The sequence below is a fragment of the Sphaerodactylus townsendi genome, linkage group LG07 (genome assembly GCF_021028975.2).
Source record: "Sphaerodactylus townsendi isolate TG3544 linkage group LG07, MPM_Stown_v2.3, whole genome shotgun sequence".
In the NCBI taxonomy this organism is placed as follows: domain Eukaryota; kingdom Metazoa; phylum Chordata; class Lepidosauria; order Squamata; family Sphaerodactylidae; genus Sphaerodactylus; species Sphaerodactylus townsendi.
The window spans coordinates 3,115,847-3,226,536 of record NC_059431.1 but is presented as its reverse complement, the minus strand read 5'-3'; the positions used below and the strand labels follow the sequence as shown (position 1 = coordinate 3,226,536).

Here is a 110,690-nt window from a genome sequence, read left to right as displayed (position 1 = left end):
AAGAACCATTTGCGTTGGCTAACAAGTGTAAAGGGTGCAATCTGCAAGTGTGCTTTGCATGTGTTGAGTGGAATCCACCCATTTTAGCATAGGTATACAACACTGAAGTTGCATAATCAGTGAGGGAGGGCATCTGCATAGCAGCTGCCTGGCAGGAGAAAGACCTCAAGGCAGGTACACTTGGAAGGAGGGTGAAGTTTGAAGTGCAGCAGACCAGCAAGGGAGCTAAGATTTTTAGTGGAAATGTGGCATAGCAGGCTCCCTCCCGGACAGTCTTGAAGCAGTGTCAATAAAGGTCTATTGCGACTGTGATTGAAGCAGTGGCTGGACAAACTGTCAGGGATGCTCTAGGCCAGTGGTTCTCAACCTGGGGATCGGGACCCCTTTGGGGGTCGGACGACCCTTTCACAGTGTTACCGTGCTGCCTGGGTAACTTTTACTCTCCCAGATCAACCAGCTCTCAGCAGCGCAGAGGAACAGAAACAGGACCCAACACAGCGAGTATAGTGAAAATAAAAATGAGTTTATTGAGATGCTGACCTACGTGTCAGCACCTCCACACCACACCACAGCAACTGCACTGCCTAGCAGCTGTACAGCAACCTTTATATACAGTCTCCCACCCGGGAAATCTGGGAGGGTACAGGACAACCTACAATCATTCATTCACAAATACCTGGGAACCAATCATTCATCTACAAATACATAAGAACCAATTAGAGTCCAGAGGGCGGTCCATTCTCGAATGTCACAGCAGAAGCAGGGTGAGGCAATGGCGTAGGCACGGGCGGGAAAAACACAAAAGAGTCCTTTGGGTGCTTGGGGCCAGGAAACGAAACCTAACGACGACGGCACCCTTATCTGCCTGCTGGTGGGATTAGGCAGATTGGGGCGCTTCTTCCGGGGTTCCCGTTTGTCAAACGTCCATTCATAGTTTTTGCAAATGAAAAGGGACATGCCCAGGTGGGCCAAGGATTCCTGCCTTCATGTAGATACGAATACAAAATACAACTACAATTCCTACTTTCTATCTAATACAACTTTTTCCTATCTAACTTATAAAGAAATAAAAACATACTATCACCTTTATTAAAAACACGATCAGAAATGGAATAAATCATTTCTGACTCCGCTATCAACAGGGGTCGCCTAAGACTCTGCATCAGTGTTCTCCATCTGTAAAATGGATTAATGTTAGGGTTGGGGGTCACCACAACATGAGGAACTGCATTAAAGGGTCGCAGCATTAGGAAGGTTGAGAACCACTGCTCTAGGCTGATCTTGCATTCAGGAGAGGATTTGACTAGATGGCCTGTCTGGCCCCTCCCAACTCTATGATTCTCTGTGTTTGGAGAAGAAAGCCTGGAGTCCCTCTGCATACCATTCAGAACGGGAATATCTCACAAATGCCTGGAATCCTTCAGGCTACCACTTGCAAGATCCTCTCTTCCTCCTCCCCAAGAAACCTGTGCTCTCTCTCTCTCTCTCTCTCTGCTCTGCTCTGCTTTGCTGAGAAAAATGTTGTCGATCTTTTAAAAGCGGGACCAATAGAGGCAGAGCCTGCTATAACCACAGAAACCAGAAGAAAATGAATGAAAATTGCAGGGTTTCCCCCATTATATAGATAATTTGTACTGTTTTCATATTAATTATGTTGATTACAAAACACCCTGTTTTCATAGCTATTGTGATTAAGAAAGAAATGCACAAGTCCAGCAGGCCCACTGCCAGACGTCTCCAGCCTCTTGACCGCAGCCACAGGCCAGAGAAGCTCTTCTTGGCCCAAAGGCAATCTTGGTTGGGATGTTGCGTTCTTCTGTCTCAGGCACGCCAGTCCTCTTTGGCACCGCACCCGTGTGGGCACGCTCCATGCTTCATGGGTGGGTCGCAAAGCCTGGCCATCAAACCACCGAGCGCCCCAAAAGACTGGGCAGGACTACCTCTGCAGCCCCACATTGAGTCCAAGTCTCTAATAGTCAGGAAGGCCCCTCTGGGCAGAAGCACTCTGTTGGCACATGCGTACCCCCCTCCTGCTGTTGCCAACTTCCCCTTGAAGGCGTCAAGCCTGGATAGTGTCCTTCAGGCTCTCTTGGAAGAGCCAGCAATCCAGTCCAATCTGAGTGCTCCCTGGGCCCTGTGCAAGAGCCCCTGATCTGGCCCTGGGCTCAATGGTGGGATCCAAAAATTTTAGTAACAGGTTCCCCTGGTGGTGGGATTCAAACTGGCGTAGCGCCAATGAGGCTGGGTGGGGCACGACGGGGGCGTGGCCGGGCATTCCATAAGCGGGGCATTCCTGGGCGGGGCTGTGGCAAGGACGCAGCCGCTGCGCCGGTCCTTGGTGGGAAACGAATGCACGCAGGCGCAGGCTGCCACACACGCCGGTGCACCTCCTGCTAGACTGCTTCAAGTTCTGCGCGCTGCTGCTGAGAGAAGGGGCGTAACTAAGGCAAAAACCACGTGGCAAAATCACCCATTAGTAACCCCCTCTTGGCACACACAAATCATTAGTAACCTACTCTCAAGAACCTGTGAGAACCTGCTGGATCCCACCTCTGCCTGGGCTGTTTTCTCCAGGTGATGCTCCACGAATTCTGCATGTAAAATGAATGTGTCTGAAAAAATGCTGGGGTTCTGGCCTCAAAAGTGCAGGCAGGCTGATCTTGATGCTCCTCCAAAAAGCATCCCTGTAGTTGCCATGAACTGCGCTGAAGTATCCCCCCCTGCCCCCAGTAAGAACTGACCGCTCTAGCTGGACTTTGGGCCAGCAGGCAGCCTCCGGTTGATCCAACTGTGCAACCAGCACCATATGGATGCTCTGTACTGCAGCCAAGGGAGAGAGAACAGCTGGGTCAAGATTACAGCCAGCCGGAGGGAGGGAGGGAGGGGTCTCTCTCTGCCGTTCAGTTATGTGGCCTCCCCAGCCAAGAGCAGGGAGCCACGAAACAACCCTTTGCCCCGCACAGTCCCGGAAAGCGACAGGCAGAGTTCGACCGGCAGCATTCAGGACGGGGCTGGGTAACTTTGCTGTGTGTTTTTTTCCTGAGACCCCTTTTATGTGGCCCCTGTAGAAGCACCTCCTTGTAGTAAGTTCTGAGGTGACACGTGTTAGGCTGCCTTCTTGCCTTCCTTAGCATTTCATACTTTATTTTCACTGTCTTTGAAGCCCTTGGAACTCTTAGTCTGACCCAAAGAACAGGTTGGCACGGCTATATTTGGTAGAAGGGCTGTCAGTTCATGGGAGTTAAAAAGGGGATCCTTTTCTCTAAATAAAACAGTTGCTTTCTCATCAATAGAATGCTTATTTAGAAGTGTAGCAGTGCGACAGTTTCAAAAACATAAGTCGAACAGTTTTGAATAGGTGCATAAGCGTAGTGGTTTCAGACATGTTCTTCTCTCTCTAACATTCCTTAAATAGGCCTCCTGACAAGACCTAGTTTCTCACTTGCTGCTGCTTAGGTCAATCAGTTCCAATAAGAGGGCATGTTTCTCACGCCGCACTTCGCCCACCTAGCCCTCTTTACCCTGACATCGAAGAGATAGAAAAAGTGCAGAGAAGGGCAACGAGGATGATTGAGGGACTGGAGCACCTTCCCTATGAGGAGAGGCTGCAGCGTTTGGGACTCTTTACTTTGGAGAGGAGACGGCTGAGGGGGGATATGATTGAAGTCTATAAAATTATGCATGGGGTAGAAAATGTGGACAGAGAGAAATTTTTCTCTCTTTCTCACAGTACTAGAACCAGGGGGCATCCATTGAAAATGCTGGGGGGAAGAATTAGGACTAATCAAAGGAAACACTTCTTCACGCAACGTGTGGTTGGTGTTTGGAATATGCTGCCACAGGAGGTGGTGATGGCCACTAACCTGGATAGCTTTAAAAAGGGCTTGGACAGATTGGTGGAGGAGAAGTCAGTCTATGGCTACCAATCTTGATCCTCTTTGATCTGAGATTGCAGATGCCTTAACAGACCAGGTGCTCGGAAGCAGCAGCAGCAGAAGGCCATTGCTTTCACCTCCTGCAGGTGAGTTCCCAAAGGCACCTGGTGGGCCACTGCAAGCAGCAGAGAGCTGGACTAGATGGACTCTGGTCTGATCCAGCAGGCTAGTTCTTATGTTCTTATGACCCACACGCACACTGCAAACTCTCACATACACAATCAATCAGTCAACTCTGCCCCCTTAGATCCAGCTACCATCATCAACCCCCCCCCCCATCCAGTCGCTCCCCCTTTCTTACTCCACAGGCCTACATTTGAGATCGCAGCAACATACGTATGAAACCCTACATTAAAACACAGAACCAGAACACACACACACACACACACACACACACAGTGGAGCACTACAAGCCTTTTCATTGCTTTCCTTGTGACAATTTTATCGGGGGGGGGGGAGGGAGGGAGTCCAGCATTCCTCAATCTGAAAAGTGAAACCAGGGAAACCTTTAATCTGATCTAGAACCCATTTGGTCAAAACAGCAAAAAAATGAAAGCAGAAATCATTTGGATCACAAACAATCTGCATCCACGGAAGGCCCTTCCACACGTGGCAGGATTTCACTCTAGGTCAGTGATGGCGAACCTTTTCGAGACCGAGTGCCCAAATTGCAACCTAAAACCCACTTATTTATCGCAAAGTGCCAACACGGCAATTTAACCTGAATACTGAGGTTTTCGTTTAGAAAAAACGGTTGGCTCCGAGGCGTGTGTTACTCTCGGGAGTAAGCTTGGTGGTAGTCAATGGCTTTGCTTTGAAGCAACCGTGCAACTCTTTGAATGGGTGAATCACAACCCTAGGAGGGTTTACTCAGAAGCAAGCCCCATTGCCAGCAACCAAGCTTACTCCCAGATAAAAGACAGCGCTTTAGTTCTTCGCATGAAAATCAGTGGGGTTTAACAGCGCTTAACAGGGTTACCTACACTGCTTTTCCAAAACAAGATCTTAGGTTTAATGCTAATAATCGAACCCAGCAGCCAAGGCCAGCATAGATGTGGGGGGGGGGGCGTGCCCACAGAGAGGGCTCTGAGTGCCACCTCTGGCACCTGTGCCATAGGTTCGCCACCACTACCCTAGGTGATCCAGGCCAAAGCTGGGCAAGGAGTCCATTGGCCACCTACAGAGGAGAGAGGGCCCCAGACCAAGGCTGCTCGGGTAAGGCCAAACTGGGAACTATTCTCGCAGTATGTCCAGTGTTGGCTGGATAAGTTGAGGAAACTACGGGGGGTGGGGGGGTGGAGGAGGCCTGGGATCTGCTGCCACCCTGAACAATTTCCTCAAGCACCCAGACTGGAAAGCCTCTCTCCTCCTCCTCCTCCTTCCAAGGTGACACAGGAAGCTGGGAACTGGTCCCAGGTCACCAGGAACTGGGGTCCACTGGGTTGCTCAGCTGCCAGGACAGCTCTGGGGGCCCGGGCTGCTTCTGACACCTGCTACAGCCCCTGCCTCCTGCCCGCCGCACAGCGTCCTCCCTGGCAGCTCATATCACCCACCCAAAATGGAGCTGCATGTCCAGAACAGCCTACAGAGCTGCCTCGGCAGGTGCCACCGAGCGCCCGGCTCTCTAAGGCAAGGGGCGGCTTGACTAGCGCAGCTGACCAGGGACTCGCCCTGTGACCTGGACGAGGGAGCACCCATCAGGCAGAAGGTTTTGTGGAAAGGCTCTTCATGGGGGCAAGATGAGATATAGAGCAGCTCCCCCACCCTGAGAGGCCGCAGCAGAGTGAAAGGGCAGGAGGCAGAAAGGCACTGCTGAGAAACAGCACCGGAAGAGTGTCTTGGCCGGAGGCTCTCATTGACCCTCACATGGCCCCAGTGGTGGGATCCAAAAATGTTAGTAACAGGTTCCCATGGTGGTGGGATTCAAACTGTGGCGTAGCGCCAATGGGGATGGGCGGGGCACGATGGGGGCCTGGCCGGGCATTTTGTGGTTGTGGCATTCCTGGGTGGGGCTGTGGCAAGGACGCAGCCGCTGCGCCGGTCCTTGGGCGAGAAACGAATGCACGCAGGTGCAGGCTGCCACGGACGCTGGTGCACCTCCTGCTAGACTGCTTCCAGTTCTGTGTGCTACTGCTGAGAGGAGGGGCGTAACTAAGGCAAAAATCACGTGGCAAAATCACCCATTAGTCACCCCCTCTCGGCACACACAAATAATGAGTAATCTGCTCTCGGGAACCTGTGAGAACCTGCTGGATCCCACCCCACTGGTTCAGCCTCTTCCCAGCACCCACATCCTTTCTCCATAGCCCCCCCCTTCACCTCCTCATTCACCCCCCCCCCCAGCGTAGCTCTTTCAACAGCTGCCCAGATAGGGCCCTAGGACCCTGGAGACTCAAATTCACCCCCATGGGTAGAAACAGGGGTATCTGAGGAAGGGAGGCAGGGTATGGCTCTCATGTCTGATGCCATGAACCATTTGGGGGCGGGGGAGATATAGGAGGCAGAGGCTGGGCTGGCCCCCCCCCCCCCCGCCTATCCTTACATCTGTAGTACAAGGTGGTACCTTGGGAGAACATGACTCAATAGCAGAGCCTCAGCTGGGCACGCAGGAATCCACCGCTCCACCCCCCCGCCCCCCTCAGCTGGCCACCCAGCCTCCCTCGGAAAACCTCCAAAGAAAGAGATGGCATGCGTCCCACTGCCCAACAGCCCTGACTGTCTGGATTTTTTCCCCTGATGTTTTGGTGGAATCTCTTTTCCTGTCATTTGAACCCATTCCCCCTAGTCCTGGTCTCTGGAGCAGCAGAAGATGTTACCGCGCTGCCTGGTAACTTTTAATAGCTCTAGGCCAGGGGTCCCCAAACTACGGCCCAGGGGCCAAATGTGGCCCCCTGAAGGCATTTATCCGGCCCGCCAGGCATGGCGGCGATGGCTCCATTCATGTGCAGTGGGGGCTCGAGGGAGAGGAGGAACTGGCCCCAACGGCCGTTGATTGCAGTTACATGATGGCACCCCCAAATCTCCATGAATTTTCTGACCCAGAGTTGGAAACCTTACATGTGGCAACTCCTGCTCCGCCCTTCCCTCTCGGCTACTCCATGTGTTGCTCTCAGGCTTTCTGTTCCGCCTCACTCCCATTGGCATCAGCCAGGCTGGCGAATCGCTCGCTGGCTGCTAGGGAGGAAAGAACCCAGGAAGATACCTGATCCTGGGTTAGATGGAATGCTTCATTGGGAAAGTTCTGCTTTTTTTTTTTTACAGGGGAAGGTATTCCACAGCCTCCCCAACAATATTTGGAGCCCACCCTGTACTTGACATACTTTGGTCACTGTTCTAAAAATAGACCATGACAGAAAGGCTGAAAGGTGAAATCAAACATTTCACAATCATTTGTGCATAGGAATTTGTTCATAGTTTTTTTTTAGTCTGGCCCTCCAACAGTCTGAGGGACAGTGAACTGGCCCCCTGTTTAAAAAGTTTGGGGACCCCTGCTCTAGACCAACCAGCTCTCGGCAGCACAGAGGAACAGAAACAGGACCCAACACAGCGAGAATATTAAGAAATAAAAATGAGTTTATTGAGATGCTGACCTATGTGTCAGCACCTCCACACACGGTAACTGCAACTGCCTAGCAGCTTTACAACATCTTAAATATTCTTTCTCCTGCCGGGAGGCCGGGAGAATACAGGACAGCCTACAACCATTCATTCACAGAATATATGACAACTTAAGAACATAAGAACAAGCCAGCTGGATCAGACCAGAGTCCATCTAGTCCAGCTCTCTGCTACTCGCAGTGGCCCACCAGGTGCCTTTGGGAGCTCACCTGCAGGAGGTGAAAGCAATGGCCTTCTGCTGCTGCTGCTGCTCCCGAGCACCTGGTCTGCTAAGGCATTTGCAATCTCAGATCAAAGAGGATCAAGATTGGTAGCCATAAATTGACTTCTCCTCCATAAATCTGTCCAAGCCCCTTTTAAAGCTATCCAGGTTAGTGGCCATCACCACCTCCTGTGGCAGCATATTCCAAACACCAATCGCACGTTGCCTGAAGAAGTGTTTCCTTTGATTAGTCCTAATTCTTCCCCCCAGCATTTTCAATGAATGCCCCCTGGTTCTAGTATTGTGAGAAAGAGAGAAAAATTTCTCTCTGTCAACATTTTCTACCCCATGCATAATTTTATAGACTTCAATCATATCTCCCCTCAGCCATCTCCCTCTCCAAACTAAAGAGTCCCAAAGCGGCTGCAGCCTCTCTCCTTCATAGGGAAGGTGCCCAGTCCCTCAATCATCCTCGTTGCCCTTTCTCTGCACTTCTTTTTTTCTTATCTCCTCTCTCAATATCCTTTTTTTGAGATGCAGCTGCATCAGAACTGGAAAGCACAGTACTCCAAGTGCGGTCAGCACTCACTGCTTTATATAAGGGCATGACAATCTTCTGCAGTTTTATTCTCAATTCCTTTCCTAATGATCCCCAGCATAGAGTTTGCCTTTTTCACAGCTGCTATGCATTGAGTTGACATTCCCATGGAACTATCAACTAAGACGCCCAAATCCCTTTCCTGGTCTGTGACTGATAGCACTGACCCCTGTAGCGTGTATGTGAAGTTTGGATTTTTTGCCCCTATGTGCATCACTTTACATTTTGCTACATTGAACTGCATTTGCCATTTCTTAGTCCACTCACCTAATTTATCAAGGTCCGCTTGGAGCTCTTCTCACAATCCTTTCTTGCGGTTCTCACTACCCTACATAATTTGGTATCATCTGCAAACTTGGCCACCACGCTACCCACCCCTACTTCCAGGTCATTTATGAATAGGTTAAAGAGCACTGGTTCCAAAACGGATCCTTGGGGGACACCACTCCCTACATCTCTCCATTGTGAGAACTTCCCATTTACACCCACTCTTTGCTTCCTGTTTCTCAACCAGTTTTTAATCCATAGGAGGACTTCCCCTCTTATTCCTTCATTGCTGAGTGTTCTCAATAGTCTCTGGTGAGGAACTTTGTCAAAAGACTTTTGGAAATCCAAGTAGACAATGTCCACTGGTTCCCCCTTATCCACATGCCTGTTTACACCCTCAAAGAACTCTAGTAAGTTTGTAAGACAGGATTTGACTCTGCAAAAGCCATGCTGACTCTTTCTCAGCAGGTCTTGCTTTTCTACATGTTTTATAATTTTATCTGTAATGATAGATTCTACTAATTTACCAGGAACAGATGTCAAACTGACTGGCCTGTAATTTCCCGGGTCCCCCCTAGATCCTTTCTTAAAAATTGGTGTGACATTGGCCATCTTCCAGTCTTCAGGGATGGAGCCTGATTTCAGGGATAAGTTGCATATTAAACCATACAACCAATCATACATCTACAGGTACATGAGAACCAATTAGGGTCCAGTGGGCAGCCCCTTCTTGAATTTCGCGGCAAAGGCAGGGCGAGGCGATGACGTGGCGGGAAGAACACAAAAGAGTCCTTTGGATGCTTGGGGTCAGGAAACGAAACTTAACTATGATGGCACTGAGGCGCTTCTTCCGGGGCCCCTTTTGTCAACGTCCATTCAGGGTTTTGCAAATGAAAGGGACCCTGCCCAGGTGGAGCAGGGGTGGATTCCTGCCTTGAGCCAAGGAGGTTCCATGCAGACACAAATACAACAGTTCTACTTTCTATCTAATACAGTTTGTTCCTACCTATCTAATACAGAAATGAAACATTGTTCCATCTTCATTTAAAACAAGACCAGAAATGGAATAAAATCACTTCTGACTCCGCTATCAAAGACAAGCTTTCTCCCTCTTCAAAATGACATCCTTTCAAGTACTTAAACGTGGCTATCATGTCAGAAAGCGCTGAGCTGCAGCCCTTCGTTGCGTGAACACACACCCCATCGCAGACTGCCAGAGAGAAAGACAACCACCTTGTGGACAATCCTGGAAAATGTTCTATCTGGAAAGAGGGCTGCACAGTTGAACATTTAACTTCTAGACGAGCCTCTGAGATCCGAGTCCCGCCTTCCTCACATCCCATGGTTTACTTTCTTAACATATAACATCATATAACATCAACATTTAACATCACACTTCAAGGTCCTGTTCAGGTTGCATTTTCAAGTCCTTATATTTACAGTCTGCTGATACTGCCAAGTCCAATTCTTCTTTGCAAGCGGGTTGGCTCCTGAAGACTCCAAGGGCCTGATGAACAGGATTCAACATGATGAAGGTTTCCAGGAGAACTCTCACCCATCACAACCACAAAAAGAAACCCTGAAACAATAAACTCCAACATTTACAACATAACAAAAACAAACAACTACCTTCCCACTAGTTCCCAACAACATTGCAGTGACCTTAACAAGGTGTTAAGGGCTTATACCAATCAAGGTCCGAGTCTGGTAGCCTCGTCTCCTCCAACTACATGAGCTCTGCAGCCTTCTGCTGCTTTGAGTCTCCGCCCCTTTCTGGGTCAACCCATTCTGAGCATGGGGGTTACACTCGCACTTTTCCGTTGGCGGAGGATCATGGCATTTCAAGACAGCTCCCTCCACCTGAACGTTTCTGGCATCTCCGTCGGTCCCTCTAGCGGCTTCATGAGATCTGCTTCACCTGAACGTGCATTACGGACATGAGCCGCAACCACGTCTATTTACAGGGGGAAGGCTGGAAAGAGGGGTCCAAATCTGAACAAGATTAGACAAATGCCTGAGCAGCGTGGACTGGCCAAGAAAGGCGGCCTAGAGGTTTTGGGGTGGCTTTGGTTCTTCCTTCATTATATCCCACCTTTCTTGGGGGATCCAAAACTGTTCACGTCACTCTCCTCTCTTCCATGGTATCTTCAGAACAACCTGGTGAGGTGGGCCAGGCTGAGTGGGTGTCTCTTTGGCCCAAGGTCATCCAACCAGCGTCTCTGGCAGAGTGGGCAGTTGAACCTGAGTCTTCCGGATTTGTGGCACACTAACCATTACACCACACTGCTCAAATGATGGTCTGACTTCTCTAGGAGACTCCAACCCCCCCCCCCCCCGATCCCTTCCCAAAAGTCCCCAGGAGAAAACTATTGCAATTTTGATTAAAAACCAGCAAGCAATAACAGCTACCCACAGGCAGTTAAGAGAGCGCACTCTAATGTATGAACAGTGGTGGGATCCAAAAATTTTAGTAACAGGTTCCCATGGTGGTGGGATTCAAACAGTGGCGTAGCGCCAATGGGGCTGGGCGGGGCACGACAAGGGCGGGGGCGGGCATTCCGGGGGCGGGACATTAATAATTTCTCTGTTACTGTAAAAAACTCTTACTGTAAAAAAAGTTCCCAATTTCCAGCTGGTATCTTTCTGTCCATAATTTAAACTCCTTATAGCAAGTCCTATCGTCTACTGCCAACAGAAACAACGACTTCTCCTCTAATTGACTGCCTGTCAAATACTTAATACTTTCAAATACTTAATTTTGTTTCTAGAAATCAAAAGAAGGAGACTTTCCTTAAACAAGGAACTTCACCCTATTTCTAAAACATGTTTTTAAAACAGCCCAACATGGAGAATGATCCCGTTTTCTACTTTCGCTAACCAGCCACATAGGAAACAACAGGACTTCATGATTTTTGGACCTAATGGAATTTCTAACGGAAAAGCAGACCCAGTTAGTAACCCCCTCTCGGCACACACAAATAATTAGTAACCCACTCTCAGGAACTGGTGAGAACCTGCTGGATCCCACCTCTGTGTATGAACCAATGAAACGCTTTTGCCCTAAAGAGTTAGTCAGCTGGGCACCGTTCCCATCTCTCCAAAGAGGGGGTTCCCTCTGCAGACGCCTCTGGAAAAGAGACCTTGGCCCCTGCCCGTCCAGCCTGGGGAAGCGCGGCCTCTTCAACGCTGTTCTCCCAGGAGATAAGGCAGCCGGGTGGGGCTTCCAAAACCCTGGCCCTGATGGGGAATCAAACCCGGTTCTCCACCTGCTCTTAAGCACGCTGAACTTACCTCCAGGTCTGATTTTCTGTACACCATTTCACACGCAGGTCACTCTTGTTTGAAAAGACGGGTCTTGTTTCCTTCCTTCCAAAAGCCGACTGTAGAGGAAGAGTTATCTACTCTCCTTAAACGTGGGTCAGGATTTTGAACGCACACACGACTCAGAGAAAAAAGTTGCTTTTAAAAAATATATTCCTGAAGTTTATTGAACTCAGCATCATTCAACAAACTATAGTCAGCCGGCATACTATGCATACAATCAGCTGGATAAAAGCAAACAGAGACAAAACTACTGAACCAACTAAAATCAAAATATAAAACTGTGGAGACAGATCAGAATGTATAAAATTTGTATTTAATCAAGTGCCTGAACCAAGGATTGATGAATCAAAATGGCTCTGTGTAAGTGACCAGCAAGCCTGCATATTACCAGCTTGCTAGTGAAAATGCAGGCAACTACAGATAACATCTTTAGAATCTTGTAACTACAGGTTACTATACGACAGAAGCCATATAAATTTTATTACCTTGTTTTTGTGGGTTAGGACCAGCAATAGGGGATAGCAAAATCCATGTGATTAATTAAATAAGGAATGAACACAGAAATGATAAATAAGTGATTCACATGTATTAGTATTTGATCATAATTCTATTGTCTTAGAATCGAAGGAATAATTGTTTTAGAATCCGTGTGGGTAAAATCATTGTATTAGAATTGAAGGAAGTTTTATGATCCAAAAATATGTTAGCCTGCATGCCCTAGAGGCATAGCTCTCTCTCTGGGAGTAAACCAAGAATAACAAGTTATTCTTGAAGACAACAAGCTACTTTATTGATGCCCTTTGTATATGCACAGAGAGACAGCACGCACTAACAGCATGTAGCATTTGACGTAGAATAAGGGGCTGTCTTACTGTGACCAAAGACAGATCTGACCAATGGGGTTTGAACACACATGGTATCATGTGAAAGAGGTATGGACTATGATGATTGTGTGACGTTTGTATTTTTTGCATCTATAAAACTTGGTCCCTTTGTATCAAGGGTGTGCCTCTTATCCTTAAGGGGACACCCTGGCCAGATACTTATGCTGTCCAGTAAACTTATCTTCTGTTTCAAAACTGTTTCTTGGGTGTTTGCTAATTCTAAGTTTTTCTTAAACTAATTCAGCTGTGTAGGACCAGAGACGCTTTTCTGGCCCCACAAAACTTATCCATGATTGCTTAGTAGTCATAACAAAAAGCAAGCAGGTCTTATAGTCCAAAAGACAGACTCTAGCCCAGGGGTAGGGAACCTGCGGCTCTCCAGATGTTCAGGAACTACAATTCCCATCAGCCCCTACCAGCATGGCCAATTGGCCATGCTGACAGAGGCTGTTGGGAATTGTAGTTCCTGAACATTGAGAGTCAAGAGGGGTTCTCCTACCCCTGAAGGGTTCTAGCCTAACAGCATGAGGAGTAGCATTGTAGTATAGTATCAGCATGCCATATACAGGCGGGAAGAAGCAAGAAAAAAGGGTACCTCTATTACAATATTGAAAAGCAAATATAGAGGAATTACATATCAGGTGATCTCAGTGAACCAATCACAAATTGATGCCAATTAATTAAGGCAGCTGGTGTGAGTTCTCATTCTTATCAGGTGTTGTGGCTGAAGGTTTATTGAAGTTTCAACCGTTAGCAAAACTTTATGCAGCCGGGCCAAGACCTTCCATTAACCGCTGCTCGGTACCAGGATGGGAGAGCTGGTGGGAAGCCAAAGATAGGCAATTCTTTTCAAGAACTGTTTCATGGAAAACTTACAACAGCAGGGCTGTGGCTGCGATTTACAAAGTTCACAACAAAATGGCTGCAGTGAAGCTAATACAAGATGGCTGCGGTTAGGCTAATACAGATACTCTCTCTACACCGACTAAGCAAGCTCCCCCACTTCAAAATGGCAACCCTCAGCAGCAGCTGAAGGGTCAGCCCCCCCTTTCCCTGCAGGCCCCCCAAGACAAACTGAGGCTGGAGGAATCGGCAATGAGCAGAAGGAATCCTTCAGCAGACCATTCAGGGGCAGCAGCCAAGGCCTGGGTGGGCACAAGAGAGCCAAGCCCAGAGGGCAGATGGGGGCCTTCCCTTCAGTTCAGAGGCTGCAGAAGGCGGCGACGCAGGGACCGCCCCCCCCCCCCCCCCGCTGGAGTCTGTCTGAAGAGGTCACTGCATTTTCCGGTATGTTTTCACTGCTAGGGGAAGCCAGCCTCTCACACAGCCCCTGAACCACTACAGCGGGGGGGGGGGGTGTCCTCCCTCCCGTAGAAGAGTGTGTTTTAATTTTGCATGGTTTTTATTTTAAACTTTTTATATCAGTGGTGGCGAACCTATGGCACGGGTGCCAGAGATGGCGCTCAGAGCCTTTTCTGTGGGCACGCGTGCACAGAGTTCGTCATGTGTGTTGGGGTGGAAAATCACCCCCCCACACACACACACACACACATATCTAGGCTGGCCTGGGCACGATCCTTTACCTGGGAGTAAGCTTGGTTGCTGGCAATGGAGCTTGCTTCTGAGTAAACCCTCCTAGTAAACCCTCCTAGGGTTGATTCACCCATTCAAAGCACTGCACGGTTGCTTTGCCAAGCTTACTCCAGAGTAATGCGTGCCTCAGAGGCAACTGTTTTTTCTAAGCTAAAACCTCAGTATTCAGGTTAAATTGCCGTGTTGGCACTTTGCAATAAATAAGTGGGTTTGGGGTAAGGTGACTAGATGGTCACCTTGTAAACCTCCAGGGCCGGGGGGGTAGGCTGGCTGCGCTTGCTTTTTACACTGCCACACGCGATACGCGATAGCCTTGTACGCCGCAGGGAGTAGCAGCAAACTGCCTTCTGGGGCGCTGCCATTTCCCTCCCTGTGACAGGGCGGGAAACGGCAGCGCTCCAGAAGGCCGTGCTCCTGCGGCCACACACGCGGGAGGCTGCCGCACTGCCTTGCGCCCCAGAAGGCAGTGCGGCAGCCTCCCAAAAATCGGGACAATGCAAGGAACCCGCAGAATGCAGGACAAATTATGCGAAGGCGGGATTGTCCCGCCAAAAGCGGGACGGCTGGTCAGCCTAGTTTTGGGTTGCAATCTGGGCACTCGGTCTCGAAAAGGTTCGCCACCACTGTTTTATATGAATCGTTATGGATTTTGTTTAACCTGTCGTGAGCCCTGACGGGATAAGGCGGGATATAAATTCGAAATATAAAACAAATAAAATATAAAAATATAAGATGAAACCCCAGGCAGAGAGAAGAGGCGGCCACGCGGCGTGCAGAACGTGCCTGCTGCAACCACCTTCCTGCGCAGAGGCACATTCATGGGCTAGGAGGTTCTAGTCAACAGTCCAAAAGGGGCCTCTCGGTTCCTCCGCTAGTCTCATGCCTCACGTCGAAGCGGTGGCTTGCCAAAAAGCAGAGCCTGGCCGTGGCAGAGCTGTGCCCACACACAGACGCACAGCCCCACTGCAGTTCCTTTGATGGGGCCATGATTCAGAGGAACCGGCAGAACTCCCCCGACCCTCTTGGCAGCCACCACGGGATGGGGCAGTGCCAGGAGGAAGAAACAAACCCCACACGCCTCCAAATATGCAGCAAGAATCCAGCTCGCACTTTTAAAAGGCTGCTGCAGAGTCACGCCTCGGAAGGTGGCTCCAGCTGCCTCCATGATCTGCCAGCTCTGGAACCAGGGCATCTGCCAGGGAGGCGACAGAGAAGCCGGATACCTTGGCCACCGTCTGACCGGTTCCGCCTCTGCAGCCAATTGGTGTCGTGCTGCTGCAAAGAGCATCACTCCAGCCTCCCCAGAATCCTCTGCGCTGCCTCCTCCCCACCCCCAGACAGCCTTGAGCCCCGCCCTGCCCTATCCCCCCCCCCACCCCCACCCCCAATACAAACCAGCCACTGGGAGGAAATGGGCCACTGACTGTTCTGAGTCTCCTCTGGGGAAACCTAGAGACCCACAGAAGACTTTGACCTTTCTTGCCTACTCAACATCTGAACACGGGCAGGATTCCACCTTCTCTACAATTCACCCTGGCAACATCCTCAAGGTGTGGGTGTTGACCTTTAAGGCCTTACGCGGCCTGGGACCCTTGTACCTTTGGGACCGCATTACCCCATATGTCCCGAGTCGACCTCTGCGCTCAGCAGAGGCCAATTTACTGGAGATCCCTGGCCCCTGGCTCTCCCCCCCCCCCCTGCGCTGTATAGGGTCCCTAACATCATCGGGACCCATTATTCTCTTCTGGGAGGGTTGCATATGGGTTTTGTGGGATACTGTTTTAGAATGTAAATTTTAAAACTTTTTATATGTTTTTATATTGTTCACCGCCCTGAGCCCTTCGGGGATAGGGCGGTATATTAAATCAAATGAATGAATGAATGAATGAATGAATGAATGAATGAATGAATGAATGAATGAATGAATGAATGAATGAATGAATGAATGAATGAATGAATGAATGAATCCTCTAGGCAGCAAGTGAAGGGAGCCATCCGAGGCCGTGGTTCTGGGGCACCAGAGAAAGCAGCCGTTTGACAGAATGTGTTTTTCTAGCACTTGATGGATGAAGAGAGGCTCAGTGGAGGAGCATCTGCTCAGCATGCCAAAGGTGTGGGGTTCGATCCCCAACATCGCCAAAAGCAGGTGGTAGGTGCTGTAAAAGGCCCTGCCCCCCCAGCTCCCGAGTTAAAGTTTTGGACTAGGATCTGAGAGAGCCACATCCTCATTCTGGTATAGGAGGTTGCCGGATGAGTGACTGTGGGCCGCTCACGCGCTCTGCCTCGCAGGGCTATTGTTGTGAGGGTAACATGATGAATGGAAAAATGAGGTATGAAAGTCCTGAGCACCAGAAGTGAGTCTTTAAGTCAGTGATGGCAAACCTTTTTGAGACCAAGTGCCCAAATTGCAACCCAAAACCCACTTATTTATCACAAAGTGCCAACATGGCAATTTAACCTGAATACTGACGTTTTAGTTTAGCATTACTCAGGAGTAAGCTTGGTGAAGCAACCGTGCAATGCTTTGAATGGGTGAATCACGACCTTAGGAGGGTTTACTCAGAAGCAAGCCCCATAGCCAGCAACCGAGCTTACTCCCAGGTAAACGATCACACCCAGACCAGCCTAGATGTGTGTGTGTGGGGTGGGTGGGTGATTTTCCGCCCCTCCACATGTCAGATTCTGTGCACACGTGCCCACAGAAAGGGCTCTGAGTGCCACCTCTGGCACCCGTGCCATAGGTTCGCCACCGCTGCTTTAAGTGTTCCCCAGGTGGGAAAGAAAAACAATTCCCCCTGTTGGCCACTAGAGGGCACGCTGGCCCACACCTGTGAAGCCACCAGAACGAGGCTCGGTTTTTCCAGCCAGCTCACCACCAACCAACCCTGCCAGCTGTTTCAGGCACCTCAGCATCTGTCGGCTTCGACATCTGGGCCTTGATTGGCTCAGGAACAGATGTTTTCCACTGACACAAGATTAGAAGCATGTGTTGATCTGGATGCTGGGTGTTCGCACGGGTGAATCAGAAGAAATGTCTTGCTCACCCCTTGGGTTATTCACGGACCATTTTGATCCAGTTTCTGTGATAGACGTGGACAAGATCCTGGGATCAGGGAAGGCCATTACTCACACTCATCTTGGCTGATAAAATAAGGTCAGGACCACATCAACAAACCCTTTGCTTCTGGGATAATAAATCAGTCACTAACTCAGGGCACCTCCACTTGGGCACTCAGATAAGTGTTTTTTTCTCTGCAATTTTAAAATCCATCCCTACAGAGAAATGAGGTGGCCGGTTGTTGCCCAGCCTCTCACCCATCCTTCCTGGGCAAAGTGATTGAAGCAACTCCGAGACCTTTGGGGTAATTCATCTACTCTGAATCCCTTTCAGTCTGGTTTCAAGCCTGCTGTCTTGGTGCAGGCTAAGCTTAGTGGCACTGAAGGCTCCTTGGGGAAGGAGTGACCCCGTGGGGCCAGTGCACGGCCCACAGTAGACAGCGGGGGGGGGGGGCAAGGAACAGCCACACCCAGTTGTGCAGCCAGCAGCTGGTTCAGAGTCACGGCTCCACCCCGTCAGTGAGGGGAAAACTCTGCAGAGCACCCAGCTCCAGCCTTGGCTTCCCTGAGGACAACTCTCCCAAGGCAGGATCTTCTGTGGCAGTCAGAAACGTGGTCTGGTTGTCAGCCCCTGAGCTGCCATCCCCCACCCCCACCCCCCAAGACGCCACAGGTAGCTGAAATTGCCCAGTACTGGGGGAGGGGGCTGTCTGGAACCAGCTTCTTGCCTGGCCCAGCCCAGTGGGTGGGGAAAGAGAGGGATGAGAAGCTTCCTCGGAGTGGGTGGGGTCCCACCTCTGCATGGGTCCCTTTTGGCTGCCAGGCTGGATGGACACACCCAAAGGAGCCAGCTGTGCCAGACACCTGAGCTGGAGGGTGCGGAAGATACCAAGATCGTCTTCTGGGGGGAGCTTAGCATTTAAATTAGCTAATGCCAAAGGGCGGGATGCGCGTTCTTCAGTCACACAAGAGTTTATTGAGTGGTGTGTGTTTTTAAATAGATATACATCATGGCATTTAGGCTCACGCTAAGTCTATTGTGCTTCCTCTTCAAAGTCAACCTCCACTTTTGCTAAGAAAACGGCTATTACAATTGACTCACATTCACCTCACTTCTGCCTTCCCCCAAACCCTCGAGGTCTGTCTGAGCCCTGCTGAAGCTGCAATACCCTCCTCTGCTACAAATCAGCCAAGAAAGCCAATGCCATTCTGGGCTATATCGAAGGGATGTGATTATACATCTCTATTCTTCCTTGGTCAGACCTCACCTGGAATGCTGTGTCCAGTTCTGGGCACTACAGTTCGGGAGGGATACTGACAAGCTGGAACGGGTCCAGAGGAGGGCAACCAAAATGGTAAAAGGTCTGGAATCTATGCCCTACAAAGAAGGACTTAGGGAGCTGGGGATGTTTAGTTTGGTGAAGAGAAGGTGAAGAGGTGACATGTTTAGATATTTGAAGGGATGCCATGTCGAAGAGGGAGCAAGCTTGTTTTCTGCAGCTCCAGAGACTGGGACCAGGAGTCATGGGTTCAAGGTGTACGAAAAGAGATTCCACCTAAACATCAGGAAGAACTTCCTGACCATCAGGGTAGTTGGGACAGTGGCATGCACTGCCTCAGAGTGTGGTGGAGTCTCCTCCTTTGGAGGTTTTTAAACAGGCTGGATAAACATATGTCAGGAGTGCTTTGATTGTGTGATCCTGCATGGCAGGGGGTTGGACTGGATGGCCCTTGGGGGTCTCTTCCAACTCTATGATTCTGTGATTCCACTTTTGCAAAGAGCATGGTTATTACATTTGACTCCCGTACACCTCACTTCTGCCTTCCCCCAAACCTTCAAGGCCTGTCTGAGCCCTGCTGAAGCTGCTACAACCCCCCCCCGCTACAAACCCCTCCCTTTCCAGACACTGACGTTTTGCACTCTTTGGAATAACCATGAACGTTCATCAGAACAGCCTGTTCACGATACGCCAACATGTCTCATTCCCTTTTCTCCTTGCAACCCGGGACTGAGTGTGCGCAGATATAAATATCCAGGTACAGCTCCGTGTGCCCTGGCACAGATGCCCGTGTTTCCTACCCAGCTGAAGACGGGGGGGTGGGGGGGTGTCCTACTTTGCAAGCTGCTCCCTGAGAGCTTCAGTCAGTGGTGGGATCCAAAAATTTTAGTAACAGGTTCCCATGGTGGTGGGATTCAAACTGTGGCGTAGTGCCAATGGGGCTGGGCGGGGCATTCCGGGGGTGGGGTATTCCTGGGCGGGGCTGTGGCAAGGACGCAGCCACTGCGCCGGTCCTTGGGCGGGAAACGAATGCACGCAGGCGCAGGCTGCCACGCACGCCGGTGCACCTCCTGCTAGACTGCTTCAAGTTCTGCGCGAGTAACCTACTCTCGGGAACCTGTGAGAACCTGCTGGATCCCACCTCTGGCTTCAGTCCCTCGTCTTGTTCTGCGGAGTCAAGGAAGGCCCAACAGGGATGTGGAGGGTAGGTTGCCAGCCTCCAGGTGGGACCTGGAGACTTCCCAGAATTGCAACTGGTCTCCAGACGACAGTGATTGTTTCTGGAGGAAACGGCCATTTGGAAGGGCAGATTATTTGATATTGTACCAGCTTTCTCCCCTCCCCAAAGCCCTCCCTTTCCCAGCTTCTCCCCCAAATGTCCAGGATTTCCCCACCCGCAGTTGGCAACCCTGGGAGGGGGGAATGTTTCAAGACAGAGGCACGGGGGTCGGTCTGACGTGGTTCATTGCTTCAGATCTTTAATTCAAGGGAGCTCATTAAGAAGACGAGGTTGGGTGATACTCCTGTGTAGGGAGTCTCAAAGAGCCCTACAAACTCCTCTTCTGTTCCCCTCCCCACAACAGACTGGCCCGAGGTCGCCCAGCAGGCTTCATGTGGAGGAACAGGGAAACAAATCCACCAGGTTAGAATCTGCTGCTCATGTGGAAGAGTGGGGAATCCACTGGCTCTCTATAGATCTTCTCCCTACTGTTCTGTCTGGGTCATCCATTTTCTTTCCAGACACAGCTTGACTGAGAGCCGTCAGGAGGTCTTTGGTGTTGCTCCAAAAGCCAACCAGGGGGGCTCCAAAGTGTCCCCTTCCCATGCGGGGGGCACCAGGCTCTGCCGCCTCCCCGGCCCGCTTCCGTCTACCGAATCAAATATGGACAGAGGAAGCCCCCAAGAACCACCTGTTATTTCTTGGAGTTTCTTGTTATTTCCAGTTCTAACTGGAAAATGGTAGAAATGAGAAGGAAACATATATCTGAATGGGGGTGCCCCCCCCCCCAACTCTCTTGTTTCTAAGCCTATACTGAGAATAGAAATGAGTAAGAGTTCCTAGAAAAGACGGAGGGAAAAGGACTCCAAAGAACAGGCTCGGGCATCTGAGAAGGGCCCAGGCCCACGGGAGACCCCCAACAGAGGCCTGGCTTTCGAGGCACTCCTGCACCTTGGTCAGTTGTCCAGAAGGGAGTCTTCTGACCACATGGATCCTGCACCGTTAAAGTTGTCTACTGGGAGCCAAGAGCCCTGATGAAATTCTCCCTTGGAAACTGGTATGTTGAAGTGTACAGTTTCGTCACGACATGCGTGAGATTTGTGGTTCTGTTATGAAGAGAGATGCATTTTGTTTTTCCTCTCCTTTTCCTTATAAAAAAGGCTAACTTCCCTTGTCTGTTCAGTTCTTCCCTTGTTGGTCTGAATAACATTTGTTAGCTATTTCAGCCTCTTGTCTCCTGGCATTTCTACCGCCCCCTTCCCTTCTCTCGCCCGGGTGTACGGTAGCCTGCTGAAGTTACTCCACGGAGTAACAAACTCAGAGGCTCCATCTGGTAGGAAAGGCCACAGCTCAGTTATCAGGAGCAGAGAGGAAGGTGCCCGTTGCACCCCTTCGCCACTCATCCGGTTGCCTCCCAGCCATCAGGGGCTTATCCCTTGCCAGGCCCACAGACCCATGCATCCTCTCCTCCTGTGGAGCAAAGATGCCACCGTACGCGCATGAGCGATGTGGATAGCTGCCTGCACCCCCTTGCCGAACAGCCGGCCTGCGGAGGTCGAGAGGGCTCCTCATTCTACTGCCTGCAAAACTGAAATGCTCATGACATTTTTAGAGAGGGGTTTGATCTGTAGGACAACAAAGCAGCTCAGGAGGAGGCGTTCATCAGGGAAAAGGACCGTAGTGTTGGTTGCACTGACCACCTTCTCTGTGTATTAAAACATTTATGCCCCACCTTTCTTCATGGGACCAGTGCTCTTTAACCTATTCATAAATGACCTGGAAGTAGGGGTGGGTAGCGTGGTGGCCAAGTTTGCGGATGATACCAAATTATGTAGGGTGGTGAGAACCACAAAGGATTGCGAAGAGCTCCAAGCGGACCTTGATAAATTAGGTGAGTGGGCTCAGAAATGGCAAATGCAGTTCAATGTAGCAAAATGCAAAGTGATGCACATAGGGGCAAAAAATCCAAACTTCACATACACGCTACAGGGGTCAGTGCTATCAGTCACAGGCCAGGAAAGGGATTTGGGCGTCTTAGTGGATAGTTCCATGGGAACGTCAACTCAATGCACGGCAGCTGTGAAAAAGGCAAACTCTATGCTGGGGATAATTAGGAAAGGAGCTGATAATAAAACTGCAAGGATTGTCATGCCCTTATATAAAGCCATGGTGCAACCGCACTTGGAGTCCTGTGTTCAGTTCTGGTTGCCACATCTCAAAAAGGATATCGAAGAGATAGAAAAAGTGCAGAGAAGGGCAATGAGGATGATTGAGGGATTGGAGCACCTTCCTTATGAGGAGAGGCTGCAGCGTTTGGGGGCCTTTAGTTTGGAGAGGAGACGTCTGAGGGGGGATAGGACTGAAGTCTATAAAATTGTGCATGGGGTAGAAAATGTTGACAGAGAGAATTTTTTTCTCTCTTTCTCACAATACTAGAACCAGGGGGCATTCATTGAAAATGCTGGGGGGAAGAATTAGGACTAATAAAAGGAAACACTTCTCCACGCAACGTGTGATTGGTGTTTGGAATATGCTGCCACAGGAGGTGGTGACGGCCACTAACCTGGATAGCTTTAAAAGGGGCTGGGACAGATTTATGGAGAAGTCGATCTATGGCTCCCAATCTTGATCCTCTTTGATCTGAGATTGCAAATGCCTTTGCAGACCAGGTGCTTGGGGGGAGCAGCAGCCGCAGAAGGCCATTGCTTTCACCTCCTCCACGTGAGCTCCCAAAGGCACCTGGTGGGCCACTGCGAGTAGCAGAGAGCTGGACTAGATGGACTCTGGTCTGATCCAGCAGGCTAGTTCTTATGTTCATGGTTCACGCTCTTGCTTTGTGTCTTCTAGCTTTGTAAACCATTTTCTGCATTGCGGTGGGCCAGGCCTTAAACAGGCTAAATGGAGATGGTAGAGAGCATTTCTTGGGCAGTGTATTAATGTGCTTGTGAGCCAGTGAGGTGCAGTGGTTATGAGTGGCGGCCTTTACGCAGGAGAACTGTTTGCAAGGCCCCCGTCAGAAGGGCCTCCCTGGTGTGACCAGAAAAGCCCCCAACCCTCTGGACTTTCTGTAACTTTGCAGAGAATCAGAAAGGGGAGGGCCAGCACCCTGCCGTAGCTTCTTCCTTTCCAAAGTGGCACGCAGATGCCGCCTCTGGCTTCTTGCTGCTTCACAGACGGCACACGGCTCCATTTTTTAAAATACTTTTTAATTTTTAAATATTAATTACAGGACATTACAAAAATCAGAGGAAAGAAATACAAAAAAACCAGCTATAAAACCATGAGGGGCCTCACTGGACTGGGGAAAAGCCCAACGCGGTTGCCGCCCCCTGCCTTGGCTCTGCCCCGCCTGCCCGGGCGCCTCCAGCCCCAGAGACCTTTTATAGTTTTAAAAAAACCCACAGACGTACCCCCACCCGCTCGCCCACCCGCACGCACGCACGCACGCACGCACGCACACACACGCTCTCTGGAGGGAGCCAAAAAGGCATCAACTTAACCATTCAAACTGGTTGATAAGTTAAATACTGTGTTAACAGTTATAATCTTCTCCAAAAATTGCACATTAAAAGACTCTGATGTGTTAAGATTCTGTACAGCTATACAGGGAGGGGCTGGGCTTTGCGCGCTCAAGACACCCCGCCCTCCCGCGCAAACCAAACACTTTCTAGCGTGGCAGCAGCCCCAACAGGCAGCTCGCACGAGAGCCACGGGGCCCCTGCCACGAGTCACCCAGGACGAAGGGAACAAGACCCACCCCCCACCCCCTTCAAGGCAGAAAAATACTTCGGCTGAAGAATGCCAGGGACCCTGCGAGGGGGGGGGGGGGTTGGCACCACGCGTCAGGGAGCGGAAGAGAACGGCTTTTTAAACGGCAGCCTCAAAGCCTCACTGAAGTCAGGCACCACTAATAGCTCATTCCCCAGAGACATCCCTGCAGGTGAAGCCAGGCTGAGCTGGCAAAGGAGTGTTGGCTTAACAATTCCCACCCCAGGAAAACTTTTTAAAAGCGCCTCTCACAACCCCCCCCCCCTCGGAAGCCCCCAAGCAGATTTCAAACCCGCCCTCCCTAGCCTGGCTCCTCTGCTGCCATTGAAGACCCCCACGTAGAGGGCTGGTGCACAGATCGATCCAACCGCTCGAGTGAGCAGAGCGGCGTCTCCCGGCCTCTGGCCCAAGACGTCAGCTGGGGGGCCTGGCCTGGCGTGGGCGGGAGACACGATGCCCCCAGCGAGTTAAACACGAACTACCCCGAATAGCCTGAAACAGACAGGAAAAGACCAACCCTTAACGAAGTTTCTATTAGAGTAAGAACAGGGATTCGAGCAGGCCCTGCGAGAGTAGAGCCAAAGGCTGCTGGCTGTGCTGGCCGGAAGGACGTCCGGCTCTTCGGTCCGTGTACTTCAAGCAGGAGGAGCCAGAGAGGGGCTTCGCCACGCAGGCGCACTCACAGCACAGCTGCAGAAAGATCCCCCTGTGACCCCGGCAGAGGCAGAAGAGGCGCTGCAGTCCTGTTTGCGGTGGGAGAGGGTCAGCCATTCCCCCAGAAGCCCAGAGGTCAAAGTGGCAAAGAGCACCCCCGGGGCTTGAGCCAGAAATCCACTGCCAGGAAAAGGGGGGGGGGAAGGGAGAGCACACAGAAGCCAGGCCGGAGCGCCGGCAGCAACGGGAGGGCGTGTTCCGCAGTGAGCCGCGCACGCCTGGGCCCCCCGGGCGCAGCGCAAGCCGAGGGCGTGAAGCGTTGCTGTTGTTGTTGCTGCTGCTGAGATCCGGCAGGCAAAGACGAGGCCAGCGCAGGGGCTGGGCGGGGCGGGGGTCTAGGAGCAGGGGAGGTGTTGCTTGAGGATCTGCCGGGTCTGGGGGGCTATCCGGTCCGGGAAGCGGACTTTGAACTCTACAATCAAGTCTCCGCGCTGAGTGGGCACCTTGGGGAAGGGCAGCCCCTCCCCTCGCAGTCTCTTCACTGTGCCGGGCTTGATGATGTCGCTGCAGGGCAGGGGGATGACGCGCCCGTCGACGGTGGGAATGTTGACGGTGCAGCCGCACAAGGCCTGCAAAACACACACACCGCAGAACAACAGCACGTTAGTTACCCGTTTCAAACTTAATGCGCGGGCCCCCTTCGGGGGGGGGGGGGGGCTTCCAACAGGTCCGTAAACACTTGCAGCTCACAAAACACCATTAAAATTTGCAGCATAGCTGGCACCCCGTCGCGCCTTAATCAGTTCTAAAAATAGGTGGGGGGAGGGACGAAGGGAGCCTCGCTCTGCTGGAACGGAACGCTGCTGCCGCCCTCAAGCAGAGCCTGGCCAAACAGGGCCGCCTCGCAGGGGCCTGGGCTCATTGGAAGGGGCCAGAGCCAAACAACGAAGCTTTTTCAACTGGGCAACCGGATATCTGTCAGGCCAGAACGGCAGGCCTCGGAAGGCCCTCTGGTTTGGCACAGAGCAGTAGGGAGGCCAGGCAACGCCCACCCCTTTCCCCTTGCCAGGGAATTAGAGGAGGGGGCTTCAGAGAGGAGGCCCCGCCCAGATCCCGAGCAAAGAGCCGGACGGAGAGCGGCTGCGGGGCCTGATCCCCACGGGGTCTTCAGGGGTGTCCGCAGCTCCCCTGGCTGATGTGCCTGGGGGCCCCCACAGCCAACGACAACCTAAAAGAGGCTCCGGCCTTCCCAGGGACACACGAGGCCGCCTTCCGCCTTCCACCTTCCAGGAAGGGACGCCTTTCAAATACTCTCTCCTGCTTCCTTGCGCCAGCCGGGCCTTGAACGGAAGCGAGACACCATCGAGGCAGACTGTTCCAACCCACTGACAGGCGGCCCCAGGGCCAGGAGCGGCCCCTCGAGGGGTCTTATCAGGCCCGTGAGCCAGCTAAGGCAAACCCCCCCCCCCCCGGCTCTGCTCCCAACATGCTTGCCAGGCCAGAGCAGGAGTGGGGTGCTCAGGAGCAGCAGCAGCTGCAGACGGCCATTGCTTTCACCTCCTGCATGTGAGCTCCCAAAGGCACCTGGTGGGCCACTGCGAGTAGCAGAGTGCTGGACTAGATGGACTCTGGTCTGATCCAGCAGGCTAGTTCTTATGTTCTTATGGGGTGGGGAGGGTGGGGGGCCGTTGCCTCAGCTGATTCGCTGGCCTGATAAGCCCTTGCCAGGAAGCCACCTTGCCCTGCTGCGGGCTCACCCGTGCAGGCACCGTCCAGGGCCGTTCTGGGGCCAACTGAGGCAGCCCACCCCCAGGCCGGAGAAGTCATACTGATATCATATCCAGCCCTCGTAAGAAATGAGTTTTCTATGCCTGACCTTAAGAACATAAGAACAAGCCAGCTGGATCAGACCAGAGTCCATCTAGTCCAGCTCTCTGCTACTCGCAGTGGCCCACCAGGTGCCTTTGGGAGCTCACATGAAGGAGGTGAAAGCAATGACCTTAACCCTGATTCCAGGGGGACTATCCCAGAAACAGCCAGCCCCCCCCCCCCCAGTCTCCCCCTCCCCTTTGCTTGATCACTCAGGAGAGTGAAATGCCGCCTAAGGCTCCCGGCCAGGTCAGTCGAGCCCAATCCAGGGCCCCGGAATGTCCCAGAAGGCCCTTTGAGGCGCAATGCAGGCCTGCACGACCCTGCCTGGACAAGGAGACAGGAAGCCTGGCTTCCACAACACGGACAGCAGTGCTCCGAGCCGCTCTGGGCATGCCCACTGCCAAGGGAGTGACAGGCCAGCCATCCAATGGCAGCTGGGTCTCAAGGATCTCTCCCGGCATTCAGCTGGCTGATTGGATGCCCAGGAATGACCTGCTGGTGCAGACCTCCTGCAGAACACGGGTGGGATCGCTGCTTGGGAAAGACCCCCAGGCGGCCTCTGGGCTGGCTGCACCGTGGGGCTGTGCCCCCAAGCGGAAGCAGGAGCTGCAGCAGCAGGCAGGCGGCTTTCCCTGCAGAAACGCGGATGCACCTCTCAGCCCCCCACCGCCCACCCCCCCTTCGCTCCAGTTCACGTCAACGGCAGAAGAGCCCGGGAGGAGGAATCCACGGAAGCGCTGCCGGTTCGTTGCACGCTCTGCACAGAAGGTGGCAGAGCAAAGCAGCACAGAGCAAGGCAGCCCCGAGCAGCGTCCTCAGGTGAACCTGCCACCTCCGGAAGCAGCCCAAGAAAACCAGACTGGCAAGCCAGCGAAAAGGGAGGGGGGTGTCAGCGAGGCAGGCGGCACCAGCAGAAGGAGCAGGAGGAAGCGTGAATCCTACAACAGATCAGAGAATCCCTGCCTCGCTTCCACCTGGAAGTTTGTGGACTTCTGGGGTCAAAAGGGAGGGAGGGAGGAGTCCTTTGCCACACGAGAGAGAGAGAGAGAGAGAAGGGCAGGGGCACGCAAAACCACCACAGCCGGAACGGCCACATGGGGAAGACGTGTGCCCCACAAGGAGCCAGCACTCAGCTGAGGAGACAAGGCCAGGCAGGCGGGCGGGCTGGGGGGGTGGGGGTGGGGGGGAGACAGGCAGAGAACAAGCGTGCCAGAAGATGCCCCCAGGCCTCCCAGCAGCCCCCTCCCCGGCCTGAGGATCCCAGTCCCAATACCCAAGATAATCCAGAACTGCAGGCGCTGAAGAATAAATCGGTTCTGGCTCAGCTGGCTCACGTCTTCAGCCATCTCCCTGTCTTGCCCTCGGCCCATACACTATTTCAGCGCAGCACTCGGAACACTTGATTATTCCCGGCGTTTATCTCCCACCAGGAAAATCCCAGGGGGTCTCCCTTCTCAGGCCAGTCCCGAGGACCTCCCGGCCCTCCTCTCCTTCCTCAGGGGTATTAAAGAGGATGCCAGTCTCGGACAGAAGACTGAGAGGGCCTCACTCATCCTCTTGGCCAAATGAAGGACTTGGCTTAAGCCAAAAGGGACTGCAACCCAGTCCCCCAGGTGTTAACTATGGTCTGTGATCCTGCTCTGCTCCACTCGCCACCCCATCTGTGGCACGAACCACAGGCCGCCTTTATGGGTGTCAACGAAGATGCCCCTGGGCATGCCCACTGCCAAGGGAGTGACAGGCCATCCATCCAATGGCAGCTGGGTCCAGGTGGCCACAATGCTCAATGTATGCGCATGGGGGCCAGGCGGCAGCACTATCCAGGGGACGGCAGCACCAGAGCAGACCCTGCATCCCTGTGCTAGGAAGCACCCTCAGGGGCAGGGGGAGGAACCAGGGGGCAACTGTGTGACCAGCCAGAATGCTGGACCGGACAGACCACCGGCTCTGACCCAGCAGGGCTCTTCTGAGGTTTCTATTCAAAGACTCCAGGGGATCAGTCAGCCGGGAGGCCCACACATGTCCGTGGCCTTCCTGAAAGGCATTCCACCCCCACGTCTCACAGGAATCATAGAGTTGGAAGAGAGACCCCCAAGGCAGACCAGGTGCTCGGAAGCAGCAGCAGCAGCAGAAGGCCATTGCTTTCACCTCCTGCACGTGAGCTCCCAAAGGCACCTGGTGGGCCACTGCGAGTAGCAGAGAGCTGGACTAGATGGACTCTGGTCTGATCCAGCTGGCTAGTTCTTATGTTCTTATGTTCAAGGGCCAGCAAGACCAACCCCCTGCCACGCAGGACGCACCGTCAAAGCAAGGAGACCTCTCTCACCTGAACCAGCAAAACAGGGCCAAAAAACATCACCACTGCGGAAACAGAAATAACGGGACTCGCTTTTGCCACTGGAGTTCCCAGTGCTGGAGCCGCTCCAGCCGTTACGAGGGCTGTGTGGTGCGGCTTCAGTGGGAACAAGGTCTACCCTGGCCACAGCTGCCACAACACACCCACCAATGGGGGGAGGGGTTTCAGTTCCTTGATGCAAAACGTGTGTCAGCGTTCCCACGTCAGATCAACGGGACTGTTCTGTCCCAGCGCAAACACTAGGAAGGGCAGTCTGAAGAAGGAAGTGCGCGAGGAACGTGCCGTCGGGGGCCGCAGGGCCATCGCAGGTGCCTCTTGGGCTGAAATGACGCCCAGGAGGAACCCGGCACCTGAAAGGGACCACCAGAGTGGCTCCCAAGCCCAAGACTGCCAAGCCGGTGGAAGTTTTCTGCCCCTTGTGTTGGTGGGAAAGGCTGACTGGTTGTGGAGTTCTGCTTATGTCAAATAAATACTTGGTGTGCAAAAAAGAGGGTTCCTGCTTTTTACCTCTGGGAAAGGGAGAAGCCCCCTCCTCTCCCCCCCCCCCCCGAACAGAGCGTGACCCTGCAGGACCCCTCCCACGGGCAGCCAACATGTTTAAAAAAATAGGTTAGCAACCAACCATTGCCCTTCTGATGCTGTGGGGGTCAGCTGCAGGGGAACACGCCCAGCCCTTCCGGGGACCATCTCTCCCTGCTCCCTTCTCCTCCTTCACAGAGGGGGGAGGGGCTCCTGGCTCCCCGCTGTCAGATGTCCAGGGACTGAGGGAGGCATCCTGCCCTGCTTCCCCGGGCTCACACATCTCAACCACATCGAATCACACAGCTGAGTAACAACAATGCCCTCCTGAGCTCCTTGCTGGTGGATGGCACAGGGTTCTGCCACTGCGCCCCAGTCGACCCGGGCACAGCAGAGACAGGGGCGAGGAGCCCAGTGACGCCGGGCGAGTGACTGGGAGAGCCAGCAGCGCCTCAGAGATGCTCGCTCACCCGGCCCTTCTCCATCTGGGACTGCAGAACCTTGGCAGCCTGGCACACCCGGACCCCCCCTCCTTGCCCCCAGCCCCCCTCCCCCGCATCCCGAGCCAGGAACTGACCTCTTTCAGGCTGATCATGGCCACGTAGATGATGTTCGTCCCGTCCCGCCTGAAGTGGGCGTGGGGCTTGTCCTTCAAGAGGAAGACGATGTCGGCAGGGATGTTGTCCGGCGTGGCGTCTCCCTCCTTGGGGAAGGTGATCTTGGTGCCCTCTTTCCAGCCCCGCTTGATGACGATGTTCAGGATCTTGTCTTCGGTCCGCACAGTCCTCCCGTCCGGGTTCAGCCGCCGGCGGGTGATCTTCATCCGCTTCGTGGCCCCGTGGTAGATCTCCTCCAGGGAGACCTTCAGTTCGTGGACCACGGGCGGGTCCTGCACTTTCCGGCGCATGTGGATGGGCTCCGGGTGCCGCCGGTGCACGCCGCTCAGGCCGTTGAAGCCAAACCGCCCGAAGGCGCTGAACGGGTCGTCGCTGTCCTCGTCGACATCCATGTCGTCGTGGTCAAAGCCGTTGAAGATCCGGGAGCGGCCGCTGGTGAAGAAGATGTCGAACGGGTTGGAGCCCCCAAAGAAGGAGGCGAAGGTGGCGTGGGGGTCTCCGTGGAAGGTGTAGTGGAAAGTGTTTCCCGAGTTGCCGGAGGAGCCGCCCCCCGTCTTGAGCCCTGGAACGCAAGAGAACCATTCGTCAGGGGACGGAGGAAGAGGAATTGGCATCGACATCCTGCCTTCCTGGCTTACAAACACCTCTCCTTTCCTCTCCCCACAACAGACACCTGGCGAGGAAGGCGGGGCTGAGAGAGTTCAGAGAGAACCGTGACTGGCACAAATAGGAAAAGCAGCCTGAGCTCTTTTCTTTAGCCACAGACTGTCATGCGGACGCAAGAGGCTCTTCCATGGGGAGGGACAGGGCGTGGGGTGGGGCTTCTGACCCCTCCTGACTGCAAAGCGCGTGCCTCACCCAAGCCCTGCAGGGATCTCAGGACATCAGAACATCAGAACTGGCCTGCTGGATCAGGCCAGAGTCCATCTAGTCCAGCTCTCTGCTACTCACAGTGGCCCACCAGGTGCCTTTGGGAGCTCACCTGCAGGAGGTGAAAGCAAGGGCCTTCTGCTGCTGCTGCTCCCGAGCACCTGGTCTGCTAAGAACATAAGAACAAGCCAGCTGGATCAGGCCAGAGTCCATCTAGTCCAGCTCTCTGCTACTCACAGTGGCCCACCAGGTGCCTTTGGGAGCTCACCTGCAGGAGGTGAAAGCAATGGCCTTCTGCTGCTGCTGCTGCTCCCGAGCACCTGGTCTGCTAAGAACATCAGAACTGGCCTGCTGGATCAGGCCAGAGTCCATCTAGTCCAGCTCTCTGCTACTCGCAGTGGCCCACCAGGTGCCTTTGGGAGCTCACCTGCAGGAGGTGAAAGCAATGGCCTTCTGCTGCTGCTGCTGCTCCCGATCACCTGGTCTGCTAAGGCATTTGCAATCTCAGATCAAAGAGGATCAAGATTGGTAGCCACAGATCGACTTCCCCTCCATCAATCTGTCCAATGCCCCTGCCTTGGGAAGCTAATATCCAGGGTGAGTGGCCATCTCACCACCTCCTGAGGCAACTTTATATTCCAAACACCAATCACACGTTGCGTGAAGAAGTGTTTCCTTTTATTAGTCCTAATTCTTCCCCCCAGCATTTTCAATGGATGCCCCCTGGTTCTAGTGTTGTGAGAAAGAGAGAAAAATTTCTCTCTGTCCACATTTTCTACCCCAGGCATAATTTTATAGACTTCAATCCTATCCCCCCTCAGCCGTCTCCTCTCCAAACTAAAGAGTCCCAAACGCTGCAGCCTCTCCTCATAGGGAAGGTGCTCCAGTCCCTCAATCATCCTTGTTGCCCTTCTCTGCACTTTTTCTATCTTCAGACTTCACTCTGACATAATTGTTTCTGATGTTTAGGAGCAACCACTTGTTGAGAGTGCTGAAGGCAACTTGAACTGTACCCAGCTGCCCCGTGGCCCCTACAGGGTGTGCTCTGGGCCCTGCTCTGGAAGAGCCAGGCCTGGAAACCAACGAGGATCCTGGCATTTTGTGGTGCATCTCCCAGGGAAACCCCAGACAGATTTACAGCTCCAAGCAAAGGTTTCCCATGAAAGGCCGCCGTTGGAAATCCTTCCGGGAGGAGGGCCTGAGGAGGCAAGGGGTTCTCTGCAGCCAGGTCTCCCCTTCTGGAGCCTGAAACACCCCCCCACCCCCCACCCCACCAGTACAGCTGGGGGAGTCTTCCCAAGGCCCAAACCCCAGCCCCAGCCAACGTGTTCTAGGATATCAGCAATGGCTCCTGAGCAAAACGCTGCAGTGGCAACGGACAGAAAAGGGAGAGGAGAAACAGAAGAAGCCCGAGAGACCCGGCTCCCTTTGGGGGAGGGGGGGGCTGCTTGAGAAGCGACAAAGGTGACCCCTGAGCAACAGCCGGACTCCTCTGTGCAGCCAGCCCGCCTGCAACTGTGAAGCTTGGAATAGCAAAACGTCCAAGACTGGCAGCGTCTTTGAGGGCTCGCGCTGAACGTGAAAAGAGGGCCACGTGAAGCAGAGGAGGCTCTTTGCCCTCCCGGGAGTCTTCAAGGGGCAAGGTGGGCTGCCGCCACCTCTGCCTGGCCCACTTGGGGACGTTTCTGCTCATCCCCCAGATGACAGGGACACTCGACGATGAACTGGCCAGGGAGACAAACACACACACCCTGCAGCTCCTTTCTTTAACTGAGCCTCACGACCCCCTTCTGGGCTGCCCCCAGATGCACCCGAGGAAACTGCAAAGCAGAGTTCCTGGAACAGGTTTCCCACAAACCCCTCTTGTTTCCTGGACAGAAGAGGAGACGGCTGCGATTATGTCTTGCTTGTCACCACTGTGACATAATTAGATGCTCCAGTCAGAGGGAGAAAGTGCGCGCGCAAGCAGAGCCGCTGCCAGGTCAGAGCCTTTATTTTGGGGACAAGCCACCCAGCCACCTGCCACCTGCGTATCTTGCAGCTTCCCTAAGGAGTCAGGCTCCTTTTCCTTCCCCACCTGCTGCACTAGCAGATGCCTTCGCCGTATTTTTGCCACACTTAAAAAAAACAGTCCTGGGCCATCAAGGTGCAGAACGTAGCAGGACACCTGTGAACAGGTCCGCTCAGCCTCCCGCCCTCCCAGCTCCAAATCTCCCCCGTCTGTCATCGCTGATTCCAACATTTCTTTGAAAAGATTGCAGAGGCAAGATGGGCTCACAAAACAATGCCCCCCAGTTTGCTCAGTGAGCCTCGTTTTTCCCAACCAAAGAATCCGCGTGTTTCCGGACCAGAATGTGGCTGCTCAGGCAGGCCAGCCAAGCTGCCAGAGACGGCTTATTCCCGATCCGCACAGCGAGTCCCAGACCGATCTGGCTGCCTGGCGCAGCAACTGCTGCTCCCTCCCCAGCAAAAGGGGCCAGCAGAGCCTGCCAACGTCCCGGCCTCGCTTATGAAACAAGGAGCTATGACTAAAATTGGGAAAGGCTGAGAGACACACACATGTACTGAAAAGGAAGCAGGGAGCCAGCAGAAGGCAGGAGCCGGCCCTCAATCGTGCCACGGGGGACACGTTCTCACCCACAGCCTACTGCGTGGGCCCCTTACCTTGGTGGAGCAGCCCAGCCCTAACCCAGCCTTCCCAACAAGGACAAAGAAGAAGAAGAAGAAGAAGAAGAGTTTGGATTTATATCCCCCCTTTCTCTCCTGCAGGAGACTCAAAGGGGCTTACAATCTCCTTGCCCTTCCCCCCTCACAACAAACACCCTGTGAGGTGGGTGGGGCTGAGAGAGCTCCGAGAAACTGTGACTAGCCCAAGGTCACCCAGCTGGCGCGTGTGGGAGTGCACAGGCTAATCTGAATTCCCCAGAGAAGCCTCCACAGCTCAGGCAGCAGAGCTGGGAATCAAACCCGGTTCCTCCAGATTAGATACACGAGCTCTTAACCTCCTACGCCACTGCTGCTCCTACGCCACTGCTGCAAAGAGGACCAACTTCTCTGGGAGCGAAACCTCCAGACTGGGGAAGATCCAGCTCTCCCCACACAAGCCCCCCCCCCCCCCCGCCATTCTCCCAACTACTCTCACAGCTTAAGAGAGAAATGCCCCAGGCAAGCCTGCCAGGCCAAGGGGGGCACTCGGGAGCCCCACTTCTAATGGGACTGCCATGAACAAGAAGGGTTCACAAGGCGCAGCCGGATGGGGACCCCTGCCATTCAGACCCCACCAGTGCACTTCCTGGGCGGGACCCAGAGTGGGGAGTAGCCAGGCCCCTCCGTTAACCCCTTACCTTCCTCCCCATATTGGTCATAGACGGCCCGTTTCTTGGGATCGCTGAGGACGTCGTAGGCCTCGGCAATCTCCTTGAACTTGTCCTCTGCGCTGGGATCCTTATTCTTGTCAGGGTGGTACTTCAGGGCCATTTTCCTGTAGGCCTTCTTGATCTCATCTTCGTTGGCTGCCGACTGGATCCCCAGGGCCTTGTAGTAATCTTTCCCCATCGTGCAGACGGTCCCTGCCACCGACTCTTTATTCCTGCAAGGAGAGGGAATTGGGGGTGGGTGTCAAAAAGGGCTCCCTCCAAAGATACAGGTGAGAGTTCCGGAACTGGGGCGGCCCCCCCGCCTTCTCCCTCCCAACCCCTTCGAGCAACTCTTCCGCGGCTCTGGAAACACCGGCCCTTCCTTCCCAGCCCAGGAAAGGGGGCTGCAGGAGATCCACTCACCCGTCCCCGTCCTGTCCCGTGTGAGACTCACCAGGGCAGAGTGCCCTGCCAAGGGGGGGCTATGCTGTTACGCAGGGGGCAGGAATAGGAGCAACACGTGACCCTGTAATCGGAGATGGAGGGAGGGAGGCTGCTCCCCCTCCACAAATAGGTGTGCAGGGGGGGGCAGGAGGACAAGCAGCCAGCATCGAGCACCACGGCAGCCAGGCGGGGGCTTCCCCGTGGCCCTGCTCTGGCCACGAGGACTTTGAAGCAAGACTTTCTAACGCAGCGGCGGCAGCAGCACGGCAGAACGAAGGGCTGGTAACCAAGGAGCGCCTTCGTCTCCGCCGGTGCAGACTGCCTTAAAAGAACTTCTCCCAACAACGCTGCTGCTGCGTGGGGAGTTCACTCAAGGACACGTTCCCACCATGTACCAGCGGAAAGACGGCAGAGGACAGAGCTGTTAGACGGAGACATCTTGCAACGGTGGGAGGCTATTTTTAAAGCGTTCGCAAGCCGGGGATCTGCAAGTGCCCAGAGGCTGGCTGGAGTGGCAGGAAGAGGGCCCGGGCTCTCCCCCCACCCTTCCCCACAGGGGTGCGGAGAAAGACAACAGGGTGCAGCCCCCCATTACCCAAGGCTATGAGGAAAAGCCAAAGACCTGAGGCCAAATCCCCGCTCTGCAGGGACATCAGAAGAGCCCTGAGAAGAGACCCAGCCTCCTGCCAGGCAGCTCCCTGGCACAGCTGCCCCTTTTCTGCCCCTCTCCTCCGTTCACACCCTGTCCCCTTTTAGGGCCGCCTGTGCCTGTAGCCACGGGCAGCAAATCCCACATTTCAGTTACTAACCGGGTAGAAAATTATTCCTTCCGTCTGTCCTGGCCCATCCAATTCACTGGGTACCTCCGAGAGCCAGTATTACAGGAGGAGGAGGAGGAGGAGGAGGAGGAGGGGAACGCTCCCACTGTCAGTTTCCTCTACCCCACAAATAATTCCATGCCCCTCCACCACACACCCCCTCCGGGCGTCTCTTCTCTGAACTAAAAAGTCCCGGACTCTTCAGCCTCCCCAAATAGGGAAGATGCTTCTCCCCTTGAGTCATCTTGGTTGCCCTCTCCTGAATTTTTCCCAACTGTGCAATGTCCTTTTTGAGCTACGGTGACCACAACTGTGAGCCGTGTTCCAAACAGAGTCATGTTGAGATATTTGAAGGGATGTCATGTCAGTGAGGGAGCAAGCTTGTTTTCTGCGGCTCCAGAGACCGGGACCAGGAGTAACGGGTTCAAGGTGCAGGAAAAGAGATTCCACCTAATTTCTTTAGGAGCAGCAAGTGGCGTTGGAGGTTAAGAGCTCGTGTATCTAATCTGGAGGAACTGGGTTTGATTCCCAGCTCTGCCAACTGAGCTGTGGAGGCTTATCTGGGGAATTCAGATTAGCCTGGGCACTCCCACACACGCCAGCTGGGTGACCTTGGGCTAGTCACAGCTCTTCGGAACTCTCTCAGCCCCACCTGTTGTGAGGGGGGAAGGGCAAGGAGATTGTCAGCCCCTTTGAGCCTCCTGCAGGAGAGAAAGGGGGGATATAAATCCAAACACTTCTTCTTCTAAACTTCAGGAAAAACTTCCTGACCACCAGGGCTGTTGAACAGTGGAATGCACTGCCTCGGAGTGTGGTGGAGTCTCCTTCTTGGGAGGTTTTCAAAGAGAGGCTGGATGGCCAGCTGTTTGTCAGGAGTGCTTTGTGTGTTCCTGGATGGCCCCTGGGGTCTCTTCCAACTCTATGATTCTAAAATTCTAGGCCTAGGGTCACACCATACCGAGGCATTATACTATTGGCTGCTTTGTTCTCAATCCCTTCCCTAACTATCAGGGAAATCTGCACTTTTTCACCACTGCCACACTCTGGGTCGACGTTTTTGTGGAGCTGACCACTATGACCCCACGGTCTCTTGCCCTCTCAGTCTCTGCCACCAACACACCTTTAAAGTGAAGGTATCTTGTTCTGCTAATGCTTATCTGTTGCTTCCTGGGACCCCCGAAGGGCTCATAGTCAAAAGGAGCTCAGGGGCTCCCCATCTTTCCCAGCCCCTGGACCAGATCGTCCAACCTCATTCCCAGTTCTCAGAGGCAGAACTGAAGGGCAACGAGGATGATTGAGGGACTGGAGCACCTTCCTTATGAGGAGAGGCTGCAGCGTTTGGGACTCTTTAGTTTGGAGAGGAGACATCTGAGGGGGGATAGGATTGAAGTCTATAAAATTATGCATGGGGTAGAAAATGTGGACGGAGAGAAATTTTTCTCTCTTTCTCACAATACTAGAACCAGGGGGCATCCATTGAAAATGCTGGGGGGAAGAATTAGGACTCATAAAAGGAAACACTTCTTCACGCAACGCGTGATTGGTGTTTGGAATATGCTGCCACAGGAGGTGGTGATGACCTGGGTAGCTTTGAAAAGGGCTTGGACAGATTTATGGAGAAGTCGATGTATGGCTACTGATCTTGATCCTCCTTGATCTGAGGTTGCAAATGCCTTAGCAGACCAGGTGCTCAGGAGCAGCAGCAGCAGGCCCTTGCTTTCACCTCCTGCACGTGAGCTCCCAAAGGCACCTGGTGGGCTACTGCGAGTAGCAGAGAGCTGGACTAGATGGACTCTGGTCTGATCCAGCTGGCTTGTTCTTATGTTCTTAGAACCTGCGAGAGAGCCCAACCAGGACTGCCAACGGGACTTCTGCAGGCGGAGTGCCAGGCACACAAGCCAGGTGACCTCCTTGCCCCCCTCAATCCTGCCCTTCAGACACTTGGGGCTCAAGAGCAGCCAAATTCGCGTCCAGCAGATCTTCTGAGACTAGCACGGCTTTCGGGGGATTGGCTCCAGACAGTGAAAGCTCCCTTTGCCAGACATCTGATGGAGGCAGCTCAGACTCCCCAAAGCTCCTGCCGCCCAAATCCCGCTGGTCTCTACGGAGCCGCCAGACGCGGATCCTGCTATTCCACCCAAGACCGACGTGGCTGCCCCCAGAGACCACCAGTGCTCCGGAGGATCTGGCGTGTGCGATCTCAGAGGCCTATTTGCTGAACTCTATTGACAAACACAAAACGTCTCCTGGCCTCCCATGCTCCGTGCCCGGGGGGGGGTGTCTGCCTGGCCCAGTCACTGCCCGACTAACAAGCATCGCGGAGGACCCCAGGCTGTTTCTACAGGAGCCTGCAGTGGGTGGAGAAGAAACACACACACACACACACACGTGTGGCATTGAAGCCCAGGAAGTTGCCTGGGAAGCCAAAGGCTCTTGTACTGATCAAACAGCAGCAAACACAGACACACAGACACAGACACACAAGATCTTCTGTAGTCACACTGGCAGTCCTCAGCATCTTTTCATGGGGGGGGGGAACATTTGCCCACCTGCCACATCACGTCCCCTGAAGACCCAGCAAAGGCCAACCAGATGTCTGGCGAAGGGATTCAAAGCCACCCCTGCTTGTGGCCAGAGAACGTCGCCATCTTGCCAAAGGTCACGGGGCAGAACAGAGAAGCCCCTGCCCAGCAGCCGCCGCCTCCCACCCCAACGCCCGGACCGCCCTGCCCGTCTGCCGCTCTCAGCCCACCCGGCCTCTCGTGGCAAACCCCTCTCGGCTCCTAAAGCATCCCCCTGCTTCCCATCTGTTTTGCAGAGGCCGGAGGCATTTCAGAGCCCCCCCCACTGCCTCCCTCCCCCCGTGGCTCCCTTCCAAACGGCACATTCCTTTCCACCCCACTATCTGAGACTTGACACGGAGCTCCACATGGAGCCAAATATTTACTTCCTTCTAGGCAACCGCTCGCCCTCTAAGAGGGTCGTCGTAACCAGGTGCAAGCAAGCCCCGCCCCCAAGCCACGATGAGGTCGCGCAGGCGGCATTCGGAGGAGCGGGCGTTCGCGTGCCAAGCACTCCACTCACCCCGACGCCTCCTCCCTCGTACCCGCCCTGCGGAGCATGACACGGTGCTCCTCTTTTATATTCGCCTGCCTCTCCAAGGCACAGGGCAGCAACCGTGCTCAAGAGAAGGGGTGAAGTCAGCCCCCCCCCCCCCAATAAGGCCACTGCGCCCTTCAAGCCAGCCCTGGCTAAGGCCCCTGCGCTGGAGCGCATCGTGGCAGAGGCGGCCAAGCAGGGGGCCATTGGAGGACCCGCGGCCCACCCTCCTGCATGGCCCTGCATCGCCTGTGTGTGTGTGCATGGGGGGAGGGGGGATTCATTCCTTTGCCTCCGGCTTTTCCGGCCCAGCCACAGTTGGTGTGTTTGAAGCAACGGGCTTCGCTGGAGAAGCCGGAGCGAGAAAGAGCTAAAAATAAACCCGCCTGTTCCCACAACCATCTCTGGCTCCTCCTGGCAGCAAAACCTCCGAAATGCGCAGAGGCTCTTCTGCCCTGGCCCCGGTGGGGTGGGGGGTGGGGGCAGGATGGGCACATCAGGACAGCTAAGATGGGTCAGCTCCGGCTGGGGTGGGAGTCCAGCAAAGAAGTCCACCGCTGTATGCAGAGGCGGTCTCGGGGAGGGGTCTGCAACCTGCGGCTCTCCAGAGGTTCATGGGCTACAAGTCTCATGCTGGCGGGGGCTGATGGGATTTGTAGTCCATGAGCATCTGGAGAGCCGCAGGTTGCAGACCCCTGGTCTAGGGCAAAGCACCCCTGTTCACACCCTGCCCCGGCTGGTAATGCCACGGGGCAGCCAGAGGTCAGTGGCCGCTTGAGGGCACTTTATTCGCCAAGATTTCTTCTTCTTCCCGTGGGTGCTCACGTGTGGCACCGTGAGACTGAGGACGCAGAGCAGACCTCGCAGCCCCGGAGGTCTGGCCCGTGGGGAGGACGTGGTCTCCAGGGTCTGGGCTGCGATCCCTGCCTGGCCATTGGTAGATGCTGGAAGCCACCTCTGCCTGATCCCACCGGCCAGCCCTTCACTACTTCATTCACACATTCACTTCCTGGGCGCTGTCATCTTCAAGACGCTCGGAGAAGAGCCTGCGCACACGCCAGGATGCCCGGCATGCCCAGCTCCAGACACTCCCTGAGCGAGCCCCGCTAGGCTCACATCGTGCCACCTGCCTCTCTGCCAGGCATGCCAGAGACCTCCTCCTCCTCCCCCCCAGGCTGACACACCAGATCCAGAAATACAGCAGCCCCCTTCTTTGCACGGCGCCTCGGAAAGGGGGAGGCGGGCGGACGTGGGAGTGGGCACAGGGTGACACAGAAGCACCGTTCCTCATCTTCAGTAGTGAGATCAGGCTCCCGCAGGTGGGGGCGGCAGGAGGAAGCGGCGGCAGCAAACCCCACTCAGCGGCACAGGGGGAGGGGGGGGGCTATTGTTAGAAGTGCAGGGGCCACCAGGCACTGGCAGGGGGCGGGCGGGGCGGGTGGTAAATGCCAGGCAGCCACCAAGGGGCGAGGGAGGGCCACGGGGAAGGGGCCAGGAGCTGCAGCCTGAACTTTTAGCATCGCCACAGGTGAAGGCTGGTATGGAAGGGGTCAGCATGGCAGGGCCGCTGGTTGAATGGCATGCCCGTTCTCTGGAGCTGGCCAAGGAGGGGTGCAGCAGAGAGGAACGGAAGCTGCCCCCCAACTGCCCCAGCCTCAGCTCGGGGGCTGGCAGTGCCTCCTTCCCCCCCACCTGAAGGGCTGGCAGCATCACACTCTTCCCGACAGATCCCCGGGGGTCAGCCGTGCCGACACGGAGAATGTGGGAAAGAAAGCCCAAGGAAATCTCCCACAGAACAGCCAGACTGCGCTTTGCACGTCCTCAGAGGGCCACCTCAGGGCATGGAGGTCCGTTCACCTCGCCCAAGCACCCGCCTCACCCGCCCAGGGCCAGCAGCCCCCTCCCTGCCGCCTCAATTCTGCAGAGTATCCCACCAGGGACACACACCCCCAGCCCTCCAACTGCATTACGCACCCTCTGGAAGAGCGGGATTGGGAAAGAACACGGCAGGGGTGTCTTTTGGGGCATGCCTGGAAACCCTGCGAGGCGGGGACACCCCTGACCGACCTGTCCTCTTTTTATCCCCCTTCCCCATTGATGTGGCAGGCAGGCAGGCTGGCCACTGGGACGGCAGCTCTGGTCGGTCTCATTCTAGGCACACCAACCCATTCCCCGGCGGATGAACACTTGTGGGGGTTCAGGGAGGGGGTGCAAAAGAGTCCCCCCCCCCCAAGCGCGAGAAGGAGTGAGCAAGCGCAGCCCCTCTCCTCTGCTGCCCGCAGGGAAGAGAACAGAACAGTCCGGGAAGCAGCAGCAGCAGCAGCAGCACCGGGAGATTTCCCCTCTGCGGGGGCTGCTGCAGCGAACGGGGCCACCACCCGCCCGCCCCGCCCACGCACGCTGGTAAAACACGAGGCGGCCCCCAGATGACTCCTCTCCTCCCCCTACCCGGCGGGGTGAGTCTGGGGGTCGGCGGGCGGGCGGCTCAATATCTCGCCCCCCCCCCACTGCCGCCTTCGCAAGGTAGCCCCCCCCCCCCGGCAACGCAGATCAATGGGAGGCTCAAGGAACACCCCCCCCCGGGCGCGCGCGCACCACAGCCCCCCGGGGCTCCGCAGGCAGCCAGCCGTCAGGTCCGGGCTCCTGGCAGCCGAGTCCGCCTCCCAGCAGCGCCCAGCGCCGGATGGATGCCCTGACGGATGCCAAGATGGACGCCCGCCCGCCACTCACCGCCACTTGACGGACAGGTTCATGCCCCAGGCGCTCACCCGCGCCGGCTCCACCCGGATCCTGAACATGGCCCCTGCCTGCCCCACAGCCCCCGAGCCCCCCAAGCAGCAGCCGGGCGACGCAAGGCAAGGCAAGGCAAGGCAAGGGCAGCCGCGCTGGCTGGCTGGCTGGCAGAGGAGGGCGAGGAGGAGGCGGCGGCGGCGCAGGGACACCGGAGGGCAGCCCGGATGGATCCCGCTTCTCATTGGCGCAGGACGGGAGCGCGCGTGCAAGACCCGGCCCTCCCGTCCGAAGCCCACTTGGGGGGGGGGTGGCCTCCCCACCACCCCCACGAAGGCTTCCAAGGAGAAAGCGGAAAAGCCCGTTCTTGGGCGGGGGGCGCTGAGGCAGGGGTGCCCTGCGCGACCTCCCCCCCCCCCATCAAAAGGTGAGAAGCCAGGCGAGAAGCCCCCCGGCAGCCCTTGGGAAGATCCCTCGGCCGGCAAGAGACGCCGCCTCGCTCGGCGCGCGGAGCGGCGTCCCGAACAAACTTTAGCCGGACTCCCCGCGCTCCCGCTCCGGGGTACTCCTTAGCTCCGTGCCCAGCCCGCCCGCCCGCCCAGGAGGCAGCTCCTCCCGGCTCCCGGGGCGTCCAGGGCCGCGATGCCCCCCAGCTGCAGAAGCCCCCCTCCTACCTCTCCGCGCGGCTCCAGAAGAGCAGGATGGCGGGCATCGCAGGCGGGGCGGGGCGGCTCCGGGCCGGCAAGCGGGGACCACGTCGGGGCGGGCGGGCAGGACGGGCGGAGCGGAGCCTCGGCGGGGAGCGGCTGCCCGGCTGGAGTCGGCGGCGAGAAATGCCCGGCAGCCGCCGCAGCCAGCCCCGGCCGGGCCCGCCCGCCCCCGCACAGGAAGCCCCGCCGGCGCGGCCCCCGCCCCCCGGCCCCCGGCGCCAGCAGCACGCGCCTCCCGCGAGGGATGGGCAGGGCTCCGCTTGGCCCCGCCCCGAGGGAGACCGTGGGGGAGGGGCCTCCCTCTTCCTTCCCCGCCCGCTGCCCGGGGGGGCGGCCTCGGAGACCCCCTCCTCCTCCTCCTCCTCCTCCCCCCCTCCCGCGCACAGGCCCCGCGGCCCCCGAGAGCCCCCCCCGCCCGCCCGCGGACACTCACCGCCTGGCCCCTCGGTCCCTCCGGCGGCGGCGGCCGGCCTCGCTATCGCCCCCTCTCTCGGTCCCGCCCCCGCCTAGCAACGGCCCCGCCCTCGCCACTCTCACGCGCCTATTGGTCCGCGTCGCGGTCCATCCTGCCCGGGCGCCCTTCCCTTTGGCCGGACCAGGGTAGGCGGGCTCGGACGCGCCCGGCCCCTGCCCTGCCCAGCCGCCCTCCCGCTTCTTTCTCCTCATTGGCCTTGCCATCAGCCAGTCACTCCTATTCTCCACTGTTATTGGTCTCTAGGCGACGGAGGCCAGGCGAGCGGGCACGCCCGCGCTGTGCTGCCCGGCCTCCGCTCTACGCCGATTGGCTGCTGCGCTGCGCGCCTACCAAAAGAAAACCCTCTGGAGGCTTCTGGAAGCCCCGTGACGTCACAATGAAGGGCAGGCTGAGAGGGCCCGAGGAGATTGCTCCGCCCATTTGAGGGGCGGGGCCAGGCCCACGTGGGCGTTGTTGAAAAGGGGATCATCGAGGGCAGCCTCCGGGCAGGTTTCCTCGCGAGGAGTCCCGTCCTCTTCAACGGCGGAGTCTCTCGCATGGCCGCCACCGGGCCCGGCTCGCAACAGGGAGAGGCTGGTGGGGATCATGTGGCTCACACGGAAAAACCACAGTAATTCCTTTGCAAGGCACAGTAGAAGAAACCCGGGGGAGAGACCACAGATCGCGCTGCAGGGCAAGGGTAGCTTTATGGGGAGCTCCCTGCAAGCTGAAAGCCAGCATGTCAGCAAGCTGGGACAGCTTTCTGCATGCAATGCTTGTATTCTGCCGGCATGGAGATTGAACAGCATGTGGGACCTGGGCCATGTGCTCCCCCTGGGGGGCTCCTTCGAAGATGGTGCGAGGATTCCCTGGTTGCAAGGCACTGCAGCAAGGAGGGTGATGGGCATGAAGCACTGGAATGGGCAGACTGTCCTCGCAAGGCTCTGCTTCCGGTTTGTTTATTTATTTATTTATTAGATTTCTATACCGCCCCATCCCCGAAGGGCTCCAGGCAGCGTACAACATAAAATTCATACAATGCTGAATAAAGGAGCAAATCATACAAAAACACAATAAACGAAGAACATAAGAACAAGCCAGCTGGATCAGACCAGAGTCCATCTAGTCCAGCACTCTGCTACTCGCAGTGGCCCACCAGGAGCCTTTGGGAGCTCACAATAACATAAGCTCCATCCAGTTAATAATCAGTAAAACTTACTAAAACTCTTCCTGCCCAAGCAGAGCGCCCCGTCCTGTTTTGGCTTGGTAGGGACGCCGGTTGACCTGGACAATCCAGGATTTTCACTTACTACCTGGGGCAAGTGGCGAGGGGGGGGGGGACTAAAAAAATACCAGGCATTCAATGTCTGCATTTCTATGGTTCTTTTCTCCTGCACATTTAGTGAAAAGAACACTGGATTTTTCAGGTCAGCACTGGGCTCCTGGTGTAAAGGTTTCAATGGTTTCAATGGTGTTGATGGTAAGGTAACCTTGAGTGCATTCCACAGCCCGGGCGATGGGCCAGCTTCATCGGCGGAGACTTTATCTTTGCGCGGGAGATGAGGACTCCGTTCCCATGGGAAGCAGGAAGGGGGGATGGGGGGAATAGAGTTATAACCTGTGCTTCTGGCGGGAAGTGTCATTCCTGCCACTGCGTGTACTTGAGCTTTCTAAGATGTCTGAATAAACGGTCTTTTTCACCAAAGAGCCTTTTATTTCTGCTTCTATGGAATTCCTTACACCTGGCTTGTCCTGGGGCTGCGTGCTCCTCCAAGCCCAAACAGCACAAAGCGGACGGTTTGGGCATCGAGGGGGCGGGGCCAAGTGCCAAGCAGTGACTGTTGCTTTGTGCTTTGCCTTGGTATATCCAGTATTTTTAATGCCATCTGGAAAACGTACCCATTTCAGGAGGTCATTGGCAGGGCTCCTCAAGCAGTGGCGTACATAGGCAAACTGGAGCCCTGGGCAAAACCTGAGTTTGATGCCCCCCCCCCCAATGGGCAGCCACTGTTGGGCTCACCTCCCGTTGCTTTCGCCTTCTGTTGGTGCGACTATGAGTCTTGGAGCTCCCCCATCCTCCAGCTCTGGACCTCTGGTGGCTTGTGGGCCACCGTCCAGAGAGGGCAGGGCTTAGAAATCAGGCGCCCCCACGTGACTAAACATTTCTGCGCCTGAGGCAACTGCCCACTTTGCCCAATGGGTGGTACGCCACTGTCCTCAAGGCCCAGCCTACCATGTGATCTTGAAGACATGACTGTTGATCTGTGGCTGTTGCCCTGAGGCTGTGGGGTGACCCAGGAGAAGGGGGTACAGCTAGGGGTCTGCAACCTGCGGCTCTCCAGATGTTCATGGACTACAATTCCCATCAGCCCCTGCCACCATGGCCAATCCGTGCAGACCACTGGCCCGACTCAGCCTTGCTTGTTGTGCCTGGTTTGTTCTACTGCTCTCTGCTGTGCTTGGGTACACTCCCTTTTAGGCACGCAGCAACACTTCTCACCTGCGAGGCCGTTTGCACCTGGCCCTTATCTTCTGCCTCCGCCAGGCTCTGCACAGCTTGAGAGCACTTGTAGTGATTTCACCCTGCTAGGATCCCAACGGGGGTGGGGGGTTGGGGGGGTGGGGTGGGTGCTTGGGGAAGGGCTATTAATCAGGAGCTATAGAGTAGCACTCAGCTCCAGCAAGAACTTGCTCGTCTCCAGTTGGCAGTGCCCTTTCAATAAACCAATTTTTGAACCCAAAAGTCTGGTCATTGGAGGAGGCTGGTAAATCCTGCCAAAAGGTTAAGGCGCAAGAGCGGAATGTTAGGTCTCGAACCTGAAGCCAATAAACGGACTCTGTGTTGTGGATCAGCAGCATTTATTGCTAAGCTCAGAGCACCAACGTTTGGCCAAGCCAGTGCTGGCGAGTCTGGTCTTTGCCCTCCCCTTTAGCCCCACTGTCAGCCCCCCCCCTTGTTTTCCCAAGAAATTTGAAATAATGAGTTTGCAGAGCCAAGGCACCCCAAGATCAGCAACAGGTAGTGATAGAGAGCCACCTGGCATCCTGCCCCCACGGAACAACAGAAACAACACTGTACTTATGAGACCAGGGTGTCAGGGGGAAGCCTAGTTATCTACAGAGCATGTGAAGCCACAACGTGAAGATCAAGGAAAGAATGCCCCTCAGATGGCAGTGGTAACATCAAGCAGGCTGGTTACATATATCTTTTAGCAGCATTCATGTGCAGCGTTAAGCAGTTGCACTGAGTTAGGAATGCATCTCAATCACCTAGATAGCATCCCCCTGACACAGCAGCAGCAGGTGTGGCTGCAGAAAACGCCCACCTGGGCCCCATCATCCTAGTCTGTGAGGACAATCCTCCACCCTTAGTTTGCATGGAGCCCGGGATAAGGAGGATTGATGATAACTTCCCTCTGTTGCTTGGGAGGGGGAGGGGTGAAAAGAGCTCCAAACAAATCAACAACATTTTCCATCAGCCCCCCCCCCCCCAGCCAACAATGTGGGCCAACCCCATACAAGAGCTGCCCCAGTGGGGCAGGCTGGAGACTCAGTGGGGCAGCCGGAAGCATCGAGGGTTGGAGGAGTCGCACTCTGCTCTGTGCGCACCGCCGGGCCGCGGGCGTAATAATTAGCAGTTCTGTCACTGTAATTGCTGCAATGCCGCTGCCCCCCCCCCCCCATGGCCATTCATTCCTCCGTTTATTCCAAACGCCGAGTGTTCCTTCCTCGAGTACTTTGTGCCACCACAGTCCTGACAAGCGAACTGCCTCTGGGTGCCCCGCCAAAGACATGAGCACCCCGGGAAATTACTCTCTGTTCCGTCCCCCCAGTGAATGGCTATTATGCTTATAAATGCAGCGCTAGTGTGTCATTTGTGTCCACAGCCCCTTTCAGATCAACACAAGCGAAAGGAGGCCGGCCTCTGCCATCAGCCAGGGTACAACCTCGGAGGGGAGGGTGAGAGAAACAGAGAGAGGCCAAGAAGGAGAACAAAGAACGGAGCTGTAAGTTTGCAGCAGCTGCAGCTGTTCTGATTTTGCACTCTTTGCGTCCGCCGTAACGCGTCTGGCAGGATGGCAATTTTAAAGTATCTTAGCCGTAAATAAAGGAATGTGACGTTTTCCAGCTTCATTTGGGAACAAGGACGAAGGAGTTCTGCTGCGTGGAAAGGTGGGAGAGGGTGTGAGAGAGAAGTGGGACAGCCTGCCCGGGCGTGGGGGACCACTCAATGCGCAGAAAGAGAGGCAGGAAGATTGTGGATTGAAAGAGGCCTGTGTGGCGTCGTGGTTCCAGTGCTAGAGTAGGAAACTCGGGTTCAGTTCCCCATTCATGTCACAGAAACTCATTGTGGGACCTTAGGCCAATCACACACTCTCTGCCTGGCCTACCTTGCAAGTTTGTTGTGAGAATAAAATGGAGGAGAGGAGAATGTCACAAACCACTTCTGTTGTGTCCAGACTTCTTTTTTCTATCTAAATGACCCATCCCGAACATTACGGCTCCCTTGTAGGACAGGTGCTCCACCTCGTAGATCATTTGCCTCCCATTTTCTGCACTTTCCAACCTTTTGAGAGGAGTCACCAGAATGAAGAGTGAAGCATTGTTTGTGTGGGGGAGGGGGTCCAAAGGTCACCTCACCTGAGAAACCCCCTCTGGACACCTCCAGACCTGGACTTGCTTCTCTGCCCGCCTTCCTAGTGGCTCACCTGCTGCTCCTGCCGGCCTGATGAAGCTACTGGGCGCTTGGCCACGGATCTTCCCTCGAAAGCTCAGCCGAGCAGAATCCGGCGCATTCAGAGCAGCCCCTCCCCTCCCAGCTAGAGAGAGGGGTGTGAAAAAAACTTAACATGTAATTTAATGAGGGAGATACGTGAAGGTTTACCCACCCACCCAGCCAGCCAGCCTGCCACTTGATTGAAATGTGTTGCTGGAAAGAAGCAGCCTTTCCCTGGGGGTCTTGGGGCCCCCTCGCCCTTGGCCTCGTTTGAACTCTCTCTGCAAGCATCTTTCTGCCTTTGCCCTGGGAACCTCCCAACTCAAACAATTGGCGGCTGCTGCTGCCGCCTCACAATGTCCCTGTTTAAATCAAATCCTCGTCTTTGTGTCTTGGGATTTGCAGGTGTCTGCCACAACCAGTCATGAAAGTGTTATCTATCTGTTTGTGTGTAAACAAGATGTTGAGATCATATTCGAATGAGCTGACTTATTTATTAGGCGTGGCCGGGACAGTAGCCACTTGTGTGTTTATGGGCACGTGCAGCGGTGGGATCAAAAAATTTTAGTAACAGGTTCCCATGGTGGTGGGATTCAAACAGTAGCGTAGGGCCAATGGGGCTGGGTGGGGCACAACGGGGGTGTGGCCGGGCATTCCGGGGGCGGGGCATTCCTGGGTGGGGCTGTGGCAGGAAACGAATGCGTGCAGGTGCAGGCTGCCACGCACACCAGTGCACCTCCTGCTAGACTGCTTCAAGTTCTGTGCGCTACTGCTGAGAGGAGGGGCGTCACTAAGGCAAAAATCACGTGGCAAAATCACCCATTAGTAACCCCCTCTCGGCACATACAAATAATTAGTAACCTACTCTCGGGAACCTGTGAGAACCTGCTGGATCCCACCTCTGGGCACGTGCCCCGGAGCTTATAAAGTCAGCTCAGCATCTTTGTTCAGTGCCCATTTCAGTCATGTGCCAGCCAGACCCTCTAGCACTACCAGGCAGTACATAACAGGATAGTATAGTGTTTATTGTTTCCCTCTGGCTTTTTAACTAGTAAACTTTTATTGAGCAACTCACTAGTATCTGGGTCTTTATGGGTATCTGCTGAACTCTGCTCTTAGCACCAAGCAACTAACATTGTGGCTCAGGTGAACCAAAGGCGGTAGGGGGGAGAGGGACTGCTGGGTTCCCAGAGACTCAGCAAGGGGCCCAGCCTGTGCTCCACCTCTGCCTCTTCCTTAGCTGAGATGGAGCGGAGGGATCTTAGCTGCATCCTGCTGGTGACGTGGCAGGAAGTGGATCTCCCGGCTCCCCATGTGGGGCGAAGGAGGGGGCCAAGACATAGTTTGCTTTGAAGGGATGCAAACTTGAACAAATTAATGTGAAGGACAGTTCCAGGGACTCTAAGGGGACGGGACGAGGCTCAGTGGCAGAGCATCTACTGGGCAGGCAAAAGGCCCCAGGTCCGATCTTCAGCCTCTCCAGTTAAAAGACCCAGCAGTAGAGCCAGAGTCCTGATCAATGACTTCTCTCCCGAGTTCTTTTTACAGCTTCTGCTAACCAACTAATCCCTCCAAACCGAATAATGTCATTTCTGACATGGACGGGCTTTTGGGTGCCAACCTCCCGACAAGAGGCAGCAATAAACTGTCACCGAATCAGGCATTTAGTAGCTGAAACCATGAAGGGGATTAGATGGTTAATAGCAGAAGCTGCAAAAGCACTCAGGAGAGAAGTCATTGATCAGGACTCTGGCGAGTCAGTGATGTGGAAGACCTTTTCTCCGCCTGAGACCTTGGAAAGCAGCTGGAAGTGCCAGTAAACCATGGTCTAACTCACTATAAGGCATCTGCATGTATTAACATGTTCATAATAAAATGGGGCAAGGGGGGTTCCCCCAAAGTAATAATGGCCCCCCAAATAAGAAACTGTGGGTTCTCATCACGAGCTCACCAGGTCTGTGCTGGCATGATTGGGAGCAAGCAAATAGAAACATGGAAGGCCTGAAACAAAAATGTTCGGAGCTCCCTGGTGACCTTGTCTCTGGAAGCCCTTCCTTTCCCAAGGAAGCCACCGTGAAGCACGATCCGACCAGCTCATAAGAACATAAGAACAAGCCAGTTGGATCAGACCAGAGTCCATCTAGTCCAGCTCTCTGCTACTCGCAGTGGCCCACCAGGTGCCTTTGGGAGCTCACAGGCAGGAGGTGAAAGCAAGGGCCTTCTGCTGCTGCTGCTGCTGCTCCCGAGCACCTGGTCTGCTAAGGCCTTTGCAATCTCAGATCAAGGAGGATCAAGATTGGGAGCCATAAATCGACTTCTCCTCCATAAATCTGTCCAAGCCCCTTTTAAAGCTATCCAGGTTAGTGGCCATCACCAGCTCCTGCCACACGCCCCAGATGCTTCCCAAGTTATGAATGCAACCAGGGAAAATCTCTCAAGATCACACTTGGCACTGCAAGATTTGTCAAGGAATCTACTTGCGTCGTCTGAAAACCTATTTTGGAACAATCAACGCTGACATCATCCCGTTTCTCTCTCATTCTGTGGGATCAGCCCAAGAATGGCAGCTTTGGCGTCTCCCGGGGAGGAGCCAGGATGACTTTGGGAAGAACATTGACCCGATCTGTGGCCCCCCAGGGGGGTTGACAGCCAAGGCCAAGACTCACCAAGCCTAACACCCAACGGCCTAACTCCAGGGACTCTGCTGCCGGAAGCAGTGCTGGCGAAGAGAAGGAAAGAGCTCTAGAAAGAGTCAGACAGACAAGCGGGAGGCAGGGATATCAGCAGCCATCAGGCAGCCGGGCAGGGGGTCCCTTCACCAGCCAGACCAAGAGCCCCCGACCTTTCTGAGCATGTGGGCGCCTTTGGCATTCTGGCACGGCCGGGTGGGGGCAGCCACAAAATGCCCACCACAGGAGGCACAGCCCAAGGCAAAACTGCCTTCAATCCAGGGGCGTACCGCACAGCTGGACATATGGGGTCAAATGTCCCCCAGCTGTGGCCATTTAGTCACATGGGGGGTGGAAAATCAAACCCCCCCCCACACACAGAAGACAGACTTTGTTGTTTGGAGCAGCAGTGGCGTAGGAGGTTAAGAGCTCGTGTATCTAATCTGGAGGAACCGGGTTTGATTCCCCGCTCTGCCGCCTGAGCTGTGGAGGCTTATCTGGGGGATTCAGACTAGCCTGTACACTCCCACACACGCCAGCTGGGTGACCTTGGGCTAGTCACAGCTTCTCGGAGCTCTCTCAGCACCACCCACCTCACAGGGTGTTTGTTGTGAGGGGGGAAGGGCAAGGAGATTGTCAGCCCCTTTGAGTCTCCTTACAGGAGAGAAAGGGGGGGGATATAAATCCAAACTCTTCAAACTCTTCATGGTGGGGGAGGGCAGTTGCCCATACCGGGGGGGGGGGGGGGGGGGAAAACTCAGATTTTGCACCAGGCTACATTTTCCCCAGATCCGCCTGGGGAAGAGAAATGTTTACACCTGGTACCTAAAGGGTGGTAAGGAAGGCACCAGGTGAGCCTCAAGGGGAAGGGCACTACATGGGTGAGGCGCCATCACTGAAAAAGCCATGTCTGGTTGCTGCTCATCTCAGTTATGCACAGAACAGGACTTGAAAGCCACCCCCCCCCCCCAACATTCACAGTTCTGCCTGAGCTGATGCCACTGCCCCTCTCCCTCCCACGAAGCCCATAAACAGGGCTCCAGTTCAGTGGTGGCGAACCTTTGGCACTCCAGATGTTATGGACTACAATTCCCATCAGCCCCTGCCAGCATGGCCAATTGGCCATAACATCTGGAGTGCCAAAGGTTCGCCACCATGAGCCTCGGTGCACCACTGATCCTGGGAGACTCATTTCAACAAGAATGGATTGGGGGTGATGAAGGGTCCTAACCTGCCCCAGATGGAGAAGGGGTGGAATCTGAGGCCAGCTCTTCCAGCTCCGTGGCCTGCCCTGGTCTTGGGCACGGGGCAGAGAGGCTCCCGCCTCCCGAGGCAGCGGAGGGTTGCCATGGACAAAGGGCAGGTGCCACCCGTGTGTTTCCAGGCAGCTTCCACTCCTGCCAAGCGGAGGCGGCATTAATGAGCCTTATCCTCATCTTACCCTGCATCCCTCCGGCTGCCAGCTGGGCTGCCGGCCCCCCCTTCCTGCCTGTGTGCCCTTCTTCAAAAGCTGCTGCTGCTGCTGCTCACAGACCTGGCAGCCAGGCAAGATCCCGGCCGGGGGGGGGGGGGGACTGGCAGGCTGCCTCCCGATGGTCCCCCCTCTCTTGCTGTGGGGCTACCCCGGCCACATCTCTCGACCCTCACAAAGAGGGCTCAGAGCGGCTTCCAGAACAGGCCCCCCTCCCACACCGTTCGGGGCTCGACATTGTTCACAGGCTTTCTTGGAAAGAGCCCAGCTTCCTCTCCTTGGGCAGCTTCTGGGACTCTGGTTTCTTTTGTGTGTGTGGCAAAGAAGAGGACGCTGCTGCAAGAGGCATCATGTGCCCTGACGTGGCCAGCTGGCTGTGCGATGAGTAATGCCCGAGCAAGTGCCGTTTTCTCCCTAGAAGGCCTGGTGGTGCGAGCAGCTTCCCTCCGGAGGCCACCTTCCACACACGGGGCTCGCCAGCCAGCCAGGCGTAAAGGTGGGACGTCTTGGGGGGAACAGACCTGCCGTGCCAGCGAGGGCCACCTTCAAGGACAGCCTGGTGGTGCAGGCCCGGGAGCAGCTGAGCGTGTGAGTCTTGGAAGCCTTTAGCAAAGGCGCACGGCTGCTTCCGTTCTTGCGTATCATGAACCAGAGTGTGCGTAAAGAGACAGTCTTTCACAAGGATGCCCTTCTGCTCCCTCCCTCCCTCCATCTTTCTGTCTATCTACAATGGCTCCTAAAAGTTAGCCCCAGCAGGGCCTGCGTTCGGAAGCCATTTGGATCATTCCAGAAAACCCCTCCTTACATAAGCTGATGTCCAACCAAGGATACTACTGGCTGTTGTGGGTTTTCTGGGCTGTGTGCCCACGGTCTCTTGTACCTATTGTAAAATAAATAAACATGCAATTACGGGGCTGGCAGAGTTTGGGTTGGTTATTTTCAGCATTTCTATCCCACCTTTCCTGGGGCTCCAGGTGTCTCGCTTCCCTCAACAAAATAATGCCGCAAATTAGAACGCACAGCCAGGTAACCCCTCTCTGGTCATCCGTCTGCCATGCCTCCCACTTCAACAGGTAACACTGCCTTAGTGGTTCTATTTGCACATCAGACTGCAGGAGCAAGCGGGGGGGGGGGGGGCACAGAGATGGAGGGGGCTCCTCTGCCCAAGCAGCTCCCCTCCCTCCCTGTGCTGGCAGGAGGGCCCACCGGAGTCCCCCCTCCCGCGCCCCAGCTTCTCCTTGCTGATGGCTTCTTCATCAGGGCCAATCCAAGGTATGTTGTCACCCCAAGCAAGCCACACCCATCCCTTCCAGGGGCTCACTCGGGTCAGGAGCTGGGCTTGCCATCCTCCAGGTGGGGTCTGGAAATCTCCTCGAATTGCAGCTGATCTCTTGATGACAAAAAGCAGTTTCCCTGCAGGACACACCGGCTGGCTTGGGAGCTGGGCTGCCTGCCATTTTGGCCCTGCAGGGGCCCCTCCCGGCCCCCGGCCTTCCTTCCTCGGAATCCACCCCCATCATCTCTGGGGATTTTCCAACCCAGAGTTGGCAACTCTCAGGACTGAGCCAAACCCTGTTGCAGCCCCCCCCCCCCCCCGACCCCTGAGTGGAAGTGCAGGGGACGCCCCTCGCCTCCTGTGCCACGGGGCCAGCTGGGCCCCCACAGGACATGGGTGCCCTTTTCGCAGCACATCCCCAGGAGAATGGAGGCCCAGCTCCTGCCAGGCCGGGGAAGGGATTTCCTGCCTCTGGCTTGGGCGGGTCCTCTGCCTGTTCTGCCTCCAAGCTGGAGATCTGGTGAGTGGGCAGGCTCAGAGGCAGGCAGAGGAAGCTCTTCTCAGAAGAAGCAGAAACGCACCTGGGAACCGAGGCAGCTGACCCCAAAGGACCCCTCCCCTGAGTGCAGCTATCAACCCACTCATCAGTGCAGGCACCCGAGGGAGGGGGGCTCAGTGCTGTTGGGGGCTCAGCAGCACATTTTCAGAAACGAGAACTGGCTGGCTGTTCCACGGGCCTGGAGAAGAGACAGGCCAATTGCAGGGCGGGGCAGGGCCCTGGGGCAGGGGGAGTTTTTCACCTACCAGCCCCCCACCTGCCCCAGTCCTCCGGCCTGGAAAAGCCACCTTGCCAGACTCGGAGCAAGGACAGACTCTCTTAGCTATAGGCAAGGCTGAAGTTCCCGTGGGGGCTCGCGCCGGACTGAAATCCCCGGCCATCCATGCTGGCCAGGTCCAGAGAGGCAGTAGTGCAAAGAGTGGAGCTGGGAGTGGGAGCTGGGAATCAACATCTGCGGCTTCCCCAAGCCTTGGTGAGTGTTCAAATGGAGACAACGCTGTGAGCCCCTCTGGGTCCTCCCTGGGAAGACGGGGTGGAGGCATGAAGGAGGTGCAGGGCCCAGCTCCCGGCATTTTGTGCTGCAAGAACAACTTTGGGATGCGAGACACAGGAGGCAAATGCCTGCAGCGGCAGCGGTGCAGTCGCATGGAACAGGCTTGGAAATGCGCTGGACACACAGAATACAAAAACAGGCACAGATGATGGTATTGATGCTCCCCAGCCCCCAAATTCTTAACAACGTAGGGGTAGAAAATACGCACTATTAACATATCCAGGCCAGGCTGTCACACAGGAAATCACACGTCCCCACCAAGTGAATGAGCCCCTCTGCAGCCTTTGTGTTCAGGGGGTCCCACTCACTTGAGTGCAGGCAGAGATGTGATTGGCCGGGCCTGCTAAGATGTTCAGAAGAAGGCAGACAGACAGAAAGGTGCAGAGATTCCAGATGGAGATCTTGGCTTGGCCTTTTTTAGCATGCAAAGTTCTTTAAAAAAATTTTTCACTTTATCTTCCCAACCACCCTGCAAGGTAGGCCAGGCTAAAGGCCACCACTGAACTCCATGCCTAAGGGGAATTTGAACATGCCTCCCCAGTGCCAAGACCTAACTAAAGTATGCCCCTAACCAGCCGTGGAATGTAGGAAACCCGCATGCCCCTGCGCTAGACGACAGCCAGGCTGCCAAGCAACATCAGCCGTGCAGCCTGCTCAGCTGGGACTCTGCTCAGCAGCCCCCACCCCACCCACCCCAGGGCACCAACAGCCCACCAGAGACTCTGCCAGGAAGCCCAAGGGCCAATCCACCCGTGGCAAAGGGCCAGGAGAGGCTGTGGTTAAGCCCTTAGGGCACGATCCCTCAGCTTCCCAGTGGCGCTTGACTGGCACCATTTCAGCGCCTCCTGACAGAGCAATTCCACCTGCCACTTATCTTTGGATCCTCTCTGACTGTGGCCACGGAGCATTACAAGCTGCACAAAATTACAGCACGGAATGCACTAGTTTCCACACCATTAAAACTAAAGTCTGTTTCACACACTTTCATTTCTCTGTTGAGTCTTCAGCTTCTGAGGAAGTCGGGAGTCCTTAGTATGCCGGTGCCTCCGTCTGGGAGACGCAGCAACTCTATAATCTGATTCACTGAGGATACATGAATGGGCAGGACTTTTGTCCGATCTTATTCCTCTGATGCTGCGCAGAGTTCCAGCCTCCCGGCCTGGCCTTTTCCTTCTTGCTCCCGCAGCAAGATGTCTCTCCTTCCTGCGGAGTCCTTCCCTACATTTCTTCCATGGGTCTCCCCTCCCACTTCCCCAGGCTGCTGCTGCTCATTTATTTATGTATTTTTGCATTTACACCCCTGCCGGGGTCTGCAACCTGTGGCTCTCCAGATGCTCATGGACTACAATTCCCATCAGCCCCTGCCGGCATGGCCACAGGTTGCAGACCCTAGCCCTCAGGGCTCATAGGCAGCCCAACTTTAAACCCTGAGCAATGTTGGAGGCAGGGGTGGGGGGGGGGTTAGGCCTCCCGAGGCAACTTGGCAGGTCCAACCGCAGCCCTTCCTCACCTCTGCCAATTTTCCACCCACTCCCAACACAAGACAAATCTGGGAGCGGCAGGGAGCAGCGCAGCAAGCCGAGGGCCACGCTCCCTGTGCCGAGCTGGGCCGGGTCCTGGTGCTGCCACTGGGCTGGTCCGCAGGTCTCCTCTGAGCCCCCACAGCCCCAGAAGAGCCCAGCTGTCAGCCAGGGGCACGGCTCGGAGCACGTGAACACATGGAGAAGGCGCCGTGTTCTGTATCCGCTCCTCCATCTACCAAGGTCAGTCTGGTGTGCTCTGACTGAGAGCGGCTCTCCAAGGTCTTAAGCACCTGGCCCTTTTCATGAAGAGCCTGGGACCTTCTGCGGGGCGGGGGGGCGGGGGGCAGGCGAGCCACGGCTCCTCGCCAGTCTTTTTGCAGCGCCACAGGCAGCTCTTCCCTCGGCTAGAAGAAGCTTCCCCAACGGGACGGGCAGCACAGAGTCCGGGGCAGCCAACAAGTGCTTGGTGCCCTACGGACTGGAGAAGTCAGCCTGCAGCCCAAGCCCTAGGGTGGGGGGAGGAAGACCTCAGAGGGAGGGGCGGGGGGAGCAGACCCAACAGAAGGCGGGCTTACTGGGCATCGTGGGCTAGAGGGTGCCATTTCCATGCCATTGCCGGAGGGCATGTCTGTGGGTGCCACTTTCATGTCATTGCCAAAGACATCCTTTCAACACAAGAGAAGAAGAAGAAGAAGAGTTTTGGATTTATATCCCCCCTTTCTCTCCTGCAGGAGACTCAAAGGGGCTGACAATCTCCTTGCCCCTCCCCCCTCACAACAAACACCCTGTGAGGTGGGTGGGGCTGAGAGAGCTCCCAGAAGCTGTGACTAGCCCAAGGTCACCCAGCTGGCGTGTGCGGGAGTGCACAGGCTAATCTGAATCCCCCAGATAAGCCTCCACAGCTCAGGCGGCAGAGCTGGGAATCAAACCCGGTTCCTCCAGATTAGATACACGAGCTCTTAACCTCCTACACCACTGCTGCTCCTTTTCATGGATACGCCACCCGCTGCAGTGCCTGGTCAGTCTGTGGAGTGGGGCGGAGGGGTGGGCAGGGGGTTGGTTCGTGCTTCCGGGCAGCCCTGAAGCTCAGGACCAGGAATCCCCTTGCCAGCCCACGGTCTCTTGGCACACGCCGTGCCTGCGTGGAGCACTGACGTCTGAGGGGTATCCAGAGAGACCGAATGAATGAGGCTGTTCACTCTAAGCACCAGCTCCGGCGGGTGGAGTGGGTGAAGAATAGCGCCCGTGATAGGGAGGAGTGAAAGCCGCATCTGTGCGTAGGGCCTGCAGCCCGGCAGTAATTGCTCCATTAAGGTGGGGAGGAGCCGCGTGCCACGTCATGGGATTCACTTTCAGGGTCTCTCGCCCCCACGCGCTGCGGGCTGCGTTGTCTGGTGGGAGCGTCACACACTTCCGATGCCCACAAACGCTTCCCCGAGAGCGGGCAGGGCTGGAAACCGGGGTTCTGGGAGGTCCCAGCTGGTTCTGTCCATAAGGATACTCCTCTGGTTTGGATGGGGGGCAGCCTCCCCCCCCCCCCACACACACATCAAGAGGCTTCCTGTCCTTAGTTGCCAAGCATGTTGGTAGTCAAGCACGGAGTATCCACAGCAACGGCCCTGTCTCTGATAGGTTGCGCACATGCCAACTGTGTCATTCACAAACTCCTGACTCTCGGAGAATCGCCGAAGATCTCTTTGGGGGTCTGAGGGAGCTTTGGGGTGTGTGTGTGGCAAGCAGGGCCCCTCGCAGCCTTTTCCCATGAGCCCAAGGGGGAAAGGGGAGGCCCGAAGAGCCCTTCGCTCGGCTCGCTCTCTGCCCCCACCACACGCCTCTTCCCTCCAAGTCAACAGCTCTGCTGCACACGACCGCCTGCCCTTCTCCCAGGCTGAATCACTCCACACTAATGTGAGTCACTCTTTTCACACGTCCCTGACCAGCCGAGGTTTGCTGTCCTTGCAGTAGTTTGCAGAGTTCAGGTTTGCGTGGGAATTGGGGGGGGGGGGGAGCATTCCAGAGGCTGGGCTCAGTAGACAAGGCAGCATTTGGTCACCTGTAGTCCCTCCATGGCTCCTCCTGAGTCAGTCCCAGATAGCAGAAGAGGAGCAGTGTGGCTTTATACCCCACCCTCCTCTCCTGTAAGGAGGCTTCATGCGGAGGAGCAGGGAAGCAAACGCCGTTCTCCAGATTAGAGTCTGCTGCTCTTGGTTCCCCCCGGCTGGCTCTCCTCTGACTGGGGTTTTCCATATCACTCGCTCACTGTTCCTTTGAATGAGGGATGGGGGGGTACAGAAGCAGGTGGGGCGGGGGTGGGGTTGGCTTCTGCAGGACCACGAAGTGCTCTGCCTCTGAGCCACACCCTTTCCTGACAATGGGGGGGGGGGCAGAGTAGCTTGGGAGGAGGAGGGGCCTTGCTCACCCCCCTTCTTTTCAGGAGGCATGCCGAGGGTCTGGGAGTTGTATGTGGGGAGGGAGGGGCTACACACACTCTGCTCTGGACATCCATCTGCATAAAACCTCCCCCCCACCCCCCACCCCCCGTGCACACTGCAATTGTTCCTGAGAGGGTCTAAGTCAGTGGTGGCGAACCGTTTTGAGATGGCGTGCCCAAACTGCAACCCAAAACTCACTTATTTATCGCAAAGTGCCAACGCAGCAATTTAACCTGAAGAACTCCCTCGAGCAGGGGCCAGCCTGCTGTAGCCTCCAGCAAGTCCCACATGCGCTGCTCTGCGCCTCTCTAGTATCTCTGCCCACCCCCCCCCACCCCCCCCCCGGGCAGCAGTCACCTGGAGCACAGGCACCAGGCCCGCCAGCCGAGTCCTCCTTGCTCGCTGGGATGCACTCACATCAAGTCCAGCGGCCCAGGCCAGCCTAGATATGTGTGTGTGTGGGGGGGGGGGGGAGCCCACATGACAAACTCTGTGCACGAGCCCACAGAGAGGGCTCTGGGTGCCACCTCTGGCACCTGTGCCATAGGTTCGCCACCGCTGGTCTAAGCCAAAGCAACCAAGAGGCCGTCTGACCCACCCAGGCGGCTGCAGGAGGCTGGTCTCCTCCCAGCCTCTCCGGGTGGGCTCAGGGGTCTCGCCTTCAGCCAGGCCACAGCTCTTTCCATCTGCCTTTCGGGGGGGGGGGGGTCTACTCCGGGATACCCTCCCTGACGCTCACACAGCTGAAGAGGCCTGTCGGGGGGCCCACCGCCACGAGAGACCCCCGGCACCCGCTTAGCAAAGACTCTGGCTCCCTCCAGTGTGTCCTTTGACAAACCCACAGCAACTAACTCAACCACCAAAGCGCCCAAGAGGAGTCCGGTGCCAAAACACCCCAAGGACAAGGCTGGCGGGGCAGGGGGGTGTCAGGCCCAGACTTCGCCTGGCAGCGGCCATCCACATTCCTGCCGCAGCACCCAGGAAGCAAAGGGGAGTTGCACACTTCTGGCTGAGGCTCCGGGGGGATCCGCTGAACGTGCCCCTGCACAGACGGGCACCCCCTCTGCAATCCTGCAAGCAGCAGTCTTGGGCAGGCCCAGGAAGCCTCTCCCACCGGTGGCAGGAGAAAAGTCTCCCCCTCTCTTCCGCCCGGGGAAGAAGACGTCATCTCTCTCTGCCAGGCAGGCTTCCGCTCTTGGCTGTGCGGGGGCGATCCCACCTGCGCAGAGAATGCCTGTTGAGTAGGATGCGCCGCAACGCCACAAGTCCTCTTCCTTCGTTCCACGTCACCTCACTTGCCACCGTGAGCGAATCCCACGCCTGCCTGCCTGCCTGTTATAGCTGAACTCCAGCCAGCTCGTCTCAGCAGGCACGCGCGTCCTCCCCTCCCCCGCTCTCTTCTCCCATAAATACACGCAGGGTGGGCTGCCCCAACCCCACTGGAAGACGCCCTCTGAGCCGAATGCCCCCCACTCCACAGAAGGAAGACTGGAGGCCAGTCAAGCCCCAAGACACCTTCAGGCCTGGCTGCCAGCCACCCCCCTCCTCAATGCATGCTCAGCACAAAGGGAGACGCCAGGAGAAAGTTGATGCCCGCAAAGGGTCCGAGGCTTGGCTTGGAAGACCATCCTGGAAGCCCCCCTGCGCCAGGGGCTCTCCCCACCCCCAGAGGGGAATGAGTCGCTGCCTCTGGAAAACAGGTACTACTGGTAGGCTGGTACCCATGTTGCTAGTTTGGAACTCATGCCAGGAGATGACTGGCACCTTAAAAGCCCACTGGAGCAAGCTGAGCCAAGAAGGAAGAGTTTGGATTTATATCCCCCCTTTCTCTCCTGCAGGAGACTCAAAGGGGCTTGCAATCTCCTTGCCCTTCCCCCCTCACAACAAACACCCTGTGAGGTAGGTGGGGCTGAGAGAGCTCCGAGAAGCTGTGACTAGCCCAAGGTCACCCAGCTGGCGTGCGTGGGAGTGCACAGGCTAATCTGAATTCCCCAGATAAGCCTCCACAGCTCAGGCAGCAGAGCGGGGAATCAAACCCGGTCCCTCCAGATTAGATACACGAGCTCTTAACCTCCTACGCCACTGCTGCTCCTCTGGGCCCTGGGGTGCCAGTACGGTGGCAGGGGTTGCCAAGGCCAGCCCTGGGCTGTAGCAGCAATGACCACAGCCCCTCTGTCAACTGCCGGAGCCCAGGTCTGAGCTGAAGGGACCACCTGCACGGCCACACCTGAGCGGCCCCTTGGATTGGCGGCTCCTGCCCACCAGTGGCCTCAGAGGGTGGCAGCCATTTGCCAAGTTAGGAGGCTATTCCCCCATCCCACCCACCCACACACACCCCTGCACCAATCCACGGGCACCTGCAAGCTATCAAAGGTGGCTTCCACAAGAACCATTGCTCAGGGCGGATCGGGTGCCTTTATGCTGAGAACAAAAGCCCAGTCCAGGAGTACCTGAAAGACCCACAAGATATTGGGGGGAACCGCTTTCCAGAGTCAAATCTCCCTTCATCAGGTGCTGCTACTGGACACGAACCCGGCTGCTCTGTTGCAGGCAAACACGGCCACCTCTGGAGGCCTCAGGAAACCCTCAGGCGTGGCCGGGGCTGCCCTCTGTGGAGCTGGCTGCAGGGGTCTGGCTGGAGGCAGGCGCAAGGGGGGGTCGCCCCGTGCCATACGCCTGCTCTCTTCCACAACAAAGAGCCCAGAGCCCCCCTCTGGCATCTCCTGTTACCCACCATTCCGTAGGCCAGGTGTACACCTGCTGCGCCTACCTGGGGCAGAAAGCTTTATGCTACCTTACTCCTGAGCAACGCATAGCCGTGGTCAGGCCTTCGTGCTGTGGGGGAGGGGGAAGAGCGAGAGGGTGTCGCAGGATCCTGGAGCCACGTGGCGCTCTGCCCTATAGGGCTAGCCACGAACGAACGGTGTAAGGGCTTGTGCCCCAGGCACTGCCGGGGAGGCCCTGGGAAGCCTAGAGGCCCCCTCCCTCCCTCCCTCCCTCCCTCCCTCCCTAGCCCCGTCCCCCTCAAACTGAGCAGCTCTAGGCCGGGCCGGGGTCCATCTGCACCCCCCTGGGGAGGTAATGCTGTCCGGAGGGCAAATGGCCTCCCAGGTGCCTGTAAGCCCGGTCAGACCTTCCAAAGAACTACCTCTCTTTTAAGGGTGAGCGGAAGGGGGGGGTGCAGCCCCCAGCCGGCCCCCCTCCCCCACTCCAAGCACTCCCCTCAAACATGGCGTTGAGTCCATCACCCCCACCCCCCAGAACAAGCTTGGCCTGTTTGGTTGCCAGGACACCCCTCCTCCCAAAAAGCTCCCTGCAGGCCTCTGGAGAGAGCGTGGAGGAGGGGCCCTGCTCAATCGCCAAGAAGCCCCCACCAAGAAGGATGGGGGGCTTGCAAATATCCACCCAGCCACCAAGAACCCACCTCTTGCCCTCGCCTACTTTGCAGGGCTGCAAGGAGGATATAATGGGCAGGGGAGGCCCACCGGCACCCACCCGAGCTCCCTGGAGAAAAGTCATGATCAAGAGACAAAGTGGAAAGGCAGGGATGGGAAAACACTCTATGCATGCGCAGAGGTCTTCTCTTCTGTGGTGTGGAGGCGCGGGGGGGGGGAGGGCAGAAAGAAAAGCACCCCTGCCTGGCTGGCAGCAGCGCCCCTCCCACCCTCTGGGAATCCGGGGACGGGCAGGCTGGTGTCGATGCCCTCCTGCCCGCTCCTCGGCCTTCGCAACACCGCCTGCCTTTTCGGCGGGGGGGGGCTGTCCTGGACCCCCCCCCCCGGGTCCGGTTGGGCGAGAGGGGAGAAGCGGCAACGTCGACGAGCCCCTGCAGCCTCTGCCCTCCGGCCCCCGGGGGTCTGCCCAGGTCAGAGGCCGGCCGGCCGGGAGGGGGAGCGTGAGGTCTCCCGGCCGGCCTCTGCCCAGCAACCCCCCCCCCCCGGCCCAGTCCGCGCCCCGCCCCCGCTCGTCACATCCAGCTGAGCCCCGCCCGCCGCCGCCCCGGACAGGAGGAGCGGGATGGAGCCGGCGGAACTCGAGGCCACGCTGCGGCTGCTGGCCGGGCTGCTGGTGCCGTGCGTGGCGCTGCTCGGCCTCCTCGCCGGCCTGCTCTTGCTGCGCCCGCCCCCCAGGCCCCCCAGCACCGTGCCCGCCTGGGGCCCCCCCGCCCTGCGGCGGCCCTGCGCGGCTCCCGACCCTCCCTCCGCCGCCGCCGCCTCCTCCACCTGCCCCTGGGAAGAGCGGCCCCCGCGGGCGCCGCCCAACTCGCCCGCCGGCTCCTGGGCGAGTGCGGTGAGTAGGGGGGGGGGGCCTGGCCGGGCAAGGCTCCTCCCGGCCTACCTTGCAAGGTTCTACGGACAGTGGCCGGTCGACGGGGCTTCCCCTCCCTGCAGGGGCTGGCAAATCCAGGGGGACCGGTGGGGAAGCCACGGTGCCTTCGCTGACGCCCCCTCCCCCGAACCGGCCTTGCCCAGGCCAAGCCTCCCTCCCCCCCCCCCCGCCGCCAAGTGGCGCCCGCCCCTGACCGCGCCCCTTTGGCAGCCGGGGGCGCCGTTCCCAAGCGCAGGCTGCGAAGTTACGGGGGGGGGGGGGTCAGCCGTGGACTCCCCCCTGGGGGGTGGGGATGGGCCTGCCATTCTGGGCCCGCCTCCAAATATCAGAACTCCACAGGGGCTCACAAACTCCAGAACCCCGGACTGGGCTATTTCTTGACACCCTATTTCTTGACACACACTCTCACACACTCCCACTCTCTCTCCTTCTCACACACACTCACTCTCTCACACACACACACATACGCACGCACACACTCCTTTGCCATCAAGTTGCCCTTGGCTTATGACAAACTGTAGAATTGTCAAGGCAAGAGATGTTCTGGGGCAGTTTGGCTGCCTCTGGACTTCTTCAGTGGTCCCCCCACCCCCACTCAGGGACGTTATTTGGGAGTGTCCTGCAGTGGCTTCTGGGCCTTTGGCTTGATCTGGGACCCCAACGGGAATGGTGCTTGCAGAATTCTTAGGTCCTCTGGCCAGAAGCTCCTTCCTTAAGGTTGTCGTAACATGCTCAAGAATTATTTCACTAAAGGCAGACTGGAGGCAAGACTTCCGATCTCTCTTGTGGGTTAACCACCACCATAAGGAAGATCCTTGGTCAAAGGCGTGACTCCAGCGGACGGAGTCAGTTCAAAATGCCCCAGAGGACAGGGTCAGAATTCCAGAAGACCTGGACGGACTAGAGAGCCAGGCCAAAACACACAACATGAATTTCAACAGAGATAAATGTAAGATGCTACATTGAGGCAGAAAGAATGGAATGCACAGATATAGGACGGGTGCCACCTGACTTGACAACACTACATGCGAAAGGGATCTATGAGTGCTGTGTGGTTTCCGAGCTGTATGGCCGTGTTCTTGCAGCATTCTCTGATCCTCTGAAGATGCCAGCCACAGATACGGGCGAAACGTTAGGAGAGAATGCTGCTAGAACACGGCCATACAGCCCGGAAACCACACAGCACCCCAGTGATTCCGGCCGTGAAAGCCTTCAACAATACAAGGATCTGGGAGTCTTAGTAGACCACAAACTGATCTTGAGTCAGCAGTGTGATGCAGCAGCCAAGAAAGCCAATGCAATTCTGGGCTGCATCAATAGGAGTATAGTGCCTAGATCAGAGGTCTGCAACCTGCAGCTCTTTCAGTCTTATACTGCGGCTCCACATGGCCTGGAGGTCAGAGGGTAGTGTGGCGTGTCCCTCCACCCCTCCTGAGCAACGCTGAGCAACGAGGGCTCGCTGAGCAACGAGGGCCCGAAACGGAGGTGGCTCCATGCGGAGCCGCTTCTTCGGCTCAGTAGACCTTCAGAGCTGTGGAAAACAGGTCCAGATGGCTCTTTGGGTGGTGAAGGTTGCCGATTGAGACCCCTTCCACACAGGCAGAATCATGCCCTTTCAATCCACTTTCACAATTGTTTGCAAGTGGATTTTGCTATTCCACACAACTGCAAAATGCATTGAAAGTGGATTGAAAATGTATTATTCTTCATGTGCGGAAGAGGCCTGAGGGACGTAACAGTGCCTCTCTATTCTGCATTGGTCAGACCTCACCTGGAATATTGTGCCCAATTCTGGGCACCACAATTGATAAGCTGGAACAGGTCCAGAGGAGGGTGACCGAAATGGTAAAAAGTCTGGAGCCCATTCCCTACTATGAGGAGAGACTTAGGGAGTTGCGTGTGTTTGGTGAACAGAAGGTTTAGAGGTGACATGATAGCCATATTTCGATATCTGAAGGGATGTCATGTTGGTGGGGGAGCAAGCTTGTTTTCTGCTGCTCCAGAGACTAGGCCCAGGAGTCCTGGGTTCAAGGTGAAGGAAAAGAGATTCCACCTGAACATCAGGAAGAACTTCCTGACTGTCAGGGCTGTTCAACAGTGGAGTTCACTCCCTCTAAGTGTGGTGGGGGTTCTTGGGAGGTTTTCAAACAGATGCTGGATGGCCATCTGTCTGGGGTGCTTTGATTGTGGGTTCCTGCATGGCAGGGGGTTGGACTGGGTGGCCTTTGTGGGCCCTTCCAACTGTAGGATCCTGTGATCCAGGGAGAAGCCCAGAGCTCCAGCCAGCTACTACTGGGAACTGGAGCAGCAGACTCCTGACTGGCCATTTCTTGCAGGACCAGTAGCCCCTCTCTACAAAAGGAGAGCTTCCCTGAGATTGTGTTTGCCATCTTAGAAGAAACTGGAGTGTGGCAAAAACCCCAGGTGAAGAATGAGGCAGAGGGGGGGCACCCCCCCCCCCCCGGAGCATCAGTCAGAGCAGTCTTCCTTTGGCTGCCTCTGGGCTCTGCTGGCTGCCTTTCTCAAATTAAATGAGTCTGTGTGCTGACCAGATCCCTCCGGGGCTTGTGTCTGAGTTCCAGACGAGTAGCCTGAGCATGCAACGGCTCCCTTGCTTTGCAGGGCAGCCCGGAGGGCGCGTTGTGCTGGCAGCACTCTGGGGCGCAGAGGCAGCTTCCGAGCCGCAGGCCCGCGTTCTCCCCTTGCTCGCACCCAGCGCCTTTCGAGTGTGGCAGCAGCGTCCGGCGTGGGGGCCAGAAGCGGAGCCTGCTCAGCTCAGCCAACTTCACGGCCTCGCAGGGGCCTGGCTTGGACTCGGACTTCGGGGCCAGTGCTGGTGAGTGAGCAGCAGCAGAGGTGGGGGGGGGGGCATCTCTGGGTGCCATATTTCAAAGAATTGGAGAGGGATGTGAGGAGGGGTCCTAGAAGGGAGGCAGGAGACCAACAGGCCGGACGGAGCCCTCAGGAGAAGGGGTTTCCCCAGGGAGACTGTGGAGTCTCTTCCACGCTCATGCCAGAACCCCGACTTTAGGGCCCCCATGAGCCAGGGGCTGTCTAGGATACACTGACTTGCTTGGGGGAAGGCTTCAGGGGGATCATTTGCCTCCCCTTTGGGATGATGGTCTCCTCCGGTCTGAGTTACGGGGGTGGGAGGTGGGCAGCTGGCTCCTCCTCTCCTTGCCTGTTGCTGGTGTCTTGCAGGCATCTCCCTGCGGATCCTGTCCTCTGACAGTGAAGAGAGCCCCCCCGCCCCCCCGCCGCATCCCCAGCAGTCGGGGCGCTTTGAGTGGGACTACTACGACCCCAGCTACAAGCAGAGCAGGCAGCTCCAGCGCCACCTGCCGTGCGCCTGCAGCAAGCAGTACTGGCTCTAGCCCGGCATCTCTGACCAGCCTCTCCGTTGGGGATTTCTGACCTGTCTGGCTGCTGCAAGCAGGTCCCTGGAACTGCTGGGTGTCTGCACTTTGGACTGAGGCTGCACACTCCGCCCAGCGCACTGGATCCATGCACAAGACTCAGGTTGAATTCACAAGGACGGCTGCGCACGCACCCTCACGCACCAGCAAGCCAACACGGAGGTGAACTGGCAGGGGAAGTTGGTCCTGCAGTTACTCAAAGAGCTGCTTGACTAGGAAATGCCTCCCTGAAGGAAGAGAAGGGGACGCTCCCACAGCCCCACGTGGGCACCGCACACAGCTTCGCACACAACAACCCCCCTTTCCTGCACAACTATGGTGGAGGGAAAAGAATTGCGGCAGCAAGAATTGCCCCAGTGAATGCTGCTCCTCTTCATCTCCATTAAAGATTGTGGTATTTTTACTCTTGACTCTGTTTCTTCCTCGGCGAGGCTTTGTGTGGAGCAATCCCAGCTCACCAGATAAGAGTCTGCCGCTCATGTGGAGGAGAGGGGAATCAAACCCTGTTCTCCGGATTAGAGTCTGCCTCTCATATGGTGAACAGTGGTATTCTAGGGGTCTCTACTGACCCTACTCCCATGGTGGCAAACCTTTGGCACTCCAGATGTTCATAGGGAGAATACTAGTTGGATCACATTCCTTTATCAGCCCCTACCAGCATGTGGTGGCCATGCTGGCAGGGGCTTGATAAGTATGATCCATAACATCTAGTGCCAAGAACTGCTGTAGTGTTCACCAATTGGCCATGCTGGCATGGACTGATGGGAATTGTAGTCCATAACATCTGGAGTGCCAAAGGTTCGCCACCACTGCCCTACTCAGTCCATGTGTAAGTGGCCCAGAGCTGGGGGCGGCGGGGGGGGGGGTAGACTATGAGGGAGAGAATTTTGCAGGTGACACCCAACCGTTCAAAATGGCAGAACACACGAAGAGTCTAACTTTGCACTGCGCTACTCTGGTTGGAACAGCTAGCTCAGGGGTCTGCAGACTTCCAAGGAAATGCTGGATTAATGGGTTTTTAAGAGTTGTGGTTGACCTTATCTTGCTGCACCAGATGCATCTCATACAAACCTGACTGACTATTTGCATTTATGCTGATGATCTCTTTATCTCTTTAGTTGAAGCTCAGAAACCTAGAAAAAGGTTGTGAGAGGCCAAACTTAGGGAAAGATAAGACGGGTCGTTTTCTATAAATAAGTGCTCTTCTGACAAGAAATCAGAGTTTTCTGGCTGGAAGTCTCAGGAATGGGTTGGATTCTTGGAAAATCTGGCCGGGGGGTGGGGGGGGTGGGAGGGGCTGACAATCCCCAAAAGCAATGAGACAAAAATTGAAACCTGATTTAAGACTTACCTCAGCTACGATTTGATTAATCAAAGCTGATGGGTTTCGCATTCATTTCCACAGTAATTGTGGGTTTGTTTTACACTGTTATTTTTTTCCTGTCTTATCTTGTTCAGCAAAAGGAAGCTTTTATTTATTTATCTTTACTCCAAGAGTATTTAAAGGGTGGGATTCGCTGCCGGCGGACGTAGCCGTGGCCCAACCCACAAGTGGTCATTCAGATTGATGGGGGTCAGAGGTCTGTCAATGGCAGCGAGGCTGTGAAACCTCTGACGCCCCGTGCTGGGAGGCAACATCAGGGGAAGCCCCAGTCTCTGCCCTGTTGGCCGCCCTGGGCAACTGGCTGGCTGGCTGGCTGTTTGAAAGGGAATGCTGAACTAGCTGGCCTGAACCCAGATAAAACTACGGCCTTATTGTCTTCCTTTTGAAGGGAAAAGGTGAGGACGTGAACTTGAGGGGCTTAACAGGACCAGGCTGAGATGGATGCAATATTGCAAACATGGCTACACCCCAGAGGAGGAACAGGGCAGATAGGTACCACCCTCAACTTACACGGTGCTTTCCGTTGCAGCTGTGTAGGATGCTCAGTGAGAAAAGGGAAGGCTGGCGGCCCACAGAGACCCCGCACGCAGTCTCCGTCTGCTTTTCTGAGGATCTCCCCCCCACCCCATGACTTTCCTCAGCCCCAGCTGTGGCTTGTGGGGTTATAAAACAGTGCGACTCCTGCTGCTCCCCTTAGCAACCACACGGCCATGTTTCATGGTGGGAGAAGGCGAACCCGCCCTGGGACGGTGGCTGGAAGCAGCCCAACCACAGCTGGGGGAGCGGCCGCCCCAGCGCCCCAGCCCTTCGGCAAAAATGTTCATGCACACAAAGCACGTGAAATTCAGTACTGAATCTTTCATATGAGTGACACTGCATGTGTGAGAGAGTGTGCTATAGGAGTTGTGCATGAACACCTGTGAAATGGGTGCACTGTCAGGTAAAGAACCTGATGCTCTAGTGCACTGAAACCAAACCCCAACGTTTCACGGTGTTTCAGCTCCAAGTCTAGGGCCAGTCACCAGGGCAGGGCAGTGAAGTCCGTGCTCGCAAGGGCTCCGGTCTCCGGCCTTACTTCCCCCCTGCTGACCTTTTGGTAGCTTTCTGTTGACCCGGATGTCATGCAAAGGCCCACTTGTTGTGAGGCATCTCTGCCAGAACTGCAGCGTGGCCTCCAGAGCACAACTAGCAAGGAGGTGGCGGTGGCAGCTGTTCAATTCTTGGGAGTTCTTCGGGGAAAGAACTATTGTTAAGACACAAACAAAAACACAAACCCCAAACCCTGTTCCTAGATGATTACAGCGGAGCCTGTGAAATTGTAATTGGTCTGGAGGCGGAATTCAGCCAAGGAGTGACAAAAAACGGGGAACACAGAAAGGGGAGCCTGTGCTGGGAGATAATGAGGGTGCAAAATACGGCTTATTAATTGCAAGTAGCTCCTCCTCCCAAATTGCACTCTGCAAAAATTAGCGCCTTCCCATAGTATTCCAGCAACCTTTAAAATAGGGTTTTGTGTACAGATGGTGAGGACTCATTGATTCCTCTGCTGCTCATTTGTTGTGCAGTTCTGAGCTCTGCAGTTTATCCTTTATGAGCTTCACACTCTACTGGGAACTTCTCCTATTCAAGCTCTCCTAGAATACATGTGAATTCTATACGAATGTTCCTGGTGAATCATTCCGCTAATGAATGTCAGTAGCTCCAGCTGGTGCCTGGCTTCAGTTTGCCGATCATTCTGCAAGAGCTACAGTTGGTCCATTCTTCCTGCAGAAGCTGAAGAGTGGGGTCATGATGCCCCCCCCCCTTCTTTTACAAACTAGAATCAATCCCTGAGAACACCCCACCTCTGGCGACGGGGTGGAACTGGCCCCAGGCAAGAGGCCACCAGTGATGTATACAATTCAGCATTTTCTCTTTCCGATTTAGCAAATAGTACTTACTGTTAAGAAATGGGTCACATCTTCTTAGTGAGCCGTCCCCTTGTGACATGTGAGTGACTTCTGTCCACTCACTGTCAGTGTATTTGGACAGCTGTGCGGGCCAGAGGTTCTCAACCCAACTGAATTCTGCGCTGTTCAGCAGCCCCAGATATTCCAAGCAACTCAGAAGCCAAACCTCACCCTCCCTAGTAACGTGAGAACCGGCACAGAAGTCACAGCCACCTCGGCTCACACAAACACGCCACCCCCGGAGCTCGGCCCACCAAGGTCACTATCCCCTCTGTTCAGATTGGCAGCAGCTCCTGCACATCACTGACAGCCGGTCCCTTGGAGCTGGAGCCTGAACCGGGGACTTCCTGGACACCAGGCAGATGATCTCCCTCTGAGCCACCGCCCCTCTATTGGCAGGTCGCTGGACATCCTCTGGCAAGCTTTTTTTTTCAGCCTCTCCCCGCAGTCTCCAGCAAGAGATGCCCAATTTATTGATCCAGGGTGGCTGAGATGACTGCTGGTGGAGGCAGAATTGCTTGGAATGCCTCACAGAGCACAAGTGGCAAAAATATATTGACCCGGACTGTCAAGGAGAAATCGTGCAGCACAGACGGGAATGGAGCCCCAGGCCGCTCTTTTAGGAAAGGAGCGCACCATACTGGAAGCGTCTGTCGACTCTCTGGGAGTGCTGGAGGGCAGAGCCACCACACGATTCCCAGGGAAGCGTGGAGCTGACCTGCCTTCTCTTTCTCTCGCCAGACAGGGGACTGCATTTCCTGACCACCAAGAGAGAGACCTGGTTTCCGCCCCCAGTAATGGGGCCTTCTGCACAGGCGAGGGGCTGAGGGGCTCTTTGAAGTCTCCATAGGGCCCGCAGGGTTTGGAGGCTCCATATGACCCGCACAGGGTTTGGAGCACGGGGTTGCTTGCCAAGGGCCAGGGGGAACGACGGCATCTGCGAGAAAAGCACTCTAAGGAAGGAAAGTGAGACCATCTTGAAGTTATGGAATTTTTTTTATTTTTATGGGTTTTTAAATTATTTTTTACAGGCGACTGTTGTACCTGTTGCTAAATTCTGCCATAAACTAGAACAAAAATTTCCCAGAAATCAAGTCAGTTCCCCTGCTCGTTAACTGGCTCTCTGCCTTCCAAACCAACCAACCAACCAACCAACCAACCAACCGCCTTGTATTTGCAGCAGACAGAGCCTGACACGCAGCTACATGGGTCTGACCAAGGAATGAAGAAGCCACCGACCACTGGAATTGCCCTGTACAACGTGGCCCGTCCTGCCGTTTGGTCCGCCGAGGCTGCACTTTAACCATACAGATCGTCGTCGTTGTCTTCACTGTAAACGGTCCCACCGCTGCTGCCTCCCGTGCCTTGGCTGGGTCCAGCACCCCCTTGGTTACCTGATGGGAATCTGCAAGGAGCAGCCGGGAGAACAGAGGCAAACAGAGATCATCAGCACAACCTTTAAGGCCTTACGCGGCCTGGGACCCTCATACCTTCAGGACCGCATTACCCCATATGACCCGGCTCGAACTCTGTGTTCGTCAGAGACCAACTTACTGGAGATCCCTGGCCCCTCAATGACGCGGCTGGCCTCCACTCGGGCCAGGGCCTTTACGGCTCTGGCCCCTGCCTGGTGGAACACTCTCCCTCCAGCTGTCCGGGCCCTGAGGGACCTTGGCGATTTCCACAGGGCCTGTAAGACTGAGTTGTTCCACCGGGCCTTGGGAGAGACCAGCCTTGGGTTTATCCTTGGGATCCATGGGTCTTTAATATCACCTAGACCCCCTTCCTTTCAGGACTGAGTTTAAGTGAGATGCCGATCTTGGGAAATAACTGCTGCTTTTATCCTATTTATAGAAGTTGTATTTTGATGATTTTATATATGATTTTATGTTGTACACCACCCAGAGCCCTTCGGGGATGGGGCGGTATACTAAATTAAATAAATAAATAACAACAACAACAACAACTCCACTGTCAGGAGTGTGGGATGAAGAAGGCAGCAGGAGAGGTGCCCAACCAAAGAACTGCCTCCAAGACCACCTCCCCCCCCCCCCCACTTCTCACCCCGCCACAGCCATCACTCACTGAAGGGACCGGGGGGAGGGGGGAAGGAAAACCTTGGGAGGGTCAACGTGCCCCTTCTCACCTTCATACAAGCGTCCTACCCTCTCATGAGGACAAGGAGCCATAAAAGAGAGAGCAGATATCTCAAGATGGGTAGCCTGAAGGAGGCCCCGGTGGGGAGAGCACACGCCAGCAGTGCTCCGCACAGGACAAAAAGAACAAAGAGATAGCCAGAGGATGACCACCAAATGTGGCACAGAAAAGGCAGGGCACCACAGTTTGCCCCTGGTGCTCACTTCCAAACTCCAGCCAAACCTCCCTGCTCTGTGAGGTTCAACATTTATGTCCTCTACACCAGCTTCCCTAAACTAACCTGAAAACCCTCAGACACGTGGCCAGAATCTGGTATTAATCTGCCTTTGATACCTTCAAAGTCTCGTGTGCTGGCACAAGCCTTTGAAGACATCAAAGGCAGATTCATACCAGATTCTGGCCACGTGTCTGGGGGTTTTCAGGTTAGTTTAGGGAAGCTGGTGTAGAGGACATAAATGTTGAACCGTGAGTCCACATATAAGGTTTATGGGCAAGATGTGCTTCATAGGTCTGGTGTAGATTCTGTTTGCATGGTTGATTCAATAAAGTGTTAAAATATTCAGTCTACTGACTGCTAGCCATTATTTGTGCAAAGTGCTCTGACTTTTGTTGCACAGCCGCCCCACCCCCCACCCCACCCCCATTTTTGGGGTATAACATGCCCACCACCTGACAGGTTGCTGTTGCTGCCCAGGACGAAATCACGGGTCACAATAAGGCAAGTCAAGTCTCCCCATATTGCCCTCGTAGGCCCCTTCATTCTCAGAGGAGGACCCCATCATGGATCCCTGGCCCAAAAATGATCAGGCTGGCCTCGACGAGGGGCAGGGCCTTTTCAGCCCTGGCCCCTACCTGGTGGAACAGGCTCCCTAGGGAGATCAGGGCCCTGAGGGACTTACAGAGTTTCCGCAGGGCCTGCAAGACAGACCTGTTCCGCCAGGCGTTTGGCCAGCCTGGTTTAAAAAAAAAACAACATCTACCATGTCATCTGGCCTCCCGTGGGCACGAGGGGGGGAGGGGAGTAGTTTTTATAGAATTGATATTTAAATTATGTTTTAATGTTTGTTTTAACCTGTTGTGAACTGCCCTGAGCCCTCAGGGGGAGGGCAGTATATTATTATTATTATTATTATTATTATTATTATTATTATTATTATTATTATTATTATGTTTTTGACAATGCACAAACGCACCATGGAAGCAAGAATACACTCTGTCTCACCAAAAGAAAAAAACCAACCTTGTAACTCCACTGGGCACATGCTGGGCCATTTATTCTTTCAGAACGCTCCACTTGGGTCCCAGTGCCTACCCAGTTCCGTCAGGCAGGCCCAAGGACCCGAGCACAGCATTCTAAGACCAAAGCGGTCCAGCAGATGGCGAGTGAAGTGACCATTTTGCCTTTTCCTTTGGTGAGACAGAGGCAGCCTCTCAGGAAGGGGCGGTCAGAGCGGCCTGGAGGGCCCGCCTGCTCACCTGAAGCTGCCGAAGCCCCGGCTCTGCTGCAGGGTCTGTGCAAACATCTCGTATTTGCGAATATCGTTGTCGCTGACTGAGCGTCGGGCGAAGCGCATGGCCTCCTCAAAGTGATCTCGCCGGATCTCAGGTACGGGGTCATCCTCCTCTACTTCCTAGATGGACAAGGTGACAGCTCTCACCACCGGGCCACACCGCAGCCCACAAGCCACACAGCCACACCCCTGCTAGTCCAGTCAACTTGTTCCGCACAAACACTCACCATGGCCGAAGGGTTGGTCTGCCTCTCTCGTTCCCGCTTGATCTCGCTCTCAATAGCCTCCCGGATGGCCAACTTGCAGGCCCGCTGGCAAATCTCTGTGAGATCAGCTCCCGAGAAGCCATTGGTCATTTTAGCCAGGAATTCCAAATCCACATCCTGAGTGAACAAGGGACGCTCCACGTCACACGTCCGCTCTCAGCCAGCAGAACAAGCACACTTGGGCTCTCCCATGACAGTGCCAAGAAGCACGGCCTTCCAAACCAGGCAATTTTCTTTGAACAGTTTCTCCCCATAGAGATGTTCAATGTATTGTCGAAGGCTTTCATGGCCGGAATCGCTAGAGTGTTGTGGGTTGTCCGGGTTGAGTGGCCATGTTCCAGTAGCATTTTCTCCTGACATTTCACCTGCGTCTGTGGCTGGCATCTTGGAAGAACACGGCCATACAACCAGGGCAACCCACAACGCCCACATTTTCTTTTAATCACGTCTTAAACTCCAACAGGGGCTCCTGGGGTCCAGTGAAGTTCCCTGGCTGGTCCTGCTGAATTGGAGCCAGCTTTCTTCTACACAGCCATGTGGTTGAGTGGCTAAGTGCAGGTCGACTCTAATCTGGAGAACTGGGTTTGCTTCCCCACTCCTCCACATGAGCGGCAGAGTCTCATCTGGTGAAGTGGGTTTGTTTCCCCCACTCCTACATTCCTGCTGGGTGACCTTGGGCCAGTCACAGTTCTCTCTGAACTCTCTCAGCCCCACCCACCTGACAGGCTGTCTGTTGTGGGGAAAGGAAGGGAAGTTTGTAAGCCCCCTTGAGTCTCCTTACAGGTGAGAAAGGTGGGGTCTAAACCCAAACTCCTCCTCTCCTTCCCCCAGAAATAACGCCCACATCCGTGCCAGTGCAAACTTGCCTTGGCCACAGGCGATTTCCGCAGGTTGGCCTTGAGGATGGCCACACGGGACTTCTCGTCCGGCAGAGGGATGTAGATGAGCTGGTCGAGGCGTCCCGGGCGCAGGATAGCCGGGTCAATGATGTCTGGCCGGTTGGTGGCACCGATGATGAAGACGTTCTTCTTGGTCGACATGCCGTCCATCTCTGTCAGGATCTGGTTGATGACTCTGTCAGCAGCTCCGCCCCCGTCTCCGATGTTCCCACCACGGGCCTTGGCGATGGAGTCCAGCTCATCGAAGAACAGCACACACGGCGCCGCTTGGCGGGCCTGCACAGCACAGGGGGAAGACAGCTCGGTTCCCAGCACCCGCAATCCAGGCAGCCTTTTGCAGGTGGCTGGCATTTCTGACCCCGTGGACAAGGGGTGTCCTTGCCACAGGAGGGCGGCTTCTGCACACCCAGTCCTCTAAAGGGAGAAAGCTCCTACACTGCAATCCCCAGGGAGCTCCTGCAGGCTGGATTCTCCTCTGCCAGATCCCTCAGTTAGCTTCCTACATTCACCAGGGCTAAGAGGATGAATTGTGCTTGCCTTCAGTACCGCAGAGGGAGAAGCCACTGCAGGATGGACACGTCTACAGGACACTCAACACAGATGTGATGAAACTAAGAATTGACTTGAGGTATAAAGTTAGGCCCTGGTCAGAGGCTCTAGAGACCTTTCTGCCAGCTGAGCTCTTGTATGCTCTTCCTGTCTCCAGATAACACCACCCCATGTGGCCAGAGAGTCCAACTCTGTGGCCTTAGATGATTTGTACATTAGATCTCGTCCTGTTTATTTTGTTTTATTTAAACTGTATTTTTCCAAGTTTATTTACTGATTTACATGATTTATCGTCTGCCTTTCTCACTGGCAGTCAATGAAATCAACGGGATGGGACATTCAATAAACAATGGAATACGAATTGTAGAACCAAGCAGAACAGAAGCACAGCATAAATGTTAACATGACTCATTAAATGATGCAGAATCATACAGTAGGATCCAGCTTATAGCAAACTGTACAGTGTCAGGTCCTGTCGATCTCCCTGCAGTAACCAGACCGCAGGGTGCAGAAACTGGTTCACTGAACAGGACCGCAACATACAGCCACTAACAATTCTTTGCCGGAGCTGATGTCAGTACAGCAATTCTGGGTTAATAATTCTTCCCTCCCAACCCCCTCCCTTGGAATCCCAGCACGGTGAAGCAACTAGCAATGGCAAAGCGAGTTCTTCAATGTTGCACCTTAGACAAGACAGGTGATACTCAGCTAGAAGGTGAGAAAGCATTGCTGAGCCCAAACCAAAAAGGAAAACAAGGCAGAGGTTTCCCACATCTCTGTCTCCCGGCCCGCCTCCAAGATCAAGGGGAAAAGCCGACCACAGTTTTTTTCACAAGATGTTGACACAGAGAAGTAAAGTCCACGATCCCCAATAATCTGTGCAAGGGGGCCCACAGAGAAAATGTGGGTGTGAGCAGTTGTTGATTTTGCCCATTTACAGGTTGGCACCTACAGAAGGCCCTGCTCAGATGAGCTAAGCTGTGGTGGTGGAGCACAGCAGGAGGGACACTCTCACAGAAGGGCTCATAGCCGCTGCCTTAAACTGAACCCAGGAACTGTAGAAGAGTGAGTGCAAAATAGAAGTAATAGGAATGCATCAGTAATTGATGAGCTGCTGAATTCTGCACCAACCAAATCAGTTTTGAGGGGAGACCAATGTCCAGTGTGTTGCAGTAGTCTAGTCTCAATCCCACCATGGCCTGGGTCCAACTGGCCAGATCAGCTGTCAGGAGCCGTTTTCCAGGCTAGGCTGAGTTGGAAGAAAGCCATTTTTGCCACCGTATTAACTTGCTTCTCTAGCAATAGTGCTGAGGCTGGTATAACCTCGTAGCTCTTAACTGAGCTGGCGGGCGTCAGCTGACCCATTAAAAGTGGGGACCAGAAGGCCCTTCATGACCGCTGCCTTCCCAACTCATCATTCCTTCAGTTTTTCCAGGAGTAAGTCTGAATGTATTAGCTCTTAGCTATCTAACTACAACAGTCAGGCAGCAATTTCAGGCCTCTGCTGCATCACCAGGATGTTTGGAGCAGAACATACATAAATTGTGTATCCTCTGCATGTTGACAGCAGCCAACCTCAGAAACGAGGCATGAATTTTGTTGTAACCTACTTGGTGCCCTTTTGGGTAGAAAAGCAGGAATATTTTTAAAGTAACAGATGGAACTGCACACACTTCAGCATCTCATAACTCCTTGCCCCTGCTACAGCATCACAACAGAGAATCGTGAAAATGACAGAACTCAACAAAACTTTCCTGATTCCTTTATCCTTCCCAAGTCTTAACATGAAAGGTGGACTACAAATAGCATAAATAAATAAATATCTCTCCTTACTAAAACTTCCCCAAGAAGGTCACAGAGACTCCACTGTTTGGATCAGGCTTCTTTTCCCTCGCTCTAGTATAGTGGTGGCGAACCCATGGCACGGGTGCCACAGGTGGCACTCAGAGCCCTCTCTGTGGGCATGTGCTAACAGAGCCCCCCCCCCCCTGCCCCCACACATCTAGGCTGGCCTGGGCCGCTTGGCTCGATTATTAGCATTAAACCTAAGACCTAGTTTTGGGGAAGCAGTGTAGGTAACCCTGTTAAGCGCTGTTAAACCTCACTGATTTTCATGCGAAGAACTAAAGCGTGATCCTTTACCTGGGAGTAAGTTCGGTTGCTGGCAATGGGGCTTGCTTCTGAGTAAACCCTAACAGGGTCGTGATTCACCCATTGGAAGAGTTGCACGGTTGCTTCAAAGCAAAGCCACCAACTACCACCAAGCTTACTCCTGAGTAACGCATGCCTTGGAGCCAACCATTTTTTCTAAACTAAAACCTCAGTATTCAGGTTAAATTGCTGTGTTGGCACTTTGTGATAAATAAGTGGGTTTTGGGTTGCAATTTGGGCACTCAGATTCAAAAAGGTTCACTATCACGGCTCTAGTATATATCCTGCCTGAATACAAGGTATTTGTGGACTTAACCGCCACAAGGGGGCAACCCCCATCTCTACATGCCCGAAGGGATCCAAAAGAGCCCCACAGCATCATCCAAGACACTCCGCACCTGACGGCACTGAAAGCACACTCAAAAGTGAAACCGTGAGCAGATCAGCAAAACTGCACTACCCATGTTTGTGTTCTATTATCCCAGGCAAGCCTGACCTCAGAAGCAAAGCGACTGAAAGGGGAGATGCTGGGGGTGGTGATGAAGGACCATTCCATCTGAGGGTGACTGGGAAAAGGAATGACAATCCAACTTCCTCACTGATCATGCAACAGAAGGAGAACTGTCCTTTCTGGGCCACCATCTTCTGGCTACAGGCACACAGCATTTCTTCCCACTCCTGCTTGCTGCCTCTGGACCCTCTCTGCAGCCTTTCCTGGCCAAGTGCCAAAGCTGCTGAAGGCAGGGCCTGGCTCAAAAGGCCTGCTCACCACTCAAGCCAAAATGTCAGATTGCACCTGGGGCCGGGGGAGGGAACACACACGAAGGTGGCTCATGGCCAGGTCTGTCTCTGCAACAATGGAAAAGGACCAAGTCGGAACAGCAAGGGCACTGACCGCTCAGACAGCGGGGAAAGCCTGTCCGTTCTGCAGAACCTGCCGTTTGCTATAAATCACTGAGCAGCCACAGGACTGATGAAGAAGTGGTCCCCAGGGTGGCCCCCACCCACTCTGCATCAGGCTTCTGAGATTCTAAGGAGGGTCCCCAGAATCCCTGCAAAGAGCAGCAGCTCCCCAGAACAGTCAGGAGGCAGCCGACTGGAACTTACCTTGTCGAAGATCTCGCGCACGTTGGCCTCTGACTCTCCAAACCACATGGTGAGCAACTCCGGGCCCTTGATGGAGATGAAGTTGGCCTGGCATTCGTTGGCAATGGCTTTGGCCAGCAAGGTCTTCCCACAGCCAGGAGGCCCATAGAACAGCACCCCTTTGGAGGGGGTCATGCCAAACTTGAGGAATTTGTCAGGGTGCTCCACTGGATACTGTGGAAAGGAGGAGTTCGCTTACTGAAACGTCAACCAGGACTGTGCCCCAAAAGAGGTGGACGTGGGACTACTCGGCAGCAAGTAAAGCTTGAGGCTCAGCACCTGGCCAAAGGCCACCAGTACCTGACCTCTGCCCCTCCCCTGGTGTTTTGAAGTCACCCATCACGATTTCAGCACAGCGGATGTAATCCACAGTCACAGCAACAGCTGCTCTTATCGGGGGGCTGGCAAAATCAAAACTCGCTGCTGCTTTTCAAGGCACGCCATTACTGCGCTCATGATGGCACCAGCTGTCCTCACCTGCACAAGCTCCTGGAGTTCTCGCTTGACATCTTCTAAGCCTCCGATGTCCTGCCAGGTCACCTGGGGCACCTCCACCACGGTCTCCCGCAAAGCTGAGGGGTTGCTCTGGCTCAGAGCCCACTGCAGTTGGCAAGACAAAAGGGAGAGCCCAAGTCGTGAAGTTCACCTTCCCAAGGCAGCCCTACACAAACCAAGAAGGTTCACACATCTGGCTTACCCTGAAGTCGTCCATTGTGACTGCCAGTGAGCTCATCACTTCGGCATCTATGGTCTCGTCCTCCAGGTCAATGAGGTCCATCTTCTTCCGGATGGCCTGCAGGGCGGCCTCCGAGCACAGCGCAGCCAAATCTGCACCGACGTGGCCGTGGGTCTCATTGGCCACCTGAAGCGACACAGCCAAAACAGGCATAAGAAGCACGCCGAGCTTTTGCTCCTTGGGGAAAAAAGAGCACTCGCCAGCACCACCTATCTGACCTCTTCCTCCCACCACTGAATACCTGGCAGCACAATAGCGGTGGAAAGAATGTGGCTCTTTCAGAGATGTTGTGATCACTACATGACTCCCTCCCCGCTTTCAGAAAACTGGACAATCTAGATCAGTGGTGGCGAACCTTTTCGAGACCGGATGCCCAAATTGCAACCCAAAACCCACTTATTTATCACAAAGTGCCAACACGGCAATTTAACATGAATACTGAAGTTTTAGTTTAGAAAAAACTAAAATGGTTGGCTCCAAAGCACACATTACTCGGGAGTAAGCTTGGTGAAGCAACCATGCAACGCTTCAAATGGGTGATTCACAATCCTAGGAGGGTTTACTCAGAAGCAAGTCCCATTGCCAGCAACCGAGCTTACTCCCAGGTAAAGGATCGTGCCCAGGCCAGCCTAGATGCGTAGGGGGGGTTATTTTCCACCCCCCACATGACGAACTCTGTGCACGTGTGCCCACAGAAAGGGCTCTGAGGGCCACCTCTGGCACCCGTGCCATAGGTTCGCCACCACTGATCTAGATACATGTATGCCTTTAGTTCCAATCCAATCCGTACTAGGCAGAGTGTGTGGGTATAACTGTCATCCTGTCAGACTCAAGTTCTGAAGTTCCCCACTCTGCCATCTTTGGGCACATCCGTCCGAAGCCTCATTCTGCATCAAGCTGACCTCCAGTGTGAGGTAACTGCTTCTTGTCTTGACACAAAGGACATTTTCTCAGAATGCCGTCACCCACCTGCTCTAGATCTACATCATCAGCCAACTTCATGTTCTTGGTGTGGATCTGCAAGATCTCCAGGCGACCAGTCGCATCAGGAATGCCAATATCCACCTCCCTGTCAAAGCGACCTGTGCGCAGACAAGGCAAATACAGCTACTCAGTTTCTGCGTACAGGAAAGGAACCCCTACTCCAAAAAGGCACACCTACTGATCAAGATTATCAAATCTACTGTACAGGTCAGGGAAACCAACACACACGCTTATCAAGATTCAAATGAACAAGGGACAGAAGAATGGTGTGCTATTTTGTGCCTGTCTCATGTTCAGGGTCCATATTTCTAATGTGATTTAAACAAAAGTGGAAAATATTGCTAATGGATAATATCCTTAATATTCTAAAGGTAAGAAGCTCAAGAGCTTGTTAATTTACCTTTCCTGTGAATTTGGAATGTTTTGTGTTTTAGCACAATTTGGGAACAATCTGTATTAAGTTGGGCACCAGTGTGAGCCCAGCAGAATTAGAGGGCAGCAAAATGTGCCCAGATACTCATCCCAAAGTTAACCTCTACAAGTCACTCAGACATTATAATACATGATCCAATAGGTTTACACCTGTAGTTTGGAGAATGATAATCAAAAGAGCGGTGTGTAGATTTTGAATTCAGAAAAGACTTCTTAAATTCTGTGGGCGGGGCCAGCTTAGGCCAGGAGGGGAAGAGATGGAGCATTTGCCCCGCCCCCCCCTTCCGCTCCAGCAACTGCATCCTGTCCTGGTCTGTGATACTCAGGGGCTCAGTAACTATATGTGGCTCTTTGATCTAACACCGTGATTTGGATGTTTCCATACATGCTTGTACACAGTGGCAATTCAGAGAAATATGTTTAAAGAATTATCTACATAAGCGTAGGTGTACAAGATACACCAAGGTGGTCTCTTACAACTTGTAGCTCAAATCAGTCCAACCACTGGGAGTAACGTTAATTCATTGAAGAAGAGGAGGAGGAGGAGTTTGGATTTTATATCCCCCCTTTCTCTCCTGCAGGAGACTCAAAGGGGCTGACAATCTCCTTGCCCTTCCCCCCTCACAACAAACACCATGTGAGGTAGGTGGGGCTGAGAGAGCTCCGAGAAGCTGTGACTAGCCCAAGGTCACCCAGCTGGCGTGTGTGGGAGTGCCCAGACTAATCTGAATTCCTCAGATAGGCCTCCACAGCTCAGGTGGCAGAGCTGGGAATCAAACCCGGTTCCTCCAGATTAGATACACGAGCTCTTAACCTCCTATGCCACTGCTGCTCCAGATTTAAAGTATTTATGCGGTGAAAAGTGCTGTCAAGTTGCAGGTGACTCATGGCGATCCTGCAGAGTTTTCAAAGCAAGACACATTCAGAGGTAATCTGCCTTTGCCTGTCTCTGCGTAGCAACCCTGGACTCGCTTGGTGGTCTCCTCTCCGTGTGCTGACCCTGCTTAGTGTCTGAGACCTGGTGAGACTGGGCTAAACTGGGCCACCCACAACACGCCTCATCAGGCATCAGGCTTCACATTTTACCTTTCAAACAACAGCTGGAAGAGCCTCACACCCTTGCTGAGTGAACTGATAAGAGCAGCAGTGGCATGGGAGGTTAAGAGCTCGTGTATCTAATCTGGAGGAACCGGGTTTGATTCCCAGCTCTGCCGCCTGAGCTGTGGAGGCTTCTCTGGGGAATTCAGATCAGCCTGCGCACTCCCACACACGCCATCTGGGTGACCTTGGGCTAGTCAAAGCTTCTCGGAGCGCTCTCAGCCCCACCTACCTCACAGGGTGTTTGTTGTGAGGGGGGAAGGACAAGGAGATTGTAAGCCCCTTTGAGACTCCTGCAGGAGAGAAAGGGGGGATATAAATCCAAACTCTTCTTCTTCTTTGGACTGGATCTTGCTAAAAACAGAGGTCAATTCAAAACATTATCTCCTTCTGACATTTCTGCGTCAGAAATGTCCAATTCAAAACATTATCTCCTTCTGCGTCAGGAGAGAATGCTGCTAGAACACGGCCATACAGCCCGGAAACCACACAGCATCCCAGTGATTCCGGCCGTGAAAGCCTTCGAAAATACATTATCTCCTTCTGTTATGCATATAAATGTGTCTGATGGCTTTATCATTGATTTACTCTGTGTATTGGATTAGGTTAACTCCTGCCCATGCGGCTAATATCCCTACACAGCCTCACCTTGGGGCAGAAAGTGGCCAGGTCAATGAGAGGCTCAAGGGATCAGATTATAAAGGTTACACAAGTCCTCCGAGGGCCACTTCAGAGGCCACAGAGCCACCATTCAGAAGAACATGTACTTTCTGTCCTCACAGGCTAACCCTAAACACCGGCATAGGCTAGTTTGTGAAGTTTGTAAAAAATGCTTCGAACTGGCTGCCCAATTGCTAAGATAAGGGCAACTCTTCAAAACAAGAAGAAGAAGAAGAAGAGTTTGGATTCATATCCCCCCTTTCTCTCCTGTAGGAGACTCAAAGGGGCTTACAATCTCCTTGCCCTTCCCCCCTCACAACAAACACCCTGTGAGGTAGGTGGGGCTGAGAGAGCTCCAAGAAGCTGTGACTAGCCCAAGGTCACCCAGATGGCGTGTGTGGGAGTGCGCAGGCTAATCTGAATTCCCCAGATAAGCCTCCACAGCTCAGGCGGCAGAGTTGGGAATCAAAATGCACAACAGCTATCTACCAACAATGGAAAAGTATGAAAATTCTATTTAGAAAACATACAATTACATAGAAGAAATAGATGCACCAAGATACAAAAAAAATCCACTACTTGCAAGAAAGCATGAATGAGAAAATTACAAAAGAACAGAATGGCATCACAGAAAATCAACCACGTATCAAAAACCTTAAAGCTTACTGAAGAACATTTATTAGGGCTGTTAGAAATACATTTCAACTCATCATCTCCAGATAAATAAGTGTGCTGCTTTCTTTCTTGCACTAAGCCACCAATCAAATGGTGAGAGCAGGGGAACTCTTATCTGGAGAACTGGGTTTGATTCCTCACTCCTCCACATGAAGCCTGTTGGGTGACCTCGGGCTGGTCCCAGTTCTCTCAGAGCTCTCTCAGACCCACCTACCTCCCAAGATGTCTGTTGTGGGAAGGGGTTTTTTAAGCCTTTGAGACTTCTTACAGGACAAAAGGCAGGGTATCAATTCAACCTTCAAATGAAGGCACCAGTTTCTCTCTAACAAGCTCACTGAATTGAAAGGTGGCAGCTAACTTTGTGGCTGCCTTTCTGTGATATCAGTCCTTTTGTAATTTTATTATTTATGTTTCCTTGAGAGTAGTCATTGGAATTTCTCACACCGGGGTTGACATATTTCTTCTATGTATGTTTTCTAATAGACTTTTTAAATGCCTAATAAAGGTTTTTGATTTGATTTAGACTTTTTCTTTTCACTTTATTTCATGTTTCATTGTTTGTGGATAGTTCTTTCTCCTCTTGTGCTGCTGCCCAGTTGCCACAAAGAGCGACCCGGGAGCTCTCAGTGAGCCTCGTGCCCCTCCGTCCTCCCTTCCACACTGTGGACCACAAATACTCGGGAGAAGAGACTGCCTTCTCTCTTCCTGAGGCTTTGTCCCTTGCAGCCGATCCACATGACCAAGTTACTCAAAGAATGCTGCAAGGAGCAAGAAAAGCTAGCTGAAGATCCGTCCAGCACACACCTATCATCTACCCAGAGCAAGCCAAATTACCAAATCGCCGTAGAGCCGGGTCAATGCTGTTCGGTCTGTTGGTAGCAGCCATGACGATGACATGCGCTCGCTGCTTCAGGCCATCCATCAACGTCAGTAACTGAGACACAATGCGCCGCTCCACCTCGCCGTGCGTCTGCAGAGAGAACAGCCAAGGAAGGGTGCTAAGATTTTCTAGGCAAGAGGAAAAGACCCCTGGCGAAGGCTGGAGTGGACTCCACGAGAACACAAGAAATAATCTTAACATGCAGAAAACTGGAAGAGAGGGAAGACAAGAGAGCCATTTCCCGTCAGATCAGGGGACCAAGGCTGGACTTGAGTGCAGAACAGAATAGAAGAGGAGTCATGCAAGGGCCAAGTGTGGGCTCACCAGCAGTCTGGGATGCACTTGGGTGGGTGCACAACTTTCCTCCTTATTCCAAAAGTTCATTTCATGGTGAGGTCACCCAAGCAACAAGCTGAAGGATTTGGCTCTGCTCTGGCAAGTCCACCAGCCAGCAGCGTAGTAGTCTTGGCTGAAATCCCGACTTGGCCACAAGGCCCACTGGGTGGTCTTGAGCCAGACATTCTCCCTGCCCAGCTTTTCCTGGGTGCTGCAGGAGGGCCAGCCGTGGCTCAGTGCCAGGGCACCTCCTCTGCATGCAGACGGTCCCCGGTTCACGCCCCAGCACCTCCGGTTAAAAGCCTCAGGCAGCAACGGATGAGAAGCCCTGCAGAACCACCAATGTCCAACCATGACAGACCACTGCTCACATCTGCAGAAGGCGGCTTCTTGGAGCAGGATAAAAGGAGAGCACCAACGCCACCCTTCGCTCCTTGCAGGATGGGTGGAATAAAGGTGGACTAGAGAGAGACCACTAGGCGCTTCCTGACAAGCGGAAGTGCTAACACTGTCTACTGGGGGGGGGGGGTGTCCCCCAATAAGTGGTGTCCCCCAAGGATCCGTTTTGGGACCAGTGCTCTTTAACCTATTCATAAATAACCTGGAAGTAGGGGGGGGGGGGGTAGCGTGGTGGCCAAGTTTGCAGATGATACCAAATTATGTAGGGTGGTGAGAACCGCAAAGGATTGCGAAGAGCTCCAAGTGGACCTTGATAAATTAGGTGAGTGGGCGAAGAAATGGCAAATGCAGTTCAATGTAGCAAAATGCAAAGTGATGCACATAGGGGCAAAAAATCCAAACTTCACATACACGCTTCAGGGGTCAGTGCTATCAGTCACAGACCAGGAAAGGGATTCGGGCGTCTTAGTTGATAGTTCCATGGGAATGTCGACTCAATGCATGGCAGCTGTGAAAAAGGCAAACTCTATGCTGGGGATAATTAGGAAAGGAGTTGATAATAAAACTGCAAAGATTGTCATGCCCTTATATAAAGCCGTGGTGCGACCGCACTTGGAGTCCTGTGTTCAGTTCTGGTCACCACATCTCAAAAAGGATATCAAAGAGATAGAAAAAGTGCAGAGAAGGGCAACGAGGATGATTGAGGGACCGGAGCACCTTCCTTATGAGGAGAGGCTGCAGCGTTTGGGACTCTTTAGTTCGGAGAGGAGACATCTGAGGGGGGATAGGATTGAATATAAAATTATGCATGGGGTAGAAAATGTTGACAGAGAGAAATTTTTCTCTCTTTCTCACAATACTAGAACCAGGGGGCATCCATTGAAAATGCTGGGGGGAAGAATTAGGACTAATAAAAGGAAACACTTCTTCACCCAACGTGTGATTGGTGTTTGGAATATGCTGCCACAGGAGGTGGTGATGGCCACTAACCTGGATAGCTTTAAAAAGGGCTTGGACAGATTTATGGAGGAGAAGTCGATCTACGGCTACCAATCTTGATCCTCCTTGATCTCAGATTGCAAATGCCTTCGCAGACCAGGTGCTCAGGAGCAGCAGCAGGAGGCCATTGCTTTCACATCCTGCAGGTGAGCTCCCAAAGGCACCTGGTGGGCCACTGCGAGTAGCAGAGAGCTGGACTAGATGGACTCTGGTCTGATCCAGCAGGCTCTTTCTTATGTTCTTATGATTTTATGAGGATCAAAAAGCTTTTTCCCCCCCTTCTGGCTGTAATCTGAGTTATTTCTACTTACTGAAAAAACAAACTTGGCTAAAAACTCTCTGCAGTCGCCTGACCCCCAGTGCCCATGAGCTAGGAGAACACTCACCTTCTCTCTCTTTGGAGCAATGGCATCCAACTCATCAATGAAGATGATGGCGGGGGCGTTCTTCTCGGCTTCTTCAAAGGCCTTCCGCAGATTGCTCTCGGACTCGCCCGCCAGCTTGCTCATGATCTCAGGACCTGCGGAGAACCACATCACGCTCAGGTGGGAAGAGGCAAATGGGGTTTTGCTTTTTCTAGGAAGCATGAGCAGCACTGCCATGACCAGTGCACCAGAGGCAGCATGACTGGCAACGCATCTCCTTGGACCTGTCCCCATCCCCAACCAGAAAACAGCTTTATTGAAGGTCCTGTGATAGAATCAGATGCAACTCAACCAGCGCAGGATCTGCCTTAATGCAGAAGATCAGACAGAAAAGACTGACACGCCTCTTGCCACCTGCAACTGTCTGCAACACACAGATCTGAATACTCTCTTGACGCTCCTTCCAAGGAGACTCTCTTTACAGACACTGAAGCAGGGAGAAGTATTTCATGAGAAAGTGGAGGCCCAAGAGAAGGCAAGAAGCCCTCTACGAGGCAGGGCCGGGACACAGAAAAGTGGATGAACAGACAACAGCAAGTCAGCAGGAAGGCTGAAAAGCCACCACAATAGTTTTGACAATCGGCAGCCCTTTGGCTTCACTGTATGGCAACCATCCAAGACTGTGCAGAACTGCAACACTTTGAAAGGAACACTGAAGTGAAGTGAAACTAGTTCAGTTTCCCAAAGGGGAAGCAATGCAGCAAAGGGGCTCTTCTTCTGCCTATGAACAAACTTGTACGTTTTCCATTCCCAGCTGCGCCAAACGCTGCCCAGAACAGCAGCACAGAAAGTTACCATCAGGGTTGACTCCTCCCAGTTTTTACATCCTTCCTTCAGCAAGGATCGCCTTCCTCAACCACAACAGAACATTTGGAGTCTGGTCCAACGCCTGTTCACAGGCAAACGATTAATGTATTTGTTGGTCAGACACCACTTACTGTGCTGCCTTTTGCTCACGTGGATCACATATGCATGTCAACCCCCCCCTCCCCCGCCCTGGGGCAAAATTTTCCCCCAGCACTCACCATTAATGAGGAAGAAGAACGCCCCGGTCTCATTGGCCACGGCTCGAGCAATCAGGGTCTTCCCTGTCCCTGGCGGACCATACAGCAGGATGCCCCGGGGAGGCTGCAGAAGCACAAGATACTGGTTTGGCATTGAGATCAGGTCACGCATCAGCATGAAGGTCCTGGCAGGGGCGACTCTACTAAAGATGGCGCTCGGGGCAACCACTGACCAGTGTTGAGCTGCGTGCCCCCCAACTCCACCTAGAGTTTGGGAGGGGGGAGCAGTTCCAGGCTGGGCTTGGCCAGATCCAGCTTTCAACTGTGGGATCCACCTCCAAAGCCTTCAGTTTAAAGCTGGACCCAGCCAGGCCGAGCCTAGCCTTGAACTGTGGCCTGTGCCCTGGCTGCGTCCAGCATTATACCCAGCCAGGCTGAGCCTGCAGTTCAAGGCTGGCTTCCACTTTAAGACAGAGCTCAGTTTGAAGGCAGACTCAGCTGAGCCCAGCCTTGAGCGGTGCCCCCCCCCCTCGCCCACACTTCCCCCAGTGAAGACTAGAAGGAGAACTCCTGGCCCAGCTGGCTCCTCCTCCTACCTTCACCCCGATGGCCTTGAAGAGAGCCGGGTGCCTGAGAGGAAGCTCCACCATCTCTTTGATCTGAGCCAGCTGCTTGCGACAGCCGCCAATGTCATCATAGCCCACTTCATTCAGAGATTCCTCTTCATCCTGGGGGGGAACAGAAAAGGCCCACACACACGGGTTCAGCTGCCACACGGGATGACCGCTCTCCTGACCCTCAGCATGCCCTTTCCCTCCCATTCAAACAGAGAAGGAAAACACAGCCATTGGCTATCACAGTGGTGGCAAACCTGTGGCACGGGTGCCAGAGGTGGCACTCAGAGCCCTCTCTGTGGGCATGCGCAAACAGAGTCGTCCCCACCCCCCCATCTAGGCTGGCCTGGGCCGTTGGGCTTGATTATTAGCATTAAACCTAAGACCTAGTTTTGGGGAAGAAGGGTAGGTAACTCTGTTAAGCGCTGTTAAACCCCACTGATTTTCATGCGAAGAACTAAAGCTCAATTCTTTACCTGGGAGTAAGCTCGGTTGCTGGCAATAGGGCCTGCTTCTAAGTAAACCCTCCTAGGGTCATGATTCACCCATTGGAAGAGTTGCATGGTTGCTTCAAATCAAAACCACCGACTACCACAAAACTTACTCCTGAGTAACGCACGCCTCGGAGCCAACCGTTTTTTCTAAACTAAAACCTCAGTATTCAGGTTAAATTGCCGTGTTGGCACTTTGGAATAAATAAGTGTGTTTTGGGTTGCAATTTGGGCACTTGGTCTCGAAAAGGTTCGCCATCACTGGGCTATCAGCAACCAGGAGAATCCTCTGCTACAGACCGACATTAAACAGAGGCTCCCAAGGATCTGATCTCTTCTCCCTGCAGTTCTGTCTACGTGGTGATGTAGAGGAGAAAGTTCCACTTGGCCAGGTCATGCTGGGGGTGTCCGGGGGCTTTGGCCTCGTCCACTCACCTCTCGTTTGATGGGCTCCCCCTCACAATGGATGACGGTGTCTGGAGCTACTATGCAGTAAGGGCTTGGGTCTGTTTCCACCACCTTAAACTCCACAGCGCGCATCCCTCCACGCACCAGGAAGATGTCCCCTGAAATTATCAGCACGTTAACAAAGGAGAAAACAAACCACTCGACTCCACTGTTGCACAGCCATCTCCCGAACACAGCAAAGTTCAGAACTAGGGACTGGCTGTAGACTGCCTGACATGCCGAACACTATACAAATCACGATGCAGCGCACAGCCAACAATGCAGGCAGCCCTGGGAATTTTCCAGAGGAACAGGAATGGCCAGTGTTGCAGCCATAATTGACAGGAAGCTGAAAGTGCCGCAAAGAGGAGCAAGTAAAAAAGGAGATTCGCTGCTTTAGCTGGAGTTGTGAATAGGTCTCTCTCTAAAACACAGGAAAGTGCTAAAGATGATGCAGCAACCAACCATCTGCCACAACACAGGAAAGTTGTAGATTTCATTTTTACTAAATGATTTTCTATCCTGTCTTCCAGCTTTAAGTTCAGCCTCCAATAGCAGTTAAGAAAAAGCTGTTTCAAAACAATTAAAAAGTGCAGCAAAACCCAGATACTTATATAACATTAAAGCCTTAGTGGAGTATCCATGTGTTTACACAGCACCTTAAACAGGCATGGGTAGAGATGTGAAGGCATGGGGGGGAAATGGAAATGGGGGGATAATTTCCTGTTTTTTTAGGCTAACTGGAAATATTGGGGAGTACAAAAAAAAACCTCCTATAGAATATTTTCTCTTTTGGAAAGTGAAAAGCTTTTCAAGACAAGATGGTCACGGTGTAGACATGGGGGGGGGGGGGTCTTAAATCTAACCTGTATTTGTGCACCGAGACATATACCTGACCTTCGCAGGACTCTCACTGCTTTTCCACTACTGCACACCTTGTTCTCCTTTTGACCCGACTGTGGCTGACCTTTTCAGCTAACTCTTAAACCACTGTGACAAATTTACCCACAGACTGGGTAACAAGTAGTTCGCTGCCTACCTTGCTGGAGGGAAAACAAACCAGAACAATGAGGGGCAGAAACAGCACCGATACCTCAGAGGAAAACTCAAAAGTTCCATCAAGGACTAAAGTCTCTCTAACCAGAGGGCAAAAATTAAGGCACATGTGCTAAGATAAAATAGGTGTATCAGCTTGCAGTTTTCTCTGAACCACTGAGTATATAATAGGGAGGGAATTATACCAGTGGATTGCTAGTCAATTTCGCCAGCACGGCCAATTGGCCATGCTGGCAGGGGTTGATGGGAATTGTAGTCCATAACATCTGGAGTGCCAAAGGTTCGCCACCACTGGTATATATACTTACAATTTTGCTTATAAAAATTAAGTCACACACAGCTTTTAAATCCTATAAATATGTCAAATGTTACAATTTTATAAGTTATGAACAATGCATTTTATGTTGCTGAAGCAGTAAAAGTCGTTCTGCAGCTCTGATCCACGGCCACCGTTTCACAGCTGTACCTTTTCTGATTGGTCTGTATGCTTCCAAGAAGTACGGCTTCAGGTAGACCTCAAACAGGTTCCCAGTGATCCCTTCCACTGTGTCATCAATAGGCAGCACATGGATGCGTTTGCCATACTTGACATCTGGACAAGGCTGGATGCTGAAAAGCAAGAGTGTTTCCGGTCATCCCAGGCACTGCTGGGAAAGTTTCTTCCCAGAGCTTGGAAGCTAAAGCCACATCGACCTTCCTAGCCTTGATGAAGGAAGCAGGATCAGCGTACCACCAGTCCCTTACTGCAGAACTCCCTACACTACACCACAGCCACCTAAACCAGTGGTGGAGAACCTATGGCACAGGTGCCAGAGGTGGCACTCAGAGCCCTCTCTGTAAGTACATGCACAGAAACTCGCCCCCCCACATCTAGGCTGGCTCAATGCCGCTGGGCTCAATTATTAGCATTAAACCTAAGACCTAGTTTTGAGGAAGCAGTGTAGGTAACCCTGTTAAGTGCTGTTAAACCCCATTGATTTTAATGCGAAGAACTAAAGCATGATCCTTTACCTGGGAGTAAGCTCGGTTGCTGGCAATGGGGCTTGTTCTAAGTAAACCCTCCTAAGGTCGTGATTCACTCATTGGAAGAGTTGCACGGTTGCTTCAAAGAAAAGCCACCAACTACCACCAAGCTTACTCCCGAGTAACACATGCCTCGGAGCCAACCGTTTTTTCTAAACTAAGACCTAAGTATTCGGGTTAAATTGCCACGTTGGCACTTTGCGATAAATAAGTGGGTTTTGGCTTGCAATTTGGGCACTCGGTCTCGAAAAGGTTCGCCATCACTGACCTAAACTGACCGCTCCTTCGCAGCCTCAAAGACCGCAGAGAAACTGGGATACTGCAGAAAAGTGTCTCATATTACTAACCAAATCTTGGGTGACGTGTGCCAGATTATTTGCTCCCAGCACACTAGATCTCACTGCCTGAGAAACGAGGGCAGCAAGCAACCTTCACGAGCTCCTGCTCGCATCCTTCTGCACTGAAGTTCTCCACTAGGCCCCGCCAAAAAAGAATAGGCACAAAGTCTGCAAATGTCATCACCCTCCCAAACTTGGCAAGATAGAGAAATAAACAAATTCACGTTAATCCCTTCAAACCAGAAAAACCTCAGTCAACTGAAGATGCTCTGCCTTCACGAAGAGACTGCCCAGCTTAAAAAATAAAATAAAAGTGGACATTCCTTACTGAAGAACATGGCGAGGATCTCTCTTCAAAGCTCAGCTGCCTAACAGATGACAGTCAGAGGGTCCCGGGCTCCACAACCCACCCCCTGGCAGTCCTGCTCTGCACTCCCTCTCTCCCAGTTAGAGGCAGATGCTTTGGGAGACCACCCCCTCTGAGTTTCCTGGACAGTGTATTCCACACATCAACTGGGGCAAATCAATACCTCCTTCTTAATAATAAACAACTCATCAGATTCATCGACATCTTTGCACCTCAGCCCAAACCACAGACGGCAGCAATCTGGGCCAGCAAGAAAACCAATATTATACAGCCTATGCGCCATCAAAAGAATAAGCCCCACAAACTATGAGTCACACACTTCTTCCAAAAACCTGCCGTGGTGTTTACTAGTCAAATTAACGAGATATGTTGGACATGTGCACCTCACCTGATCACATCTCCAAGGCGCACCCTCAAGTTGTTGCGCACAACCCGGTTCATGCGGATCTTCTCATCGGAGCAGGTGTCGTCAGACAGGACGATGCACACGGCCTCTCTCCTCTTCTTCCCTTTCAGCAGAACTGTGTCTCCTCGGAACAGCTGCAGTTCGTCCATCTTGGCCTGCGAAAAACAACCATGCAGGCATCCAGCATACCCAAGTTTTCCAGGTAAGCCAGTGCTTCAAATCTTGCCCACCCGAAGACTGGCCAGCAGCCAGCAACGCACCAGTTTTTAAAAAAGGGAGTGGGAGAATCTACATAAAACTAAGGCCAGTTAAGGAGAAGAAATAAAAGTTCGCCATATGCTACAATCTAAAAGAAAATTATTATACAATGACGTATAGATGGTATCTGACACCAAAAAAACTGGCAAAACCGTTGAAAGGTATACCTAGTAGATGCTGGAAATGTCAAAAACATGAGGGACTTTTTTCATATATGGTGGTTATATACAGAGACTAAATTCTTTTGGGACATGATACCCAAAGAAATACAAAAGATATTGAAAATAACAATGGTGAAAAACCTGAAGTTTTTCTATTGGGACTATTGGGAGATGACATCCCAAATCAACGTAGCCTGCTTTTCTTGTATTTGTCTACTGTTGCAAGGACATTGTACGCATAGAAGTGAAGAGATGAAAAAATTCCAACAGACTGGAAAGTCACAGAATAGTCAGAATACCCAAATTAATAATTTTATTAAAGGATGGTAATACAGAAAAGTTTGCAAAAAAAACCTAGAAACCTTTTATGGACTATCTATTGAAAAAATATGGTAGGAAAAAATAATCGCAGGATTTGAGATTTAAAAGGAAACAGAGACTAAATCAGAATATTAGTCATGTTACAGTGTGTAACTGATAAATTGTTTCATTTCAAATAGATGCACAAACCTAGAATAGATTAGAAGTCAACACTGAGATAGCAGGAATTCATTATTTTGTGTAATGGTGTGTAGTTTAGGGGGTTATAATATATTTAGTCTAGTTATTTTAAGAATTGTTTTAATTTTGTTGCAACTAGTGAGGTCTGCCTCCTGCCCTCCCCTGGGGTGGGAATGGAGACTATCGCTGTTGTTGAAATGTTTGGGACACAGAACAAAGCTGTTCTCACCTCTTTATGCTACTATTAACTCTGTTGTGGGAAAGATGGGAGGGGGGAGCAGGGCAAGGGGGTGTTTGGGGATAAAGGGCCACGCAGAAGCCATGATCCTTAGATCTGGCTTCCTGTCTCACTGGTAACTGACACAGTTCAATAAATGGCTACTGACATACATTTAGAGTCTCAATTATTGACCGCTGTACCTTACACTAGGTCTTGAGAGAGACTAAATCAAACATCTTAGTTTGAAAATATGCCTGTTTTTACTAGTATTTTTGGTGACTTTTTGGTGGAGGCAGAAGCAGGCTGATGACATCCCAAATTTGGTCAAATGAAGAAGCATGCCAAATGCAAGCCAGTCTCAAATTATAATGCAAAGGAGTAAGAATTTGGTATAACAAAATATGATCTTATCAGCGAGATAACCTGAAGGGCAACCCAAAAGGCATTCCTCTGGGAACCAGACTTATTTATTTTGCAAAACTGTACCCAGCCTTTCTGCACTCAGAACAGCCAACAGGACAGCTAGCAAACTAAAATGTACGCAGAGAGGTCCAACTGGAGGGGCCCTGGAAGAGGAGCTGTTGCAAATACAGGGATGTGTAGCTTCTCTCAAACTGAGTCTAGCTTTGGTCTAGCTACAAACCTTCCACTACTTCCTTGGGACAGACTCTTGCTTTTGAATCAACATGCTCAGGCTCAGGCTGCACGAGCTCAGGTTCAGGGTCTCGCCTACAGAGAATCCCACTTTGAGATAAGGCTGCAAGACTTCAAAACCTTTCAATCTCTTCCAACCCCAGTCTAAGGAGTACTTCATCTTCACATGGGCCACTATGAACCCTGCTACAGCCCAGCTAACAGTAGATCTCAAGAGAAAACCTTCCACTGTAACCATTCTATGTCATCCTGAGACTGAGCGTGCGACCAGTATAGCCCCCCTACCAGCTCCTCACAAAAAGGCAAGACCAGTGGTCACAAAGGGCCCCAGCTGTTATTCTGGATGGCTACCAGACAAGGCACAGAGGCTCAGGCCTCCCCCAGCTCGGGTACTGACAGGTTTGCTGCCTCTGAATATGAGGCTCATTTAACACTATGTCTCCTAGCTGTCAGGGCCGCGACCCGCACTTAAGTTTCTGTTCCGTGTTAAGTTTCTGTTTCCCCAGTTATCCCCGTTCCTGCCACTGGGAAGGACCACCCACTTCTACCCATATATATACTGGAACTGAGGGTTCTTGCCTCAGTTCCAGCACCCTGTATCATAGGGCAACACAATTCAATAAAGTTCGTTTCTTTGTTTCAAAGTCAACTTAGTCTGAGTGTGTCCAGCCTTAAACCTAGCAGCTATCCTCCATGAATCTAACTCAGTGTTAAAGCCAACTTCATTCATGTCCATATATTATCTGTAGGAATTGAATTTCACTTTACTCATTCACTGAGTAAAAAGTATTTCTTTTTGTCCATGTTGAACTTATTCCCCATTACCTCATTGGATCCTCCCAAGTTGCAGAATTACGTGAGATGGAGAAAAAGCTCCCCTCTCTCCACTTTGCAAACTAACCCTCCCTCTCCATTGCTGTCTTGTCTTCTGTCCTGTTCACAGCTCCCTGTATTGGAGTACAAGGGCTACTTGCCATGTAAAGGGACCAACAAATTCCACATATGTGCTCCATAGTACCTTACTCTTATGTGGAACATACCTGGGACAATGACACAACGCTGTTGTCCTCGTTAATTGCTTCATCAACAATTAACCGATTGGGCCTGTTCTTCTGCTTCAGAATTGCAGTGGATAAGTCATCAGCTTTGGAACTGTGATAAGATAAAAGAATTGTTGAAAATCTAGAAGACATAGAACCACACCCTGCTGGGACCATTTCCCACCTAAGTACAGTTTCCCTCTTAAACTAATTTGCTTGAAAGGAAATTAAAGAATTCCATATAAAAGCAAAAGACCCATTCAGCAAAGAACAACTCACAGGACTTCGAGGTAAAGCCCTGTACTCATTTACCGTTGTTGTACAACTATGAGGTTTAATAGGCCAGAAACGTTCCCAGCCACCTCCCTGGAACATATTCAAGGTACCGCGCAAAGGCAGTTTAAAAGACACAAGAGAACAATATCTGACATGAGGAACTGGCAATGGCAGCAGCCACTGGCAAAAATACCCCCAAGGCCACTGCAATCCCTCAGATGAGCCCCACTGAGAGCACACCCGCTTGCCCCCTCCAATAAGGAATGGAATTTCCAACCATTTTCAAAGGCTCAAGAGATGACGTCTCTAAAAGGAGCACCTGGTTTATTGCACCAAAGTAGTATTTTTTAGCTTCACCCAGGTGTAGATGTCTGGGAAGGAGAAAAGATGCACAGCTGAGGAGTCTTTCTGCAGGCCCCATCTTACTGCATATCCCTCACGGAGAGCAAGCAGCTTACTCCCTACAATGGTAACACAGGCATCTCTGATGTACACACAGCTCAAGCCATTTAAAGTATTTAGAGCCAGCGTGGTATGGTGGTTAAGAGCAGATGGACTCTCATCCAGAGAACCGGGTTTGGTTCCCCACTCCTCCACCTCAGAAGCCAAGCTCACAGGAAATTGTTCTCAACTTTTCTAAGAGACAAGCCCAGTCAGTCACTCCTCCCACCAGCCTTTATATCAGTGGAGGCGAACCTTTGGCACTCCAATTGGCCATGCTGGCAGGGGCTGATGGGAATTGTAGTCCATAACATCTGGAGTGCCAAAGGTTCGCCACCACGGCTTTATATCCACCTCAAAAACTGCACATTTGGAGAAGGTGAAGCCCTGCAGGACCAGTGAGCAAAGAGGAATCCTCTGATCACTTAACATGCTAGAATATTCCTACCAGGAAAGTGCAGAAGTGTTTGGCAGTTAAACCCATATTTCATGACCAACAGTGCCCAAGACAGAAGCAAAAACTTCCCTAAGAACATCACTCTGACAAAGGGTCACCAAACAGTTTTATTTCAGTTTCCTATCAAAACATAAAAACCCTCAGACACTTAAGTTTCACATTCTCTTAAAGAGGAAGAGAGACCAATCAGCCTGTGCAGCTTGAACCTTGTAAGTAATTTCCAGATGGCACAGCAGAATTATTCCCTAACAGGCATGGATGCTGCCTAAAATAAAGTCTACAAACGACAACACTTTTTAAGTAACTTACTAAACGACTGCATCACCTGTGTTAGAAAACCAGAATTAAGTGAGAGGTGCTTTATTTAAAATGCCAGATGGAGTTTGCACAGAGCAGCTTGCTCTGGCCTCCCTGTGACTGCCCTCACTGGGATGGGGCCACTAAGGAAATGCAGGGACTTTCAATACAGGAAATTGGCTATGCAGGCAAAAAGCTCCTCCGACCCCCACTAAGCATAGACTTGGGGAGGCAGGTGATGAATAACAGAGACTACCATCTTAGAAGAACCATTCCACCATTCCCTCCCAGTTCTAGAAGGGGAATGTTGTGCTACCTGGGCAGAAGCTCCTGGAGATTTCAAAACCAGAAAGCTCAAAAAGTTTGCAGGTAAGTGCAAGATTGATGACCAGCTGCACCAAGTTGTTACAATTGTTCTCCAGCAGCATCCAGTTTGAAAACAGAAGGGAGCCAAAATGAGAGGCAGGCAAAGTATTACCCCGAAGAAAGCTTCAGCAGGCAGCACCAGGCTCAGTGGGGCCACCACTTTACCTACTTGTTGGCAAGCAAAAAAAGCAGTTGCTCAAGGAGACAGACGCAGCAAGTTATCCGACTGGCTGACCCATGTATGTTTTCAATTTAAATCCATACTTTTTTGTGTGGGGAGAATGTTGGAATTTTTCGGGATTATCGTATCCGCATTGGTTTTTAAATTTATTTATCAGATTATATTTTATCATTGTTTAATATGCATATACACAAATACGTATATACGTATGAATCTGTATTTATTTTATGCCCTGAGTTCCGCCTAGGAAGGGAGAGGTTGAGACGTAATATAAATATGATAAATAAATTAACATGCTAAGGCACACAGCCCTACTCCAGAAGACACCTCACTGTAGTTCTATCTGTGAGCAGGTAAGAGAAAACAGAGGACATGCCCTGCAGCTACTCAGGCAAAGTTCCTTCCTGGCAACAGTAAATGCATTAAAAATGGAAGATCGTAGAAACGGCACCTGTGCTCTCCAAGTAACCAGGCGTGCATCTCCCATGCCACCCAAGAACTGAAAAGTGAGGAGGAGGAGGAAGATTCAGATGATATGAGAAAGAAGCCATTGACTGTGGATATGTGCGGGAACCTTCAGGAGTTCTTTAGGCAACAAAAGGAAGAGTTCCCGTCTGATTGTTATTAGCCAAGATCAGCACAAGAGAAAATGAGTCTCTCTTATCTTGAAAATGAGAGGCTGGAGATCCCGTAATTTGCATTGCTGATTGAGATGAGGGCATTCTCATAGATCCACAATTCAGGAAAACAACAGACTGCCCTCAAGGATGCAAGTAAGTCACTCCTCTTTGTAAATAGCTAATGCTTACTTCCATGTTTGAGGCACACACACACACATCTTTCAACCCAATCACTAATTTTGCCCAGGCTCGTCCAACCTCATCAGATCTCAAAAGCTAAGGAGCAGAGGTGCTAGTTAGTGTTTGGAAGAGAAGTCCAGGGTTGCTATAGAGGCAGGGTTGCTATAGAGGTAGATGAAAACCCCATGAGAATCACCACAGGCCAGTTGTGACTTGAGGGCACTTTCCACACCCACCACTAACACTGGTGGTGTCACTGTAACACTTTCATAGCCAAACAACCCGAAAGCCTCCTATTCCAGAAAACAGAACTGCATTTAGAGATCAGAATGTAAGCAAAACGCATTATTAGGAAGCATTAAAAATTATGACTGGGGTTGCAACAAGTCTGTATGAGATGCTGGGGTGGGGGGAGGGAGAGAAATGCTTTCTAACATTCCCCACCCTTACCTTTCTTAGATCATAAACCCTTTCTTAATTTTTAAAGAAGGGTGGTCCTTGAAATTCCAGGCACTCCCAAAAGTTATCCTATTTTAAAAATTGGGAGTGCAACCTCAATTGAGAAATCTAACAATTGCAAACATTCAGTTGACAGTGTATGTACACAAGAAGAACCTCTGCTGGATTGGACCAGGGAAGGCCCATCTAGTCCAGCATCCTGTTTCACACAGTGGCCAACCAGTTCTTCTGGGAATGGACCGTCCTCAGATATTGGGGTTCAGAGCACCTGGGGCACTGGTATTCAGAGGTTTACTGGCCCTTGCCATGGAGACCACTGGGGCTGGTAGCCACTGCGAGGCCTATTCGCCAAGAATTCACCAAATACCCCTTTGAAGCCATCTATGCTGGTAGCTTTAAACCCCGTTTTATTTCTTTTCTAAAAGTAAAACCCATACTTCTCCGTAGTGGCGTCGGGGTTGGAGTGCCCTACTAGGGTCAGGCTGACCCACCCTGCCATGAGGAAGCTTGCTGGGTAATGACCGGCAGAGGCTCAGCCTCGCCTCCCTCTCCCAAAGCAGCTGGAAGGATACAATGGAGGACGAGAGAATGATGCAAGCCAGTCCAGGTACCCAGTAAGGAGAAATAAACACCTGGCCACCTGGTGGAACGCCCTGCGGGGCCTGATGCAACTCTGCAGGGCCTGCAAGGCAGAGCTGTTCTGCCGAGGGAGCAACGGGGGTCCTCCAGTGACCCCCCCCCCCGCCCTATTCATAGTCATAGGACAGGTAGCTCTAGACTGTCAGGTGCTGCTGAGCTTTGCAATAGTTCTTCCCTTTCAGGGCTGTGGGCGACGCTGCTGTTTCCAGAAGCCTGGAAGGGGGAGAAGGGAAGCGAAATAAGCGAAATAATAAGAAGTGGAACTATCCGGGGCGGGGGGGGGAGAAGCGCCCGAGCCGCGGCCGCCACCGACTCCCAGGAGCTGCTCTCTCAACATCCGGCCCCCAAGATGGCCGCCGCCGCCGCCGCCGCGGGATTTGCACTGGGAGCCCGCGTTCAGTCCGCGGCTGGCCCTGGGCTGGCCTGGTGGCGACCGATCCCCGCGGGCCAGGGCGCGCTTCGCTCGCAGGAAGGAGCAGGGGCAGAAAGGCAGGCGCCGCCCGACGCCGCGGAGGAGGCCCCGCCTGAGCTGCGAACGCCAGCCCCGCGAGGACGGCCACGGAAGCCGCTCCATCGACAGCTGAGGCCCCGGGAAAAAGCGGGCGCTGCCCCCCCGGCCGGCGAAGAAGGGGCCCTGGCCTGTCCGCCCCCGCCCCGCCCCCCACGCCTGCCTCTGGAAAGGCGGTGCTGGGCTGGGGTCGCGAAGGGCCCGCCCCTCTCTCTCTCGGGGCCTCCGGGGCAGATGCGGCCGCGCGGGGGCGGGGGGGGGCGGGGGGCCCGCGGGAGGGGGCGGGGGAGCCGGCCGCGGCCTGGCGTGACACAGCAGAGGGAGGCGGGGAGGGAGGTGGGCCGCGGCGCCCGCTCGGGCCCTGCCGCCGGGGCTGCTACTCACTCGGTCCCCGAGGCCATGGCGGAGCGGCGGGGCTGGGCGGCGTGTGGCGGGGGTTCGGGGCCTGGTGGTCTCTCTCCGTGCCGGCCTCTCTCTCTGCCTCCCTCCTTCTCTCGCTCGCTCGCTCGCTCGCTCGCTTCCTTCCTGCCGCTCTCGTCGCTCGCTCGATGCCGCCTCACAGGTCAGCGCCGACTCATGCGCGGGGGGAGGGGGGATGACGCTGCGCCGGCGCTGGCCCGCACAGTCTGCCTAGCAACAAGTGGCGCCTCGGCCAATCAGGGAAAAACGGTCCTCCCCGCGCGGCCAATGGTGAGAGGGAGGGCGGGAAAGCCCTCCGGCTTCTACCAATGGCCAGGCCGGCGGCGACCGTGACGCGCTCCGCACGCAGACCGGAGGGCCAATGGGAGGAGAGAACCTGCCCAGGAGGCCTGAAGGCTCTTTCTGGTTGGCGACGGGGCGCCAATCGGGCCTCGCCGAAAAACGCGACGGGCGCTCAGGAGCCAACCGCCGATTGCCAGGTCGATGATTGGCACCCCCGCAGAGGAGGGAGCGCCCCGTGGGCTTCCTCTACGCCGGCGCAAGGCAGGGCGGAGGTGGGCGTGTCGGCCGGCAGGTGTCCCCGCCAAGTGCGCAGCGGCACCACCTTGGCGCCTGCGCAGAACCGGCCAGGGGGGCGGGCTGGGTCCGGCGTCGCCAACTCGGGGGCGCCCTTTTGTAGGCCCGCAGGTGCGGCGGCCGGCGGGATCCCTCCCGGAAGGGAGTCAGCCGTCCCCGCCCGCCCAGGAAGGGGAGCCGCGGGGCAGCCCTCGTGGAGGTCCTGCCCGGCCAGTAGCATCCCCGCACCTGGCGCCAGGCGGGCCTCGGAGCGGCCTCACTGCCCCGCCCCGCCCCGCCGTCCCTGAAGCCAGGCTGGGCGGCACCTGCGGCTCAGCGCCGCCTTCTCTGCGGGACGGCCGCTGATGCCGCACCGCAAGCCCCGGAAGTGGGTTTCTGCGCCGTCTGTTTGGGGCTTGTTAAAATTAAACTGAGCGGTTCCGAGGAAATCCGGGGTTTGGGACGCGGCGCTCATTTCCTTGCAATCCGCCCCCGCCCTAATTCTGCGTATCCCCACCTGATGAAGGGGCCCGACCTCTTCACAACCACCCTGTGGAGCAGGTTAGGCGGAGAACGTACCCGCAGACCCAGGAAGTGGGTGGGGTTTGTTTTTTCTCCAAATCTGGCTCTCCCTGATTGCGCTTTAACAGGAAACCATCCCCCCCCCCCCACCCTTAGTCTGTTCAGTGACCAACGAGGGAAACGGGGTCGGAGGTCACCCAGCCACCTTCCGTGGCAGAATGTCCGCTTGACCCTTCCTGACCCTGTGCTTTGTCCCGTCGTGCACCAGGCTGGCCCTCTGCCTTGACTAAGCAGCAGCGCACAGGATCTGGACTGAATTGTTCGCTCACACCAGATTCTTTTGTCATTGGACGAGGACGTGCTCAGCTCCGCTATTCCGAGGGAAAGAGCCCATTGCCCTGGGTCAGGCCCAAGGGAGCAAACTCCATGCAGGGGATCACTGGGACACAGGCTGAAAATGAAGCAAGCAAAACTATAATGTCCCTGTGGACACTTCTGGCCGCCATCTCTCGAAAGGGATGCCGTAGAGCTGGGAAAGCGCAGAAGAGCACAGGTGACCCCCCCCCTCCCTCTGAGGAGAGGCTTAAGGATCCAGGACTGTCTGCTTTGGATAGGACTGCTCTCCCCCCCTTGCCCAAACATTAGAACTCGACAGCCCCCAATGAAGCGGCAGACGGGCAGTCGATTCGGGATGGACAAGGCAGGGCGGAGGTGGGCATGTCGAGATGGGCAAAACAAAATACTTTTTCACGGAACAAGTATCCAAATGTGGAGCTCTGTGCTGGATGATGTCGTGGTGGCCCCAGGCACAACAGACGGCCCCTGAAGGGGATTCACAGAGCAGAGGCTCACCAGTGGCTACCAGCTGCGGCAACTGAAGGGAACCTCCACGTTCAGAGGCTGTCAACCTCTGCATCCCAGTTTCAGGAGGCAGCCTGCTGTTGGTCCTCCAAAGGAACTGGTTGGCCACTGTGTGAGCCAGGGGCTGGACTAGATGCTCCCTCAGTGGTGTGATCCAGCAGGGCTCATCTGACGTTCCTACGAACGGGGCCTCGGGGGCAGTCCCAACCACAAACAGATTCAGCCTCCTGATGGCAGGGGAAAAGAAAAGTCAGAAATGGCCCCACTTCCTGGGAAGGAAGGGACTCCCCTTTCCGGGGTCCTGCTAGGCTGGACAGGGTGTTTCAGTAGGAGGCCATCATGTATCTAATCGGGAGGAACCGGGTTTGATTCCCCGCTCTGCCGCCTGAGCTGTGGAGGCTTATCTGGGGAATTCAGATTAGCCTGTGCACTCCCACCCACGTTAGCTGGGTGACCTTGGGCTAGTCACAGCTTCTCGGAGCTCTCTCAGCCCCACCCACCTCACAGGGTGTTTGTTGTGAGGGGGGAAGGGCAAGGAGATTGTAAGCCCCTTTGAGTCGCCTGCAGGAGAGAAAGGGGGGGATTTAAGCTCTTCTTCTTCTTCTTAACCAAGGAGGATTGGACAGGATACTGACAAAGAGCAAGTTTGCCTCCGATTTCAGCTCAGGAAAGGAACCCACCCTGTTCCAGGGACCACGGGGCATCTTGCAGGCCTGCTGCAGAAGCCAAATCTTTATGCCAGTTTCACGTGACTCATGACAGAAGTCCTGGCAAGCAGGCTCCCTTCCCCCTCTTTCTGCCAAGGGTTGAAGATGCTGCCCGTCTGCCTCTGGGCACAGGCCGTGAACTGCTGGCCTTCTGGCATGATTGGCCTGTCCCACTTTGAGCCCACATTAGACAGGAAGCCGGAGAAGAAGACTGGAGAGGGCCCGTTTAAAGTAGAGGGTGGATTTTGCCATGACCCTCCCCCCGACTGTGCCAAGGGAAGCAGGTGCTGTTTCCGTCCTAGGGCGGCAGGACATCCAAGAGCAGGGGTCTGCAACCTGTGGCTCTCCAGATGTTCATGGACTCACCAGAGACTATTGAGAAAACTCAGCAATCAAGGAATAAGAGGGGAAGTCCTCCTATGGATTAAAAACTGGTTGAGAAACAGGAAGCAAAAAGTGGGTGTAAATGGGAAGTTCTCACAATGGAGAGATGTAGGGAGTGGTGTCCCCCAAGGATCCGTTTTGGGACCAGTGCTCTTTAACCTATTCATAAATGACCTGGAAGTAGGGGTGGGTAGCGTGGTGGTCAAGTTTGCAGATGATACCAAATTATGTAGGGTGGTGAGAACCACAAAGGATTGCGAAGAGCTCCAAGCGGACCTTGATAAATTAGGTGAGTGGGCTCAGAAATGGCAAATGCAGTTCAATGTAGCAAAATGTAAAGCGATGCACATAGGGGGCAAAAAATCCAAACTTCACATACACGCTACAGGGGTCAGTGCTATCAGTCACAGACCAGGAAAGGGATTTGGGCGTCTTAGTTGATAGTTCCATGGGAATGTCAACTCAATGCATGGCAGCTGTGAAAAAGGCAAACTCTATGCTGGGGATCATTAGAAAAGGAATTGAGAATAAAACTGCAAAGATTGTCATGCCCTTATATAAAGCAGTGGTGCGAACGCACTTGGAGTCCTGTGTTCAGTTCTGGTCGCCACATCTCAATAAGGATATTGAAGAGATAGAAAAAGTGCAGAGAAGGACAACAAGGATGATTGAAGGATTGGAGCACCTTCCCTATGAGGAGAGGCTGCAGCGTTTGGGACTCTTTAGTTAGGAGGGGAGACGTCTGAGGGGGGATATGATTGAAGTCTATAAAATTATGCATGGGGTAGAAAATGTTGACAGAGAGAAATTCCTCTCTCTTTCTCACAATACTAGAACCAGGGGGCATCCATTGAAAATGCTGGGGGGAAGAATTAGGACTAATAAAAGGAAACACTTCTTCACGCAACGTGTGATTGGTGTTTGGAATATGCTGCCACAGGAGGTGGTGATGGCCACTAACCTGGATAGCTTGAAAAGGGGCTTGGACAGATTTATGGAGGAGAAGTTGATTCATGGCTACCAATCTTGATCCTCCTTGATCTGAGATTGCAAATGCTTTAACAGTCCAGGTGCTTGGGAGCAACAGCCGCAGAAGGCCATTGCTTTCACATCCTGCATGTGAGCTCCCAAAGGCACCTGGTGGGCCACTGCGAGTAGCAGAGAGCTGGACTAGATGGACTCTGGTCTGATCCAGCTGGCTTGTTCTTATGTTCTTATGACTGCAATTCCCATCAGCCCCTGACAGCACAGCCAATTGGCTGATGGGAATTGTAGTCCATGAACACCTGGAGAGCCACAGGTTGCAGACCCCTGCCCAAGAGGCAGGATGCCCATACTGACCTCAGGGGCAGCAAAGAAAGCCCCAATGTGGAGCACGGAACAATGCTCGTGAAGGAGAGCGAATGCCAGCTGCGGGTGACTCTGCCTCGTACTTGAAACATAGCCCAGATGCTTCCCAGAGGTCCCCAGCAGAGGCTGAGCAAGTGTTGCCGCTCTCCCTGCAAGCGGTGGCGCTCCCCAGGGTAGAAAGATAAACGGGGCCATCAGTAAACAGTGGTGATAATTGTGGGGTCCCTCCGCCCCTGCAGAAGCCCCCCCTGCTCTGCTAGAACAACATCAGAACTGTCTCCTTCACTGAGGGAATTCAGCCACACCCAGAAAGACGCGAGACCACGTCTGGTTTTCAAACACACATTTATAGAATCTGCTTTTCTCAAAAAGAAAGGAGGAGGAACCGCCCCTTTTAATATATATAAATATCTTCAAGTGTTGGCAATTGTTGCCCTTCGGCTACCACCCTCCCGCTTCCGCACAGGAGGCACCACCCAACTCAAAATGTGCACAGAGGCTGTGGCAAGCGTGAGGCGGGGGGCAGCAGCAAGGGGAACTGAGCCCCTCCCCTCCCCTCCCCCCAGCCCAGCCACAACCCTTCACAGACGCAAACGGTTTCCCAGCCAGCCCTTCCGCGTCCCTTCTCCTGGGACCCCCCCTCCCCCTTCCTGTGCAGGAGCTCCGAATGCAGACGGAGCCTTGCCCACCTCCCCACCCCCAGCCCCACCCTCCAGTTTGGCACCATTTCTCTCTTCAGCAGAGATGGAGCGTGGCCAAGGCCTTGCCCCTGACCACCCGCCCACCCACCCACCCCTCTCCCTGCCTTTCCCCCTTCCTGCTCTAGGCCACCACACAGGGGCAAGAACTGAGGAAGCAAAGGAGGTCAGAGGGGGCAACATGTCCAGCCCCTCCCTCCAAGGCCCCAGCCAGGAGGGCCCCGGGCAGAGCTGCACCCATCCTTCATACGCACCTCTACACACTCTGCACACCGGACGTTTTCCTTGGCCCAGCATCCCCTCCAGTGTGAGCCCTCAACTGCCCAAGCCTCCAAGGGACTGCCTCCTCCCCCCAGGCCTCCTGCCCCATCCACAGCTCCTGCTGCCCCAGGGGAGGGGACAGCCTAGAAGGAAAGGGGGAGCTCCCCCCACCCCAGAGGCAAAGGTCACACGAAGAGTCCCCCATCCTTTCCCCTCTCAGTGCTGGCCCGGCAGCTGCTTCCCACAAGTCCTTCCTTTCTCCACACAATCCTGCCCTTCCCCCACTGCTGTCCCACAGGGTGCCCCCCCCCCCCTCCACCAAAGATGAACAGGGCAGCGGAACTCGCACTCCAGACAACTGCATTTGTAGTCCAGGCAGGGCAGAGGCCTCTCTCCCCCTCTGGCCCAGCCATGGCAATAAATACTAAACATGCTGCTCGGTCCGCAGCAACCCCCTGGGCTCCCTGCCCAGGTCTGGCCTCCGGCACGGCACCGCTCCTGCCCCCCGTTCAGCTTCCGGACAAGCGTGGCTGCGCTCCTCCCTGCTCAGGTTCGTGGCGAGTAGCAGGGGTTGCGCGGCAGCTCCGTGAAGGACTTCAGCTCGTAGGGGATCCCCGAGTCGATCTCAATGGACTTGCGTGAGAAGAGCAGGCGGATGTCATCATGCAGGTAAATCTTCCCAGACTTGGAGCTGTGGAACCTGCAAAGGGAGGCCGCGGCTTGAGACGTGACGAGGAACCAGGTGAGCGAGGGGGAATACGGTGAGAGGACGGGGGCAGGGGGCACAGGCTCCGTCGAGGGGAAGAGTGCCCAGGGGAGTGGGTTGGCAGAGCTGGATGTGGCACATTCCTGCAAAATCACCACTCCCACAGGACAAGCCACAGGCCACTCAGCCCTGCCGCTGCCGGGAGCCACGCCCTCTCGACCCACAGGCCACAGACGTGGCGGGGGCAAATGCGGCTAAAAGTCAGCATCCTGGGGCTGGCCCTCGTGGAAATGGCTGCCATCCCGGCACACTTCTCCCCCCACCCCCACAATGCCACAGCCAAGCTCCCAAGAAGGGGCTGCCCTCTACCCAAGGGGACGTGTTTGCCAGCCGTGCCACGCAAAATGAAGCATATCCCAGGTGCAGGACCCTTCACAGCCGAGGACAAACTCGGTTTCCCCAAAAGCAAGTTCTAGGGAAAATGTAGTAAAGCATTCAAAACTTTCAATTTTGGGTTTTTTTAAAATAGATTGTTAAAGGCTTTCATGGCCAGAATCAACTGGCTGTTGTGGTTTTTCTGGGCTGGGTGGCCGTGGCCTCCTGACGTCAGGAGCAAAAACGGCCAGACCACGGCCACACAGCCCAGAAAGATCACAACAGTCAATTTTTAAAATGTATTTGATGTGTTCTATTTTAAGCACTGTGGGCAGCCATGAGGAAATAAGGTGGCTAATTAACTTTTAAAATAAATAATAAACAGAGGCTCCTCAGACGCTCGCAGAGGCCATCTCCGAAGAGTGGCTGCAAATGATGGGATCTCCCAAGGAGGTTAGCGCAGGTGTCTGGGTACGTGTCTTGTATATAAGCAAGAACATACAAAAGTGTGGAGGGGGGGTGGACGGGGGCAGGATGACTTCGCCACAGGGTGGGGGAGGGTCTGAGCCCCCGAGCCAGCTCTTTGTAACGTCCTCCCCTTCCTCCAGGCAGCCTTTACTTACCTCAGGTGCATCAAGTAGCAAAGCACCCTCTTGGGCAGCTCGCCAAGGGCCGGGCCGGGCCCCTGCTCCTCGCCCACGGGCACCAGGAATATGCGGTGGCGCAGGAAGGTGACGTGGTTGGCGGGCATGTCGTGGAAGTCGTAGGTCACGAGGAACATCTTCACCACCGTCTTGTTGGGGTTGAATAAGGTCTGCCGCCAGAGCAGACAGAGGGTCAGACCCGGAGGGAGGACTCCGCACCCTCGGAGGGCAGCACAGCCAGGCTCGGGATTGCCAGGAGATGCTCCCTGCCGGGGCTCCCCCCCCCAAAAAAAGACAGCTGTCGCCTCTCTTTCCCGGAGGACAGCCAGCATTGAGGGTTCCAGCCCCCCAGCTGCCCAGCTCCAGAAGCCAACCCCCAGGCGCTCGCCCCGCTCTGCAACATACCACTTGGATGGTGCCCATTTTGGGGATGCTGTAACCCTTCTTTCCCAAGGCGTCCAAATCGATGACTCCCTGGGGCAGAAACAGAACAACGGGCGGCTGAGAAGGGGGGCTTTGGGGGTATGAACCAACCAACCCTGAAACTGTCCCCCTTGGGCTACAGTGAGATGCCTTCTGTGGCACTCCCTGTTGTACCCCCCAGGGGTTTAGGGGGGGGGGGGGGGAAATCCTGCCCTGACCACTGTCCCCACCCCCAATCTCCACCAGCCTCTGCAGCAAGGGCAGCCAGGACAGCCGCCAAGCCCCCCTCTTGCCCGAGCCAAGCCCACCAGGACCACCTGCCAAGGAGGGTGCGCACATACCAGGAAGGGCGAGGGTGCGCTATGCTCCAGGATGTCAAAATAGGTGACCTCGACAGGTAAGGTGGCATGCTGCGGGCAGTAGGAACCGCTGGCCCCGATCTCTGCCGTGAAGCCTTCGATCCGCCCCGATGGCAGGAAGCGCCCCTTCAGCATGGACTCCTACCGTGGGGGGGTGGGGGGGGAGTAAATAGTGGAACTCTTGGCCGTCAAAAGCAGGACAGCCGGGGGGTGGGGGTTTCACTGGTAGCCCAAACACTAACCCCACCTGCCCAGGCTCCAGTATACCCCCCCCCATTCTGCAACTATCACAGCTTCCTCCCATGCAAGGCCTGATGCAGGCCCCATGAGCGTAATCCCCCCCCCCCCCCACAAACGCTCACCTTTCAACACTAGGAGCCCTGTAAGGAACCAAGAGCAGAGTGAGGCGGGGGAGGGGAGAACACTCTGGCCACAGCCTGGCTTTGGGCACGTGCAGAAGCGAAGGGGGGGGGGGGCAGAGCTGATGCAGCTAGACTGCCGGTGCTGGCACCATTCGAAGTATGGCTGGCCTTTGAAAGAGGCCGCCCACCAGGGCCCTGGGGATAGCCCGGCAGGCAAGAGGCAGGCCCGGTCCCCACCAGCAGCCCCAAGAGTAACCTCCTGGGACAGTCTCCCAGCCCCACCCCGGGCAGCGAGCTCTGTGGTTACCTCAAAGTTCCCCAGCAGGGCCCGGCTGGTGGAGGTTGTGGCCCACGGCACAGGGGGGGAGCGGCTGCCCACCGGACTGCTGCGGAGGGGTCGCCTGGGGGGGACAGGCAACAGTCAGTCCTAAGGGCCGCCCCGAGAGACCCCCGGGCCCTATCTGGGGCTCGCAGGCAGCTCCTGCTGTCTCCAGCAGGCAACTCACAGTCCCTGCAGGGTTGCCCCCACAGAGCGCTCAGGCCAAGAGAAGCAGCACAGGAAAGACTTACTGTTTGAGGCGCAAGCCGGTCTTCAGCTGACCGCCCACAGCAGCGCTGCGCGTGGAGCCCTGGAGCAGGGGAGACACGAAGCACGAGGGAGGGGTGAGCCAGGAGAGTGTCCAGAAGCTGAAACCCCAAACACACCACAAAACCCACAGCCCAGCCAAGCTCACTCCCCCCCTTCCACCCTTAGCAGCATCAAGGGCCCCCACAGTTCACAGAGGGAGGTGGGCGGCCCCACAGGAGAATCCACCACCCCCGCCCCCCAGCCCTGCACAGGAGGAGGCCACAGACTCCCAGGCCCAGCAACACAGGAGGGAGCTGCCCAGCAAAGCCCCACTGGCTCGCCAGGAGCAGCGCTTGGCAGCAAAGGAGCAGGCCTGCCAGGGGACGGCCCAAGGCCAAAAGAACTCCTGGGCGGGCAGGACCCCCCCCTGCCTGCTAAGCTGTTGGGCCTTCCCTGCCAGCAGGAGATGGGAATTCGGCTGAGGGGAGTTCCCCTCAGGCATGGTCCAAAGCCACTGCGGGGGCTGGGGGCTTGCGACGACAGAGCAGGGCTCTCCCCTCCACCGCACCAAAGCCTAGGACCACCCAGGCCCATCTGAGTTCAGCTATTCAAAACCATAGTCCAGCCTCTGGGCATGTGCAGAATGCCACGGTCACCACAGCTCCTCTTTCCCTCACTGAGCAGGACTCCCTGATCAGGTGGGCCAGACCTCTGACAAGCGGTAGCTCTGGCTGCTCCCTGCAAAGAGTCCCGTCTTCCCCGGACCCCCCCCCCCCCCCCCCCCCCCCCCCCCCCCCACGGCCCCCCCTCCCCCCCCCCCCCCCCCCCCCCGCCCCAGCTGGCCGAGTGGCTCTTCTTGCCATGGAGAGTGGTTTTGCCAGCAATGCCAGACTCCTTCCTCCGGAAGGCCAGAAGACTATTTCCAGTCTCCTGGAGCCAGAATGGACATATGCCCGGGACATCCCAGCTTGGAGACCCTCACCACCAACACCAGCACACGGTGACAGAAAAAAATACTTCCTGTCCCCCTGCAGAGAACAATACTTGGTGTCTTCACCCAGAGGTGATGTTTCACAAATGACCTGTCTTCTGGAAGTTATCCACAAGAAAGCAAAGAGCTGATCTCTGAACCCATCTCCACACACACCACACACACACACACCACCCGATCCAGCCCACTGCCCCACTGCCCACTCTACAGCCACTGGGCCTCATCCCGCAAAGGAAGCATTCACCTTGGCTGTAGGAAGCAAGTGGTTCCAGAAGGGGGCGCCCTTGGCATCGGTGCTGCGGCAGGAGGTTGGCACCGCTGGGCCCTGCGGGGCCCTCTTCTTCCGCACCGGCGACAAGCCCTCATCCTCCGAGCCGGTGTCAGCGGTCCCCTCTGCCGAAGACAGCAGCTTCCGCTTGGCCGGACAAGCACCGGCGCCACCTCCGGAAAGCCAGGCGCTGGAGCACGGCGTCTTCTCCGAGGAGCCCGGCCCGCTGGCCGTGGAGGCCTGGGCTGCCGGAGGAGTGCCAGGCTCCGGGTGCTCGCCGGCCACGAGGCATTTGCCCGGCAGGGAGTGACGTGCCAGCTTGTGCAAATCAGGATCAAGTAGGACATTTGGGCTGCCGGCCCTCTCGCTCTGCTGGGCCCCGTTTTTCTCCTGCCTCACGGCAGGCCCAACGTTTGCAGGGCAGTCCCCCGGCGAGGCTGAGGCGCAGTCCGTTGTGTGCAAAGTGCTGCAGGGTCTGGGCGGCGGCGGCGGCGATGGGAGCAGCACCTGGCGGAGGCCCCCTTTCACCTGGGCACGGCCCGCCTCCCTGGGGGCGCAGCGGCTGGGGCTCCCCTCCCACCGGTGCTCCACCACCCGGAGGCCGCTGTGGGAGAAGTGCTGAGCCGCGCCCCCCAGGGGCAGCTCGTCCACCACGAGGCCATCCTCGATGGCATCGTCCCCCTCCCAGCGGCCCCGCTTGGCGTCCCACTCGTCTGCAGGGCCCCTCTGGGGCTCCAGGCAGGCCCGCTTGATGGGCTGCCGCCCGGGGGCCCTCTGCTCGGGCGGGTGGGAGCAGCCGGCCAGCTGGGAGAAGATGGAGACTTGGTAGACCTTCTGGCACGTCAGCTCGGGGGGGCTGCAGCCCAGCAGGACCCCACGGTGCCGACGCCAGGGGCGCGGGTCCTCCTCCTCCTCCTCCTCCTCTTCATCCTGGTTCGCACCTGCACTGCACTCCTGGGGGAGGCCGGCCTCCGCACTGATGTGCCGCATGGGGCGGAGCAGAGAGGCCGAGCGCTAAAGTGCCGTGGGATTAGGAAGTCCGGATGAGCCCCCTGCTACGAAGCCAGCTGTGCGGCCACATCTGCAAGAAGAGGACGAGGGGTGACAAGGAGGTCTGGCAACTCCCCCACCCCACCCCCGGTAAAGGCCGGTGCTCCTCCCTCCCCTCCCTCCAGGACCGGCCACGCTCCCTCTGGGTGGGTCTTCACAGCCAAGTCTGGAAAAGGACCAACACTGTTTTTGGGGGCAGCTTTGCACCTGCCGGCTCCCCATCAGCCAGAGGCTGGCATTTTGCCAGGCCCCCCCCCCCCCCCCCCGTTTGGCATCTCCTGGACGTGCCGGCAGACTGGCTCGGGGGCTCTCTCAGCTCTCCACCCACTCCAGGGAGGCCCACGATCCCAGGGCCGGTGCTCAGACCTCCTTCCAGCCCACCCGAGGGCAGAAAGGCAGACACCGGAGCGACCAACTAGGGAAGCAAGCAGGCAGGGCCCCCCCCCCCGCCCCCCGGGAATGAAGGCAGCCCGGGTCAGAGTTCACGTGCTGGGATCAGATGCTGTGGGCGGACGTGCTCCCGAGTACCTACCCCTCTGCAACCAACCCCCTCGCCCGGCCGTCCTGCTCCCCGGGCCCAGCAGCAGGCGACTACTGGCAGAGCTCACGGGCGACACCAGCCACCCCGGCACTCCCCAGAAGCGGCGCGGCTGCCGGGGAATGGCTCCCACCATCACGGGCTACTTCTGGAGCTCCGTTCGCCGGCCTCCTCTGAGTCCTCGTTGGCTGGCAAGGCGCCTCAGCAGCACTGGGGAGAGGAGAAGAAGAAGAAGAGTTTGGATTTCTATCCCCCCCTTTCTCTCCTGCAGGAGACTCAAAGGGGCTGACAATCTCCTTGCCCTTTCCCCCCCTCACAACAAACACCCTGTGAGGCAGGTGGGGCTGAGAGAGCTCCGAAGAACTGTGACTAGCCCAAGCTGGCGTGTGTGAGAGTGCACAGGCTAATCTGAATTCCCCAGATAAACCTCCACAGCTCAGGCGGCAGAGCTGGGAATCAAACCCGGTTCCTCCAGATTAGATACACGAGCTCTTAACCTCCTACTTTGGAGAAGTAGAGAAGGCGGCCACCCTGTGAACGTAGGAGCAGGGCCTGGGACCCCCCCACTCCACTGCACGGATGCTGGGCCCCCACACACCCCGGAGCCTGGATCTCCAACCTAGCAACCAAATCCTTGTGGGTCTCTCCCTCCTCCCCTCTTCTCCGCCCCCTGCCAAAACCTGTAGAATCAGAAATCTGACAATGGAAGCAATTCATTTTATATTAGTAACTATACAGAGAACGGATTCTTTTTTTACGCCACGTTGAGTTCAAGAAGAAATGAGGCCTCCTGCCCTGGAAGACCGGCAGACAGACAGA

General features: G+C 54.6%; 4 protein-coding genes across 9 annotated transcripts in view; 1 reads left to right on the top strand and 3 right to left on the bottom strand.

Annotated features, from left to right (window-relative positions):
- Window positions 1-23,806: 23,806 nt before the first annotated feature.
- On the bottom strand, window positions 23,807-42,309 carry DNAJB5 (DnaJ heat shock protein family (Hsp40) member B5). Of its 4 annotated transcripts, none has more exons than XM_048504234.1 (4): window positions 42,224-42,309; window positions 33,978-34,222; window positions 29,724-30,325; window positions 23,807-25,028 (listed from the first exon to the last, which is right to left on the bottom strand). In XM_048504234.1, exons 2-4 carry the CDS (start codon window positions 34,186-34,188, stop codon window positions 24,795-24,797), a joined length of 1,047 nt encoding a protein of 348 aa, XP_048360191.1. In that variant the 5' UTR covers window positions 34,189-34,222; window positions 42,224-42,309; the 3' UTR covers window positions 23,807-24,794. The 4 variants fall into 4 exon arrangements, with proteins under 4 accessions (XP_048360191.1, XP_048360189.1, XP_048360188.1 ...); XM_048504232.1 differs by lacking the exon at window positions 42,224-42,309 and adding an exon at window positions 41,755-41,986; XM_048504231.1 differs by lacking the exon at window positions 42,224-42,309 and adding an exon at window positions 41,081-41,176.
- Window positions 42,310-61,456: 19,147 nt separating this feature from the next.
- LOC125436890 (protein huluwa-like) lies at window positions 61,457-65,592 on the top strand. Its single transcript, XM_048504247.1, has 3 exons — window positions 61,457-61,734; window positions 64,396-64,609; window positions 64,975-65,592. Exons 1-3 carry the CDS (start codon window positions 61,462-61,464, stop codon window positions 65,145-65,147), a joined length of 660 nt encoding a protein of 219 aa, XP_048360204.1. The 5' UTR covers window positions 61,457-61,461; the 3' UTR covers window positions 65,148-65,592.
- Window positions 65,593-69,499: 3,907 nt separating this feature from the next.
- LOC125436419 (valosin containing protein) lies at window positions 69,500-98,436 on the bottom strand. Its single transcript, XM_048503391.1, has 17 exons — window positions 98,214-98,436; window positions 93,406-93,517; window positions 90,554-90,726; window positions 88,904-89,046; window positions 87,370-87,500; window positions 86,426-86,557; window positions 85,851-85,953; window positions 84,787-84,920; window positions 82,621-82,756; window positions 78,907-79,019; window positions 77,899-78,063; window positions 77,679-77,801; window positions 77,163-77,375; window positions 73,323-73,631; window positions 72,418-72,573; window positions 72,156-72,310; window positions 69,500-69,927 (listed from the first exon to the last, which is right to left on the bottom strand). The coding sequence occupies exons 1-17, from the start codon at window positions 98,228-98,230 to the stop codon at window positions 69,822-69,824; spliced, it is 2,421 nt and encodes an 806-aa protein (XP_048359348.1). The 5' UTR covers window positions 98,231-98,436; the 3' UTR covers window positions 69,500-69,821.
- Window positions 98,437-102,956: 4,520 nt separating this feature from the next.
- FAM214B (family with sequence similarity 214 member B) overlaps window positions 102,957-110,690 on the bottom strand; it is a 24,898-nt gene continuing 17,164 nt past the window's right edge. For all 3 annotated transcript variants that reach the window (XM_048504138.1, XM_048504139.1, XM_048504137.1), the window contains 8 exons: window positions 109,866-110,081; window positions 108,260-109,364; window positions 107,027-107,085; window positions 106,764-106,857; window positions 106,077-106,235; window positions 105,718-105,786; window positions 105,292-105,482; window positions 102,957-104,287 (listed from right to left, as the gene is read on the bottom strand). In XM_048504138.1, coding sequence (XP_048360095.1) covers window positions 104,134-104,287; window positions 105,292-105,482; window positions 105,718-105,786; window positions 106,077-106,235; window positions 106,764-106,857; window positions 107,027-107,085; window positions 108,260-109,273 — 1,740 coding nt within the window. In that variant the 5' untranslated portion in view covers window positions 109,274-109,364; window positions 109,866-110,081 and the 3' untranslated portion in view covers window positions 102,957-104,133. The remainder of the gene's footprint in view (window positions 104,288-105,291; window positions 105,483-105,717; window positions 105,787-106,076; window positions 106,236-106,763; window positions 106,858-107,026; window positions 107,086-108,259; window positions 109,365-109,865; window positions 110,082-110,690) is intronic.

What these genes read in the sequence shown, in the direction of transcription:
- DNAJB5 (XM_048504231.1), bottom strand. Translation starts at nt 41,148, where the DNA reads ATGTTCAGGATCCGGGTGGAGCCGGCGCGGGTGAGCGCCTGGGGCATG. An exon ending in AACCTGTCCGTCAAGTGGCG is followed by an intron (nt 34,223 to 41,080) that starts GTGAGTGGCGGG and finishes CTCTCCTTGCAG; the next exon opens with GAATAAAGAGTCGGTGGCAG. An exon ending in TGACCAATATGGGGAGGAAG is followed by an intron (nt 30,326 to 33,977) that starts GTAAGGGGTTAA and finishes CTTGCGTTCCAG; the next exon opens with GGCTCAAGACGGGGGGCGGC.
- LOC125436419 (XM_048503391.1), bottom strand. An exon ending in TCAAGGCCATCGGGGTGAAG is followed by an intron (nt 85,954 to 86,425) that starts GTAGGAGGAGGA and finishes GTGCTTCTGCAG; the next exon opens with CCTCCCCGGGGCATCCTGCT. An exon ending in AGACCAACCCTTCGGCCATG is followed by an intron (nt 72,311 to 72,417) that starts GTGAGTGTTTGT and finishes TTGTCCATCTAG; the next exon opens with GAAGTAGAGGAGGATGACCC.
- LOC125436890 (XM_048504247.1), top strand. Translation starts at nt 61,462, where the DNA reads ATGGAGCCGGCGGAACTCGAGGCCACGCTGCGGCTGCTGGCCGGGCTG. An exon ending in CCGGCTCCTGGGCGAGTGCG is followed by an intron (nt 61,735 to 64,395) that starts GTGAGTAGGGGG and finishes CTTGCTTTGCAG; the next exon opens with GGCAGCCCGGAGGGCGCGTT. An exon ending in GGACTTCGGGGCCAGTGCTG is followed by an intron (nt 64,610 to 64,974) that starts GTGAGTGAGCAG and finishes GGTGTCTTGCAG; the next exon opens with GCATCTCCCTGCGGATCCTG.